At 42.8% G+C, this 120,245-nt stretch overlaps 4 protein-coding genes, 1 long non-coding RNA gene and 1 pseudogene across 8 annotated transcripts; 1 reads left to right on the top strand and 5 right to left on the bottom strand.

Moving 5' to 3' along the window:
- Positions 1 to 6,595: 6,595 nt before the first annotated feature.
- LOC147333525 (E3 ubiquitin-protein ligase TRIM21-like) lies at positions 6,596 to 9,079 on the top strand. Its single transcript, XM_086286360.1, has one exon. The coding sequence runs from the start codon at positions 6,596 to 6,598 to the stop codon at positions 8,297 to 8,299; it is 1,704 nt and encodes a 567-aa protein (XP_086142486.1). The 3' UTR covers positions 8,300 to 9,079.
- Positions 9,080 to 30,958: 21,879 nt separating this feature from the next.
- Positions 30,959 to 37,759, bottom strand: LOC147333524 (uncharacterized). The gene is made up of 3 exons (XM_086285801.1): positions 37,753 to 37,759; positions 35,088 to 35,759; positions 30,959 to 31,041 (listed from the first exon to the last, which is right to left on the bottom strand). The coding sequence occupies exons 1-3, from the start codon at positions 37,757 to 37,759 to the stop codon at positions 30,959 to 30,961; spliced, it is 762 nt and encodes a 253-aa protein (XP_086141927.1).
- Positions 37,760 to 39,111: 1,352 nt separating this feature from the next.
- On the bottom strand, positions 39,112 to 39,725 carry LOC147333523 (uncharacterized; annotated as a pseudogene).
- Positions 39,726 to 40,430: 705 nt separating this feature from the next.
- Positions 40,431 to 55,055, bottom strand: LOC147333522 (NLR family CARD domain-containing protein 3-like). Its single transcript, XM_086286361.1, has 5 exons — positions 54,169 to 55,055; positions 53,664 to 53,837; positions 47,458 to 47,631; positions 42,094 to 42,140; positions 40,431 to 41,947 (listed from the first exon to the last, which is right to left on the bottom strand). The coding sequence occupies exons 1-5, from the start codon at positions 54,930 to 54,932 to the stop codon at positions 41,403 to 41,405; spliced, it is 1,704 nt and encodes a 567-aa protein (XP_086142487.1). The 5' UTR covers positions 54,933 to 55,055; the 3' UTR covers positions 40,431 to 41,402.
- A 12,342-nt stretch (positions 55,056 to 67,397) lies between these two features.
- Positions 67,398 to 74,672, bottom strand: LOC147333521 (uncharacterized). Its single transcript, XR_015128384.1, has 3 exons — positions 74,595 to 74,672; positions 73,726 to 73,841; positions 67,398 to 73,641 (listed from the first exon to the last, which is right to left on the bottom strand). It is a non-coding gene; the product is annotated as an uncharacterized LOC147333521 (long non-coding RNA).
- A 27,197-nt stretch (positions 74,673 to 101,869) lies between these two features.
- LOC147333520 (uncharacterized) lies at positions 101,870 to 107,616 on the bottom strand. 4 transcript variants are annotated; one of them, XM_086268277.1, is made up of 4 exons: positions 107,578 to 107,616; positions 104,127 to 104,216; positions 103,667 to 103,746; positions 101,870 to 103,417 (listed from the first exon to the last, which is right to left on the bottom strand). In XM_086268277.1, the coding sequence occupies exons 3-4, from the start codon at positions 103,732 to 103,734 to the stop codon at positions 103,000 to 103,002; spliced, it is 486 nt and encodes a 161-aa protein (XP_086124403.1). In that variant the 5' UTR covers positions 103,735 to 103,746; positions 104,127 to 104,216; positions 107,578 to 107,616; the 3' UTR covers positions 101,870 to 102,999. The 4 variants fall into 4 exon arrangements, with proteins under 4 accessions (XP_086124403.1, XP_086124399.1, XP_086124389.1 ...); XM_086268273.1 differs by lacking the exon at positions 107,578 to 107,616 and adding an exon at positions 107,259 to 107,520; XM_086268263.1 differs by lacking the exon at positions 107,578 to 107,616 and adding an exon at positions 106,970 to 107,250.
- Between the last annotated feature and the right edge of the window lie 12,629 nt (positions 107,617 to 120,245).

Genomic DNA, 120,245 nt, shown 5'->3' with positions numbered 1-120,245 from the left:
ACTCTGCTCAGCTCCAGAGTCAATCAGTGCGCTACACGGGTGAGTAAGGGAATGAAAAATCAGCTTAGCCGGACAACTGAGATGGGGAACAGAGTTAGCCGTAGCACCCGCCAGTATCCCCACAGCTACTGGCGGGCGGAGTCTTTTACTCGCTTCGGACAGGTATCAGCCCAGTGTCCCCTTTTCCCACACACGAAGCACTCACCCGTGCGCTGTCTTCTCCTCCGATGGGAAGCACCGAATCGAGCCCGGCCCAACTGCATCGGCTGTTCCTCATCCTCGACAGGGTCTTCTTCTTCCTCTCGCCAGTGAGAAGGAAGCAACCCGGTAGGCGCATCGGCGCCCCCTGCCGGCCGTCGTCCTTCACCTGCCCGTCTCCCAAACTCTCTCATATGATTATCCAGTTGAATGCACATATTAATCAAAGCGCTAAGGGGCTTAGGTAGCTCTTTCGTAGCTAACTCACGTTTGAGTTCTTCGTTTAGGCAGTTCAGGAAGGCTCCGCGGAGAGCATTCTCCGCCCAGCCCGTCTCCTCGGCTAGGATCCAAAAGTCAATGGAGAAGTCTGCGACACTCCTACGTCCCTGCTTTAGGGTAAACAAACGATTAGCAGCGCCATCTGCATCCGTGCCTTTATCAAACACACAGCGGAATTTAGTCAGAAAATCCGAGTAGGAGATATTCGGTTGAATATTTAAAACGGCTTGTGCCCATTGCAGCGCCCGGCCAGTCATCAATTCCACCATAAGCGTGATCTTCGCACAATCTGAGCCGTAAGCCTGTGTCTGTTGTCTGAAAATCAATGAACATTGCATCAGAAAGCCTCGGCTCTTTGTTATATCTCCATCAAACTTCTCCGGAACCGGTAATGTATGTTCTCGCCTAGGTGGAGGTGGTGGAGGCGAAGGAGGTAATGGGCAAGCTGCAGCCACACTTACTGATGGAGTGGGTTGTGGAACTGTAGCTGAGGTGCCAGGCGCGGTGAGTAACACACCTTGAATGTTTGCAAGCACCTGTCGCATCGCTGTTTGTTCCGTCATGATGTGTTTCATCATGCTCTCATGGTGGCCCAAAACTTCGCCCTGAACAGAGAGCTCTCGCTGAACTGGGTTTGAGTCCGCCGAGTCCATGGCTGGCTGGAGTATTCTGTCACGGTGGTTAGAGAGTAGACTCAGGCGCGGAGCTCAGAAATAATGACAGTGCATTTATTTACAGTGCAGCAAGGTGACAACAGTTCAAATGTGCAACAATGGTGATAGTGCGTCCCTCCTTCCGTTTAAGCCCGTGCGTAGTAATGAGTGCCCGTCTCTCCTCCAGGTGCTTCCCTTGTGTCCGTGAATCCTCCGTCAATCCCTGGGTGAACACACACACACGACAGCAGAATGAGTATGACGATCAGACAGCACTACAATAACGTTAGCGTCTCAACGACACTACCAGGCTTAGTGCAATACTCAAACGCTGTCTGTCGCTCAGCCACACCATTAAGTAGCCCTGCTGAAGATGGAAGTTGATTGGCAGCAGCTGGTGGATTGACTGTAGGTGTGGTGTGCTCCAGGCGACAGCACCTCCGGGTCGAAGGTAGCCCGTTGCTAGGCTACCCCCCAACACATCACAGCGGAGCCGGAGGGGAAGACAGAGCGACAGGAGAGACACACACACACCGGCAGGTCGACCGGTCAGGGCGCCGTCAGATCCTGACAGCGACCTTAGTGTGTTAATACATTTTATTTGAAAGGTGCTTTCACATAAAATGTATTATTATTATTATTATTATTACAATCAGCTACAGAGCGACATTTTGTAAGAACTTTTTTCAAGACATTGAATCTTGAAACAAGAGAAAACTAGAGAATTTTAACTTGTTCCATTGGCAGATTTTTTTCACTTATTTCAAGCTAAAATATTTATTAGAATTCAAATTTAGACAGAAACAAAGTGAATAATATTATTTTATTATCACGTTGATGCAGCACATGGTTCAGTTAGCTTTGTATAAACACGTGTTAGAAATGTTCTTCAATCAGCTCTTTTTACTCTCATTTCACAGCCAGTACTTTTTACTTTTACTTGAGTAAAGAAGTTGAAACAGTACTTGGAGTATTTTTAACAGTAGTACTTCTACTTTAGTACACACTGTGTGTACTTTTACCACCTGTGTCTGAGACCTCCTTCAGGGTCCACCTGAAGCTCTCAGTCTGCTGTGGAAAAAGGAAATCCAGGTGAGTTTCTGCTGATCACCTGAGGCCGTCATTACTGTGTGAACCCACACACCACTCCTCACTCCTCCCACCCGCTGCACACAGTCACTGAGTACAGACCGGCTGATTCCTGTAAAGGGAGAGGCAGCAAAAACAGACAAACAGCTGCAGGAAGAGGCAGAGCAACACCTGAAAAGCAAGAAGTTCAACATCATTTTGCAGAAGGGAAAGTGTGAGAGAGCAGCAGCAGAGCTGCAGTCGAGTCCTGTTTGTCTCTAAAAGAAGATTCACTGGAGTCCATCAGGTTCCTCTCAGCAACAGTGGTGAGTGCAGCTGATCACACTTCCTGGTTATTCATCACTTCCTGTTCCTCTTAGATTGATTCTGGATCTGATTGATCATAAGGATTACAGACGTGAAAACACCTATTTATTCTTTATTGATATAAAGCCTTTGATACTGTAAACCAGCAGATTTTGGTCAGTACTTCAAAAAGTCATTCACACATTTTACAAAGATTATCTGACTTAGTGTATCCTGTAAGAGTCACAGATGATCCTCAATCATTCAGAAAACAGTCGATGCTGCACTTTATAACTTTGTGTGGAAACATGAATCTCATTATTTAGACAGATGTGTTTGAATCATCCTGATAATCAGGCTTTAAACATGTCAGAGTTCCACACATCAGCTGTGATATTCAAGCTGACCTGGATCAAACATGTCATCAGACACAAACATAGATGATGCTGTTTAATCCCAAAGCTTATTTAAACAAACTGGAGGACAGAATTCCTCCTTAAATGGGATTTTGATCAAATCCACTGATCTCGTTTTCACACACAGGCTTTATCATGGTGGCTTCTTCTCTACTAACATCAATCTTTGATTTGGACAAACAAATTGTCACGTATAACTTTTAGTGAGATATCAGTTTGTAACATCTTGTTGTACATTTTCTGTCACATTGCCATTAATCACACAAAGTCTTCATGTTCCAACAGGTCGGAGTCATCATCATCATTTGTCACGGCTATGTATGCACCAACAGTGGACAATATTATGCCGTTAATCATGAGTTTTAGACATGGCAGTATACATGTTACAAAGACACAAAATAAAATTAAAAATATCCCAACTCCAATGAGTGGTCTTTTTAGCACCTGTAGCCAGGAGCCAGTGTAAAGCCAAGAAAACCTGTTGCTTAGTTTGTGGCTGTGGTGCATTTTGTATAGCTTCTTTTCTTTTGTTTAGGAGTTTTCTTCCTTCGCCTGAGAGGGTGTGGCCTAAGTATGTTACTTCAGGTCTCCATAATTGGAGTTTATTCAGAGACACTTTGTGGCCTTGCTCAGCCAGGTGACGTAACACAGCCATAGTGTTCTGTTTACACCCTTCCTCTGTGTGGCCAGTCACTAAAATATCATCTACGTAAAGTAGAAACTGTCCTTCTGCTGGCAGGAGGCAGGACATCATTGATTTCTTTAAAGCTTCAGCATAGGGAGTGGGGCTGTTTTGAAATCCCTGAGGTAACCTAGTATAGGTGTATCTCTGTCCCTCAAATGTGAAGCCAAACAGATATTGTGAGTTAGGATGTAAAGGCACTGAGAAAAAGGCGTTTGATAAATCTATCACTGAGAACCATTGTTCTTTTGGAGTGACTTGATTCAGTATAGTGTGGGGATTTGCTACTACTTGTGGTATCATTTCCATAATTTCATTTATTGCTCGCAGATCATGTACCAAACGATACTTTCCAGTATTAGCTTTCTTGACTGGGAAGATTGGAGTATTACAGGTAGCAGAATTAGTTTTTATTAGAATTCCTGCTTTTTCCATATCTTTTATCACTGGCTTAATCCCTTCTATTGCTTCTTTAGATAAGGGGTATTGTGGTTTAATGGGCCTGTGGGATGAAACAGTCTGTACTATTACCGAGTCTGCGTTTTTTATTAATCCCACATCTGTTGGACCATCCGACCACAGTGTAGAAGGTAAACTTTTAAGTGCTGGCTCTTCTTCCAGTGAGAGAATTTCTCATTCTTGTGTGCTGTCGTGCAAATGAGTATTGGGTGTAGTTCTTATCACCCAGCCCAGTGCATACAGTGAGGCAAAAAAGTATTTAGTCAGCCACCGATTGTGCAAGTTCCCCCACCTAAAATGATGACAGAGGTCAGTAATTTGCACCAGAGGTACACTTCAACTGTGAGAGACAGAATGTGAAAAAAAAATCCATGAATCCACATGGTAGGATTTGTAAAGAATTTATTCGTAAATCAGGGTGGAAAATAAGTATTTGGTCAATAACAAAAATACAACTCAATACTTTGTAACATAACCTTTGTTGGCAATAACAGAGGTCAAACGTTTACTATAGGTCTTTACCAGGTTTGCACACACAGTAGCTGGTATTTTGGCCCATTCCTCCATGCAGATCTTCTCGAGAGCAGTGATGTTTTGGGGCTGTCGCCGAGCAACACGGACTTTCAACTCCCTCCACAGATTTTCTATGGGGTTGAGGTCTGGAGACTGGCTAGGCCACTCCAGGACTTTCAAATGCTTCTTACGGAGCCACTCCTTTGTTGTTGTTGTGTGTTTTGGATCATTGTCATGTTGGAAGACCCAGCCTCGTTTCATCTTCAAAGTTCTCACTGATGGAAGGAGGTTTTGGCTCAAAATCTCACGATACATGGCCCCATTCATTCTGTCCTTAACACGGATCAGTCGTCCTGTCCCCTTGGCAGAAAAACAGCCCCATAGCATGATGTTTCCACCCCCATGCTTCACAGTAGGTATGGTGTTCTTGGGATGCAACTCAGTATTCTTCTTCCTCCAAACACGACGAGTTGAGTTTATACCAAAAAGTTCTACTTTGGTTTCATCTGACCACATGACATTCTCCCAATCCTCTGCTGTATCATCCATGTGCTCTCTGGCAAACTTCAGACGGGCCTGGACATGCACTGGCTTCAGCAGCGGAACACGTCTGGCACTGCGGGATTTGATTCCCTGCCGTTGTAGTGTGTTACTGATGGTGACCTTTGTTACTTTGGTCCCAGCTCTCTGCAGGTCATTCACCAGGTCCCCCCGTGTGGTTCTGGGATCTTTGCTCACCGTTCTCATGATCATTTTGACCCCACGGGATGAGATCTTGCGTGGAGCCCCACATCGCATTATATCTGGGACTCTCCACCATTTGACCTTAGAACTGAAGAAGCTTCTCGGATGAGAGGTGAAACGTCTTCAAGTAACTTAAAGAAGTCCAGACGCTTTTCTTTGCAAGCTCCTTTGACTACGATGACCTGGATGACTGAGAACCTTCACAGACATAAAATGGAAGTAGTTCAGTTGTGCTGTAAAATCAACTTACTTTCAGACACATACACACACATAGACATTTGCGCGCTTTTACAATTTGTTACGAAGTAATTATGGCTACCTCTAAAACCTAAGTTTAATTTGATTCCTTTCGTTGAATCCTAACCTATTTTATTTTGTTACTTTAAACCTTCATGGCGGTTTTATATACCAAAATAGTGTTTTTCACCCTCGGACATCTCACTGGTGGTTCGGATCGTCAGACTGAAACTGCCGTGGACCAGGCTACTGGCCCAGACCCGAATTCACGTCCTGGGGCTCTCTCCTAGTCTAAGAGGGCTGTCGACAGACTTCAGTGCTGGCTTCCCACGGCGTCAGGAATCAGTGCTGGATCCTGGAACAGAGTCACAGATAACAGTTCTGATATTTTCTGATCCGGCTCGAAGGACCAAAATAATGTCAAGAGATGTATTCTAAAACACTTCTTCAGCAGATAATCAGAGAGGAGAAACACACAGATTTTCTTGCTAGCAAGGGCAGTCACAAGAGTGCTCGCACGAGAGTGAGGGCTCAGAGACTCGCAGCTCTGAGACCGCCCTGGTCTTTATTTTATACATCAGTGGGTGTTTGTTCCCAGCGAGTGAATATCACTTTCTCACTTTACTATAGTAAAGAGCACTCCTGTCACCAGTTTACATGCATGTGGAATGTTAAAAAAGTGGGGCGTTGTAATGGGAGACGTTAAACAGATAGTGAAACTCCTTCGGCTTATCAGGGATGTAAATCCTTAGGTGACGGCCAAGCAGAAAACAAGGTCATAATTCTCTCTGTGAGGGAGGAGGTATAGCCCCCCACTTCAAATCAAGCTCACTGGGTGTGTTGCAGGTTATCGTTAAATTTTCCACAACAGTGTGTTGCTGGGTCTCCACCAGTTACTCTGAGAACTGAAGAAGCTTCTCAGATGAAACGTCTTCAAGAACCTTAAAGAAGTCCAGATGCTTTTCTCTCCAAGCTCCTCAGACTACTGACGCTTGTTTCTCTCTTTGTAAAAATGAAATTTAAAGTGAATTTTGAATCAAATGTTTCTTTTCTTTCTCCCTCAGAGTGCAGACATGTCTGCTGCCAGCAATCTGCGATCTGAAGATCAGTTTCTGTGCTCCATCTGTCTGGATGTGTTCACTGCTCCAGTCACTACACCATGTGGACACAACTTCTGCAAAACCTGCATCAGTCAGCACTGGGACATGAATGTCATCTGTCAGTGTCCCATGTGTAACGAGACTTTCTACACTCGACCTCAGCTGAGGGTCAACACCTTCATCTCTGAGATGGTTGCTCAGTTCAGACGTGAAGCTCAGCAGAAAGCCAGCAGCAGCAGCTCAGAGCAACAAGCTGCCAAACCAGGAGAAGTTCCCTGTGACGTCTGCACTGGAACCAGACTGAAGGCCCTGAAGTCCTGCCTGGTGTGTCAGACCTCCTACTGTCAGACTCACCTGGAGCCTCATCTGACAGTGAAACGTCTGAAAAGACATCAGCTGATTGATGCTGTGGAGAGCCTGGAAGGCAGGATGTGCACGAAGCATGATAACCTTCTGCAGCTGTTCTGTAAGACCGACCAGACATGTGTCTGCGTGCTCTGCTCTGTTTTAGACCACAAGAACCACGAGTTTGTTCCTCTGAGAGAAGAATATGAAGGAAAGAAGGCAGAGCTGGAGAAGACAGAGGCTGAGATTCAGCAGATGATCCAGAAGAGACGACTGAAGATTCAGGAGATCACAGAGTCGGTGAAGATGAGTAAAGATGCTGCAGACAGACAGAAAGCAGAAGGTGTTCAGGTCCTCACGGCTCTGATGGAGTCTGTTGAGAGACGCCTGAAGAAGCTCATGAAGGAGATCGAAGACAAACAGGAAGCTACAGAGAAACAGGCTGAAGGTCTCATCAAAGATCTGGAACAGGAAATCTCTGAGCTGATGGAGAGAAGCTCTGAGGTGGAGCAGCTCTCACGCTCCGAAGACCACCTCCACCTCCTCCAAAGCTTCTCCTCCCTGAAAGCTGCTCCACCCAGCAAGGACTGGACAGAGGTCAGAGTTCATCCACCATCATATGAGGGGACTGTGGGGAGAGCTGTGGCTCAGCTGGAGGAGACAGTCTGGAAACCCATGAAAAAGAAGCTGTTTGAGGCTGAGCTGCAGAGGGTCCAGCAGGATGAGGTGGATGTGACTCTGGATCCTGATACAGCTCATCCTGACCTCATCCTGTCTGATAATGGAAAACAAGTTTATGATACTGATGTGGAGAAGAATCTTCCAGACAACCCAGAGAGATTTTCTCAATGTCCTGGTGTTTTAGGAGAGCAGAGTTTCTCTTCAGGCAGATTTTACTTTGAGGTTCAGGTTAAAGGAAAGACTGAGTGGGAATTAGGAGTGGCCACAGAGTCGATCAACAGGAAGGGAATAATCAGAGCGAGTCCTCAGGATGGTTTCTGGACTGTAGGGCTGGTAAATGGAAATGAGTACATAGCTGGTGCTTCCCCTCTAGTCCCCCTCTGTCTCCATCCTGGTCCTGAGAAGGTGGGGGTGTTTGTGGATTATGAGGAGGGTCTGGTCTCCTTTTATGATGTAGGTGCTGCAGCTCTGATCTACTCCTTTAATGGCTGCTCCTTCACTCACAAACTCCACCCATTCTTCTGTCCCTGTCCTAATGATGGAGGTAAAAACTCTGCACCTCTGATCATCTGTCCTGTCAATCAAACTGATCAACGACTGATTTTATTGGATGAATGATTGATTTTTCTTGAAGGGAACAAATGAACACATTGAGTGTAAATCCTCTACAGTCTCCATGTTTCTATAGAATCTGATCATCAGGACTCTGATTCACACTTTGATTCTCATGGAGTTTGATTTGAACAGAAGAAAAGTTGAATCAGGAAATGTTCCCACTGATGGAGACTCGAGCTGAAGAGCAAATATCAGAGAACAAATGTCCAAAAGCTTCATTTCCAATAAAGTTTGTTCAATGCTTTGAGTGAATCCAGACTCATGTGTGGCTGTTATACGGAGCATCAGAGTCCAGCTGAGTTATGTTGGATACAAACTGCTTATTTTGGCTCTGTGAGGAGTTTTGTTCACTGAAAACTGATGAGACGGATAATATTCAAAGAACTCTGTAGAGATTCATGCATCCATGTTCTCCACCTGCAGGTGTGGAGGAGAAAGGTGGAGCACAGACTGCTGCATCCTTCCAGTCACATCATTTTGATGATTATATTTGCATGTTGTGATGATTTGGGTTAAAGACAAACAGAGTTGAACGGCTGCAGTCACAGCATGAAGACGATGCTGAAGCTGAGCTGTCAGTGAACATGTTTCACTGTGATTTGATTTGAAGAATAGAAAGTGTGTGTGGCTGCTGACAGCTGCAGTCTCTGCTAGTCTGCATAACACACACACAACTTTCCCCCTGAGGCAACGATGCAGCAACAACACAACAGCTGCAGACACACACACGATTGTGCGCTCCCTTTCAGTCTGAACTCTCAAACACACAAACAAACTCTATCAATGTCGTACTGTTAAAGAACACTTTACTTTTCCTTTATCTCACATTTTCATTTCATTACATAATTTTCTGATTCATCTTAATCCTTAATCTTAACCTTTGACCTGTTTCCTTGTTGGCTTTGATAAACCTTGAAATTTCTTTCACCTTTAAACTTCAGGCTTAAATTCAACCTTTGTCAAAAACCTTCTTACTAACTTGTAATACCAACTTTATCTATTAAACATGTATCTTGTCATATAAACACTCGATCTAACTGAGACTGACAGAACTGTAACCACTCACTGCTCAAATTTTAATTTGGTTTATGGCGAATTTTGCAGCTTTTGATATAACAGGCTCTGCTTACCTTTATTTTGAAGGGCTTCTGTGAGGGTGAATCAGTTTCCTCCAGTTCTGGCGTCTGACAGCAGCTCCGTCAGGAGCCTCTCCAATCCTCCTTTTCTCCTTTCCAACCCAAAAATCACGTCGGGTCACCGATTTTGTTGTGTTCAAATGTTTTCAGAAGGAATTCAGGAGAAAAAGATTTAAAAAGATTTCCTTCAGCAGTTGAAATGACAAGTTTACAGGATTCCAGTGTGACAGCAGTCTGCCTCACACCAAGGATAACTCTGAAACAGCCGTATAGCTCATATACTGTGACTATAAGCTTATTCTGGCTCTCCTCTCCCAACATGAACATGGCAGTCTGCTGCCAATCTTCCCCATTCAGTCCCTTTGACCTCATACATACTTATGTTTTTTTCATTTACAATTAAAGCATTTTCAGCTATTTTCCAACTTCTTCTTCTGTGTAAACATCAGCATTTACCAGTTCAGCCCTTGTTTTCAGGCTAAAAATTCTGTTTTTTTAAATCTCATTGCATACATTCAGATTTCAGCATTCACACTGCAGTTTCTTCAGAAAATGCACTTTCTAGTTTCATATGTGACTTTTCTATCAGCTGAACAAACTGTGCATGCAAATTCACGCTAAAGTTAAATGCAGAGAAAGCGCAGAGTCTCTGCTTTCAGAAACAACTGGATTAGTTTCAATTGACCAATCGGTTCAAAAGTTACGGTAATTTAAAAACACGTTGCAAAAACCTGTCGCCGCTTGTTGGATTGTGAGTTTCGGCATTAAAATGCAATTCTACATCCAGACACTAAAGGGCGCAGAGCGCGATGGTGGTACCGAGCAGTGTTTTGGGGCACAGAAAAAGAATTTCACAGAAAGAACTTCCTGTTGTGAAGCTAACGCCAGCACAGCAGGTGTCTTTTAGTGATGGTAAATTTGATTCTTTTTACTGAATCGAGTTTTAATGAGTCACTCACCAAAGTGAATTGGAATTTTTGAGTCATTTGATTCATTGATTCAGTTGACCAGAGAGTGCAAAAAATGTACATTTTCACTCAAACTTAATTTGTTTCTCTTTTCATGTAAATCCTACTGCTAAGATGAGTGATTCTAAAAAAAACAACAAAAAAACCCAACTATTTTATAGAGCAAAAACATTTCTAAAATTAAGCAATTTCCTATCAAAATTGCTTAATAAACATTTATTTTGTTTATTTTTATTTCATTAGTATTTTCCTTAAATGTGTTAGATATATATTTTCTCATCTAAATGTCCACTGAGCTGTGAGACAGGGTGCGGTAATGCGCCTTAACATTGGTTGCCAACCAAGAACATTGGTTGCCAATTCACAATTCAGACCAGGAAGGGAGGGGGTGAGTAGCTCAAATGTGCTGTTAGCATGTTAGCAGAGTGATGCTACTGTGAACCGAGGAGCTATTTTCTTGATGTGAGCTTCTGCTCGGGGTTTTTTCTTCCAGTTCAGAGCAGAATTTTTTTTGTTAAGATACTGGATGTTGTGTTTTTCTCCACAATTTTAATTATAAGCTAGATACATTGCTGCTAACAGCAACAGGGATGAGTCAGTGAGTCAGTTGGGCTTGTGAATCATGATTCATGAGTCAGTAAAGTGATTCGCGAGTATTGAACGATTCGTTCATGATTCGCGCATCACTAGTGTCTTTTGTGTTCACGATTTAAAGATTATTGCGTTTTCGTCTACTTGTTGCCCAGGCTGACAGCAGGTTCATTGCCTCAGGTTAGTAAACACACATTACAATGAATGTGTGCACGGCACACCTCACAGTACAGGATGTTGTTTGATCATTCGCACATCTCGGTAAAGGATGCGGGTCATTGTGTGTACATTGTGGGTTTAGGCTGCAGGTGGATTGATGCTAATGCTAGCAACTTAGCTAATGCAGAATACAGTGGAACCCCGACTTACGAAAACCCTGTTTAACGAAAAATTCAAATTACGAAGGCACTGAACGGCAATATTTCTGCCCGTGTTACGGCAAAATGCCCGCGTAACGAAATCCGCTGGCTCTGATTGGCTGAGCCTTCAATGCCCACAATGCCTTCCGAATCATGTGACAACCCCTTGGCTTCCGTACTTAGCTCTGCTGCAAGGTACCTTTTAACCCTCCTTTTTTTGACGCTTTGTTTCCTCAAAAATCTTACGCTGACTTCACAAGATGCCAAAAGAACAGAAGAAGGATAAAAGGGAAAGCAAGTCTTCCCAGAACGATAAAATACAAGATTTGGCTTCAGCTGCGGATGACCACGACTACTGCCTCTCAGACATGGAGTTTGAAAGTGGCAGCGGGGAAAAAAGGAATCTGGAGGAAATGAATGACTTGCTTCTCTCGACTCCGTCTAAAGGTGACCATCTGAGAAAGATTGCTAAACCCAGTCCCACAGCGAGCGACATCCAAGCAGCTATTCAAGCTCTCCACGTGCAATTTGATAAACAAGATGACCAAATGGCGGACATTAACAAAAATTATCGGAGAATGCCTCGTTGATTACCAGTCTTGCTGAGTCCATTGAATTCAATGCAGCTGAAGACCGTGATTGTAAAGATAAAATCGCAGGTTTGGAGAAGGAAGCCTCAACCTTACGGAGAGAAGTTGATGAACTCAAAGACAAGGCAAGAGAACGAGACCGGTATTCACGAAGGTGGAATTTAAGGATTAAAGGAATGAAAGAAGGCGAATATATCAGAAAAGAGGTGATCAAAATTCTCGCCAGGATCGCCCCAGAATGGTCAGATAATATGGAAGACATTGTGGACACTGTGCACCGGATTAAAAGAAAAGAAGAGGGCAGAAATCGCCAAGTCATAATTCAGTTCACAAAGCGCCTACACCGAGACAGAATATGGAAGAAGTCCAAAAATGCTCAGATTTCTGAGAGTGAAAAAATCTTTTTTGCCGAGGACTTGATGAAGGAGTATCGTGTGGAGAGGGAGAAAGTTTGGCCGAAAATTTTACAAGCCAGAAATGCGGGGGAGAAGGCTTACTACAAAGGAGCTGTCGGTTATATTAACAGCCGTCGCGTTCTGGCGGATGGCTGAAAAGTGTTCACTTTTACTTGTCTGTGAAGGTTCTCAGTCATCCAGGTCATCGTAGTCAAAGGAGCTTGCAAAGAAAAGCGTCTGGACTTCTTTAAGTTACTTGAAGACGTTTCACCTCTCATCCGAGAAGCTTCTTCAGTTCTAAGGTCAAATGGTGGAGAGTCCCAGATATAAACCTAGTGGGAGTTTACCCCCACAGAGGGACAAAAGGACCCCTGATGATCCTCTAATCGCCTGAGCCAAGGTGTGAAACTGGGTGTGGGTCCCAATCAGCCAGAGTTTCGGGTGGGTTCATTGTGAAACCTGGCCCCACCTTATCATGCGAATTCCTGAGATCAGATGGCCCAGGATATGAGTGGGCGTTAAGGCGTCTGGGAAGGGATCTCAAAACTGGATTATAGATGGCAGAGAGTTGGTGTCGTAAACCCCCGCCTCTGTTCAAAGATGGTCGCTCACAGTGGACATAGATGGCTTCTTTCACTCCTCTTTCAAACCATCTGTCCTCTCTGTCCAAAATGTGAACATTGGCATCCTCAAAGAGTGACCTTTGACCTTTAGATGCAGACGGACTGCTGAGTCTTGTCCTGTGGAGGTGGCTCTTCTGTGTTGTGCCATGCGCTTGTGAAGTGGCTGTTTGGTCTCTCCAATGTAGAGGTCTGGGCATTCCTCGCTGCACTGTACAGCATACACCACATTGTTAAGTTTGTGTTTTGGCGTTTTGTCTTTCGGGTGAACCAGTTTCTGTCTAAGCGTGTTGCTGGGTCTGAAATGCACCGGGATGTCATGCTTGGAGAAAACTCTCCTGAGTTTTTCTGATACACCGGTGTTAGATTATAATATTATTTTATGCCATGTTAGACCCCTAATTAAAGATTGTGAATTATTATGTAGTTTTAGTTTGCATTATTCTCCTGAATTAGAAGAAGCTGATAACTATTGCATTAGTTAAACTGATTTGCATTATATTAAACTGCTGACTTATTGTGAATGAATGATATTGTTTCATGATGCATTATACTGCTGAGTTATAAGAAATACTGTTTGCAGAAAGTCATCGTCTTATTTGTCTGATTAGAAGAGAACATGCTGGAGTTTTCTGCCCCATCTCAGCAGGAGCAGATAAACAGGGAGCCAAGGTCGTAGCTTAGGCGCTGTGTGAGAGAAAGCATGTGAATGTTTAGGCTTTTTATGATAAGGTGGAGGCACCAGAGGTTATAAGAGTTTGAGCAATGCTCCACCATTTTGAGATCAGAGGCTGTCTGCATCAGTGTCCATCTCCCACATGTGTGATCATTAAAAATCATCGTTTGACTCAACCCGACCGGACCAGTGTTGTTATTGTGGTTTTTCTCTTGTCTCCATCCCCAATATTTTTGAACCTTAACATTTTGGGGGCTCGTCCTGTGGTATTGGGGTGGAATTTAAAAGTTTGGACGGTCCGAGGTTGTCGAACGGACAGGCACGAGCCAGTGGTCTGATGTGAGTGGGCATAAGCCGGCTTATCTAAAGGTAAGGCACTACCTGTTGAATTATTTCCAAAGTGTGCCAAATTGGATATGACTAAATTAAAGTCTACTCACTGAAATTACTGGTAGAGGGTCTGTTTTGATTTTGATGAGGATCCCCGTGTGTTATGCAGTTAAAGTCGGCTAAGAGTCTTTAATGAAGTTGAAAAAGTATGAAATGCTGGGTTAGAGTCCCAAGGAAATGAAAGAAATGCTGGGTTAGAGTCCCAAGGAATTGAGATAAAGGCTCAAGTAGTTTGGTAGGGAATTGGTCATGTTGTTGGTTAGAGTCCAAATTGGTTGTAAGTGTGGTCCTGTGTGATTATAAGTGAGGGTAGGCTCCATTGACCTCTAGGTGGCACTTGCCTTAGTCAGACTCTTGTTTTAGGGCGTTGACTGTTGTTTCAAATTGTTATAAATTATTATAGAACGGCACCAAAAGTTGCTAAGAAGCGCATAGCCCGGAGGTTACGCTCCCTCCTGGCCGTGGACGCACGGTCTTGACCTGTCGGCGAACAGGGTTAGTTCAGTTTGGCTTATCTGTGGGGTACAGGGCATCCTGAAATAAGCTAGGAGTTAGATTCTCCTCACCGTTGGAAACGGTGTGATGTGCTTTTTTGGACAAAGTTAAATTGAGTTAGGGATTTTAGAAATTAGGTCAGAAACTGTTCCAGAAGTAACAGATACTGTTTGATTGATTACAACAAAGTGACCTTTCTTCGGTTGGACCCGTTATGGTTAAATTTGTCGAAATTTGTTAGGTGCTGAATCTGTCAGGCCTGTCAGTGGTTGTAAATATAAGACGTCTTTGTAATATAAAATAAAAGAGTTTTGTCTGAGCTTTGTGTGAGATTGTGGGTGAGGTGCAGCTGCAGCGCTGCGAGCTATTTTTAGACTGTGTGTGAACATGCAAATGAGCTGTGACGCGCACAGAGGACTTTGCTTCCTGTTTAGCGTGTTATTGAGTTTTATAATTATGAGTTGCAAACAATGATACATGCCTGTAATTAAAACGCTGATTTTGCTGATTATAATACTACAGATAAGGTTTGAATGACTACGCTGAATGTTTGATGTTTGGCTGGGTTTTGATATAAAAGAGACAAATCGTGCATGATTAAGACCGGCACGTCAGCCGGCAGAGTAAGATTATGATGAAAATGATATTAAATAAATCTCTCAGTGTGTTGATACAGGTGGCTACGGGCCTGGACCAACTGCCCCCACAAGCACAGCGGCCGAAGCAAATTATAGTAATGGAAACCAAACTCAGCAAGAATCAGCAGCTGTGGAAAAGACAGCAGCTAGCAGAGAATTAAAGGAGAAATTAAGAGAAGTTTTAACACATAAAATTGGGGCCAACAGACTTGTGGAGGTTGGGAAGGCGCCCGGAGCATCACAATAAAAAGGTGAAACAAAAACACACACAAGCAGAGAAATGTGAGAGAGAGGCACATGTTAGAGAAATGCCTCGTTTGAGAAAAAACGTTAAATTAGCCCATTTACAAACGCACATACACGCAATGAAGAAACAGCTTACACCCATGAACATGTGAAGATTTTCCAGCAAGTTTAAAGCAGTGAAACTTAACATACATCCGCCGTTAAATAATAAAGTCTATCCACTACTAACAAATAAACTCTCTGGGTTGCAGGACAACAACTTAACTTCAAAAAAAAAAAAAAAGAAGACACGACAAATTTAGTGGTTAATAAAAGTCAAATTGTGACATGTTTTCTGCTGATTGATTAATACAAGTGATTACTAAATGAAAGAAAATTCCAATTTTTGTGCTTTTAAACACGATCTTAAGAATTTTAACAGGTACCTGTGTTGTCCTGTCAGCTTAGTGGGTCATGAGTGGATTATATGGTGAGAAAAAACAAAAAAAGGGGGAGAGAAGGCTGACACAGGGCCTGGTCCCGTTGTTTCTCCCCTCTCTGAATAACGCAGCCAACACAACATCATTTTCCTGTTCGTTTGTTTTTGTTTTGTGTTTGTTTTGTTTTTTCTCTTTATGCTTGATTACAGGCTGCTTTGTCACCCGGAAAAGCCGAGGCGGACCCTGGACTCCTGCTCTCCCCTCTACCATCTTTGCTCTCTCCTCTACCATCTTCGATGTGACTCTGACCAAATGCTAAAGCAGCTGGACCCACAACAACAACTTGAAAACATCAACAGTGCTGCAGGAAAACGATCTCATGCTGCAGAGACGGAGAGAGTTAAATCCAAGGCCCGTTTCACTACACGGGGAGATTTCCGTCAGCGTCTCTTCTTTCTGGGAAGACTGAGAAAGGCCCGGCTCCCACCACCGATTCTGACCACCTTATATAAAGGAACTATTGAGAGCATCCTGAGCAGCTATATCACTGTCTGGTTCGGGAACAGCACCATGCCGGACAGACAAGCTCTACAGAGGGTTGTGCAATCAGCTGAGCGCACCATCCGCTCCAAGCTCCCTGACCTGCACGCAATCTACAGCAGGCGGTGCTGGACCAAGGCCAGGAAGATCGTGAAGGACCTCAGCCATCCCAACAACAGACTGTTCTCTCTGTTGCTGTGTACGTGACAAATAAACATCTGGATTTGGAAAACAAGGCACTCGCAAAGCCACCAGCATTGTGCCTGATTGGACACACCCCTCTCACACACTCTTCACACTCTTGCCATATGGAAAAAGACAGCTTCAGCTGACAGAGCTGTGACGAGACGCCCATTAAGCCCAGATGAAAAGTGAGGCCGAGCAAAACAATGCTGACCTTAACCACTCTGCATTAAAACTGTGCAGGACAGTGACGGACCAACAATGACCATCGGGCAGCAAAAAGGGCGTGCCAGAGACAGGAGGAGTAACTGAGGTCAGGAGGCACCTAAGAATGGACAAAACACCAGGAGAAAATAAGCTGAAGGCACAGGTGTCGGGGCTCGGCCAGGAGCTGACCTCTGAGAAGAGCCGAAAAGCAGAGCCGCAAAAGGCTGTGGAGCAAAGCAAGGAAAACATCGATGGACTTCAATCTGAAGTGGACGGAAAAGATTGTGAGGTTTCTGCCCCTCAGTAAGAGCTCAAGGCATCAGAGCAGAAAACTGAGCATGGCTCAGGAGGAGCTGGCTGATTATCGAACCCATCAGGCTTGGAGTCCCAGACACACGACTTGAAATCAGGCTCAGGACCTCAGCAAGGAGATGAGAACAAAGCAGAACGAGCAGCAGTGACAGCAGCTGAACTTTGACCTGAATAAAATCTTGACTTGGCTGGGAGAAACAGAGGAAGAGCTGGAGCAGCAGCGTAGACTGGAGCTTGACACTGACATCCAGACGATTGAGCTGCGTATCAAAACCCTGAAGGAGCTACAGAAGCAAAAGGGTCAAGCTAAGGAGGAGTGGAATAAGGAGAAGATGCAGGACACTGGAGAAAAGCACTGCCTCAATTGGGGCCAGAACCAGTATGGACAGAACTTTGAGCAGCAGCACCAACAGATGCAAACGGACTGAAAAGGAGGAGGGCAGGACCCCAGGGCACGCTTCAGGCCGTGGTTTACCCAGAACACCAGAACAGGAAAGTGATGAACACAAACACACACACAAACACACACATCTACATGCACTGACTCAGAATGAAGAGAAACACACATATGCACTCGTTGATTGAGTGAGAAATGACACACACACGTGCAAAAAATCGAAACTGAGAAGTGATACACACACACGCTGATGCAATGAAGAATGCTTTACTAACAAATGCTGCACACAAACATCCAAATATGGAGTCGGTTAAAACAATAAGAACTCATTGATTGTTTATTGGTCAAATGCATTTCATGCCACACAGAGGGCATCTGTGTAGATTTAGGGGACAAGGTCTAAAGTAGTTTGGTTGTGAAAACAATGTCTGTGCGTGATGTCTGTTTATGGCTTAAGGCCTCCACTGAATTGTGTACTGTGCTTCACACAGCCTGATAAGGAGCAGTGGTACAGAGTGAAAATGATGAGTGAATGATGTGAGTTTTATTTCGGAGAGAATATGAAAAGGTTGTGTTGATTTGACTCAGTTGTTTAAGTTTCTGCCAAAGCAAAACATTTGTGTGTAACCAGTGTCTACTATTGAATCAAGTCAATCCAACATGTTTTTGTCAGTGAAAAAAAAGGAGTTACGGTGCCTGTAGGCCTACACAATACAGTGTGTGAAGGTTTGGTTGATTTTGGGGTTTTGTTTGACACTAGGTTGATTCTATCAGTGAGGTTTGGATTGTTTTCCTTCTCTAAGAGAGAGAAAGATGGTTTGAACTTTGGACATGTTTGCAATGGGCCCCAGTATCTGTTATTATATTAGTATTTTATTGGTTGCGTTTGTTTGTGCTTTTGTTACAGTGCACTGAGATAAGAACATCAGAGGTATGATCCACCGGTGGTTATATTTTGGTATTTTGTGAGTTCCTGATTTAACAAATCAGCTCTTTAATCCAGGCCTGAGAGATTGAACTTTAAAGCGCTATAAAATATTCTTACTGAAAACAGTCGCAAAGTGTTTTTCTCCATGATTATAATGAGCTTGGGAGAAATTCACTTATATGGGACACTAATCGAATGAGAAGTCCTGAAGCCTAAAAGGATTGCAGCGAGTCAATCCAGTCCAAAGAAGGAAAAACAAACAAGGAACTGTTTCCTTTAAAATGATGACGTCATCTTGCTGGTGATGGAGCCTCGAATAGGTTGCACGTGAGGCTCGATTATCAGCAATATCTGGTATGAATGTGTGTGGATGTATGCATGTGACTGGACTGTGATGGACTGACGACTAAAAGTTTTAACTGACTTGATACTGAGACAAAAACGGTGCCGACTTTATGATTATTGAATGTCCACAGACAATTCACCCAGCCTGTAAAAGAAGGGTGGAGGTTTTGTCTTGCTTTGTTTTGTTTTTGTAAGAACAGAAGAATGACAGAGACTAAAGAGCTGTAGCTTCACAGGAGTGTGAACTGCAGACTGAACCCTTTGGTTGCTAATTTTGAGTTACTGATGTTTGCATTAAGAAAATTGTGTTTTAGTAGCTGTGTTTTAATTAAGGTATCACATTATATTGTTGGGAATGTTAAATGCTAAAGTGAAGAAAAGGTTTGATTCCACTCATGACTGAACATGTTATTATTAACCATAGTGGGTCACTGTAAAGAGTCAATTAATTGTATAAAGAAAAAACAAACAAAAAACCCTCCACTGAGGTCTATGAATAACAGGGGAATGATAGACAGCCACACTCAAAATGGAGATATGTAATGATAAACACTGGTCCCCGTCTTTTGGGCGCTTTCTTGAAATAGTCAGCAATTTAAAAGTAAAATAGAACCGACAGCGGCATGTGCTGAGGGGTGGTGCTGCACAACAACCAGAGCGAAATAAAGAAAATTATTGTGTTTAGCTTTGAGAAATTCAAATTAAAATGTACCATTACACTCAGAGGATCAATATGAAGTTTGATATATGTTAATTTTGAATGAAGTACATGACTGGTGACTGTTCTGTCCTGAGCTTTTGTTTTTACAGCACCCGCTTGATCACACCAACAGTTTCTCGCCATCGAAGAGGGGTACTTGCAAAAAATAGAGAATGGGGAGGAATATCATCAAAACTGGAAAAAGGTAATCCCCAAAGGGGGTGATAACGCCATAACTTTCACTTATGGTCAAATTCTCAAAATTTGACCCCGAACTCGAAAAATTCTTCAAACATTTAGAGACAGAGTGGAGGTTTAGATCAACACATGTCATAAACCACATAAGGATGGAGCATTTGAATCAAAAAGGTGAATTGGTACGCAGCAAAAATGTTGATCATATTAAGTATGTTTATTCAAGGGTGCAGAGAAGATTATTATTATTAAAGACAACAAATGAAATAACGAAAACTAGAAGTGGAAAAAATTTGCGTTAACGGTAATAAAATCAAAACAAAAAGGAATACTAACTAAAACTGTAATGAATGTTCACAAAATTAACTAGATTTATAGCAGAATGTGTTTAGTTGCATTGATAAGTAGTTTCATTTTTTCTTTTTCTTTTTTCTTTTTAAGATAAATCAAGTGTTGGGACGGTAAAATAAACACATTACAAAAACAAAATTGTTTTTAACTAATTTTATTTAAGTTTTACAACATGTGCACTACAGTGCACAAGGGGAGTTCATTGATCACGAATGTGAATTCAAGAGCTATTTAAGAAAATTACATGGTCCACTGAAATTTGTAAGCAGGATATTAAAACTTATTTATATAACAATATCACAAAGATGTAGATCAGGGACCAACTTAGAAGTCACTGACACTTCACTAGCTGTAAGCCATTGGTTCAGGAACAAGTGATTGCACTGGGCTTTCTATTTCACAAAAGCCAATTCATTTATGATATCTGAGGAAGTAATGTGATTTTTTATTTTTATTCGGACACACAAAGGAACATTTGGCACTTCCCACATCTCACATGTGTTTTACTGTTGCACCCATTCTACAACTGAAATGCCTTGGACTGTTAACCATTTCAGGCAAGGGGAGTGAACCATATTTTGCTACACTCTCATCTGATTGGGGCTTCCTTTTATTGATCTTTGGAGAGAAGTCTTCATTACTGGTACTATTCAGGTCTTGTTCACATGTTTGCCCCAGGGTTTCTCAGCCAAGAGGAGCTTGAACCCCAGATACTGGGAGTTCTTTTCACACATTGAGATCACTGATAACTTTTAGCAACGACGTGATCTTGTAGAAACAATTAGGTGTCATGGATTCAGCTATAATTGCGACTCTTATTTTTTACTTTACTGGAAAACATTTCTGCATTTTACCCATATTTTATTTTTAACTCAAAATCAAAAAAAAAAAAAATTCCAGATTCTCCTACATGTTGGTTTTGCACCAGATAGGATGACAGATTTCAGGTGGCCCTGTGTTTTTCTCTATTACCGGTACATCTGCCACTGCATCTCGATAATCTTTGTGTGGCTTCTAGTGGGTCCTGACCCTCTCATATTTTGAAAAATCTATGTTTGAATCTCCCTCAATAATTCTGTTAAGAATTCTCTCCGCCTTTGTCAAAAGTTGTCTACTAGGAAAAAGTGAAATAAATATAAGTACAAAGTCCCAATGTGTAGAGCACACATTAATAAATTAGTCATGTTCTCTGTGAAACTAAATAAGCCTAATTCTTAAAGACCCCTCAAATTATTTACTAGATGTTTATTTTTTGAATAAAATAAAAATCTGAGTTTAACAAAACATTTTAAATGTAAATATCAAGCTTACCTTTCTTTCTTCCATAAAATGTGCTTGTGGGCACGCCAGCCATTTTGAAAAGGTGGGAAAAACAATTGGCAAGGCCACACCCCCACACATGTGATATAATTTTAAAGGTACTGTTGTCCTCTCTAAGAAACATCAGGACTTAGAGGAGTGGCAAGTAGAGTATGAGAGCTACAAGCAAAAACTAAATGTGTACTACAGTGTGCAAAAATGAAATACTGGGTCATCAGGGGGTCATGAGGGACATTTATAAAACTAAAAATCCCACAAACCTCGAAGTGCACTTGAAAAGCTCACACAAGAAGGTTAACCTAGCTTACCTAGAAGACCTCATCAGGGGGAGCACACTCCCCCTCCTTGAAGAGCTCACCCACTTAACTCGCATCCCCCGAAAACAGCTAACCCCAGATAAGGCAGCGTGATGTATCCCGAGATAACAGGACTGGGACATCTAAATAAAGGTGTGAAACAATCGCATGGAAAAGGTTATCAATTGACTTCAACCAAAATTAGGACCACTCGGTGCGGCAAGAGTTAATAGTTATTAGTCTCGACACCCAAGGATAACCAGAAGAGCATGATTGATATGATGGAACTGAGATTTTGTTACACTTAATTTTTGCAAAACACAACTAAAATTAAACTGAAACTAAGGAGTTTCAGAAAATAAAAACTAGACGAAACTAGCAAAGAATTGGAAAAAATTAATTACAACTGGTAAAATTTGAAAATCTGGAGTCGAAACTAAATAAAAAATAACGGGAGAGGGTTGGTGTGACCAAGGTGTGGTTTGGCTTGTTGTATGTATATTTGAGATCATATGGCTCTGGATGGACCAGTTACCAGGGCATGGAAGGAGGACAGACTCATTAAAGGAGGAGAAGGAACTTCCTGGGATTGGAGATCCTCTGGGTGAGTGGTTGATTAAAAGCATGCATAAAATAGAAGTTATCTGTTGTTATTGATTGGTAATAGATTGATAATTGGCCACATTTACAGCTGTATTGAGTTGTTGTGGACGTAGTCGACTTCAGGTTTAAACACTCTAATTAACAGGTTGAAAATAGTGACATTAAAGGAAGAGTATGCAGCGCCACCCTGTCAGACGCCAGTGACGGTGGAGCTCACTGATGAATCAGGTGAGCTGCATTCATGGCTGATTTAAAACTAAGATCCCCCTGCTGTGGTCAGTAAGGGGAGAAAACGGGGAAATAAAATCAAAAATAAAAGAGGCATTTATAAACGTTTATGTGTCGAGTGAAACGGGACAAAAGGGGGTGTTTTACTGTTATTTTTAATATCAGCATTATTATTGTATGAGAATCAAGCAACAAGCATTGCATCGATGATCATTTATTGAAGCTTTTGACCTTATACTAACATCTGTGTTCCTGTGATTGTTATAACCTCTGATGAATCTTCTATTTACAGGTGTTAGGATAATGATATAATTTTTCATTGCAGGTGTAACCATGATCATTTTCATACATATTGCAACTTGTTGCTCATTGTAGAGTTGTGCTCAAGTTAATAAGGGTTAAAAGCTACAGTCAGCGCGAATGTCTGACTGATCTATTGAGGGGAAAGGCTTCGAGCATAGAAGGCCGCACGCGCTTACAAAACACTGATATCATGTTATTCTTTGTGATCTTTTCTTCAATTATGTCGTTAAGGTTAGTTTAAGTAGTGGCAGTTAATTAAACGACATTTATTAAAATATTAAATACCTGAGTCAGAACGTTACACGCAGATCACCTTAAGAGTCTGGGAAACTTTGTAGCGGCCTAACTTTTTTTTTGAATGTTCTAGCTCCGTTGATTTGACACATGGGGATGTGTCAAAAAAAGGGGGGAAAGTTGAGCTTTAACATCAAACAAGGATTATTTGAACATTTTATAACTTCATTTGTGTCTTTAATACCTTAGGAATGGTAAAGCTTAAGCTAATAGCGGTCCGAGAAGTTTCTGGACTTTTTTAGAGAATCAGTGAGAAGCATAGATCATCACGTCCATGTTTAAGCATTAATCATTGAAATGAACTGAATAGCATTTAGAAGATTTGTTAATTTCTTTGTCTTTTGTTAAAAAGAGGGGTTTCAATAATTTTCAGACACACCTTGCAAATGTGCTTATAATGAGTTGGCACTTGGTCTTTTGAAGGTCATAAGCTTCGTTCGGCGTGACTGTCCGGACTGATATATTGTAGGTATTGACTTTGAGTGCAGAGGGCTAAATGCAAACACGCTTACACACACATAGGATATGATTAGAATAAGTCCCTGGGACATTCTGAATGTTTTAGACCAATTCTGAATCACTAGAAGGTCAGTAGATAACAACATTAGATTATTAGGGTTAGGAAGAGAGGTGTTTTGGTTTTCTGTCTCTTACAGAGAAAGGAACAGACACCAGACGAGGTCACAGAGATGCGAGGATCCTCCGTAGCAGAGACAGACACAGTGACTGCCGAGACACCAACTGGGTCCAAGGGTCATGGCGTTTGGGCTCCAGCTAGTCACCACAAAAGGATGGATCCCATAAACACAGCGATAACCATGAAGGGGTTGGCGGAAATCCGGGAACACCAGACCAATGAAGTTCGAGAGGCTCTTGGGCAAAAAGGGGACACCTTCCTGTTCCTTTTCTGGAGGATACACAGATTGTTGTTTGAAATCGGGGCAGAATAATCCCCTGATCTGTGCCACGACTGAAGGGTTGTCTAACCCCTAAGGTTGAAGAATGAAGAGCAGAGGATCACCCAACTGGACGACACTGGTAGCTGCAGCAATAAAATAAAGGCTAAAAGCTCTTTGGACAGAGGTTCTAGTCTGAGTACGTCTGAAGGGTATAAGGGAGCACCAAAATAAAGCTGTGGGAGAACTGGGGAGTGTCATCTGTACCTGCTATTGTTGGAATCATAGCTTTTCTTACATCTGAACTGCGCAAACATAGAGGTCATCCCACATATGGTTCGCCCCTCAGGGGGACAAAGGACCTCAGGAGTGAGAAGAGATGAACCCGGCCACACTGAACTGAAGGGTGTTGGTGAGCTCATTATTCTAATGACCTCATCAGGGGGAATTGTTAGATTATAATATTATTTTATGCCATGTTATGCCCCTAATTAAAGATTGTGAATTATTATGTAGTTTTAGTTTGCATTATTCTCCTGAATTAGAAGAAGCTGATAACTATTGCATTAGTTAAACTGATGTGCATTATATTAAACTGCTGACTTATTGTGAATGAATGATATTGTTTTATGATGCATTATACTGCTGAGTTATAAGAAATACTGTTTGCAGAAAGTCATCGCCTTATTTGTCTGATTAGAAGAGAACAGAACATGCTGGAGTTTTCTGCCCCATCTCAGCAGGAGCAGATAAACAGGGAGCCAAGGTCGTAGCTTAGGCGCTGTGTGAGAGAAAGCATGTGAATGTTTAGGCTTTTTATGATAAGGTGGAGGCACCAGAGGTTATAAGAGTTTGAGCAATGCTCCACCATTTTGAGATTTTGAGGCTGTCTGCATCAGTGTCCATCTCCCACGTGTGTGATCATTAAAATCATCGTTTGACTCAACCCGACCGGACCAGTGTTGTTATTGTGGTTTTTCTCTTGTCTCCATCCCCAATATTTTGAACCATAACACTTGCTAAATACAAGGTCACTGGCGAATAAGACTTTTATTTTAAATGATCTTATTCTATCGTCGGGACTGGATTTCTTATTCCTGACGGAAACTTGGCTTCGCCCCAGCGAACTTTTTCCCTTCTCGGAGCTGCTCCCACCTGACTACGCTCTTATTAGCTCACCCCGGACCACTGGAAGAGGTGGAGGGCTAGCTTCAGTTTTTAAAGACAAACTTCGATATCGGTAGCTGCCACCTGTTCTGTACCCCAGTTTCGAGGTGCAGTTATTGGAAGTGAACTGCGCCCCCTCCATCCTCTGCGCTGTGGTGTATCGCCCCCCGAAACTTATCCAGGATTTTCTTCCAGAATTTGCTGATCTACTGGGGAGCCTTGTGCTACATTATGACCGTATACTAATTGTTGGTGACTTCAACATTCATGTTTGCTGTGAGGACAGTTCGCTAGCTAAGGATTTCCTCGCTCTTATTAGCACCCTCAATCTCACCCAGTGGGTAAGTGAACCAACTCACACAAAAGGTCATATACTTGATTTGGTACTATTTTATGGTCTGGATATTTGCATCACGGACATAGAGGACTTTGGGATTTCTGATCACTTCCCGGTTTTGTTTAATACTGTAGTGAGCGATGTGGATTTGAACAGTGATGGTCCTGTGTGGCAAACGTGCACGATTAACTCCCAGTCAATCGCCCACTTCATTGATGCTTTCCTTGACTCTCCCCTCTCTGATGCTAACTGTAATGGGGTTTTATCAGCGGATGAGTTTGCTAACCTCTTTTATACTACATGCGCTGACATTCTTAACTCTGTGGCTCCTCTGAAGATTAAATGTGCCAAATCCTCACAACCCTGGCTAAATGATGCTACTCGCGCCCTCAGGCGTGAATGTCGTCGTGCTGAAAGGAAATGGAGGAAAGACAAACTCCACGTCTCTCTGGACATCCTCCATAATTGTTTATCTAAGTATCAAAAGTCTGTTAAAGCTGCCAAATCTGCCTTTTTGTCTAGCATTATTATGACTAATAGGCACAACCCCCGAGCCCTTTTTAATACTGTAACGTTCACAAGAACCAGACGGTTGGGGTCTCAGTTTGTCCGTTTATTTGGCACATAAGCCAGCGGGTTGTTAACTCAGGGGGAAGCGCTCTCGAACTCCACCTCTCTTCAGCCTGGCACACACCAGAACAACCAGGTCCCACCCACCCCTTCCTGTACACCACAACCAAACATGAATCTTAAAGGAACAACAACAGTGTGCAGAGATCACCGACATGTCACTGTACAATAACACTTAAACATCGTTACACTGCCCCCCCAGCAATAAGTTCCTCGTCCCCGAGGGAACGACACAGTCTCTGAGGCGGGGTGGTAGCCTACGTTCCCTCCTTGACCTCCTGAGCCCCTGAGGTGGACGCGGAACTTCGGGGCTTTGGGGTGGAGAGTCCGAGGGAGGGGAACGCAGCCCCGGTCGGGGGTCCCTCTGAGCAGGGTCACGGACGCTCTGTACACGTCCCTCTGGAAAGGAGGGGAGGGACTGCCCTCTGTAGGGGGCCATCCGGTCTCTGTGCAGCGCTACTATCCTCCCCCTAGGAGGCAACTGCACCCTGTAAACAACCTCCCCTACTCGCTCTAGGACGCTGCAAGGCCCCACCCAGCTGCTATCCAGTTTAGGACACCGTCCCTTCTTCCTCTTTGGGCTGTAGACCCACACCAGCTCCCCAGCATGGAAGTGCCTCCCCTTAGTGGTGATGTCGTAATTCCTCTTTTGGCGCAGGCCTGCCTTCGCCAGCTGCTCTCGGGCGTAGGAATGTGCAGAATCCAGCCGGTCCTGCAGCTTCCTTGCGTAGTCCCGGCCCGGTGGTGCCTCTGGCGCGTCCGGGGGCTTCCCAAAAGCCAACTCTGCAGGAGTTCTCAGCTCTCTCCCTAACATGAGCAGGGCAGGCGTACATTGGGTGGAGTCCTGTACTGCCGACCTGTAGGCCATGAGGGTAAGGGGAAGATGGTAATCCCAGTCCCGTTGGTGTTCTGAGGTAAGGATGGCTAGCTGCTGGGCCAGCGTCCTGTTAAACCTTTCCACCAGCCCATCGCTTTGGGGGTGAAGTGGGGTGGTGCGGGTTTTCTTAGTCCCAAGGCGTTCACACATGGCAGCAAATACCTTGGACTCAAAGTTACGCCCCTGGTCACTGTGGAGGGTCTCTGCTGTTCCAAAGCGGCTGAACATCCCCTCCACTAATACATCAGCGACCGTCTCAGCCTCCTGATCTGGGATGGCGTATGCTTCCGGCCACTTGGTAAAATAGTCCATGGCCACAAGAACATAGCGGTTTCCTCTGTCTGTGCGAGGAAATGGGCCCATGACGTCCACAGCTACTCGCTCCATTGGGGCTCCTGCTGGTTGCTGCTGAAGCTGAGCCCGGGACTGGTCCTGTGGCCCTTTGTGTGAGGAACATGCATCACAGCTGCGGCAAAAGTCCTCCACGTCCCTCCGCTGTTGACCCCAGTAATAGCCCTGGCGGAGGCGGCGGAGAGTCTTGGAGACCCCAAAGTGGCCGGAGCCAGTGCTCCCATGGCAGGCTTCCAGCACAGCTGACCTCAGCGACCTTGGCACCACAACCTGCCACCTCTCCTCCCCCGTGGCAGGATCCTTCCAGGCACGCTCCAACACCCCCTCCTTCAGCCTGAGAGCTGCAAACTTGGCCCATAGCCCCCTGGTACAGATGGAAAACCCAGTGACCTCATCCCAAAGGGGTTGCTCCCCCTTCTCCAGCCACTGCAGGACCGGCAGCAGGTCTTGTTCCTGCCGTGCCCTCCACTCCGCTGCATCCACCATCAGAAGAGCCCTGCAGGCGAGCTGTGCTGCTCCGTCTATTGTCGTGAGTTCCCGCTCTATTTCCTCTCGCTTCTCACAGTAACGGCAGCCAGCTGCAGCACATGGGCGACGAGAGAGGGCGTCTGCGTTAGAATGGTGCGTCCCTGCTCTGTGCTCCACAGTGAAATTGAAGGCTTGGAGCTCCTCCAGCCAGCGAGCCACCTGTCCCTCTGGCTCCCTGAAAGACATCAGCCACTGAAGGGCAGCATGATCAGTTCTGATAACAAATGCTGTGCCGCACAGGTAGTACTTAAAGTGTCTCACCCCCGCCACCACAGCCAACAGCTCTCGTCGTGTGACACAGTAGCGCCGCTCACTCCTGTTCAGGACCCGGCTGAAGTACGCCACCACCTTCTCCCCTTCCGGCCCAACCTGCGACAACACCGCTCCCAGCCCCACATTACTTGCGTCAGTGTCCAGGACAAAAGGCAGGGCGGGGCCAGGGGGGGCAAGGACTGGAGACTCTGTCAGCGATCTGCGGAGGGTGTCGAACGCCTGCTGACAGTCCCGGGTCCAGATGAAGTCACGGTCCTTCTGCAGCAGGTGGAAGAGTGGTGCGGCTATGGAGGAAAAGCCCTTCACAAACCTCCTGTAATAAGACGCCAGTCCTAGGAAGCTTTTGAGCTGTTTCTGGTCTGCTGGTGTGGGCCACTCGGTAATGGTGTGAATTTTTTCCTCCAACGTGCTGATGCCCTCACGACCCAGCTTGTGGCCCAGAAACTCCACCTCCCTCCTCATGAAGTGGCACTTGTCGGGGTGCAGCTTCAGGCCTGCAGCTGCCACCCTCTCCAACACTTGTCTCAGGGCATCCAGGGCAGCATCAAAGGAGCTCCCGTGCACTAGAAGGTCATCCAGGTAAACCAGACACCGTTGCCGTGGGACGCCAGCCAGCACACTGTCCATAAGCCTCTCGAAGGTCGCAGGAGCATTGCAAAGACCAAAGCTCAGGACTTTGAACTGCCATAGTCCCCTGTTAGTGCAGAAGGCTGTCTTCGGTCTGGATTCCGGGGACAGTGGCACCTGCCAGTAGCCACTCCGCAGGTCCAGGGTGGAGAACCAGGAGGACCCGGCTACTAAGTCGAGAGACTCATCAATCCTGGGAAGGGGGTAAGAGTCCTTCTTCGTCACTTTGTTGAGTGGTCTGTAGTCCACACAGAAACGCATCCTAGGACTTTTTTTCTTAGGCACCATCACCACCGCGGAGGCCCACGGGCTATCAGATGGCTCTATGATGCCCGCCTTCATCATTTCACACAACTCTCTGTCCGCAGCCTCCTGATGAGCCAGGGGCATGCGGCGTGGGCGCACTTTAATAGGCTGGGCATCCCCGGTCTCAATGACGTGCTCTACCAAGTGTGTCAAGCCAACATCACTTTCTTTCAGGGCAAAAATGTCACTAAACTCTTTTAGTACCTGCCATAGACTCTCTTGCTGCTGTGGAGTCAGCCCCTCACAGTTCTTTGACCAGATACTCCTCACTGCTAAGAGCCTCTCCTCCTCCTCCTCCGCTCGCTGTTCTGCTGGCGGGTCTGCAGCGGTCTCTGCGGTGGAGGTGGACGCCGTGGCAGATGCTGTGCAGACCGGGGGAGGAATAAGCGGCACCTTCTTCCCATCAGGGGTTACGAGGAAGCCTTTGCCTAAGTCCAGTACACCGCCAATGGCTCGTAAAAAATCCAGCCCAAGGATGCAGGCGTCCTGCACGTCAGCCACCCAGGCAGCATAAGACACACCGAGGTCCCCCACCTTGAACTGGAACACTCCCCTCCCTCTCATTGGGGCCAGATCACCGGTCACAGTCTTAAGTTGCACATTAGTCGGTTGCACAGCAGCTCCGGTTGGGACAATATCGGGTCGGACCAGCGTTGCATTGGACCCCGTGTCCAGCAGGGCCGTACAGGACACCCCCGCGATCGTCACTGGAACATGGCAAAAGCCGCCAACCTGGGTCCAGCCCACAGCGATGGCCGCACCGGGTGTAGGTGGCGGTGGTGTGGGGATGTCGTTCTCCCAGGCCCATGTACTCCCGCCTACACGGGCCTGTGGGCGTTTCCCTGAACCGCTGCAAGCTTGGGGCACTGCCTGATGAGGTGTCCGGGTTGTCCACATCCCCAGCAGCTCTGTGGTCGGCGGTGTGGGCCAGCCCGAGGGGAAGGCGACTGCAGCGAAGCCGCCTGCACCAAACTGCACAAGCCCGCTGGCGTCTCCATCTGTTCCACAGGTGCTGACACAGCCCTCACCACGTGTGCGTCATCAGCGCCCCCAGAGGATCCTGCAAGCATCTTCCTCTCCAACGCTAGCTCCAGGGCTGCACTGAGTGTGGCTGGCCGAGCAAGCTGAGTTTGCATACGGAGCTCTTTAGGGCTCAGGGCCTGCAGGAACTGGTCCCGAGCTAACTCCGCTTGCACTGATGGTGGCATGCTGTCATACGCCCTCCGGCAAAGGCACTCGATTTCATGGGCCAAAATGCGGAGGGGCTCGCCTGGCAATCTGCGTCTGTTGTGGAACTCCGACCTCAGCAGCACTGGTTGGTTATACTGCCCGAAGCGCCTCTGAAGTGCTCCGACCAGAGCATTATAATCTCCCCTCTGCTCCTCGGTCAGCAGCAGCAGGCATGCAGCTGCATCCTCACACAGACACAAAGCCAGTTGGAGAGCTTTATGTTCCTCAGACCAGCCAGCTGCGACAGCTAACAGCTCGAACTGTGCGATAAACACTTCCCATGGCGTCTTGCCGCTGAACTTAGGCGTTTTTATATTCGCTGCAGCTTGCTGGGCGCCGCCATGTTTGTTTACATCACGTGACGGCGCGCCAAGCGAGGTCGACTCCTTCCCGCCGGAATCGCGGCCGCTGTGCGAACAGTTCCCGAGCCTAGTCAAACCTGGAGAAAATCCAGCCTCGGCAGACAGCCGCAGCGCCGTTTCCCTCACTCCATGGGCGGGCGAGCGCGGACGAACCTCCCTCTCCTCCGTCTCCTTCTTAATCTTGCCCGGCAACATCCTCGTCTCGTAACGGCAAGCGTCGCCAGCAACAGGGTGTCGGGCGTTCTGGGGTTCTTTTTTCTTTCTTCACTTCTGACACCAATGTAACGTTCACAAGAACCAGACGGTTGGGGTCTCAGTTTGTCCGTTTATTTGGCACATAAGCCAGCGGGTTGTTAACTCAGGGGGAAGCGCTCTCGAACTCCACCTCTCTTCAGCCTGGCACACACCAGAACAACCAGGTCCCACCCACCCCTTCCTGTACACCACAACCAAACATGAATCTTAAAGGAACAACAACAGTGTGCAGAGATCACCGACATGTCACTGTACAATAACACTTAACCATCGTTACAATACTTTTAACTCTGTGATAAACCCTTGCACTGTCACTTATAGGGATGCCTCCCCTGCTCTTTGTGATAAATTCTTAAAGTATTTCTCTGATAAAATCTCAGCTCTAAGGGCTTCTCATCCATCTCATTTTTCATCAGTATTAGACCCAGTTCCAGCCTCTGAATGCTTGACTGTCTTTCAACAGTTTGAGCCAGTGTCTTATTCTGCTTTAAAAGATATAATTGATCATCTCAAAATCTCTGGTTCCCCGCACGATATTCTTCCTTCTCGTTTCTTTAAGGAAGCCTTACATGTTATTGGTCCTTGTATCTTATCTCTGCTGAATGCATCATTGTCATCAGGTTGTGTACCGTCTGTCTTTAAGCATGCTGTTGTGCAACCTATTATGAAAAAGAAAAATCTTGACCCTAATGGTCTCACTAACTACAGGCCGATCTCCAAACTCCCTTTTATTTCCAAAATATTGGAAAAGGTCGTTCTAAAACAACTTCAGGCCTTTTTAGATGCAAATGGTATTAATGAAAAGTTTCAGTCTGGTTTTAAACCTCGCCACAGCACAGAGACAGCCTTACTTAGAGTTTTTAATGACCTTGTCTTAACTGTTGACTCTGGCTATTCCGTGGTTTTAGTTTTACTTGACTGCTGCTTTGGTTAACCACAACATTTTTCTATCAAGATTGGAACATGTTGTTGGTCTCAAAGGTACGGTTTTAACTTGGTTTAAATCCTACCTCTCAGAGAGGTCGTTCTCTGTTGCTATGGGGCAACACTCCTCGGCTTCTGCCCCTATTTATTGTGGTGTGCCTCAAGGGTCCGTGCTCGGTCCTGCTCTTTTCTCTTTGTACATGTTGCCATTGGGATTAATTTTTAGAAAATACAACATCTCCTTTCACTGTTATGCCGATGATATCCAGATTTATTCACCTCTGAAATCCGATGTGTCTGCTTCTTTGCAACCTCTGTTCAACTGTTTGCATGAAGTTAAAATTTGGTTATCACATAATTTCCTTACATTGAACGAGAATAAGACCGAAATCACAGTCTTTGGTAGTCACACTCCGCTAAACCAGTTAGCTGATGCCCTAGGCCCTCTCGCTAGCCATCTCTCGCTCACTGTAAGGAACCTTGGAGTGTTCCTGGATGGCTCTTTTAAACTTGAGAAACAGGTCTACACTGTGGTAAAAAACAGCTTTTGCCAGTTGCTTCACTTATCTAAAGCAAAGCCATTTCTTCCTTTAAAGGACCTTTAAAAGCTTGTCCACGCATTTATCACATCCAGACTGGACTACTGTAACTCCCTCTACTCGGGCCTCCAACACTCTTCTCTTTACCGGCTTCAGTTAATTCAAAATGCAGCTGCGCGTCTTTTAACAGGTACGAGAATCCATGAACACATAACTCCAATTTTAGCCAAACTACATTGGCTCCCTGTTAAATATCGCATAGATTTTAAAATTCTTTTGTTCACTTTTAAACTTCTGAATAATTTAGCGCCCACCTATCTCTCTGAACTACTCCACTTATATAATCCCAACAGAGTACTTAGATCATCCAATCACAGGCTCCTAGCACAACCTAGGTCTCGAATGAAGTCGAGAGGAGACCGGGCCTTGGCAACCGTGGCACCCAGACTCTGGAATAACCTCCCTGTTCATATTCGTACTGCCGAGTCTATCCAGTCTTTTAAATCACGTCTCTAGGGGTACCTAGACCCGGTTTGTAGAGTACGCTTGGGGAGTGTGATCGCGTATACAGCGTCTCTTTATATTTGTCTCCACGTCGGTTGAGTGTGAAGTGCACATGAGAGCATGAGGGTGGGAATGGATGTTTGTGTCTGTGTGTGCCTGTATGTTTGTATCTATATGTCAGGTTGGGTATCAGACGCCACCTCTCTGGGGACATCAAGGTATGGAGGCCTATCTCCCCCCACCACCACTTCCCCTGCCGGTGGCGGACTCCCTCAGGTGTCGGTGCGTTGGTGGTTCTTTGTGTCTGGGGGTGGGCGTCCGGGTACACACCGGCTCACTCCTTGGGGCTCGCTCGGGCCATTTCGGAGGTGGGGTGCCCCCGGCCTCTCGGCCTGGGGCTCGGTCACTCAGGCACAGCCCACGGGCGCATCACTGCAACTCCCCCTGGCTTCTGCTCCGCGGCTGCTGAATGAGCCCTCATCTGGGACTCTCCTTAGCTCTTACTGGGACAGTGGCGCAGCTGCCCCTCTGTTGGTCTTCCTTGGTCTCTTGTGTTCTGGGGGCCTCTGGATGTCTGGAGTTTTGATCTCCTCCATACCCACTTGATACCATAAAGGACAGGGCTGTGGCTCCCCACACTCCCTAGCAGATCATTACATGGAGAAACCTTTGGAATGCAAGCATGCTGATCCACACAGGTATGCACACAGGTGTACACATGGGTATTCACAGACGCGGACTAAAGCTTTCTTGGCTGCTGCCTCAAAGCACACTGTGCGCTGTCTATCTTGCGTGCTGAACAATATCGTTTATTATTTAGTAACTATTGATATCTATGACTAGCTAGTTTATTGTGATGGTGCTTTTTTTTCTATTATTATGTTGCTCTTTGTTGTTTGCTGTCTCCTCTGTTTGTTTGTTTTTTTTTTCTCCATACAGGTGACCCAGGAGTTTTTTTTGTTGTTTGTTTTTTTTTTTTCTCTCTTCCCCCCCTTCTCACCGTCTCTTCTCCCCTTTGGTTTTCTTTCTTTCTCTCCCCCTCTTTCTTTCATTCTTTCCCCCTGTCCTATTAAAAAAAAAAAAAAAAAAAAAAAAAAAAGATGACAAAGGATGAACTGAAGCTCCGCCATCACGTGATGGTCACATGCTGCTGTTTCTGATGTCACTTAAAATAAATAAATAAATAAATAAATAAATCACGTCTTAAAACTTATCTTTTTACTTTGGCCTTTGATTCTAACTAGTTGGCTGTTTTAGCTTATTGTGTCATGGTCCATGTGCCTCCCCGGCCAGCCCAGTGTGGCCACAAGTGCTTGTTGTTTTTCTCTCGCTCTCTCTCTCCTACCTGTCTGCCTGGGCGGAGCTCTGATTGGGCTCCCGCCCTTGGCCCACGCACCTGCAGCTGATCTCGAGCAAATTGCAGTTCTCTGGCTCTTCTTAAGGCTGGGGCTCTGAGGTATTCGTCGCTGGAATATTGAGTAACTCTTGTTTACCTGGATCAGCCCTTTTGTGACCCCCAGACCCCGTGAGTGAGCGTGAGCTGCTTGTGTGGAGACTGTTTGGACGAGGAGCAGAGCGAGTGCGAAGAAGTGTGTCTCCCCAGCCTGTTGATCCCCGGGACCCTGGTGTTTCCCCCCACCCCTTCATGTGTATATAGCGCACCAGTGTGATTAATAAAGTGCTGTTGAACCGTGCTACCTCAGTCTGCGCCTGAGTCCGTTGCACTCCCGTGACATATTGTGTTGTTACCTATTGTTTGTTGTCCTGTATTATTGTTTGTTTTAATTGTCTCGTGTTTTTACTGACTGTGAAGCACTATGGTCAACACTGTTGTTTTAATATGTGCTATATAAATAAATTTTGATTTGATTTTGATTTGATTTGAAAGGGGATTGCTCCTGAACAAACTGCCCTGGCTCCTTAACCTCCAGGGGTCCAGAATCAGCTGAGGAAGGTGGCTCAGCTTCTGGGGAGGCCCCGGCGGGGGTCTCAGTCCCTTGAAAAACAGGGCTAGCATATCCAATCCTAGAGTTAGTATTAACCGTTCTTTTTAAAGCATCCCTAGATTCAGAGGGTGCATGAAGAGAGCCCCTTAAATCCCTGGGACTGGAAAAAATGGTCCCTGAAACCACAGTCTTTAATTTTGCCGCTTCAGAATTAACTGAGACAGTGATATCTGATACTGAGTCCATAGAAACTTTTGATTCAGTTTCTGGTGTAACACTTTGCGGTTCGGAGAAAGCAGAAAGAAAGTCTTTACCACTCACCACAGGTGGCTGCGTCGAAATCTCAGAGTCCGGCTGAGGAGAGGAGCGCTGGCGGCGCATACGCCGTTTCTTGCGGGAGGAGGAGGCGGAGAAGACGACAGAGGTGGCTAGTGATGATGGGGAAAAGAAAGCTGGCTCCTCATCTTCTGACCACATAGCCGTGAGAAAAAAGGCAGGCGAGTAGTGGCCAGAGCGGGACGCGGAGGCTGAAGAATTCCTTGGCACCGGCACGGAAACAGCTCTCCGCGGTAATGTCTGCTGCTGCGTAGCGGAGAGCTCCGTCTGCTGCTGCAGCGACTGTCCGGAGGAGATCTCCATCGGCTGCGACTGCAGCGAGGCCTTCCGGTAATCGATGCACTCTGACTGCTCCCGAGCCCGACACGCCTCCTGGCCTCGGCTTAATTCTCCCATGAAGTCTCCATAGCAGGAAAGCTCACGAAGGTAAGGATTTCCTTCGACGATCGCCTTAATAGTGTTTAGTCCAACACAAATTGTCCGTGGGTCCGTGGCGTGGGTTATTCGGCTCATCAGACACTGTACGCGGAGAATATCCTCCTCACGGGCGGAGCCTGCGGGGCCTATAGTATGATCGGATCGTACTGTCACAGCTGACGGGGTGAGCCGTGTGGTGTAGGAGGAAAAGGACCCAAAATGCAGGCAGTTGACTGGTGATGAGAGTGATGTTTTATTTACAGAAGTGGAGCGACAGAACAGGCAGTGAGGAATGACGAATGACTGAAAAAAACCTAGACTGGGAAAACTAAATGACAAACCTAAGCATGAGACGGAGAGTGGCGACTGCAGAGAGCCGTAGTTACACCGAGAAACACAGACGATCCGACGATGAACAGAAGCCAACACACACTATAAATACACACTACTGTAGGTAATGAGGAGATGACATGCAGGGGTGGACACAGCTGACACTAATGGACATGATGAGAAGCAGACCTACAAAGTAAAAAAGGAAACACACAGACTGTTTTACACCAAAAACGCAGGGACCTGAACGGAGCACAGAGGGGAGACACAGGTAGGGATAATAAACACGACAACCAACCCAAAGAATTAATACAGAATCAGAATAAACACCAAACACAAGATGAAACCAAAAAGAAACACAAAACGCTGGGTCAACGACCCAGGATCATGACAGAAAGAATTTAGACAGTTTTTAACTCTCAGTGATGCTGCAGTGTTTGTTTGACTTTGGGACCTGAAGAGAACGGCATTTAGGACCCGAAGAAACGGCATTTAGGACCCAGATTACTCCCAGATTTACGAGCACCTTAGTCCGACAAATACGGCAATAATGACGGCCCGCTTGCATGTTCTTTCTTTTTTTTTTTTTTTCGCCCCACAGAGTCCGCTTGCATGTTCTACAAATAAATGTGCTTTGTTGTGTATCTGATGGACAAACACCAAACCAGTTCCACATCACTGAAGTTGCACCATTTTTACAAACCAATTCTCGTTCATCTGTTTCACTCAACAATTGGCCATGTGCTATGAAAACAAAGGCACTGCGCATGCGCATTTTACCCACATTCTATCGCGATATTTCATTTACTTATCGTTGCCTAACATTGTACCGGTATTACCGTGAACGGTATAATATGGCCCAGTGCTACTGCCACGATCACAGTGCAGTCCGGGTGCGTTGTTAGCTGTTTATTAATGGAGCAATGGAGTAGCTCCATGGCTGACTTAGCATACAGCGGGACATAAACTGCTATTATTGTGATCGCTGTTAGCTCTCATTATCAATCAATCAATCAATCAAGGCTTTATTCACCACATGCAGGTTGCCCTGCAGTGAAATGGGACACCCCCCCCCCCCCCCCCCCCCCAACCTTACACACACAAACATTACAGACATTACATGGGGATACAAGTCGGAGATCGGTAGCGTTACAGAAAAACACTGAAATATACACTACAGTGGGAAAGTACAAGAGGAAAAAAAGAGACCTCTGCTCATGCTGGGCTCCTGGGAGGACAGCATGAGAACAGGAAACAAAAAAACTCCTCTGCACAAAAAAGCACATAAATGTCCACAGCGCAACATTGTGAAAGACATCACAAGCCACACGGTTGGGTGGGGGGTGAGGAGCAGGGCCGTGCAGAGAGGTTTAATGGGGCGGGTGCTTAAAGCTAAAAAGGGGCACATTGAGCCAGGCTGAATAACAACAACACACATTCATCAAGAATCTAATATGGGCAAGCAAACGGAGCCGATGTTTTACCTGATGGGTACAATGTTGCTGTTGAGGGGTTGCTGTGGATAGTGCTGGAGGGCAGGGCTGTGTTGATCTGAGACTGTAGACATTAAAAAGTCCACAGGAGAGATGGTAGCTGATTAAACAAGTGTCATGAGATAATAACTAAATGCAAAGATTGGTGACAGCGCTTAGGCTCTGCCTGTGAATCACTCTTTACTTCTCTTCTTCCTTCCATCCCATCATTTCATATATCACTCTGCACTTGCTGTCTATCTGAGAACAAGGCACAACTTGCTATTGCAATAAACTATAATCTAATTATCCACACCTAACAACTCTTGCACTTAATCTATAATAAAATGATGACAGAAAAATGTTATAGCCCTGCCTTTAGTAGCCTCACACAGCTCCTGCTGTTTCCTCCTCATGTCCTCACCAGGCATGTCTGCACAATGTTATATCATGAGTAATAATTTAAAATAATCCATATACATAAAACACACACACGCACACACAGTGACATTTTAGACCTTCTTCAGGATACTGTATATACTATGGGCATCACTGTGCTGATCCAGAATCCTTACATTATTATTTATTACTAGAGCTACAATAATAAAGCAATGAGGAGGGGGAAGTAATAAATATGAAATAATGTATTTATGATGATTCCATGTGTTTCACTATCCACTCTGTGCAGGGGCAAAGCTTATTACATGTTTAAACTGTAGAGATACAATCATTTTACAGCTGTAAAATCCAGATTTTGTCTTATTTAAAATATAAATCTAATATAATCTGCTTCTTAATGTATGTTCTTTAAAATACAGCGTGTGTTTTTTAATATATTATAATAATGCATAATTATGTGGACATGCATATTAGATCGTTTTTAGTGAAATATAATCCCCCCAGAAATTCCCTCCAGTTGCAACAAGACAGCTTACCAACGTGTACGTAATAAGCTAATACTCCTGTGTGCTACACACTACAGTGTACGCTGTACACCTACTTACTGGTTTTGTCGCATCAGTCTGAGTCTCTGAGTTAACTTGTGTTTCTCCTACAGCTCCGGACCGCTAAAAATGTGCGTGCTCTTTGTGAGCTCGTTCCCGGCTCGTAACCAGCGCGTTCTGCCGTCAAGGGCGATCATTGGTTAAATGTGATCATGTGACTGATGCAAGCCAGATCCTTTTATTTAGCAAAACTGTGATTAATAGTTAAATATTATTGTTGAGGGGCACAGACAGGACTCCGCACACACACACACATTAAAAAAAAAAAAATTTTCTTTTAAAAAAGTTGCCTCAACAAAAGGGCACTTTGGGAACCCATCAGGAAAGGGGCGGGTGCTCAAGCCCCTCTAGCCCCCCCCTCTGCACGTGCCTGGTGAGGAGTAATCCGAAGCGAACACAGTAGCCACCCTGCACAGCGCTACCATTCCAGCGCGGCACACAGACCCGCCGTGTTCCCCCACAGGAAACAAGCATCGAAGGCGTTTGGAAAGGGAGGGGGATGAGTGTGTGCATATCAGTGTATGTGTGTGTCTGTGTGTCCATAGTTCAGCTCAGACAGTGTCCTTCGCCCTGCCAGGCTAAGTAAACAGTCTTCCAGCCAACCCAGGTGGCCTTGCATGGAATGGGAAGGAACAGACTCAACACAGTCGTTATCAGGGAGTTGTTGTTCGGCTCCAGCCTTGAGCCCACAGCTGGCGCCGGAGGGATAGCCGTATTATGATGGTGATTTTCTTTGTGATTTTCTTTTACTACAACTCATGAGAATTGTGAGCTGTTTTTTAGCAGTCCGACACTGGTCTCTCGATCTCCCTTTGGATAGCTGCCAGTCTCTCCATGATGTTGTTTACCTTCAATTCCGTGGTCTTGTCACTCTTTTGCTCACAGAGCAGATTCTGAGCCCTCACGACCGCAGCCAACTGATCCGTGATGTTTTCCAGCTTCCGCCCATAGGTGTTGAACAGAGCGGATTCTTCCCTGATGTGTCCCATCATCCGCTCAGAGGTATTATTCTGAGTATTCACTGCAGCCGCAAGCTCTTTACCATGCTGCCATCCGTGAGCCCTTTCTGAGAAACCGCACCTTGTCCCATCGTTTCAATCCCAGCGGGCAGCCTTGAGGGGGTTTGAACAGCCGGATCCGCTGTCTTAATTCTCCGATAAGCCAGGGCCAAGCCAGCTCCAATCAGCAAGAACCCTGTTATCATGGTTCCGAATAGGTAGATATCTTCAGCGTCCTCGATCGACAGTCCCGCCAGGCACACGATCCTCTGCCACCCGTCCGTCGTGTATCCGGCAGGGAAAGTCCCTCCAGGGCACTCAGGCTCTCCCGAGCCCAGACTTCTCGTTGAGAAAATGGTGTCAATAGCATTCAGAGACCAGTTGATCAAATCCATAATTCTCTTTTGGTTTTAGACACAGACTGTGAGAGAGTGTTCCAGGGAAGTGAAAAGAACACATGAGACGAGACAAGGACATAAGAAGCTAAGCAGGGAAGATAAGGGAGAGGAGAGGAGAAAAGTGCGACCGCCTTCGCTGAGAGCCAAAGTAGCAAGTAGTAGTGTGTTTCCGGTTTTATTGTGATCGCTGTTAGCTCTCTCGGCAAGTAGAAGGCTCTAGATTGAATTATCATGTACTCTATGTCCGGGGAGCAGTGGAGACTTTAACTGTGTTGTTGGTGCACCAGTTATTGTTTACAAACACTAGCAGACCTCCTCCGCGTTTCTCTTTGTTTCTCTCCGCTCCGAATGTAGCATGGCCCGCAAGCTCAATCACAGTATCTGGGGTGAAAGAGCTCAGCCAAGTCTCTGTGAGTCCCAGTAATTGTCAGCGAAGGTGTGCAGGTTTTTCTGGTTTAAAACTGCAAGCAGTTCAGTTTTGCTATACTGCATATGTGCTCCTGCATGTCTGAGGAAAAGTGAAACAAAAATACACAAAATAAAAAGAAAGCCGCTAAGGTCACTGGCACCAAGTATTAAATCCAGTTCTTTGTATTCTTTACGGCAAAGAAAGACACGGCTCAAAGTGGTCTAACTCAAAAAATTATCTTTAATTTTACATTTTCCAGAAAATGGAGACTGAGCACACACAGAAACGCCAGCTCAAGTCTGGGGCATCAGGAGCCTGTCTCGCTATATATTTGCAGCACGTCACCCATAGTTTCGGTAAAAACAAACCCTTATATGGAACAAGTTCCTCTTTTTGTCTGGCTTCCTGTATTTATTAATATGCTTGTACAGCTCTACACTAAATTCCTGTTTCTCAGTCTGGCTGAGCACTTAGTTTGTGAGTCAAAAGTAGCCTTGCTTTACAAGCTTCATTATTAAAGTACATAAAACAATATAAACAGAAAATAAGCACTAAGAATATATATTTAAATCTCAACATTGCGCCGCCATCTTGAAACCACATCCAACACAGTGGAACAGCTTCTAAAAGTTTGACATCAAAGCAAATCTAATGTCTGTCAGATTCCTCAACAGGACCCTTTGTGGTAGTTTTTAAGTTTCATACACACTAAAGTGATACACAACTCTTTACATGTTTCTAAGAGTTTGATAACTGGGAAAAACACAAGACTAGTTTAAAATGCAGAGTGAAGCCTTTGCTGTTTATTAGATCAGCCACATGCATTATGATCCCTCAATACAATCAGATTCTGCTTGAACTGCATTCAAAAATATTGAGCCAATATTTTCAGCTTATATGGCTGAAACATTTTCACATGATGAGCTTCCAACAATGAGTGAAACAGTAAGAGCATGTGGAGAGTTTGGAAACATCCCATTGAGAAAGAGAAATCAAACATTTGGATTCATTTTCATGAGCTCAGACTTGTTGAAAATGCAGAGGAGCTGGTTGTGAACTGAGCTTCAGAGAAACACAGCATACTGATATTCACTGTGAAGCTTTGAGTGGAAAAAGACAGAAAAACAACATGAGGATCCTGTAATAATGGGAGCTTTAATGGGACAAAATGTGTTTGTGAGTGAAAGAGACAGACATGTACAGACTGAACTATCTGTTCAACAGTCAGAGTGTTTCTCTAACAGGAGACACTCTTTACACTCCACTCAGCACAGGGACACTGAGGCACCAGGAGACCTAAACCTACATCCAGGATAAAGAGTTTGAGTGAATGTGGTGTTGAAGGTGTGGAGGTGGATCAGAGTGTCAGAGGAGACTCTGTAGAAGGACAGAGTGCCAGCAGGACAGTCCACATACACTGCTGCTCTGTGAGAGACAGAGGAGGAGGAGGAGGAGGAGGAGGAGGAGGAGATGGATGTTGATCTGTTATTGTGCCAGACATGACGAGGACCATCATCAGAGCAGCTCAGACTCCAGGACTGATCATTGTATCCAAACCCAGTGACACTGTCTCCTTTCCTTCTGATGCTTCTGTAACTCACTGATATATAAACGACTCCTCTCCACTCGACCTCCCAGTAACAGCGACCAGTCAGACCATTTCTACACAGCAGCTGAGGATAAAAACCAAATCTGTCTGGATGATCAGGATATGACTGAACCTCCTCCACACGTGTCACCTTCCTGTTGTTGTCAGACAGTTGGAGCCATTTGTTCACTGTGTTTGTGTCGATTGTGAGTTGACAGGAATCTGATGGAGAGAACAAACAATCCAGCTGCAGTTATTGATCCATCATCTGTTCATTGATTGACACTTTGATGATGACTCCTGACATGATGAAGATGGTTGAATGTGTGCTGCTTTGTTTTCATGAATCACATTAAAAACACACTTACACTTCCTCAGACCTGGTCTCAACCATCGGACTCCAGCAGGCTCCACCCTGAAAGGAGGAGGGGGGTCAGAGCAGCACGGTCAGCATGCACACATGGACATTACATGGCTCTCACACACACACTGTTACACACTGATAAAGGAACAGTCTAACATTTTCACAAATACACTTTAATCCATACATGGATCAAACTGCTGATGATTTGGACTGATCCTGGATCCGTCAGTACACCACTGTGTAGCCCTCTCAATCCACTGCTGTTGAAGACCGTTTTAAATATTTAATATATGTAGTACCAATTCTATCCAATAGAGGGCAGTGATGTCGCTATAGTTGTCCTTCACTGCGTTTGCGTACATAAGATTTTCTGGAGGAGGACAGACATTTGAACTGTCTGTCCTCCTCCAGAAAATCTTATGTACGCAAACACACCTGCGGACCACTTATGCGCACCCCTGGTTATAGGTGTTAAAGGTTTTTCAGTTACAGACTTATTGGGACTTTCTCACCATGCATCCCATTCTCCAGCTGTTTTTAACTTTTGTGTTTTTTTGTGGATACTTCGACCAGCGTTTGGAAGGCAAATCCAGTGCAGTGTTTTTTCCAGAGACATATCGCTCCACCCAGGAGGACAGCAAAAGAGGATTCTACTAAACTTTGCAGATAAGCACTGGGCTTATCCACAAACACACGCACAAGCACACGCACTACCCGGGTAGATTGACAAAGTTTTTCTCTGAATTTCTTTTATAATCATTATTATTATTTATTCCTTTAACACCATATTTTCCTTTTCTTTCCTTCTTTTCCTTTCCTCACCAAATCAGAGTAGTTGGTGGAGGAAGAACTGTGACAAGAGAGAGAAAATGGACCAATATAGAAACTGAACTGAGGGATTGTATTGGGCTTTGGTCACGGAAGTGTTTTTAACGTTCTGCATATCATTAGAGTTACTGATAAGACTATAATGTGTTGTGCTGTAATAAATGCCATAGAGTGTTCTCTATACAGGTTTATCCCTGTGCTGGTCTCCTCTGTCTTATAGTGGACACAAACTATTTTTTGCAGTGGCACAAATCATTTGTGTGCCTTCTTATTTGATGCAGAACACCTGATTGTTCTGTAAATAGATTGAAATTGGTATATAAAAAACGCCTGAGGCCTCAGTTGCATTTTAGGTAAGAAGTACCATGTCTTTATCCTGTTTTCCTTCTCTCACCCCAACCGGTCGCAGCAGATGGCCGCCCCTCCCTCCAAGAGTCCTGACAGGGACTAGAAAGAGAGAGCAGATTTCTCCTGTTTTGGCTTCCTGTTAAATCCAGAATTCAAAATCCTGCTCCTCACATACAAGGTCTTAAATAATCAGGCCCCATCGTATCTTAATGACCTTGTAGTACCATATCACCCTATTAGAGCACTTCGCTCTCGCTCTGCAGGCCTACTTGTTGTTCCTAGAGTATTTAAAAGTAGAATGGGAGGCGGAGCCTTCAGTTTTCAGGCCCCTCTTCTGTGGAACCAGCTTCCAGTTTGGATTCAGGAGACAGAGACTATCTCTACTTTTAAGATTAGGCTTAAAACTTTCCTTTTTGCTAAAGCATATAGTTAGGGCTGGACCAGGTGACCCTGAATCCTCCCTTAGCTATGCTGCAATAGATGTAGGCTGCCGGGGGATTCCCATGATGCATTGAGTTTTTCCTTTCCAGTCACCTTTCTCACTCACTATGTGTTAACAGACCTCTCTGCACTGAATCATATCTGTTATTAACCTCTGTCTCTCTTCCACAGCATGTCTTTATCCTGTCTTCCTTCTCTCACCCCAACCAATCACAGCAGATGGCCCCGCCCCTCCCTGAGCCTGGTTCTGCCGGAGGTTTCTTCCTGTTAAAAGGGAGTTTTTCCTTCCCGCTCTCGCCAACGTGCTTGCTCATAGGGGGTCATATGATTGTTGGGTTTTTCTCTGTATCTACTGTACAATATAAAGCACCTTGAGGTGACTTTTTTTGTGATTTGGCGCTATATAAATAAAATTGAATTGAATTGAAAATTGAATTGAATATAACTTTGTTGTTTGCAAAACTTGTGCATAATTTTTAGAAATGTACAATTTCTATTTCCATTTCAAGTAATGAAAATGATTCATTAAACATGTTTGTGGTTTTTACAGTAAAAATATAACTATTTTTACTTAGATTTTAAGTTTTTTGTCTGAATTTAGATCAATTTTGCTAATTTAGTATGCCATTATTTTTAATTAAATTCATACCATGGGGCAACATGACAGATACTATTGCTCACTAAAAAGAGTTCTTTTTAAAATAGAAATTTCTGCTCCCTGATTTTTCATCTGTCTCTTTATGTATGTTCATGATCCAAGATATTCTGTATCACTTTTTAACAGTTTTTCTGTTTAATTCTATTTCTCTGGTGTTCTTCAATTTTAATGTTCATTTTAATTATTTATTCATTTTGTGTTCTATGTGTGCCATGTATTGGCTTTGCAAAGCACTCCATGACATTTTTCTGCAAAAAGTGCTATAAATAAAGTAAAAAATTAATAAACAAATCTAGCCAATAATTATTTTTTTCTTGATTTCGAAATATAGGCCAAAGGATAGGTCTTCTTAGTGCTAAGGTAGATTAGATATGAGCTACTTTGTGCACTGGTGAGGAGTCATGTTGGAAAAGGAAGGGGCTATCTTTAAACTGTTCCTTCAATGTTGGGAGCACAAAATTGTCCAAAATGTCTTTGCATGCTGAAGCACAGAGTTCCTTTCACTGGAACTAAGAGGCGGCGCCCAGCTCCCGAAGAACATAACCCCCCACCCACCAACCAAACTTAACACTGTGCACTACACCTCAGCATTCATTGGGACAACTCTGTGAGTTTAAGTGGACTACTACTTCATGGCTGAGGTCCTATTATTACCAGTCACCTCCGCTCTATTGCAATTCCAATGACAGCTGACTTTTTAATATTTCTTAGTGTGGAAATTGTACAGCTGAACTTGTATCCATACCACACTGGGATTCACTGAACTCCTGAGACCAACCACAAATGTTAGTAGAAGTAGTCTTCATGCCTAGATGCTTGATGTTATCTACCTGTGACCATGACAGTGATTATGACACCTGAATTTACTGATTTGGAGGGGTAATTAAATGCTTTTCACAATATTGTTTATGTTCTGGACCTGTGGCTATAAAGGGAGTGCAGAATTATTAGGCAAATGAGTATTTTGTCCACATCATCCTCTTCATGCATGTTGTCTTACTCCAAGCTGTTTAGGCTCGAAAGCCTACTACCAATTAAGCATATTAGGTGATGTGCATCTCTGTAATGAGAAGGGGTGTGGTCTAATGACATCAACACCCTATATCAGGTGTGCATAATTATTAGGCAACGTCCTTTCCTTTGGCAAAATGGGTCAAAAGAAGGACTTGACAGGCTCAGAAAAGTAAAAAATAGTGAGATATCTTGCAGAGGGATGCAGCAGTCTCAAATTGCAAAGCTTCTGAAGCGTGATCATCGAACAATCAAGCGTTTCATTCAAAATAGTCAACAGGGTCGCAAGAAGCGTGTGGAAAAACCAAGGCGCAAAATAACTGCCCATGAACTGAGAAAAGTCAAGCGTGCAGCTGCCAAGATGCCACTTGCCACCAGTTTGGCCATATTTCAGAGCTGCAACATCACTGGAGTGCCCAAAAGCACAAGGTGTGCAATACTCAGAGACATGGCCAAGGTAAGAAAGGCTGAAAGACGACCACCACTGAACAAGACACACAAGCTGAAACGTCAAGACTGGGCCAAGAAATATCTCAAGACTGGTTTTTCTAAGGTTTTATGGACCGATGAAATGAGAGTGAGTCTTGATGGGCCAGATGGATGGGCCCGTGGCTGGATTGGTAAAGGGCAGAGAGCTCCAGTCCCACTCAGACGCCAGCAAGGTGGAGGTGGAGTACTGGTTTGGGCTGGTATCATCAAAGATGAGCTTGTGGGGCCTTTTCGGGTTGAGGATGGAGTCAAGCTCAACTCCCAGTCCTACTGCCAGTTTCTGGAAGACACCATCTTCAAGCAGTGGTACAGGAAGAAGTCTGCATCCTTCAAGAAAAACATGATTTCCATGCAGGACAATGCTCCATCACACGCGTCCAAGTACTCCACAGCGTGGCTGCAAGAAAGGGTATAAAAGAAGAAAAGCTAATGACATGGCCACCTTGTTCACCTGATCTGAACCCCATTGAGAACCTGTGGTCCATCATCAAATGTGAGATTTACAAGGAGGGAAAACAGTACACCTCTCTGAACAGTGTCTGGGAGGCTGTGGTTGCTGCTGCACGCAATGTTGATGGTGAACAGATCAAAACACTGACAGAATCCATGGATGGCAGGCTTTTGAGTGTCCTTGCAAAGAAAGGTGGCTATATTGGTCGCTGATTTGTTTTTGTTTTGTTTTTGAATGTCAGAAATGTATATTTGTGAATGTGGAGATGTTATGTTGGTTTCACTGGTAAAAATAAATCATTGAAATGGGTATATATTTGTTTTTTGTTAAGTTGCCTAATAATTCTGCACAGTAATAGTCACCTGCACACACAGATATCCCCCTAAAATAGCTAAAACTAAAAACAAACTAAAAACTACTTCCAAAAACATTCAGCTTTGATATTAATGAGTTTTTTGGGTTCATTGAGAACATGGTTGTTGTTCAGTAATAACATTATTCCTCAAAAATACAACTCGCCTAATAATTCTGCACTCCCTGTATAGAGATTTATATGAATCAAAGTCAAAGTGAAAAAACATTTAAAATCAGTGTACATGTACGATGGTGGCAAAAGGCAATTTTGTGTACTTTTTTTGTGTACTCATCGATAAATAACTCATAAATATTCAATTTAAATTTAATTGTATTTATATAGTGCCAAATCACACCAACAGTATCTTCAAGGCCCTTTTTAGTGTAAGGTAAAGACTCCAAATAATCATATTACCTCCTATAAGCAAGCACTTTGGTCACAATGGAGAAGAAAGAAATAACCAACTTTTAACAGGAAGAAACCTCTGGCAGATCCAGAGAAAGGCAGCTATCTGCCACAACCAGTAATGGTGAGGGGAGGAAGACAGATCAAAAGGCAGACAGTGGAAGAGAGCCGGAGAATAATAAGACCTCATGATTAAATGCAGAAAGGTGTATAAACACAATGAGTGAAAGAGGTGAAAGAAGGAGAAACAGTTCAACAGATAGAAGTTTCCTGTGCGATTGTTTATGTCACTTCTACATTAAATAAACATCAATTAAAGAATTAAATTATTTAAAGGAAATGTTTCCAGCTCTTCCTCCTCTATCAGACATCCTCTCCATACCTGAGAGTGTCCAGTCTCCAGCCTGGATCCTTCAGTCCATCATCCAGCAGCTTCATTCCTGAGTCACCTGGATGATTGTAGCTCAGGTCCAGCTCTCTCAGATGGGAAGGGTTGGAGCTCAGAGCTGAGGCCAGAAAGGTACAGCCTTCCTCTGTGATCAGACAGCCTGACAGACTGCAGACACACAAAACAACAACAAAAAAAGATTTTGACCAGGTTTTCCCCAGAGACTCTTAATTATATAGGAAGCCAATGTTAGTTTCAAATTTGTTTCCATGCCAGCTGCTCTGGCCCCAGAAATACTGTAGAAACTGGAATGTCTACATTCATTTCTGAGGACAGATTGAGTAACCAGATTTTTTTTATTTATTATATTTTTTTCTGCTTGGCAGGTGTGTCACAGAACAGGGACAATTGAATTGTTTGGTGGTTTATCAGAAGTTTCTGTTTTAGGCTACACGTCCTACTTTTTCGGGAATATTTTCAGGACAGTAAAGTACCTTCAGTGTTGAGAGACACAGATGAACAAAAAAACATTTGACACTGAGCAGGAAAGCGGTGGTGACACAGTTCAAGAACCACAGACCATACTGCTAGTGACATACTAAGAATTTAATTTGCAGGTGATTCAAGAGAAAGTGTGCTCTGAAAAGCACACGTAGATTACAGTATAAAATAAGTCACTATGTAAAAGTTTGAAATCAACTGAGCTGAAAGGTTTAAGCTATACAAAAGACCACTGTGTGTTGTAACAGGAAGTGATACAATAACAAAGTGAGAGCCAAAGTTTACAGCACATAACTTATTAAAGCTTCCCCACCATAACAAAACATCTGTGGGAAAGCTGTAATTGTGTACTCTATTGATCGATCCATTTTCGTAACTGCTTTTCGAATCAAGATGACATGGTAACAGTAGTCTTTCCCAGGTATTATTTGGCAGGGGTGCACCTCAAAATCTCCCCGCTGTATCAAAGGACTTACACAGTAAGACATTAATTCATGCCACCATTTACACCTACAGCCAATTTCCAATCATCACATGACAAGAGTAGCTGGAGAGAATCCACACAGGAACAGGGAGAACATGCAAAATGGCTTTGTGGCACCAATGCACCTGAGGTAAATACATTTTGATTCTCAAGTGGGGACAAAAGAGATGAAAGGAGTAACCAATATATATGCTTGGATTCCTGCATAAACTGACACATAGCAATTAACCATAACCAATGGCCTATGTATCATAAACAGATAAACCGGACTAAATTCTGCAGCAGACAGTAGAGCACTTTTTCTGTTTCAACTTCACTGCCACAGGATCAGATATAGAAAATGTTTCCTTTATTATATTTAGTGCCTTCCTTTTTGCATTTTTTTTTTACCTTTCAGAGCAATTTGTTTGTGTTACTGAATGTATCTGAATGAGTATATATTCAAAAACAGACCCCAAAATTTTTTATCCATTCTTAAAACTGATAGGTACTGTTGATTTTTTTCACTGCCTTAAGGTTTTGTCAACACACAGGTCATGTTTTTATTTTCCATATTAAAAACATCAGGTTTACATGTAATGGAATGTGCAATAGAAACAAAATTGCCACTGCCATTTTATTAATTCCTTTTCTTTATTTAGGTTTACAAAGTTACTTATGTATTATTTATTTAATTTTTTTTTCAATTTAAGGAAGTCAAAACGGATGAATGAAGAGCTGTTTAAAATTCTCATCATTTATTCAATCAGAAATGATGAATTTTTACCAGGGTGTAAGTATTACCATACATAAATCAAACTTCAATATAAACATACTTTCTAAAAACCTACAGAATACAGAAAAGGAATCATACTGGAAAGTTTTGTTGATGGAAGTAAATAGTTTTGACTTATTGGACAAGATAAAAGTATAATTTGGAGAAACCATGCTATGTACTTCCTTTTAGCCTTTGCTGTTATCTCACAGTGTACCTTGACTTCTCTTTTAAACTAGCTCTTCCCATTAAATCAAAGGTCCATTATCTTCTGCTAGTCCTTTTCAGAGGTCGCGGGGGGCGCTGGAGCCTATCCCAGCTGCCATAGGGCGAGAGGCGGGGTACACCCTGGACAGCTCACCAGTCTCTCACAGAGCTAACACACATAGAGACAAACAACCATTCTGTCATTGTCTTGGGTCATTTGACCCAGCGTTCTGTATTTGTTATTATTATTACTAGTACCCTGGTTGTGGTTTTCTAGTTCTTTGGTTTTGCGTTCTGTTCTTCCTCGGTTTAGTGTTTAGTCATCCCTGCCCTTGTGTTCCCTCTGTTCTGTCAATGTTGTGTTTCTGAGTTCCGTCAGTGTATATTTCTGTTTTATTGTGAAGGTCCGTGTCTTATGTCAGTGTATTCAGTTTGTGTACTCCCTGTCTCGTCATGTCAATTAGGTTCAGCCGTGCTTCCCTCTTATTTGCCCTTCCGCGTCTCCCTCTGTGTGTATTTATAGTGTGTGTCCTCTTGTGCTCGTCACTGGTCCGTCTGTGTTTCCTCAGTACGTGTAAGGTTTCAGGTCTGTTTTGTTAGCTTCGCCAGTCTAGGTAATCCTTAGTTTCTGTTCATGCCCTCTCCGCCTGCGTTTATACTCTGCCTCCTGAATAAAGCTCACTCACATTTCAGCTGTGCCTGCATTTTGGGTCCTCTTGCACAACCTCCACACGTCTGCCACTGCAGCTATGACACAATATACATTTTGTAATTATCCTTATAATTACAAAATGTTTTATGTAAGATTTATGTTTTGTAATTTAAATCTGACATCACCAAAGTGTTTTGGAATTTGAATAATGTATTTTGTAACTGCAGTACACATAATACTAATTTTAAACAATTTTGTCCAGGTTCCTTGCTACCGGGGACTCCGTCAGGACCATCGCATTCAGTTTTCGAGTTGGTGTGTCCACGGTGTGCCAGATTATCCCCCAGGTAGCGACAGCCATCTGGGACTGTCTAGTGGATGATTTCATGGCTGTGCCTTCACCGGTCTTTTTACTCTCTTAAGTAACTTGTCTTCACTATGTTCCTATATACAGTGTGATGCAAAAGTTTGGGCAACCTTGTTAATAGTCATCATTTTCCTGTATGAATCGCTGTTACAATGAAAAATGTCACTTGCATATATCATATAGGAGACACACTCATTGATATACACTAAATATTTATTTCATTTCTCTTTTTTTTGTGTTGCCAATTTATGCACCTGCTTGATTTGGTTTACACAGTTATTGCACACTTTCTGTAAATCCAGTGAATTGCATTTCACTTCTCAAATATCACTGTGTGTGTCTCCTGTATGATGTATTTAACTGACAATTTTTATTGTGACAACCAACGATTTGTACAGGAAAATAATTACTTTTCACAATGTTGCCCAAACTTTTGCATCCCACTGTATTGGTATATTTTTTCATTAGTATAATATGAAATAAATTCTACTTGTGTCAAGTTGTGTGTCAACATTTGCTGTGTAGTAGAACACAGACATAAGTCATTACAAATGTTTATTGGAAAAAATATATAGATTCACTAACAAAAACATTAAATGTAAATAATAATAATATAATTTAACTATTTACAGAGAGACAGGAATAAAAAGGACCCAGCTTGGAGTGGAAGAGCCTCAGGGAGAAGGAGGAGAAAAATAACATTGTTTCTGCCCTGGAGAGCTGCTGCCTCATCAGAAAACTACTGATCATTAGGGTCCAATGTTTCCAAATTTAGCACAGCTGTGCTGTTTTCAAAAACTGATTTATAAATTTGAAATTTCACGAATTCTCCATCTGAGGCGGCATGCTCTCCAGAGCAGGAACAAGGCTGAGGAGGAAATGCTCCTTTGGAGACTGGCGTGGCCTCTTTAGGGACTCCAGGATGGCCAGCTCCACCGCCGATGGACCGTCCTGGGACCCGTCCCTCGCCCGCCTTCGAGCTGTCCTCCTCTGTGGGCCTGTAAAACACAGCACAAAACAACACAAAGTAATGAGAAGGCTGCTACTAGATTTTTATTTTCAAAATTGAAAAAAAAAAAAAAAAAAAAAAAAAAAACGGGATATAAACAGATTGGTTGTAGATATTTAGTAAAGGTGATCACAAGGGAATCCAAGCAAGTAGAAAGCTGTCAGTGCTGCTGTACGTACCTGTGGGTGCAGCAGCAGGAGCTGAGGGACCAGGGACTGGGGAGCCAGGAGAAGCAACAGGGGATGCTCTGCTGCATAATCAGTTACTCTATCAAGACAATATTAAATGTTAACAAGTTGAAGACAATAGTCATAGAGAAATTATATCCAGTGGTCTCTCATTTATTGCAGCACATGAACAGTAGTCACAGTTCTCACAAGTTGATTCTCAAAGTGCAAACCTTTGTCGATTTTAAAACGTAAAAGTATTATGCCGCGCTTTTTCTCCGTCTGCGGCGCCACTTTTGTGCGCCTTTTTCCCTCGCGGTGCAGGTGTGTATTTCCGAATGAGGGTCATAGTTATGAGTGTCTTTGTGCTGTTTTTTTTCTATTGGACGTGATGGTTATCAAAACCAAACATGATAAGTTTGGCAAGCACAGGAGACACGACACGGAGGAGATTTGTCAATTGGGCTGCAGAATGCAATGCGCATTGTTGAAAGCTGTACGGTGCAAAAAATAAATAAATAAAAATCAGCGAAAAGGCGAGGCGGTGACGGATGAACAGTGGGACCACTGTGTGCTGTTTATTAATAAACACAATATATTCCTATATGACAATACGCATAAATTAACTGCCTACATTAATTCATTGTAAATATACCTTCTGACAAACTCCCCTGCTGCCTCTTCGGGCTGTCCCTGGTGGGGGGGGAGGGGGGGGGGGAGTTCTCCACGGTCCGCACCATATTGCAAGTTGTCTCCTGCGGGGTGAGGAAGTGGTCCAGAAACCCCATGACCGCGAAGAACTTCCATCTCCTCCCCGAACCTGCTGCAGACCCACTCCTCTTCTCCTTCTCCATCCTCTTCTCCTTATTATACGTGTCCCTGAGGCTCTTCCACTTTCTCCTGCAGATGTCCTCTGAATAAACGCATTATCTTGTTAGCGGAAAGGTATTTGTACATCAGTGGGAAAATAGCGGGACAGTACGCGGGCTTGCTAGCTTTTGCGCGGCTTCATCGGGTCAGTCTGAAAATTAAAAAGAAGAATGAATGAACTTACCAGGTTGCCCGATCTCCTCACTTATGTGCCTCCAAGCTCGGTGCTTTTTATTCCTGTCTCGGTAGAAGTAGCAGCTAGCATCATATAGCTCTGGATGATTAGCCACGGCACTGATGAGCTTTTCCTCCAAACTGAATGAAGAATGAAGGGCTTTGGCTGGATCTGCCCCTTTGACCTAGGTCAGAGCCACGTCACCAGGCTCCTGATTGGTTGTCGCGGCGCGATTTGACGCTGGAGTTCAGATTTTTCCAACTCGAGCGGTAGACGCGAAACGCACGTATGCACAAAGTGCAACACAAAAACTGACGAGCGTGGTTTTTTTCGCGAGTCAAACACGGCAGATGCGGTACACTGACGCGTGTGTCACGCGTTTTCGCGACACAAATCTGCTTCCGAATTTTCGCGGGACCCACAAACGCGTGTCATCGTACTTTTCCATTGACTTTACATGTAAACCTGACGCTCTTGCCGCCTCTATTGCGTTCGGTGTGAACACACCGTTACATTCACACCTGTGGGCAATGTAGAATGATCAGTTAACCTGACCCCACTAATTGCATGTCTTTGGACTGTTGGGAGGAAGCCAGAGTATCCGCAGAGAACCCTCGCAAAACAGGCAGAACATTCAAACTCCACACAGAAAGGACAAAGCAAGGTGGTGGAATTGAACTCAGGACCTACTAAGTACTGTGCCACTGTGCTGCCGTAAATAAAAAGGTTTGAGTACATTTGCTTCAATCCTGTATGAAGCAGTTTGTATCAATGAAAAGAAATGCATATGTTGTGAATCCAAAATATCTGAAATCTCTCAACAGACCAGTCCTCAAATAGCAGCATATACATGCAGGATTGTGCTTGATGACTTTTTTTAATGGATATAAAAAGGAATAAATAAAAGTAGTAATTCAGAATAAAAGATCAATTTAGAATAGAATGTTTTTGTTTGATCAATAGTATAATCCAGATTATGAATATAAATGAATGAAAAAAAGCTTTCATGCTGACCTGATAGTTTCCAGGGGACATTTTGGACTCTTCAATCCAGCAGACAACAGCTTTACTCCTGAGTCTTGCAGGTCATTGTTACTCAGGTCCAGTTCTCTCAGTTTAAAAGATTTAGAGATGAAAACTGAGCACAGAGCATCACAGCTTCTTCTTGTGATGTTACAGGAAGACAGTCTGAAAATTAATTACATTTGTGATCAAATTGAATCAGTCATTTTCAACTTACCATAATAAAAAATATAATTCAATGTCTACTTCATAAATAAAAATACAACTTATAATTCAAACAAGGAAAAAAAGAAAAAAAAGAATTTGGTTTGAAACAGCAGTTACACCTCTGTATCTGTGAAACAAGTTGGGAGCTAGTACTTCTAGTCATTATAGATCAATACCCAATTACACAGGCATTCATAATGTTTTATAAATGCTAAGAATTCCTGCTGCCAATAAACCATACATTGCATAAATATTGCAACAATAATAGTGTGCATAGATGCATACATACGAAGCTTTGTTGGAGGCTTTGACCACTGGCAGCAGCTTCACAAGAGCCTCCTCTGAAGCAGAGTATTTCTTCAGGTCAAACACATCCAGATCTTCTTCTGATGACAGTAAGATGAAGACCAGAGCTGACCACTGAGCAGGAGACAGTTTATCTGTGGAGAGACTTCCTGATGTCAGGGACTGTTGGATCTCCTCCACTAAAGAGCGATCATTCAGTTCATTCAGACAGTGGAACAGATTGATGCTTTTCTCTGCAGACAGATTCTCACTGAGCTTCTTCTTGATGTACTGAACTGTTTCCTGATTGGTCTGTGAGCTACTTCCTGTCTGTGTCAGCAGACCTCGTAGGAGAGTCTCACTGGTCTGGAGTGAAAGACCCAGGAGGAAGCGGAGGAACAAGTCCAAGTGCCCATTTGGACTCTGTAAGGTCTTGTCCACAGCACTCTGGTAGAAGTGTTTCTCTGCAGATTCTCCTGTTTCAGACTTCTGGGAGGTTTGTTGTTCTTCCAGCAGATTGAGTGCAGAGTTGATGAAGGTCAGATGGACATGAAGAGCAGCCAGAAACTCCTGAACACTCAGATGGATGAAGCAGAACACCTTGTCCTGGTACAGTCCTCTCTCCTCTTTAAAGATCTGTGTGAACACTCCTGAGTACACTGAAGCTGCTCTGATATCGATGCCACACTCTGTCAGGTCTGATTCATAGAAGATCAGGTTTCCTTTCTGCAGCTGATCAAAAGCCAGTTTTCCCAGAGACTCAATCATCTTCCTGGATGTACATCTCAGTCAGGGTCTTGGGCAGCTGTCCTCCCTCTCTGGTTTTCAGCACATCCTCCAGAACTGTAGCAGTGATCCAGCAGAAGACTGGGATGTGGCACATGATGTGGAGGCTTCGTGATGTCTTGATGTGGGAGATGATCCTGCTGATCTGCTCCTTATCTCTGAATCTCTTTCTGAAGTACTCCACCTTCTGTGGGTCAGTGAACCCTCTGACCTCTGTCAACTTGCCAACAAAGTTAGGAGGGATCTGATTGGCTGCTGCAGGTCGTGTGGTTATCCAGAGGCGAGCAGAGGGAAGCAGTTTCCCCCTGATGAGGTTTATCAGCAGCACATCCACTGAGGTGGACTTTCTAGGGTCAGTTAGGATTGTAGGTTTGTGGAAGTCCAGAGGAAGTCGACACTCATCCAGACCATCAAAGATGAACACAACCTGGAAGTCTTCAAAGCTGCAGATTCCTGCTTCTTTGGTTTCAGTAAAGAAGCGATGAACAAGTCCCACCAAGCTGAACTTTTCCTCTTTCAGCACATTCAGCTCTCTGAAAGTGAATGGAAATATGAACTGGATGTCCTGGTTGGCTTTGTCTTCAGCCCAGTCCAGGGTGAACTTCTGTGTTAAAACTGTTTTCCCAATGCCAGCCACTCCTTTTGTCAGCACTGTTCTGATTGGTTCATCTCTTCCAGGTGAGGCTTTAAAGATGTCTTCTTGTCTGATTATTGCTTCTAGATTGTCTGGTTCCCTGGATGCTGTTTCAATCTGTCTGACCTCATGTTCATCATTGACCTCTGCAGTCCCTCCCTCTGTGATGTAGAGCTCTGTGTAGATCTGATTCAGGAGGGTTGGGTTTCCTGCTTTAGCGATCCCCTCAAATACACACTGGAACTTCTTCTTCAGTGCAGATTTGAATTCATGCTGATGCCACTGCAAGTTCCTAGTGCAAGTTCCTGAGTGACACACACACACACACACCTCAAGGATTTATCAGCACATAGAGCAGGGGTGTCAAACTCCAGGCCTTGAGGGCCGGTGTCTTGCAGGTTTTAGATCTCACCCTGGGTCAACACACCTGAATCAAATGATAAGTTCATTAGCTGGCATCTGGAGAACTTCGGGACATGTTGAGGCGGTCATTTTGCCATTTGAATCAGCTGTGTTGGATCAAGGACACATTTAAAACCTGCAGGACACCAGCCCTCGAGGCCTGGAGTTCAACACCTGTGACATGGAGTATTTTGAATGTATTTTTTTCTTTTTATTTAGACTTTGTTTAAGTAAAATAAATGGGGAAAACTCTCACTTCTCAGCAAAAGTTCAGCAAACTTATTCTGCTTCATTCTCTTCAGGAAGTCCACTGTAATAGTCACAAATGCGTCTCTGCTGCTCTTACTCTGTTCTTCATCCACCCTCTGTAATACATCCTCACACTGAATCTTAAAACACTGTAGATCATCTGGATTTAGATCTGTCTGGATCTTCTTCAACTCGTTCTTCACAAAAGTGATGATTTTGTCCTCCAGTATCTGGAACAAGATATTTTTATGAATGACCCAAAAGGTATTCTCACACAAGAGAGAAAAGTAAAACATAGGATGAGGTATCTTTCTGGGAATCAGTTTAATTAAGTTAGTAAGAAAGCAAAATTTATTAATATAGCACTTTTCACAGATACAAATCACAAAGTGCTTCACAATAAAACCAGAAATATAAATAAAATAAAAATATAAAACAATGAGAAAAATTAATTAATAGTTTGTTTGAATAGAAATATACTCAGCTGCTTTTTAAAAGAGTGAATGGAGTCTAGACAGTGTAAAGAGAATTCCAGAGCCTTGGTGCCAGTGCCTGAAAAGCCTGATCTCCACGTGTTTTGAACCTAGTATGTGGGACCAACAGTGAGTTCTGACCTAAAGACCAAAGTGCTTGGGAAGAAGCATAAGGTTTCAACAGATCAGAGATATACTGGTGAGCTTCACCATGTAGAGCTCTATAAGTACAGACTAAAATTTTACAATGAACCCTAAAATTTACTGGCAACCAATGAAGAGAAACAAACTGGAGTAATGTGTGACCTCTTGTTTGTGCCAGTTAAAATTCTTGCCCCAGCATTCTGTACAGATTGAAGGCGATCCAGAGCTGATTTGTTTAAGTAAAAAAAAAAAAAAAAAAAAAAAAATCCAAGCGAGAAGAAATAAAAGCATGCATTATCATGTTCAAGCTCTGTCTTTGACACCAATAGTCTGAGTTTAGAAATGTTTCTTAGATGATAAAAACATTTTCGAACCAGTTGCTTTGAGAGTTTCTCAAGAGACACTGAACTGTCAACTATGAGACCCATGTTTCTGAGACTCAACTGAACTGAAGGGCCTAAAAAACTGATAGGCTGCTTAATTACTGAAAACGTGATCGGGAACAATAATTAAAGTTTCTGTTTTATCTGTATTTAACTAGAGAAAGTTGTAATTTAATCATTGTTTAATTTCTGACAAACAATTACTTAAACAAGACAATTTATAAAACTCAGAAGCTTTGAAAGAACCGTATAACTGAATGTTATCAGCATAGAGAAATGCTGAGACCAATGCTGATAAGAAATATTATTGTAACGTCCGATAATTTGGCCTAGAGGGAGAATATAAAGCAAAAAGAGAATCAGACCGAAAATAGATCCTTGAGGTACCCCACAAGGCAGAACTAATGTTTCAGACAACTTGATTCATACAGACAGTAAAAAGATCTCTCAGATAGAACTGTGTACTCTCCAGAGTCTCCTGCAATCAAAATGTCACTAGACACTGTAAGTCAAGTGGTTTCAGTGGAGTGCAATTTGCAGAAACCAGAGCGGGAAAAGTCCACAACTTTTTGGAGAAAAACAATGTTAAGTTGTTTTGCTACCGTTTTTTCCAAGAGTTTAGACACAAACGGTCAATTTTGATATTGCTTGTCACTGTTTGGAAGAGATGGATCCAAATTTGGTGTCTGTAAAACTGGCTCAACGATAGCTTGTTTAAAAAAAGCAAAAGAGGACCAGGTATCAGAGGTAAGCAAAGTGCAAGTGTGGTACTGAGAGGATGATGGAGAAATATTAGACCTGACAGAAATGACCTTATTTACAAAAATTGTTCAAAAATGAATTACAATTAGATTTAGTATAGATTGGTACATGAGGAGAAAGACAATATTCATAATTGTATCAAACAACACTTTAGGATTGTTCTTTTTTGAAGCTATAAGATTTGAAAAATATTCAGTTCTGTCATTTTTTAATCATGTCGTTAAATGAGAAAATTGATTCCTTGAGATGTACCCCATGAACCTCAAGCTTGGGAGCCTTCCATAAATGTATTAACTTGCGATAATATCTCCTAATATAATATTTTCATTAGCAGCTGGATAGTGTAGTGGTAAGACTACTCTGCATCTAAAGGTCAAAGGTCACTCTTGAGGACGCCAATGTTCACATTTTGGACAGAGAGGACAGATGGTTTGAAAGAGGAGTGAAAGAAGCATCTATGTCCACTGTGAGCGACCATCTTTGAACAGAGGCGGGGGTTTACGACACCAACTCTCTGCCATCTATAATCCAGTTTTGAGATCCCTCCCCAGACGCCTTAACGCCCACTCACATCCTGGGCCATCTGACCTCAGGAAATCACATGATAGGGTGGGGCCAGGTTTCACAATGAGCTCACCCGAAACCCTGGCTGATTGTGACCCACACCCAGTTTCACACCTTGGCTCATGTGAGGTAGAGGATCATCAGGGGGTCCATTGTGCGTCTTTGGGGGGTTACTCCCACGGGGTTTAAACCTGGGACTCTCCACCATTTGACCCTAGAACTGAAGAAGCTTCTCGGATAAGAGGTGGAACGTCCTCAAGCAACCTAAAGAAGTCCAGACGCTTTTCTTTCCAAGCTCCTTAGACTACGATGACCTGGATGACTGACAACCTACACAGACAAGACTATACACGTTTAGAGTGGGAGTTGCAAGTTCAATTCCCACCTGGTATCCAGTAAGGGTCCTGGCTAGACCCCCCATGCTAAAAAAACCAAGCCCTGGGATGGCGCAGCTACATCTGCAGCTCGGACACAAGCATTTCACTACATGTTGTACTCTGTATAATTGTGTATGTGACAAATAAAGGTTGCTTTTTTTGTTTGTCCCTATCCAGGGACAGAAATTTGAAGAGTGGAGACAACACTCTTCAAAGTCAAAGTTATTTATATAGCACATTTAAAATAACAAATGTCGACCAAGGTGCTGTACAATTAAGATAATCAAAAAAAAAATAAAAACAAAAACATAGGGAGACATGATAAAAGTTAAGAAAAAGAATCATAAAATTTTAAGGTTTGAGTAAGAAGTAGGATAAATAAAAGTAATACAAACTCATTCTGATTGAAAAGCCATGAAGTAAAAGTGGGTTTTCAGACAGGTTTTAAAAGTGTCCAATGTTGGACAGGTCCTGATGTGAAGGGGCAGTTTGTTCTGAAATTTGGGAGGAGTCACAGCAAAGGTCTGATCTCCTCTGTGCTTTAATCTGTTCCTCGGAACAGCCAGGAGCAATTGATCCGCAGACCTCAGTGATCTTGCAGGAGTGTACCAATTTAAAAGATCAGGAAGGTATGAGGGTGCTAACCCGTGCAATGCCTTAAAAACAAATCATGAAATCTTAAAATTAGTTCTAAAATTAACTGGCAGCCAGTCTAATGATGCCAATATGGGAGATACAGTGGCTTGTAAAAGTATTGGGCCCCCTTGAACTTTCCCACATTTTGTCGCATTACAGCCACAAACATGAATCAATGTTATTGGACTTCCACATGAAAGACCAACACAAAGTGGTGCACACGTGAGAAGTGGAACGAAAATCATTTGTTACAAATAAATAACTGCAAAGTGGGGTGTGTGTAATTATTCAGCACCCTTTGGTCTGAGTGCAGCAGTTGTCCATAGACGTTGCCTGATGAGTGCTAATGACTAAACAGAGTGCACCTGTGTGTAATCTAATGTCAGTACAAACACAGCTGCTCTGTGACGGCCTCAGAGGTTGTCTAAGAGAATATTGCGAGCAACAACACCATGAAGTCCAAAGAACACAGCAGACAGGTCAGGGATAAAGTTATTGAGAAATTTAGGCTTAGGCTACAAAAAGATTTCCCAAGCCTTGAACATCCCACGGAGCACTGTTCAAGCCATCATTCAGAAATGGAAGGAGTATGGCACAACTGTAAACCTAGCAAGACAAGGCCGTCCACCTAAACTCACAGGCCGAACAAGGAGAGTGCTGATCAGAAATGCAGCCAAGAGGCCCATGGTGACTCTGGACGAGCTGCAGAGATCTACAGCTCAGGTGGGGGAATCTGTCCATAGGACAACTATTAGTCGAGCACTGCACAAAGTTGGCCTTTATGGAAGAGTGGCAAGAAGAAAGCCATTGTTAACAGAAAACCATAAGAAGTCCCGTTTGCAGTTTGGGGGACACAGCAAACATGTGGAAGAAGCTGCTCTGGTCAGATGAGACCAAAATGCAAAACGCTATGTGTGGCGGAAAACTAACACTGCACATCACTCTGAACACACCATCCCCACTGTCAAATATGGTGGTGGCAGCATCATGCTCTGGGGGGGGGGCTTCTCTTCAGCAGGGACAGGGAAGCTGGTCAGAGTTGATGGGAAGATGGATGGAGCCAAATACAGGGCGATCTTGGAAGAAAACCTCTTGGAGTCTGCAGAAGACTTGAGACTGGGGCGGAGGTTCACCTTCCAGCAGGACAACGACCCTAAACATAAAGCCAGGGCAACAATGGAGTGGTTTAAAACAAAACATATCCATGTGTTAGAACGGCCCAGTCAAAGTCCAGATCTAAATCCAATCGAGAATCTGTGGCAAGATCTGAAACTGCTGTTCACAAACGCTGTCCATCTAATCTGACTGAGCTGGAGCTGTTTTGCAAAGAAGGATGGGCAAAGATTCAGTCTGTAGATGTGCAAAGCTGGTAGAGACAGACCCTAAAAGACTGGCAGCTGGAACTGCAGCAAAAGCTGGTTCTACAAAGTATTGACTCAGGGGGCTGAATAATTACGCACACCCCACTTTGCAGTTATTTATTTGTAAAGAAAGTTTGGAATCATGTCTGATTTTCGTTCCACTTCTCACGTGTGCACCACTTTGTTGGTCTTTCACATGGAATTCCAATAAAACTGATTCATGTTTGTGGCTGTAATGTGCTAGATTGTGAGAAAGTTTAAGGGGGCCGAATACTTTTGCAAGCCACTGTATACGTTTTCGCTTGCATGTGCCAGTTAGTAACCGTGATGCAGCGTTTTGGACCAGCTGCAGTCGGCTAAGTGACGACAGACTAACACCAGAGTAAAGACCATTACAGTAGTCGAGGCGAGATGAAATGAAAGCAACCCTAACCCCTAACCCTAACCCATGCCAGTGGCGGACTCCCTCAGACATCGGTGCGTTGGTGGTTCTTTGTGTCTGGGGATGGGCGTCCAGGTACACGCCGGCTCACTCCACTTAACGGCTACCCTGAGGTACCCCTGAGCAAGGTACCGTCCCTACACACTGCTCCCCGGGCGCCTGCTTAGTGGGCTGCCCACTGCTTCACTGAGTGAATGGGTCAAATGCAGAGAAAAACAAGTAATTTCCCCATGGGGATCAATAAAGTATCCATTATTATTATTATTATTATTACTCCTTGGCGGCCGCTTATCGGGGCCTGGAGCCTGGGGCTCGCTCGGGCCACTTCGGAGGTGGGGTGCCCTCAGCCTCTCGGCCTGGGGCTCGGTCACTCGGGCACAGCTGGCTGCCGGCGGAGCTCACGGGCACGTCACTGCAACTCCCCCTGGCTTCTGCTCCGCGGCTGCTGGGTGAACCCTCATCTGGGACTCTCCTCAGCTCTTTCTGGGACAGTGGCGCGGCTGCCCCTCTGTTAGTCTTCCTTGGTCTCTTGTGTTCTGGGGGCCTCTGGATGTCTGGAGTTTTGATCTCCTCCATACCTGCTTCATGCCCTGGAGGACGGGGCTGTGCCCCCCCCCACACCCTCTAGCAGATCATTACATGAAGGAACCTTTTAAAAAAAACAAGCGCGTCCATGCTCACAGGTGTACACACGGGTGATCACACCCACAAACTACACCCTTTTGGCTCCTACCTCAAAGCACACTGTTCTGTTGATCTTATGTGTTGCACAATAATGTTTAATATTTAGTATTTACTGTCATATTCCCATATATCATTGTGATGTTGTTTATTCTATTACTCTTGTTCGCTTCGGCTTGTTTTCTTTTTTCTTTCTCAACAGGTGATCCAGGTGATTGATATATGCATTTTTTCTTTTTTCTGCCCATTCTGTTGGTTTTTGTTTTTTGCCCTTCTCCCCCGTCCCTCTTCTCAGCTGTTTCTCTTTCCCTCTTTCTTTCTCCCCTTCTTTCCCCCAGTCAAGTCTGTCCCGTATACAGCAAGTGAAAATAAAATAAACAATAAAAGGTGAATCAAATGGACCATTATGGCAAGGCTGGGATGGTCAATTTGGTAAAGTAAATCCGTTGGGCATCTTTCTTTGCCTTTAGACAATAATTCTGATGGCAAAAGAGCCAAACGGGACAGGCAAAAAAAAAGAAAAAAAAAAAAAAAAAGAAATGAAAGCATGGATAGCTCTCTCAAAGTCTCTAAAACAGAGAAATGGCTTCACTTTAGCAAGTAGCTGAAGATGAAAGAAACTGGTCTTGATTACAGCATTAATCTGTTTGTCAAACATTAGAGTCAAAAAGCACTCCTAGGTTCCTCGCATAAGGATTTTTAGAAATTTCTAAGGGGCCAAAGTCGCAGTAGTCACAGAGACCAAACACAATCACCTCTGAGTCTTTGAGTCAGCTGCATAACAATGGAATGAGATTCCATGTTTTTTTTGTTTGTTTGTTTGTTTGTTTTTTTGTTTGTTTTTTTTTTTTTTTTTTAAATTGAACCCATAGAGAGCATATAAATTGAAAAGAGAACTGGGCCAAGAATGGACCCCTGGGGGACCCCACAAAAAGTGAGGTTTTTGAGGATGATTTATCCCCCAAAAATAAATGTATTATTATTAATAATAAAGTAGTTGTTGTACATGTACAGACCATAAATATGGAGTCCAGCTGTGTTTGATGCTGCTGGGCAGACTGACCACTGGGAACCTCTGAGCTCTGCTGGTCCACTCTGTGGAGGAACCAAAAAGAGTCAGAATAATACAACAAAAACTTTAAAACTTAAAATGCAACCTTCTGGTCCTCTGCACAAACATTAAAACACATAAAAATTAAAAAAAAAAAAACTCCCACTTGATAATGCCTGTGATGGAACCACATCTGACACAAAGACGTTCATTTCTCTTATTGTCAATAGAAAATTGTACTTAGTAGTCAGTATAATATTTTAATGATATAAGTTTGTATATGGTAGAATAGTGCATGTTGACCTTTTGATGACTTAGGCTGTTGTTCACTACAAGACTTGTTATAAATTTCTTCCCACAGTAATAGTGACAGCTGGACACTCTTATCTTCACTTCGCACCTTGTTTTATTGTTTGTGATAAACTATGTCTATTTTAGGCTAAGTGGCTTTTGTTTAGATGAACGTTTGGACTTCCAGACAAGCAGGTTTAGGGAAGTCTTTATGGGGTCACACTCTGACCCCCCCCACACACACACACGTATACACATCCACATTCCAATGTAATGAACAAACGCACGCACTGATGTATATAAATAAAGACCAGGGCAGTGGCAGGGTGCGAGTCTCGGAGCCCTCACTCCCGTGCGAGTGCTCTGTGACTCCCCTTGCTGCAAGTAAAACTGTGTGTTTCTCCTCTCTGATTCTCAGCTGAAGAAGTGTTTTAGAATACATCTCTTGACACTTATCTTAACATTCTCTTCACTGTGTACATCCAAGCCCTGATAACAAAAGCTGAACAGTGATTTTTGGCTTTGTAAAAATACTTTTAACACAAAATGGCTATTAAAAAATATGAACAGCTAAAGATTCAGTATCCTCAGAGACTTTGCAATAAAACTATTAAATCTTTTGCAGATATTATAGAGAACATCAGCAGTCAAAGATAGCAAGAAGAGTACCACTGATTTCAGTCCCCAAAAGGTTGATTCTGTTCATCTGGACGTTTTCAGTGGGAGAAACGTTTCGTCACTCATCCAAGTGACTTCTTCAGTCTCAGCTGACTGCAGGTTTCCCCAGTCTTATAAACAGTACATTTGCATAATGACTGAAACCAGCCCACTGAACGAACAATGGGCTGGGAGGTCAGTGCCTTAATCTTAATTATGCAAATTCTCATGGCCATTGATCAACAACCACTGATCAATGGCCATGAGTCCCATTCACAGAGAGTTGGGGAATGGCTGCAATCACAGCATTGTAAGATGGTGACAGATGTACCCTTAGGCCCCTCCTTGATTCAGAGATGGTCTTTCCCTTTTCACGTAAATGGCCTCCTTGACTCCGCCCTCAAACCAGCGTTCCTCCCTGTCCAGGATGTTACATCCTCATCATTGAAAGAGTGTCCACTGGCCTGTAGGTGTAAACAGACTGCAGAGTCCTGGCCTGACGAGGTGTCTCTTCTGTGTTGTGCCATCCTCTTAGCCAGAGGTCGTTTAGTTTCCCCGATGTATAAATCCTGGCAATCCTCCTGCACTTAACAGCGTACACTATGTTACTCTGTTTGTGTCGGGGGACCCGATCCTTGGGGTGGACCAGTTTTTGGCGCAGCGTGTTTTGGGGTTTAAAAGCCACTTGGCATTGATACTTTAAACAGTAAAAAAAACAGAACATAAATGTTAAACTAAAAATCTGCAACAACCTGAAAACCCCCGGGCTGGGCCATCTCCGGCACACCTGCTCTCCATCGGGGTGATTACCTGAAGAGCTACTTAACCTGGCGCTGACACATGCTCCACGTAGCAAAACTACTCCGCTTAGCCTTAGGGTAAAACTGAGACTTACTATTCCTCGCATCTTTTCTGGTGGCTGTCGGAGGATCCTGTATATCTCCAAACAATGGGTCACTTGCAATCTTAACTTGCCTTTCGACAAACTCAACATCGCAAAAAACCACTTTACGTTGAAACCTCTCCTGCAGATCGCAGACAACATTCCTCCACTTATCCCTGAGCTTATAAGGCAACTTTTTTATAACTGCTTGCATATTAGCAGAGACATCCAACTCATGCAAGAACTCAACGTCTCCCATTGCATTACAACATTGCCTTAATAAAAACCCATATTCCTGCAAAGCCTTCACATCATCAGATTTTATAGGTGGCCATTTACTGACCCTTTCAATGTAGGCAGCAGCAATTTTCAGCGAATTGCCAAAGTTCTCTTGGAGCAAAGATTTAGCTTTAGCATATCCATACTCAGCAGGCATATACTGACAGCTTCGGACCATTTCTCTTGGATGGCCTCTAGTATATTGCTCGAGAAAATATAAACAATCCTTAGCACTGTGAGCTTGACTCTCCACCATGTGCTCAAAAGCTCTCATAAATGTTTGATATTGCAAAGGATTGCCATCAAATAACTGAATGTCACGTCTTGGTAACAAAAACAGAGACTGCTGCTCAGCTAATAAAGTTGTAATTTCATTTTGTTTCTTCAAAACTGTGACTAAATGATCATGACCCTCACCACCTTGCACTGTATGTGTAAGAGGTTTTGATTGTGCGTGAGACTGCGACATCATCTGAGTAGTTGAAACTGCACCTGGAAATACTTGATGTAACTTCGTCTCTGACTGTTCCAACGAAATGACCTTAGGCTGAGAAATATTTTTAACCTCGGGCCTCACATCCAATACATGTGCTTGATGATCACTTGCATCAACACCCTGATATGGTCGCTCTGGTAACACAGGTTTGAACGTCGGAGCATTAGGATTTAAAACGGCTAAACGCCCCTGCTCTCGTTCTAAATACGAATTCATTCCATCAGATTTACCATTAACAGCACTTGAGACTCGGGACATTTCAGAAGTTTTTAAAACATTCACCTTTGCTGCTGAGGCTGCTATTTCAGTTTCTAAGTCAAGCAGCTCCTTTCTTTTCTTAAGCTGTATTTCTTGTTCTTCCAAAGCATGCTTTTCTTTCAACAACCTCTGTCGAACAAGAAGGGCAGCCATGTCAGCTTCTGCCATTATGCGTGCTGACAAGGCAGATGAAACCATTGAGCCACTGAGTGATGATTTGCTTTTCCTACAACTTTTGTTTCCAACATTAGAGACGCTATCACTTGGATTAACATCATCTATCGCAGCACCTTTACCAACATTCCCGGCGTGCCTAGAAGCACCAGAACCATTTCCAGCAGGTAATGGATCAGAGGAATCAACACCAGGTGGATTTAAATGTGGCAAATCAAGCTCAGACACCTGATTTTTACTCTGAGGGTTTCCCTTTGCATCATGAAGCCATTTCTTTATTTCTTCCATAAACTCAGTATTATGTGCTCGCACACTTATAAACCAAGCAGTTTGTTTTTCTTGCTCTTCTTGAGGAAGCAAAGGAAGCAAGGTTTCATGCAGATGAGTCGCCTCATTAAGCAACACAGACAAATTCTCTAACTGAGCCTGAACAGTGGAAACATTATCCTCAGATTGCTTTAACTCTTTAATAATCTTTATGACATTTTTAATTTTATTAATCTTAGTGTGACGTTCTGTTTGAAGCCTTTCAATCTGATTCTCCAAAGCCTTAGCAGTCGGTTTCGGCTGTCTTTTCTTTCCATCCGCATCACCACATTGTGTTAATTGGTGTGTCTCCATTTTTTTTCAAAACATTACAAAATCCAAACACTGAACTGCACCTATGCCACACAGCTTCATTCCAACACATCAACTTGATGACATTCCCCTCATAAAACCTTGGACACACAATTAACAGGAGCAATATCCCCCACTATCTGCCTATTAAACCTAACTAACTCAACCTAGTCTTCCGTACATACTAGCGGTGGGTATTTATGTACCTCCATACCGTCAGCTGTGAGGAAGACAAACTGTCTTAAACACAAACTGCGGCGGTACTCCCAAGCCAATGGCTTCAGCCGCCTGATGCACAATAACTAGAAAGCAAATCAGTACAACGCCTTGTGCAGCTGTACTGGTAAAACCTAACAGGGGAACAAGACTCCTGAAAGAAATCTGTTCTGTGTAGCCAAAGGCTTCATCTAAAAGCGGGTGGACAAAGGCAACAGCAAACTATAAAACTCTCACCAATAAAACTCATCTATATATAAATAATCCAATAAAACCTCCAAACTTTTCTGTTGACAATTTATTACGGCTCTTCCAAACTGTGGCCGCGGCAGGCTAAACATGAGGACACAGATGACGCGCAACAATAAACGCATAAAACACACTTCTGTACCATTTGCTCCTTTTATTCCACATGCAACTGTCACATATACAAATCAGCACATGGGATTAACTATTAAACAAATGCACAGATTGCACAAACAAATAACTGCAACTCACCAATAACTGCACTAACTACTATGTCAAATTACAACTTGGTCTATGGCATCAATTAGTAGTGATGGGACGTTCTGTATCGAGGCTTCGGAGCGTGTGTCGAGTAATGGAGGGGGCGTTTCCGCGAAGCGCGTATCGAGGCTTGCTTCATTTATGGGAGGAGCTGAAAATGATGACGTCCGAAGCCTCGCTGCCCGGCTGTACCACGTGACTGGTTCATGAAGTGGTTCGAACTTTGCCACGAGCTATGACAGATATAAACCCCTCAGACTTCATTCAAAATGTGGGTGTTTGATGGAGAGTTGCGGTTAGTGAGAGTTTGGAGACCGTTTGGAGGTTTATGAGAGTGAGGAGAGAAAGTCAGGAGAGAATGGAGCCAGCTAAGAAGAGGAGGATGTCCTCCCCTGTGTGGGAACATTTTGATCTTATTCCTCCCAACAAGGTATGTAAATTTCTACAGAAGATGTATTTTCATAATACTGATGGTGCAATACAATTTATGTTAAGCTGTCTGTACTTTTGTACAAGGTGAAGTGTTTGCTATGTGCCAGGGAGCTGGGATATAACAACACCTCATCCATGCTTAGGCACTACAGAGCTTTGCATGAGAATAAGGGGAACACCGATTGTGGAGCAAGACCAGGTGAGCCATCAAATGCAATGATAATATAGCATGCAGTAATGTTACTAACTGATATAACAATATTATACAACTGTTATAAGTTACGTATGTGATATTTATATTTGTGCTTTGTCTTTATTGTCTTTCCTCAGAGAACAATCTCAAATAGATGAAGACCTGGTCAGCATGGTGATTGAGGACTCCCAGCCATTTAGCATTGTGGAGGACAAAGGATTCAAAAGATTTGTTAAATCATTAAATCCCAGCTATGTTCTCCCCACTAAAAAGGTCATAAAAGCAGTGAAAATTTAGTTTTTACAGAATAAAATGTGAACAGGCAGGACTGACGCCTCAGTGTGTAGCTGTCCATACCTCAACGTTACAAAAGCACAACTACTGTCCACACCCCAACCACACCTCACCTCACAGTAAATGATCATTTCCATTTCAAGCATTTCCAAATAATCATTTTCCATACTGCCACTATAAATATACACAGTATACTGCCATCACTACAATATACATGTTTTACACACTCCTTTTGTTGTTGACATTTACAGGCTGTGTGCAAAATGCCACACTCTTCAAATTCATGCCAGCTATTATTTTTTACGTCCAGTAGGTGTCCTGCTAGAGCAAATGAAGCTTCATGAAGCTTCGCATTGGGGTGAACCAATTGGATGAAAAGCTTCAGTGCTTCATGGGGCTTCATCTGCCCATCACTATCAATTAGTGCACAAATATACAAAAACCATCAAGTTCCAGTTAAAATACATCAAAATCATTCAAGCTGCGTTCAACAGAAAGTTTTGCCTCATGCTCACCCTACCTTTCTGCTCATCAACATCAGGTGCCATGAACAGGTGAGTGCAACCACATTTATCATCTACCACACCCATGAGACACGCCCCACACCCGTGCACCAATACAGTGAGTCCATTTAAACCAACCCACTTAGTCAGAAACAACTCATATGGCTCCTACAATCTTATTTGAGCTGCGTTAAATCTGCCTACTTGTGTCTAGGTTTCGATTCGGCGTCCAGTGTCTGCCACCTGCTCAATTGGATCACCCAGTGCATCATCTGGCCCCTTCACTAACTCCACGGATTCCCTTCTCACGGACTTCCACACTTCCCTCCCGAGCTCCCACGGTCCCGCTCTAATCTTAAGCCAACTATTCTAACTCAGTCTTGATGTGTTTTCCCCGCTTCCCGGCTCCCTAGTAATCTTCTCCACTTTCTGTTGCAGCCTCCCCGGGTTTTTTAGTTCCTCGTTTTGCTCCTTTGGTTTTCCCGGGTCGCCTTTTGTTATTATAATAAAGTGTCCTTTTCTGCTAGCGCTCGAGTCTGCGTCTGGATCCTTTTTGTGCACGCACGCCGCGGCGCATGACAAATATACAGTATCTCAAAATTGAATTCAAAGATAAAGTTAATAACCACCGAGATAAGAGAAAATAGCTCAGGTAGATTAAATAATTGGTTGTTGCGTTTATATTTTACAGATTAATATCTGAAGTTGGTAGTCCAACTTGTCCATTTCACAGATATCTAAAAAGATATCTCTGAAGATCTGAATATTATATACATCTCATACTATATATCATCTCAAAACTTTTATCCAGAGTTTAGCTTTTTCAGGGTGCAATCTTGTCCGTTTACTGAGAAATCTTACTGTCGGCATTCTTACTGTCCGTATCTGTGATGGGGTGAAGGTATTACTACCTTGGATATTTTATTCCTAAAATATATTTACAGTTTATAATCTCATCTATGAAAATAAAAGTCAAAGAAATGTTTATCGTCTAGAACTAAAAAGCAATGAGGAATCACTGAAGGAAAACACTTCGGACTGCACAGTCAAGGGGACAACTAGATGAAGTGCAGGGGGAGAACTACAAGAAGTAATGAGGAAAACAGCAACATTGTTGAAACTACTTGTGAAAAATCAGAAAAGTTGACTAAATACCAAACACACGTGACAACAGGTTACCAAAATAAACAAACTGATGGAGACTTAAAACGAGATGACAGACCACTGAGCAAAAGACAACTGATGGAAAAGTATTCCTAACAAAATCATTATAATAAAATTAATGATGTGATAACTCTTTCCATGGGGATACACTGAGAAGAAAACTTTGATAAAATTTAAAGTAGTCAGTGTACAGCTTGTAAAGTTGACGTCTCCTCAAAATAACACAACAGACAGCCATTAATGTCTAAACTGTTGGCAACAAACCTCTAAGTGAAAATGTCCAAACTGTCAATATTTTGTGTGAATTCCACCATTATTTTGCAACACTGCCTTAACTCACTTGGGTGTGGAGTTCAGGTGAGCTTCACAGTCATACATTGTATCAAAGTGTCATATTGTCAGGGTATCCCCTAGAGATGGCACGATACCACTTTTTTATGTCCGATACCAATATCATAAATTTGGATATCTGCCGATACCGATATGAATCCGATATAGTGTTTTTTAATCAACAAAACTGTTTTTTAAATATCTTGCTGCATTTTGTATAAGTTCATACTCAAGTTTAAAACAACAACTACACTAAAGCTATTCTGTTATACCTGTATGCAAAAAAGATATTTCATAGTTCAGCAATACTGATCAATCTAATAAACTTAGACCTACACCATCCTCCCTATTCTGGTATTTTAAAGAGTACTTAGCGTAAATATTAAGCAACCTAACTAATAGGGTTTCAACTCCCAGCAACAATAAAAATAAATAAATAAAAAATAGGGAACCACCCCTCACGCTCCACCTCATGATGCTTAATCGACGTAATCAACCTTAATTTGATGCAGTGTGAAAAAAAATGCACAGAAATCAATTATTTTTCAAGAAATATTAAATAGATTCAACATCTTTCTTCAACAAAATTGCAGATTATGTAACGGAGCGGAAAGGCTGATTTTATTCCCACAGTGTCGTTTTTTAAAGGAAGGAAACCTTCCTCCAAACGGACAGAGCAGTGGAGCCGCCAAGGGAAAGCACACGATTAAAAAACTGTAGAATTAAAATATAATTTATTATATTTATATAGTTAAAAATGTAAGATAAATTAAAACAACCTTGGCCAAGGGATAACACAATAAAAATCAATAAAACACAACATTAAAAGTCCAGTGGGATCCACCACAGCATAAAAGTCCCAGGGAGTTAAGAAATCCAGCGGAGTCCTCTCCTTCCTTTCCGCATTCGCGTCTTGATATGCTAGAGAAAGGGAGGAGCGGCAGTCACTATTCTTCTGGCAGTTTTTATTCAATAAAAGGGGATAAGTCGAAGACTTACCCCGGGTGGGCAGAGCTCTCAACTCCGCCCGCCGCTTCTTTAAAACTGCAAGGCCACACAGCCGTCCCGTGCCTTCCGCTGGTGCTGTCTCCGCTCTCCCCGCTGGTACTGTCACTCTCTGCCCTGTGCGCTGGTCCTCTGTGCGCTGGTGCTGTCCGTCCTGTCTCGAACGCCAAGCTCCAACCCTCTTATGTGTCACTCAGCACTCTGTAAATTACACTGCCTTTCCTCTCAGGTGTGTCCAATTAGTAAAAATGGGGAAAGGCGGAGTCTCTCCAGGACAATTTGACGGGATAACCAAAACATGCAATCTAAATAAAACACTGCACAAAATATAACCAGTACATGCAATATAAAAATATAAATAAGTACACTTCACATTAAAATACAGCACAGCAAAACAACATCCGTCCTTCCCTGGATGACAACTGCACAGATAGTACCTTCCCAAAGTAAAAAGTACTATAGCTTACTAGGGTATATATATTAGACTTAATAGTTACTATATACAGTAATGGACTTCTATTCATTTTACATCAAATTAAAACTTTGGGTGTCAGATAATTATTTATTAAAAGCTCGACATTTTAAATGAGAATAAGAAAGAAAAGTATGTCTTTGTGCCCCCTTTTCCCTGTTAATGCCCTATCGGCCCCCCTGGCTAAACTTTGCTAGATCCGCCCCTGCACAGTTACCAGCCGTCAGCTACGTAGAAAAAGATCCTCGAGTAGAAAGTAATAATAAATAAATTCTAACAACAGCTGATCAAGCTTAAACGTGCTGCTGTTGTTCAGCCGCTGGTTTCCTCTTTCTGGTGCAAAGTGGACCAAAAACAAACCAGAGAGACGGACTCGCGACAGAAAAGCCGATCAGCTGATCAGTTTCACGATTGAAGTAGCAGCCGGAGAGCGAGAGGCAGTCGCTTGTTAAGCTTAACGCAGGAATGCTTTACAAACATTCAGAGATGGACTTACACACTTGCTTTACTTCTTTCGGGGATAACTTTGTCGGAGATGAAATGCCGGGTTGCTAGCGAAGCTCCACATGCTATCCAGACCACCGACAGGTCCCGCATGCCACAGCCGCTCTATCACGTGATGCATACTGCTCCGACGTGCTAACTTCTGAGGTGAGTTACGGCGTGTTGCAAGTTTTGTGAGGTGCTTTCGTGATATTTAATGGATCGGATTACATTTTTTATTTTTCTCCGATATCCGATCCAGTAATTTAGGTCAGTATCGGACCGATACCGATACGTAATATTGGATCGGTCCATCTCTAGTATCCCCATAGAAAGATATAACAAAATATTTACAAAAATGTGAGGGCTGTACTCACTTTTGTGAGATATGGTAAATGTATATCAGCTGACCTTACATTCACACACAGGCTAGAACTGAGATGTTCACCCTACAACAGTGTGGAAGTTCCCACCTACACTGTGTTTGAAGCAAAGCACAAAGGAGACGCCTGCTGGAGCAGCTGGAGTCCTACAGACACTCAGCCTCTTCACTTCAGAAACAACTCCTACAACACAAATTCTTTACACTCTGACTGCTGTGTTTGTGGAAACACTCCAACACACACCGCTGCACATATGAACATAGAAATGTGTGTGAAACAGAGCTGAGCTGACATTAAACATGATGGAGGGTTTATTCACAAACACTGAGTCACAACAACATTTACACACACATTACCTCTCTGCAGGACAACACGTGCCTGATTTAAAGTCAATGAGTTTCTTTGACTGGTGTTTAAATAAAAAGCAAAAATTTGTTTATATTCTAACATGTTTTTTTTCTCTGATTTTATGTAGTGTTAATACTTGTGATGTGTTTTCTCACCAAATAAATCTCCTCAGCAGCATTTCAGAGATTTGGTATTCACCACTTTGCAGGAGACCAAATAATCTTTCATTCAATTCCTTTCTGCTGTAGTTCATATTAGAATAAAATGGTTTTTACATGTTTCACTTCCTGTTTGCTAAAGTGGATTTTCAGTTCTTTGGAAATCAAAGATTTGTTTTAAAGAGGCAATTTAAATGGGATTGAGGGAATGAAGTGTTTGCACTGCAGTTTATATCCAACAACATCAAGCAGTTAAATCAAAGAGTTCATGTTACTAACAGCTCACCTCTCTGCAGCAGACACAGGCCAGACTTTAAAATTAAGAGGGGGCTCTTTAGACCAGTCACTCTGTAAGGACACAGAGCTGGGTGGAGGTCCAGGCTGGTCCCTGTGAATAATGATGGAGCAGTGATGTGAGTGCTGAGCTGTGACATGGAGAAGAGTCATGGACAGTTAGAGATGGTCATCTCACCTCTGAGCTTTGGTCTGGCTCTCATGTTCCCCACACAGAGTGCTTTTAGAGGGAGGGGCTCCCTCCTCTCTGTCCTCACACTGATCCATGCTGCTCAGCTCACACACACTTTCTACCTGCAGAGGAAACACAAATCATTCATGTGCACTGACCCCTGGACTAGGTCATTGAATGTCTGTTGTGAGTCGCAAGTAAGTTGCCTGCAATGATACTTAAGGTCCAGCAGGTGTCAGTATGGAATGTGCTGAAACGCTTCACGAGGCCTCATCTACCCATCACTACTTAATTGTGTGCTGCGCATCATGTAGTACACATGGGGTAATGAGAAGCGATTAACACCTTATGACCAGCTCCTGACCAGCAATCGGTCACAAGAAAATCGAATCTGTTTGAAATCCTGGTCGCCGCTCGTGAGGGTATCGCACTGTTGAAGCAGTGCCAAGAGACAATTTAACAAAACCTCACACATTGCGCATGCGCAAACTCTGAAATGGAAGTGAAAAAAACGGAGCAGCGGCAGTGCAACGTGTGATCTAGACACACTGATGGAGGCCCAACTTGTAGAACTTTGGCAAGCTCATCCGAGCTTTTTCCAATGTGGCCTCACAAATTATCACAACTGCAACAACCGTGAACAGAGTTGGATGGGCATTGCTGCTCAATGTTTTTCATTGGCAATTTAGCAAAGTTGATGGTGGTGTTTGTGCTGGAACTAAGCTGCACACAGCTGATGTTAGCCAGGAAAGCATTACACACTGACTTTATTACAAACACACACAGTTTGTTGTGTGAAGAAATCAAACGTGAGCTGAACAAACAGTAAAGTTCCTAAAGACAAACTGTTAAAGGAGGAAACAAAGAAAACTTACAGTTTCTTCAAACACCAACAACAAGCTCCACTCCACGAAGCTCAGGAAAGAAGGAAACACCCAGAGAGGCGTTTGAGGACACTCAGGAGCATGAAAATCTGTGTGCTGCGTTCAGGTGCACCTCGGAATATCCGAAATCTCTGGCAGGTTGTGATTTATTCCTGCTGGTTTTCCTGTTTGAAACACAAACATGTGTCATCACTTTGTTGTTGTTCTTCCTGCAGCGTTTGAATGTTTCAGCACTAAACTGATGTTTCTTCAAAGATCATTTCAACTTGTTGAAGTCATGAATGGAAGTGCAGACTGAGTGTGAGAGCCAAAGTGAATGTTTATGATTTATTTATTATGGTGGCACAGGTTTAGATTTTTCTGCACCTCAGGTGATTGCATGGGGGTGTGGTCACATGTTATTTACCTGATGCTGGCGTTCTCAACAGAGAAGTTGGGTGAGCGGGTTTTTACACGTCATTTGACGTCACCTTTCAGTCAATTTCTCAAATGATAAAAGTTCATAGAGGGGCTATTTGGTTTGAATGAAGTGAAAAGTTTGTTGTTTTTGTTTTGAAATAAATACACAAACACAAGTGGGGCTCAGTTTGGCTTATTGCAGACGAGTCACAGCTCAAACCAACTCAGCCAGCAGCAGCTTTATTTGTGGATTGAAGTCGCAACACTGAGAGTGGATCACATGATGTTTAAGGTGTGTCATGTGACATGTTCAGTATTGTCACACATGTCTAGATTGTCCCTGATATCATAGCTGCTCAAACACTGATGATTATATTTGAAGAATTATTCCTGATGGCAGCAAAGTTTGAATGGAGCTCTCTGTCTGTGCTGATTTGTCGCCCTCTGGAGGTCAAAGCACAAACTGCATGATGTCACTGTAACCACCACAGTGACAGGAAGTGTTTTTAAATGATGAAATATGTCAGTGATGCTGATAGTGTGTTCATCACAGACGCTCAGGAATCAAAGTGAAAGCAGAGAAACTGGAATGAATCAGGTGATGTAGAAGATGGAGAAACAGGGTGGAGAGAGGATGCTGCTCCTTCTTTGAGATCAAACATGTCGTGTTGTTCACGTGCTGTCAGCGTGACGCACAGAAACCATGGAAACAAAGTGTGAGTGAAATCAGTCCAAAGTAACAGAGTGAAGAGCAGCAGATGAAGCACAGAGGACACAAAAGGAAGGAAAGAAGGAGACAAGGTCCATCTGTGTCCTTTCAAACAAACAAGCTTCAACGTCCAGGACTGAAACATGAGTCCACATATTTATACACATATTTATTTAATGAGAATAAAACAAGAATATTTATAACACATCAGCAATAATCAGGCCTGGGATCCTCCTGGTTACAAACAGGGTCCAGGACTGGGACCCTCAGGTGGATCCTGCAGGGTCTGGTTCAGGAAAAGGTTTTAGTAGAAAGGTATGATTTCATTTATTAGAAGAGATCAGAGCATCATTCTGATTATTAAGCTTAAGTCAAACATACTAATGCGCACGGCGCCGTGACACTTAATGATCTGTTACTGTACATTTGTCACATGTGTGTATTTGTTGTTGTATTGTTGCTGCCATGATGCATCACATGGGACCATCACACTACATATGTGACTGTTGCTATGAGGCTCCTTTTCATTGATGCTGTGTTAGTTTCAGATGTAACAGGACTCAAAGCTTTTGTCTCATCAGTCCACAGAGTCTTTCCCAAACGGGATCATCAACATGTTGTTGGACGATGTGAGACCATCCTTTGTGTTCTTCTTGCTCTGCAGTGGTTTTCTCCTTGGATTCTCTTTCTTATTGTTCAATGATGACCTTAACTGAGGCCTGCAGCTCTTTCATGTTGTTCTGGGCTCTTTGTGAGCTCCTGGATGTCGATGTGCTCTTGGAGTCATTTTGGTGCCCCTGGCTCCTGGGAAGGTTCCCACTGTTCCCCACTTTCAGCATTTGTATCTAATGGCTCTCACCGTGGTTCAACAGAGTCCCAAAGCCTTAGAAATGGCTTTGAACCCTGTGCAGACTGACAGCTGGGACTCTGTCAGCTGATTGTGTAGATGGTGGCATTATGTGTTGCTGTTTGACATCTTTCAGCCTGTTCACTTTCTCACACGGGTTCTGTAGAAGTTGAAGAGTCTGTTGATCCAACAGGTCTTCTTCAGGCTGAGTGTGTTTGTCAGACTGAACTCAGCTTTAGAAACAAATGTGCTTCATCACAGTTCATCCATGATCGAAGCAGAGGGGCAGTTACTTTTGCACACAGCTCAGGTAGGTTGGGCTCACCTTTGTGCCTTAATCAGTGACATCATCATTTATTTACTTGTGTTATCTTTGTCCAACAGGAACATTTGTGTGATAAAAACAGTCAGAAATGACTGAGTGAAAAGACTTTTTCACACCACTGTGTGTGATCGTCGCCCCTGGAAGAGTTCACTAATCTGCAATGAGAGGCGTGATCAACACGAGTGCACGAGTGTCACATGACTCACAGCTGTGCATGCAGTGGCAAAAGGCTGAGTGTGCGCCATCAGTCTGTACTCAGTCCTCACTCTGAGCCTCACATCTTCCTGCTGCTTCATGAGAGCAGAGCTGAACTTCCTGGCTGTAGGAGAGACGAGGAGGATCCTGGTGCAAGAAGCACAAATGATGCAGTTTGTTTCCTGTTCACACTCAAAGTGACTAAAACCAGATTTATGAACGTGTCATTTCTCTGAGTCACTGATGGAAACATCAGCTTGTATGAACTGTTCAGTCTGATGGATCCTCTGAAGTGTGTCAGTGTGCTGTTGGAGTAAAGCTTAGTTAGACTTGGACCTGGTTGGTAGTAGTCATAGATCTTGACCACGGCTGGCTTCAGGTTGTCCACTGGGAGCTCCTGGATGATCTCTAAGCTGTGGTTGATGGGTGTGTCCTTTGATAACTGGACGAGACAGAAACAATCGCAGACACAGTTTGTCCCAAAGATCATCATCTGGTGTCCCCACTGTGGACTTCTCTGACCTCCTCTAAGGACACCAGAACAGGATCTTCCTTTGGTTCAACACGACTCACCAGGAGGCCACGTTTGAGCTGTGAGGAGATGACATCATCACAGTGATCACATGACGTGTTGGTAGCGTCTGTCTAATTACTCACACTCTGGGAACATCCAGGACCTCCATATTTGTAGTTTTCTCCTTCCCACTGTAGCTGTGTTTGAACAGTGTGTGCACACATGCTCTTCATCACCCACAGTGACTCCACGCTGGTACAGAGCTCTCCTCTAACCTGTCACATACTTACAGGGATGTATTTCCACAGTCAGTCTGGCAGATCCACCTGTGGGCTCCACCTCTGTGTGGACTTTCACACTGAGAGTGGGGACATCAGCAGGTGTTGGGATGTTGTAGGTGGCACAAATCTGGGAAACAAACAGAACCAATCACAGCTCAGTGCAGCCTGCTGTCACTTTTGTACACCGTGACACTTTTATATTTATATCTCTATATTTATCTATTTATCTTAATATTTATCAGAGTACTTGATTGAGTTACTTACTTACTTACTTTACTTACTTACTTACTTACTTACTTACTTACTTACTTACTTACTTGAGTTATTGAGTACTTGGAGGATTTTGTCAAAAGCCTAGCTGCAGCGTTTTGCACAACCTGCAGACGATCCAGAGAACCTTTGCTTAGACACACCAGGAGACACCAGGAGATGCCGGACTAGAGCAGATACTGAAGGACCCGTCCCATCCTGGCAACAAACTGTTCCAACTCCTGCAATCTGGTAGAAGGTTCCTCATCCTCCGGGCAAGGACAGAGAGACTCAAGAGGAGCTTCTATCCCCAAGCCATCCGTGCCCTAAACACACACACCCGCCCTCTCACATCATCTATAACTGACTGAGACAGGACTCTCTTCCAGACACTCTAAACCCAGGCACAATGTACACTTCAAATGTACATTTGAAATGGTGGACGGCTACATTTCACTGTGTGTTATACTTGTATAACTATGCATGTGACAAATAAAGAACCTTGAACATAAACAGCAAATTACAATAATCCAAGCGTGACGAAATAAATGCATGTATAGCAATCTCCAGTTCAGAGCGAGATAAAATCAGGCTTAGCTTAACCACATTTCTTAAATGATAAAAACAAGACCGAACCAGAGATTTCACATGCCCATCCAATGTGAGACTCGAGTCAAAGGTGACACCTAAATTCCTGATAGAGGATTTAACATAGAGTGAGAGAGGACCGAGGGCTTTCACTATCTGCGATAGAAACCTATCAGGGGCGCATACGAGGACTTCGGGTTTCCCCTCGCTGAGTTGGAGGAAATTTGCAGCCATCCAACGTTTGATCGAATCTAAGCAATCCTTCAGATGCTGAAGCTTAGATAAATCCTGGGGCTTAAAAGAAACGTACAACTGTGTTTGGGGAGTGCGACTGTCTGTGCAGTGTCTATTTGTGTCTGTCTACACGTTGGGTGAGTGCCGAGTATTTGGTGGTGCATATGGGGGTGGGAATGCACGTCTGTGTCCGCGTGCGCCTGTTCGTCTGTGTCTATATGTCAGGTTGGGTCTCAGACTCAACCTCTCTGGGAACATCTCAGGCCCTCTAAAGTACGGAGGCCTATCTCCCCTCACCACACTCCCTGCCGGTGGCTGATGCCCTCAGACGTTGGTGTGTTGGTGGTCCTTGTCGTCTGGGGCTGGGCGCTCATGTATGTACCAGCTCACTCCTGGTGGCCGAATGGCGGGGCCGGGCGCCTGTGGCCCGGCTGGGCCCCTTCCGGGGGGTGGGATGCCCTCAGGCCTCTGGGCCTGAAGCTCGGTCCTCTCTGGCACAGCTGGCTGCCGGCAGAGCCCGCGGGCACGCCACTGCAACCCCCTCTGGCCTCTGCTCCGTAGCTGCTGGATGACCTCTCCTTTGGGGCTCTACTCAGCTCTTCCCAGGAGGGTGGCACGGTTCCCCCCGCTTTTGGTGGTCCTCCTCGGGTCCTCGTACTCTCGGGCCTCTGGATATCTGGGGCCTGGATCTCCTCCATACCTGCTTCATACCCTGGTGGACGGGGCTATGGCTCCCCACACTCCCTAGCAGATCATTACATGGAGAAACCTTTGGAATGCAAGCATGCTGATCCACACAGGTATGCACACAGGTGTACACACGGGTATTCACAGACGCGGACTACAGCTTTCTTGGCTGCTGCCTCAAAGCACATGGTGCGCTGTCTATCTTGCGTGCTGCACAATATCGTTTATTATTTAGTAATTGGGGTGGCTGTAGCTCAGGTGGCAGAGCAGGTCAGCTACTAATCAGAAGGTCGGTGGTTCGATCCCAGGCTTCCTCCTGGCTGCATGCCCAATATCCTTGGGCAAGATACTAACCCCATGTTTGCCTACTGGTGGTGGTCAGAGGGCCCGGTGGCGCCAGTGTCCGGCAGCCTCGCCTCTGTCAGTGCGCCCCAGGGCAGCTGTGGCTACAATGTAGCTTGCCATCGCCAGTGTGTGAATGTGTGTGTGAATGGGTGAATGACTGAATGTAGTGTGAAGCGCTTTGGGGTCCTTAGGGACTAGAAAAGCGCTATACAAATGCAGGCCATTTACCATTTACCATTATTTAGTAATTATTGAAATCTACTGCTAGCTAGTTTATTGTGATGGTGCTTTTTTGTTTTTCTTATTATGTTGCTCTTTGCTGTTTGCTTTCTCTTCTGTTTTTTTTTCTCTCCATACAGGTGATCCAGGTGTTTTGTTTTTTTTGTTTGTTTGTTTGTTTGTTTTTTCTCTCTTCCCCCCCTTCTCACCGTCTCTTCTCCCCTTTGGTTTTCTTTCTCTCCCTCTCTTTCTTTCATTCTTTCTCCCTGTCCTATCCCCCAGTCATGTCTGTCCCGTTTGTAGCAACTGAAAATAAAATAAATTCATAATTATAATAAAGGTCAATCAAATGGACCAATATGGCAAGGCCATGATGATCCACTTGGTAAAATAAATCCGCTTGGCATCTTTCTTGGCCTTAAGACAACAATTCTGATGGCTATAGATCCAAACGGGACACAAAAAGAAATAAAATAAAATAAAAAAGAAACGTACAAGTGAATATCATCAGCATAACAGTGATAAGAAATGTCCTCAAAAGAGCCCATTATATGCTGGAGGCGGAGAAGATAAATTAAAAACAATAAAGGCCCCAAAACTGACCCTTGAGGGACATCATAAGTAAGGGAGGTAGAGGATGACCTAAAATCGGAGACCGCCACAGAAAAGGATCGGTGATGGAGATGAGAGGAGAACCACTCTAAGGCAGTTCCAGATACACCCACCCAATTTTTCAGCCTTTCAATGAGGATGTGATGGTCAACTGTGTCGAAAGCTGATGTGAGGTCCAACATGAGTAGAACAGAGCATTTACCTGCATCATTATTCATCAAGATATTGCTTGAGACCCTAAGAAGGGCTGTCTCCGTGGAGTGAAATCGACGAAAACCGGACTGAAACCATGTTTATGTAGAGCTGCCATAAGTTGCTGAGCCACAACCTTTTCTAGAAGCTTAGTAATTAACGGTAACTTAGAGATAGGTCTGTAGCTGCTCCAAAGAGAGGGGTCAAGCTGAGGTTGTTTTAAAAGTGGGAGAATAGCAGCGTTTTTAAAATAAACCGGAACTATACCAGACGCCAGTGAAGAGTTGATTAAAGTGAGCACACATGGGCCAATAGACTGGAAGACATTTTTGAATAATGATGCAGGTATAATGTCAAGTAAACAGGAGGATGCTTTCACTGAATTCACTAATTTTACCAGCTCAGGTAGTGAAACAGGAGAGAAAGTATCCAAGATAATGGGCCGGGATGGGGTAGAGATCGAGATAACAGGTGCTGAGTGTGTAAAATTCATTCTCACGTTATGAATTTTTGCGGGTCGTCCAGCCCTGGCCGTGAGGTGTCCCTTATTTATTTTTCAGGGAGTTGGCAACCGTAGATGAACATCATTCAGAGAACAGCTTCCAGCTTCTTTTGTTCTGCTACAGTTTGGATGGATTTGCATTGCAAAGAGACTGAAGTGGATAGGGTCAGGAGGTCAAAGGTCAGAGCTCCTGTGGGTCTGAGGGCGGCCTCACGCTGGAGAAGGATGAAGGAGTCTGACCTGAGCCAGTGTTGGACATGAACACATCAGCACTGCTGTCAGTGAGCCTAACGACAGCCGTTAGCATCATTTCAGTGTTTCAGTCATAAAAACACTTCCTGTCTCTGTGGTGGTTACAGTGACATCATGCAGTTTGTGCTTTGACCTCCAGAGGGCCTCTCTGTTACTGTGTGCAGCAGCCTGTGTCACTCATGCAGTCATGCACTGCGGTCTCATAAGGAAACTCAGCTTTTTGATATAAAGTTTTTCTTGTTCATATATATATACATACATACATACATACATTGGGTGAATGTGCAGTAGTAGCAGCCAGCAGGTGAATTCTGTACCTTGTCTGGACTGTTGTGGGAAGGACTCTGTCCTTAGTTTATGGTGTTTAACACTTTTGCACCACAAGGAAAAGGCCGGACGGTGAACGCGCTTGTCCGCAAAGCTGAGGTCAGCAGTACAGCCACCTCCGGGTGGTCCGGGCAAATCCAGGTTTTGATTGCATGATTTTTTTCTATGAAGTGTGTAGAAACTGAGGAATGCAGTAAAGAGAAGTGTGTGTGTGTGTAAGAAGTGTAATGTTCTTATTCCTCTATGAATAAAACATCAAGAATTGCACCTGGTGCTAGCTTCAGCTAGCTGTTTATTATTCTCTCTACCACGATCACTTTCTTCTTCTTCACTGTATATCTTATTGATTACAGAGCGCCCCCTGTGGGTAGCTTCAACAATAGCAACTATCATTACATCCCCTTTCCAAACAGGTTGGTGTTATAATAACCACAATTCCAAAGAGAACTGTTACTCTGTAACATCTGAACATTCTTGTCTAACATTCAACATGTTATAAATTGTGCAACAAGCTACATTCAGTAGTGGTTTTTTTGTTGTTTTTTTTGTTTTTTTGTAACCAAAAGTTGTAGCACAAGTCAAACAAAATAAATCCAAATGTATACCTTACATCTTCCTGAATGAACCAAATGAATCCCATACAGCCCTCAAGCACATTAGAACTCTTCACCTTTGACAGCTTGAACAGTCAATAACACATAACTCAGCAGGTCTCAAGTAAGTGTGAACAATTACTATTCTAAATGAATTATTATCCATTGTTTACTTGTGATTTATTATTATTATTTTTAAACAATTCTTTACCACAACAGTTCACACTTGTTCTATGAGCCTCTCTGTAGGTTTCTTAGGTCTGGTAGACCTTCTCAGTATCTCAGACATTGGGGAAGGTGAAGGAGGCTCACTGTGGTGCTCAACAGGGTTAGCACCTCGTTGTTCAGTTCCAGTCTCTGTGTCCTGATGTTTAACATCCTGTGTCTTTAACAGACTTCTCCGGTTTCTTCTTAACACTTGTCCATTCTCTGTCTGAACAGCAAACGATCTGGGCCCTACTTCGCTGAGAACTGTTGCTTTTTTGTCCCAGAAATCTGGACCTGCAATCCTCACAACAATACTCGGTGTATAAATGCTCAATCAACAATCATTTATTTCCATACAATTCAACAGTCAGAGCATTACAACGTCCGGACGGGAGAGATGCTACCAGAGGGTCAGGCACATGTCTCAAAATGGTGACGGGTTGCTCAGCTTTTTATAGTCTCTAGTGGCCCCCAGCTAGTCGTAAAAGCCAAAACATCACATTTTTTCTCTGTTACAGCGCCTAAGTTATGACCTCGGCAGTTGTTTCTCTGCTTTCTGTAAGGTGGGGGTGTGGAATGTGGTCTATCTATCTCCCCTGTCTTTAGACACAGAGTCTCCTGCTTACAACCTTCTCTTCATGATTCAACAATTAAGCATGTCAAGAAAACAGTGTAACACATTCCCAGCAGATCAAGGATGCACCTTTATCTAATGAACTAATATGTGAATATGTTCTGTTAACTCAAAAGTATAATGAGAACTAAACTACATACAGATCACACACTCTATTTTAAAGGGTATAATATGATCTACAACAATATCATAATTCAACTATTTTGATTACATCTATAAGGTAACATATAATAACAGAATAATATCACAATACCCTCTTTTGATCTCTCATTAAAGAGATCACTAATAACATGCACTTCAGCGTTGCAAGGTCCAGGTTTTCTTGATCCTGAGGCCCTCTGTCCCCCTTTAACGGGTGGACCATATGGGGGATGACCTCTGTGTTCACGCAGTTCAGATGCAAGCAAAGTTAGCTTTACAACCATAACAGCAGTTACAGATGACTCTCCCATCACTCCCCATTTTCCCACAGCTTTATTTTGGTGCTCCAGTTTTCCACCCCCTTTGATGCCACCTAATAGCTTTCAAATGTACTTAGACTAGAACCTCTGTCTAAGGAGCTTTTAACCTTTATTTTTATTGCTGCAGCTACCAGTGTCTTCCAGTTGGGTGATTCTCAGCTTCTTTCTTCGACCTCCGGGGTTAGACCACCCTTTAGTCATTGCACAGTTCTGGGGATTATTCTGCCCCGATTTCAAACAAGGATCTGTGTGTTTTGGGTTCACCGGCGTGTCCCCCTTTTTGCCAAGAGCCTCTCGAACCTCGTTGGTCTGGTGTTCCTGGTTTTCGCCAACCCCTTCATGGTTATTGCTGTGTCTGTGGGATCCATCTTCTCCAGGAGCCCAAACGTCATGACACTTGACCCCAGTTGCTGTCTCGGCAGTCCCTACATCTGTCCCTGCTGTGAAGGGTCCTCACATCTCCGGGTCCCCGTCTGGTGTCTCTTCCTTTCTCTGCAAGAGACAGAAAACCAAAACACCTCTCTCCCTAGCCTTGATAATCTAATATTGTTATCCATTGTTCTTCTAATGATTCAAATTTGGTTTAAAATATTATGTTCAGGACTTATTCTAATCATAATCTATGTGTATGTAAAAGAAATCAAAAATTAGTGAACCCTTTCTAAGTCTAACACATTATAAGCTTAAGTTTTACCATAGCTAATTTATTAAACACAAAAATAAACTCATAGAAATTTTCATATCACCATTGTTTGATGTTCAAACTCAACTCCCCCTTTTTGACACACTCCCATGTGTCAATTCATTGGAGCTAGACAATTAAAAGAGAAGGTTAGTGACCTCATATCTCAGAAAGTATCAGAAATTCTTCTCTCGAGTACCGTTGCTCCAGCCTTGTCATCCCTGAGGATCTTCGATCCCGAAAATGTCCCTTCTCCTCATGTAATAAAGTCTGTCATCCTTCCATGCCCTGGTAACTGGTCCATCCAGAGCTGTAACATTTTGAAATGTACATACAACAAGCCAAACCACACCTTGGTCACACCAACCCTTTTCTGCCCCGAAGATGTCCAATGCCATCCTAGTATGGACTGTCAAAAGTGGCTTTAACGCTGACTATCCTGACAATCCATTTTATAACGTTTCCTGGTCAGATTTGCCAATCTCTGCACCAGGGTTGTAATAGTTTTGCAATTTTCATCAGTTTTTATTTTTATTTAGCTTCGACTCCAGATTTTCAATTTTTTGCCAGTTGTAATTAGTTTTTACCAATTCTTTGCTAGTTTAGTCTAGTTTTTATTTTCTGAAAATCCTTAGTTTCAATTTAGTTTTATTTGTGTTTTGCAAAAATTAAGTGTAACAAAATCCCAGTTCCATCATATCAATCATGCTCTTCTGGTTATCCTTGGGTGTTGAGACTAATAACTATTAACTCTTGCCGCACCGTGTGGTCCTAATTTTGGTTCAAGTGAATTGATAACCTTTTGAAGGCGATTGTTTCACACCTTTATTTAGATGTCCCAGTCCTGTTGTCTCGGGATACATCACGCTGCCTTATCTGGGGTTAGCTGTTTTCTGGGGATGCGGGTTGAGTGGGTGAGCTCTTCAAGGAGGGGGAGTGTGCTCCCCCTGATGAGGTCTTCTAGGTAAGCTAGGTTAACCTTCTTGTGTGAGCTTTTCAAGTGCACTTTAAGGTTAGTGGGACTTTTAGTTTTATAAATGTCCCTCATGACCCCCTGATGACCCAGTATTTCATTTTTGCACACTGTAGTACACATTTTAGTTTTTGCTTGTAGCTCGCATACTCTACTTGCCACTCCTCTAAGTCCTGATGTTTCTTAGAGAGGGCAACAGTACCTTTAAAATTATATCACATGTGTGGGGGTGTGGCCTTGCCAATTGTTTTGCCCACCTTTTCAAAATGGCTGGCGTGCCCACAAGCACATTTCATGGAAAAAGAAAGGTAAGCTTGATATTTACATTTAAAATGTTTTGTTAAACTCAGATTTTTATTTTATTCTTTTTGCAAGTACCCCTCCTCGGTGGCGAGAAACTGTTGGTGTGGTCAAGTGGGTGTTCTGGAAACAAACGCTCAGGACAGAACAGTTATCAGTCATGTACTTCCTACAAATTTTGCATATGTTTTATTTCATATTGATCCTCTGAGTGTAATGGTACATTTTAATTTGAATTTATCCAAACTAAACACAATATTTTCTTTATTTACTTTGCTCTTGTTCTTTTTCAGTACCACATCCTATCAAATGTCCCTGTCGATTATATTCTACATTTAATAACTTACTATTTCAAGTGAGAACCTAAATCACGTGGACCAATGTTTATTATTGCATATCTCTATTCTGAATGTGGCCAGTCATTCATAGGTATTGTTCAATTTTGGCGATTTTCCTCTATAAAATTTAATTGACTTTTTTACAGTGGCCTGCTGTGGTTAATAGTAACATATTCCAGTCATGAGTGGTATCAAAAGTCTTATCCACTGTAGCATTTGGCATTCCCAATAATATAACATGATACCTTAATCAAAACACAGTTAATATAGCACAGTTTTCTTAATGCAAACATCAGTAACTCAAAATCAGCAACCACAGTGTTAAGTCTGCAGTTCATACTTATGTGAAGCTAGAGTCTCCTCCTCCAGTCTCTCTTATCCTCCTGCTCCTGAAAAAACAAAACAAAACAAAGCGAAGCATCCACCCTTCTCTTGTCGGCTGGGTGAATTGTTTATGAATTGTTTATTGGCATTTACTAATCCTAAAGTTGGTGCAGTCATTGTCTCAGTATCAAGTCAGTCAAAACTTTTAGTCGTCAGTCCATCACAGTCCATTCACATGCATACCTCCCTACACATTCATACCAGATGTTGCTGATAATGGAGTCTCACGCGCAACCTATTCGAGCCTCCATCACCAGCAAGATGACGTCATCATTTTAAAGGAAAACAATTCCTTGTTGTTTTTTTTGGGCCGGATTGACTCGGTGCAATCCTTTTAGACTCAGAACTTCTCAGTGTTCCCTATAAGTGAATTTCTCCCAAGCCAATTACAATCATGGAGAAGCACACTTTGCAACTGTTTTTGTAAGAATATTTCATAGCGCTTTAAATTTCAATCTTTCAGGCCTGGTTTAAAGAGCTGATTGTTAAATCATGAACTCACAAAATATCACCATATCCCCATATCACCACATCACCATATCACCATATCACCATATCACCACCGGTGGATCACACCTCTCAGATGTTTTTTTTTTTCTCCAGTGCACTGTAACAAAAACGAAAACAGACATAACCAACAAAATACTACTAAAATAACACAAACTAGGGCCCGTTGCAGACATGTCCAAGCATAAAACTATCCCTCTCTCGCTTACGAGAAAGAACACAAGCCAAAGCTCACTGATAACATCAAGCTAGCGCTAAACAAAACCAAACAATCAACCAGAAATTCACAGGAACATTTTGCTTCCTGCCGGGACAATATTGTGTGGGAATGAGAACCTCAGGTGCCGTAACACCTTTTGTTCCTCCTTGAATTAAAACTCAATCACAGAAAATGCCGTACTCCAACCTAACCTTACACTATTAATTCATCATTTTCACTCTGTGCCACTGTTCCTCATCAGGGCTGTGTGAAGCACAGCAAAGAATTCAGTCAAGGCCTTGAGCCATAAACAGACATCACGCACAGACATTGTTTTCATAACCAAACCGTTTTAGAGCTTATTCCTAAAATCTACATAAATGCCCTCTGGGTGACATATAACACATTCTAAGTTTTTAATGGTAATCAATGGCTCCTCATAAAAATTATGCATTGGGATGTTTGTGTGCAGCATTTTGCATATCAGCATAAGCAAAGCATTCTTCATTGCACAAGCGTGTATGTGCGTGTGGATCACTCTTCATTGCACAAGCGTGTGCATGTGTATGTGTGTGCATCACTTCTCAGTGAATCAACATTCCCGTGTGTGTGTGTGTGTGTGTGTGTGTGTGTGTGTGTGTGTGTGTGTGTGTGTGTGTGTTTGTGTGGGTGTTTGTGTTCATCACTTTCCTGTTCTGGTGTTCTGGGTAAACCACGGCCTGAAGCATGCCCTGGGGTCCTGCCCCCCTCCTTTTTCAGTTTGTTTGCGACCATTGCTGCTGCTGCTGCTGCTCAAAATTCAGTCCGTCCTGGTTCTGACCCCAATCGGGGCAGTCCTTTCTCCAGTGTCGATGTTCACCGCAGGTGAAACCTGCATCTTCTTCTGTGTTTTTGTCCATTCTGAGGTGCCTTCTGACCTCAGTTACTCCTCCTGTCTCGGTCACGCCCTTTTTCGCCACCCGATCATCCGTGTTGGTCCATCACTGTCCTGCACAGTGTGAATGCAAAGTTATCAAGGTCAGCATTCTTTCGCTCGGCCTTACTTTTCATTCGGGCTTGGCGGGCGTCTCGTCACAGCTCTGTCAGCTGACGCAGTCTGGGAATTTTCCCCCGTGTAGTGAAACGGGCCTTAGGTTTAGTGCTCTCCGTCTCGGCTGCATGAGATCACATTCCTGCAGGTCTGTTGACATTCTCAGGTCGTTGTTGTGGGTCCAGCTGTTGCAGCATTTGGTCAGTGTCACGTATGGGGGAGAGCAGGAGTCCAGTCAGCCTCGGCTTTCAGGGCCGGCAAAGCAGCCTGTAATTAAATATGTATAGAAAAAACAAAAACAAAAACAAAACAAAAACAAACAAAAAACAAAAACAAACGAACAGGAAAATGTTGTTGTGTTGGCTGTGTTATTCAGAGGGGAGGCAATGGGGCCAGGCCCTATGTCAGCCTTCTCTCCCCCTTTTTTTGTTTTTTGTCTCCCGATATAATCAACTCCTAACCCACCAAGTTGACAGGACAACACCGGTATATGTTAAAATTCTTAAGATCATGTTTAAAAGCCCAAAAAAGGAACTTTCTTTCATTCAGTAATCACTTTTATTAATCAATCAACAGAAAACATGTCACAATTTGAATCTTTTAACCACTAAATTTGTTGTGTCTTGCCTGGTTGGTTAGACCAGTGTTCCTTTTTTTTTTTTTTAGTTAAATTGTTGTCCTGCAACCCAGAGGGTTTCTTTGTCAGTAATGTATAGACTTCATCATTTAACTATGTAAATTTTTCTTTAACTTTGCTGGAAAATCTTCACGTGTTCATGAGTGTAAGCTGTTTCTTCATTGCGTGTATGTGCATTTGTAGGCAGGCAGGTTAATTTTATCTTTTCTCAAACTAGGCGTTACCTTAAAAGGAGCCTTTCTCTCAGATTTCTCTGCTTGTGTGTGTTTTTGTTTCACCTTTTTGTTGTGATGCTCCGGACGCCTTCCCAACCTCCACAAGTCCGTTGGCCCCAATTTTATGTGTTAAAACTTCTCTTAATTTCTCCTCTAATTCTCTCCTCGCTGCTGTCTTTTTCACAGCTGCTGATTCGTGCTGGGTGTGGTTCCCATTACCTATAATTTTGCTTCGGCCGCTGTGCTTGTGGGGGCAGTTGGTCCAGGTCCGCAGCTTCCTGTATTAACACACTAAGAGATTTATTTTAATTTCATTTTCATCACTTTTAAACCGATAAGCAGGCAACACGCCTACCTTGACAGCGTAAACTGTACGCCAGTCTCCCAACACATTCCTCTCTGTACTCCTCCATAATTCTCCACTGCACACCTCTTACTATCTCTCCTTTTTATTTTTATTACACCACAGAGTAATACACCCAATTATGCCCGTCTATCTCTATGTGGCTCCAAATTCCCTCTTTATTTTAATTTCACACTCGTCAGGGGACAGGCACACAACAATTTCAACCACTGAAACGAGGAATTTAACCTTTTTATTTCTTTACTAATCTAGACTCAACGTTTGGTCGCAAAATGTGTCTTGTTCTAGTCCGGAATAAATGTGAACCCGTGATTACACGGCCGTTCCAGTGTTATTTCCGTAGCTATACGGGGGCCCTCACCTCCCCAAGTCACCACCTCGGCACCCGGACAACGCCGGTCCTGGCCACGCGTCCACGGACAGGAGGGTCGCCACTCCTAGGGCAAAGTTCCACAGGTACACTAGGCATCAACCTTTGATCCTAAAATGTGTATTTGCTCTAATGTCCTCCTAATCAAACACATTAACCGTCACTGTCACTGTGTTCACGCTTCACACTCCACACAAAAAACACACTCAGAGCGCGCCTCACTCACACTCTCACTCAGTGCGCGCTTTACCCACAAGACAGCACCCAGAGCGCGCTTCGCAGCTTCACACACACTCTCACTCAGAGCGCGCTTTGACACTCACACACAACACTTTTCCTCAGCGGGAATTTTACACAGAAACCTCTGAGCTCAACTATTAGATCTTCTTAAAGCACACTGCACCATAGACCAAAATACCCCTTTCTCTGCGCTTATGACCGCCACAACGGGGCAAAGTCGCATCATAAAAGTGATGCTTGCATCCCTGAAGTTATACCAGACATCATAAACCAGGTTTTGCTCTATGTACTTCTTGGCAAGTAAAATTTTACTTTGTTTTATGACCGCAGCCCTTAAAAAAAAAACTCGACTGACGCCACAAACCACCGTCAAGCCTCTGTTCAATGTACTAAAACTAGCACCAACCACTACTGCACTTCACGGCCGCACCACCGGAACACGCCATATCATAAACCAAACCTACGGACGTGTTTCGCTCTCGCGTTGCCAGCGTTCAACTGCACCGTGAAGCCAGCATCTGCTTTTCCTTAAATCAACTTCTATTTCATAGCCGGCAAGAGCCAGGACGTAACCGACACCATAAACAAACTAAACAAACCTCGACTTCAATGTACTGGACTAATGGCCGCGTCTTCAGAATAAATTCTAATGTATTATTGCTACAGAAGCCAGTATTAGACAAAATTAAATGTGGAAGGTAAAGTGGCTGCAACTAGACCAACGTAGTATCTTATTAGTTTCTCGGTAGAAGCAGTTTATTTAACACACTGGAATTCAGCCTCAACTTATGTTGTTAGTATCTTGCGCCAAAAACCAGACACCGACAAATTTACTGTGAAAACACATGTGACTCAGCGAACAGATTAATTTGGAAAGCCCAATATGCACATTTGGTATTTATAATACAACAGGCTGTGCTTACCTTTTTATTTTTGGACCGGTCCTCTGTTCACCTCGCCTCACGATCTCACCAAAGGCCAAATCTACACCTCCTCAGCACACCAAAGATCCGGGTCACACGGCACCAAGTTGTTGAAAACACGCAGTTCTTTGAATCTTTGGGCTGAAGGAGGGACAATACTCGGTGTATCAATGCTCAATCAACAATCATTTATTTCCATACAATTCAACAGTCAGAGCATTACAACGTCCGGACGGGAGAGATGCTACCAGAGGGTCAGGCACATGTCTCAAAATGGTGACGGGTTGCTCAGCTTTTTATAGTCTCTAGTGGCCCCCAGCTAGTCGTAAAAGCCAAAACATCACATTTTTTCTCTGTTACAGCGCCTAAGTTATGACCTCGGCAGTTGTTTCTCTGCTTTCTGTAAGGTGGGGGTGTGGAATGTGGTCTATCTCCCCTGTCTTTAGACACAGAGTCTCCTGCTTACAACCTTCTCTTCATGATTCAACAATTAAGCATGTCAAGAAAACAGTGTAACACATTCCCAGCAGATCAAGGATGCACCTTTATCTAATGAACTAATATGTGAATATGTTCTGTTAACTCAAAAGTATAATGAGAACTAAACTACATACAGATCACACACTCTATTTTAAAGGGTATAATATGATCTACAACAATATCATAATTCAACTATTTTGATTACATCTATAAGGTAACATATAATAACAGAATAATATCACAGGATACAAGGGACTAGAGGTGATATGTTGAAATCCATATTGTTTTGCAAAGTCACTAAATTCTCTACAGTCATATTGTGGACCATTGTCACTGATGAGACACTGTGGAATTCCATGTCTGGCAAAAAAGCCCTTCATGTGTGTGATGACTGACTGTGCTGATGTACTGGAAAGCTGTGCCACTTCTGGATAATTAGAATAGTAGTCAATCACCAAAACATAGTCCTTGCCATCCAGATGAAATAAATCCGTGCCTACCTTTTGCCATGGTGCAGTGGGTAGGTCTGCTGCCAGCATTGGCTCTTTTGTTTGTTTGTAGTGATGTTTGAGACATGTTTCACATTTCTGTATCATCTCCTCAATATCCCTGTTGATGCCTGGCCAGTAAACTGCTTCTCTCGCTCTCCTTTTACATTTCTCCACTCCAAGATGTCCTTCATGGATATGCTGAAGCATGTCTTTCCGCATGGATTGAGGGATGACAATCTGGTTTTGTCTCAGCACCAGCCCATTAGCCATGCATAAATCAGCTCGCACAGAGTAGAACCCTGGACAGACTCCTTTTGACCACCCATTCTGTATGAGGTGGGATACTTTCTGCAGCACTGGATCTTTTGTCGTCTCCTGTACAATTTGCTGCAACATGACATCTGATGCTGGGAGTGAGGCAGTTACCATGTTTACATGTGTTTCAGCCTCCTCGGCTGTAGTGCTGACTAACCTGTCACCACTTGGTGCTGGCGCTTGGGATAAAGCATCCGCGAGTACGATATATTTCCCAGGCATGTAGATCAGCTCAAAATCATAGCGCTGCAACACCATCATCATGCGCTGAATTCTGGGTGACATGTCGTTGAGGTTCTTTTTTCTGATCAAGATGAGAGGTTTGTGATCAGTCTCTGCTGTAAAGGTTGGTAATCCATATACATAGCTGTGAAATTTTCCACACCCAAACACTAAGCCCAAAGTCTCTTTTTCAATTTGAGCATAGCGTTGTTCAGTTTCTGTCATTGATCTGGACGCATATGCTACAGGTTGCCACTTGTCTTTGTTCCTTTGGAGCAGAACTGCTCCCAAGCCATCTTTTGAGGCATCTGTTGAAATTTTTGTTGGCTTTGATGGATCAAAGAATGTCAAGACCGGCTCTGTAGTTACAGTTTCCTTCAATTTTTTCCACTCTTTCTCATGCCGGGCCGTCCACTCGAACACTGTGTTGTGCTGTAGCAGCTCCCTTAGGCATGCTGTCTTGGAGGTAAGATTAGGAATGAACTTACCCAGAAAGTTGATCATCCCCATTGCTCGCAAGACACCTTTTTTGTCAGTGGGTGCTGGCATATCCAATATGGCTTGTACCTTTGACTGATCAGGTTCCACCCCTTCACTTGTAACCTTATCTCCCAGGAAGGTCATCTCTGAAACACCAAAGAGGCACTTGTCTCTATTCAGTTTAAGTCCATTCTTGTTAACTCTCCACAAAAGTTTCTCCAGCCTTTCATCATGTTGTTGCCTTGTATTTCCCCAGACTACGAGGTCATCTATGTAGACTCTGGTGCCTTCCAGCCCTTCGATCAGGGACTCCATTGCCCTGTGGAAGATCTCTGGTGCTGATTTAATTCCAAATGGGAGCCTCAAGAAACAGTAACACCCAAATGGCGTGTTAAAGGTAGTGTACCTGCTGCTTTCTGGGTCTAGCCTCAGCTGCCAAAATCCATGTGATGCATCCAGTTTGCTAAAAAACTTAGCTCCTGCCATTTCACTCATTATTTCCTCTCTCTTAGGGATCTGATAATGCTCTCTTTTAATATTTTCATTTAGATCTTTGGGATCAAGGCAGACTCTTAAGGCACCTGTATTCTTTTTCTTGACACAAGTGATAGAGTTCACCCAGTCTGTGGGCTCTTCCACTCGTTCAATGACACCCATTTGAGTCATTCTTTCAAGCTGTTTTTTCAAACTTGTCCGTAATGGAGCAGGCACTCTCCTTGGGGCATGCACCACAGGCACGGCATCATCCTTGAGCTGGATTTTGTAGGTGTAAGGCAATGTTCCATGTCCTTTGAAGACTGAAGGAAATTTACTGATAATGTCTGAACTTCCTTCATGCCCTTGGTGTTCCTGTCTTTTGCCTTGTTTGGCTTCTTTCATGGTGTCAGTATTAATCTGATAGATCCTCTTTACTAGTCCAAAATCCTCAGATGTTTTATCTCCTAAAAGTGACTCATGTCCATCAGGCACGATGGTGAACAAAATGTTATGCTGTTTGCCTTTTGCTGTCACTTTAAGTCTGCATCCTCCTTTTGTTTGTATTGGCTGGTTATTGTAGGCCCTCAGCGGCGTGACTTTCTCTGTAAATCTTCTAGGCTTCTCAGTCAGTGCCTTGAAATCCTTCTCGTTGATCAAGTTAGCTTTGGCCCCTGTGTCAATTTTAAATGTTACCAATGTCCCATTGACTAACAGTGGAGCAGTCCATTTATCATCTGTGACTGAACTAACACTTTGGCCAGTGTTATGTCTTGAAGACTGTGCATTGACATCTTCTTCATGTGACACCATCTTAATGAAAAATGTTTCACTTAGATCATCACTGTCATCTGTGTCTTCCTGCACAGTGTGTACTTTTTGTCCCTTGTTTTTGGAGAGACACATTTTTGCATAATGGTTTTGTCCTTTACATTTTGCACATTTTTTTTTCCATATGCGGGACATTGTTTTGGTCTGTGTTTCTCTCCACATCTCTTGCAAGTGAACATTTCATTGTCACACGTTTTGTTTTTGTTGTCGTTGTTTTTGAATTTACTCCATGGCTTTCTTTTAATCGACACTGCGTTCACTGCCTCATTTTCTTGTTGCGCTGCTCCTTGAACAGGCTCTCTAAACGTCAGTACATGTTGTCGTGCTAGCTCACTGGCTTGACTTATCTTTATAGCACTTTCCAGCGTTAGTTCTGTTTCTCTCAACAGTTTCTCTCGGAGCTTCTTCTCATTAGTTCCAAACACTATTTGATCTCGTATCATGGAGTCTCTGAGATCACCAAAATTGCAGGACTGAGCTTTGATCTTGAGGTCTGTGAGAAAAGTATCAAATGACTCACCCTGATGCTGTAAGCGTGAGCGAAAGACGTATCTTTCGTATGTTTCATTTTTCTTTGACAGACAGTGCTCGTCAAATTTCTTCATGACTTCATCAAAGTTATCTTTGTCCTCGGGCTGAGCAAACACAAAAGTGTTGAAGACCTCTATTGCTTCTGTGCCGGCGATGGTGAGCAGCATGGCTATTTTCCTTTCATCTGCCCGTCGATCCACTCCGACAGCTGCAATATACAGTTTGAACTGCTGTTTGAAAGTCCTCCAACTTGCATCCACGTTTCCAGTCAGTTTCAACGGACTTGACGGTTTTATTGCATCCATCTTGTTGCGTTGCTTCTTATTCTTAACCCCACTCCTGGTACCATGTAATGTTCTTATTCCTCTATGAATAAAACATCAAGAATTGCACCTGGTGCTAGCTTCAGCTAGCTGTTTATTATTCTCTCTACCACGATAACTTTCTTCTTCTTCACTGTATATCTTATTGATTACAGAGCGCCCCCTGTGGGTAGCTTCAACAATAGCAACTATCATTACAAGAAGTGCTGTGGGTGTGTGTATAACCGAGAGTGATGGAAAGAGATGTGTTAAAATGTGGACAGAAGAATAAGAGAGGGAAAGTGTTAATGAGCAGTGATGAAAATGATATTAAATAAATGTTTTAGTGTGTTAGCACAGGTGGCTGCGGAACTGGATCAACGTCCTCCACAAGCACAGTGGCCGGAGCAAAATGATAGCTTAACATAATTGGAACCACACCAGCCTGTGTTTTGGCTGAATATTACACAGCTTCACTCCATGTACACCTCACGATGAAGAACAAGCTTCGAGGGCAATCAATCTCTCCCTGAAGAGAAAATGCAGTTCGAGAGCAACTGCGTCGACTTCAAGACTCAACTATGTGAACACACAGCAACACTGCCCTAAACCTTACAGGGTTCAGCAGCATGTACACATGCCATAGTGGATGGAAGCATGCGCTCCCAATCACAAGCTGGGAGGTTCACCAGCGACATCAATGTGTGTGAATGGACTTGAGAAGACTGTCTGAGTTTCACATTTGCTATACTGGGAACTGAAATGGCAAAGGAAGCGACTGAAAAGAGTGAAAGACAAAAGGCAAAGCTGAAGAAGAACGGCCCACTGGGCCTCTGACACGCCACCACCGTGAACTGCTGCCGATGCAGGAGAGAGACAGAAGCTGTGAGAAATGGGGAGAAGAGAGCATAGAGGTCTGTTGCTGTTAATGTGAGAACACATGAACGTTGGGTTGGAAAACTGTGGCCGGCTGTCTTGTGGAGGTTGAGTCTGTAGGATCGCAACAAAGGTAAAACTAAAACGCACACAAACACACATAAACAGAGAAATGTGAAGGAAAGGCAGCTTTGAGGACATGCCCTGCTGAATCTGCAGCTCCACTGCACACACAGCCATTAAACCTGCCTACTAACACACACACATGCATTGAACCTGCCTACTAACACACACACATGCATTGAACCTGCCTACTAACACACACACATGCATTGAACCTGCCTACTAACACACACACATGCATTGAACCTGCCTACTAACACACACACATGCAGTGAACCTGCCTACTAACACACACACATGCATTGAACCTGCCTACTAACACACACACATGCATTGAACCTGCCTACTAACACACACACATGCATTGAACCTGCCTACTAACACACACACATGCAGTGAACCTGCCTACTAACACACACACATGCATTGAACCTGCCTACTAACACACACACATGCATTGAACCTGCCTACTAACACACACACATGCAGTGAAGATCAGCTTGTTATCTGTCGTCAGTGTTAAAATTGTGCAAATTTCACAGACACTTGTTATCAAACGCTGAGTGTATCCACTGCTGACAGTTAACTCTCTGGGTTGCAGGACAACAGTTTAACTTTTGTGGGAAAAAATTCTGGTTTGACCAACCAGTGATCAGACAATAAATTTAGTTGTTGATATAATAAATTGTCAAATACTTTCTGCTTGATTGGTGCAGCACAAGTAATTTACTGTATGAAGTAAATTCTCTTTTGTCATAATATTTTGAACATGCATCTCTGTTGTCCTGTCAACTTGGTGGGTTAATAGCTGATATGCAAATTAGCTGATTGTTACTAGATCAGGGAAGGATGGGGCACAGGCCAACCCCACAAGCAGACTGGCCACCCCAGGTGCCACCCCGAAGCTAAAACAATAAAATTCAATCAAATATCAAATGTCCGATTATGTTTTCACAGTGAAGCTCAGATATCCGAGTGCAAGTGAATGCAGCATCGGCTTCTGCACTATGAGCATCACGTTAGCAAAGGTAGGAGAGCCAAGCAGGAAAGACGGCACCGCAGGAAACAGTTTTTCGGAGAAAGATTAACAGGTTAAGATAGCTGGACAGGCCATCGGACATACCGGGTGTGCTGATGACTTATTTTATTTATTTATTTTTGTAAGGGCATGAACAATGAGAGGTGGTGGATTGGCCAGATGCAGGTCGATGTGTAAAAATAACTCCGTTGTTTGGTGGTGGCTATGGCGGGGCTTCCACAGAGGCCAGCAGGTGGATGAGGGAAGGGGAGGCAGGAGAGCCCCGAGGCAGCCGCCAGTCCGAGTGTCAGGTGAACTGAACTTCAGGTAAGAAGTTATGACCTGCAGTCTATCTGGGTCAGATATAAACCAAGTTTAGGTGGAGTTTATTTTCATGTTGCTGACTTTTTACCGTCAGTTGCAATAACTCATACTGCGTTCTAGCTAGCATGACAGAGTTTCTATACAGCTGGGTGGTGCTATGATGTTACTGATAGTGAACTTTATTTTATTCATAAGGTTAGTAGAGTTGCCAACGGCTCCTTAAAAAAATGGAATGGTCCCTCATTCAGAGAAAATATTACGCGTTTCGTATTGAGCTGAGAAGAGACGCAGTTTGTTGCTGACTTCAGCTAGAATGGAAAAAGACACAAAGCTGGATTTATTCTGTCTTTACGCTGCACAGCTGCCTCTTCTTCTCTCATTCTCTCCCCCTCCCTCTCCTGTTGCTACTTCAATCATGAAACTGATCAATGATCAGCTGATCGGCTCTCTTGTTTGTTTATCGCCCACTTTGTGCCAGAAAGAGGAAACCAGCAGATATTGCGCTTAACAACAGCAGCACGTTTAAGCTTGATCAGCTGTTGTTAGAATTTATTTAATATTAATTTCTAGTATCAGCTGATGTTTGCTGGAGCCACAGCTGTAAAGCTGCTGGTCATGATGTCTGTTTGGATATGTGGTGAGGGAAACATGAAACCAGGAGATGTCCTTACTGAACCATCAGAGCTGTGATGGAGGAACAGGTTTACCTTTTAGGTGACATGAATGAGTTGAAGTTATGAACTGTTTCTGAGAGACAAATAACACCAGGATCCTTTTCTAAGTAGCTGACAGCTGGTAACTGTGCAGGGGCGGATCTAGCAAAGTGTTGCCAGGGGGCAGGTAGGGCATTAACAGGGAAAGGTGGGCACAAAGAAATACTTTTCTTTCTTATTCTCATTTAAAATATCTCGCTTTTATTAAATAATTATCTAAATCTTACAACCAAAGTTTTTATCTGACGTAAAATGTATAGAAATCATATATATACCAACAAGACTGTACATCACTGTCACAACAGGGTTTGTTTTCAGTCAAAGTCTTTATGGCTTTAATACCTGGTGGGTCGGTCTGTAGTAAAAATGCCCGATTTTCTGTCCCAGTCCAGCCCTGCAGGTTAATACTGGCAGTGTCACCATGCCAGCTGACTGTATTTTATCATCAGCCAGTGTTGTTCTTTATCAATATTACCAAAGTTTACCATAAGGCAGCATAGAAAGTATTTACTTGCTGTCAGGTTTTATTCAAATGTTAGTCTTTTCAGTTGTTTCTCCACTTTTTTCCTGTTTCAAAATCAAACACCAGTTTGTGAGAAGATTATCTTCTTTTTTTAATAGGCAGATAAAGTTTTACATTGGCATTGGCTAATTTGTCAATTGTTTGTTACAAATGTTCGTATTTTAATATTCAAAAATGTTTTTGCCCAAAACATATGTGCACTACATGTCAGTAAAAATACTATGCAAATATTGATGTCCTTGAATGCTGAGTAAACACTGACAAAGCACTGATTGTATCTCTTGTACTTTATCAACGCAGTATCTAAAAACTTTGCACCGTAGTGGTTAAAATCTCATTCTAATAAGAGTTAAAAGTGCATTCGGTTATTAGGTTTACAGGGTTATTGAATTATGGTTAACGGTTGGTAGAATTTTTTTTAACATTATCTGCCAATTACATCTGCCACCCTTCTCCAAATCTGTGCCCCTACCTGGCCCCCCCAACAAACATTTCTAGACACGCCACTGGCAGCAGCCAGAGTATTGCTGGAAGCAATCATCCCAAGGGTGGAATCTCCAGACTGAGATTGAGACTGGGTGCTGATCAGAAGTCTTCAGAGACCCAGCGAAAACTTGGAAACACTCATGGCATAGCTGACAGCCCAGGCAGTGGTTGAGGTCAAAGGTCGTGCGGTTTGGGGCCCTAGTAGTCATTATGAGAAGATTCCAGAACCACAGCAATAACCATAAAGCTGCATTGGAATGAGAGGGTGAGGGGTGAAAAGAGCGCCCTCCTCCAACAAGGGCGTGCCAAGCTCCAACTCAGCGACAGCAGAGCAGACTCTGTGCCACCCAAGAGGGATCAGCGAATGAATGCAGATAACACCTGCTTAAACAACCAATCAGTTTCCCTGGAAAGCTTAGTATGTTTTTAGGTTAAGGAGGTCGTTGGTGTGACGTTAATAATCATTTTATAAATGATATGCATTCACATAACTCTCCGAACATCACAAACTCCGTTAGAGTCCTGAGCCTGAGTAGAAGTGATTGGAGTAATTATAGCATGCAGGTTTTACAGCAACTTGTGTGCATTTTGTAGGGTAGGTAGACTGATTATCTAGCATGTCAGTTCCTGATGCGTACGTGCATTAGGCCCTCATTGTCTGAGTAAACATAGTAACAATAGTTGTGAGTTATTTTGACATGTGTACTCAGCTTTGACATGTTGTTTGACACTGTAAAGTAGGATTTTGGGTTCATCACATTTCAACGATTGATTTTGATAGGTCTCAAACATGCTGGAAGCACCTAAAGAATGCGGCTGTTCTTCTAGAGTTAAATGTGGTGGTTTTGGTTTCCCCAATCACTGCTGTGGGCACAGTAAAGATAATTGTAAATGCCTTTGAGAGGGTTTACACTGTGTAAATGGGTCTACAGTAGTAACGAGTACAGCACAATGTACTGACTGATAGAGAGGAAAGATCGATCTCTCTGTTGTAAATGTAGCTCAGAAGTGTTTGATATATGTTGGCTGTGTGGAAATTCATGGCTACTTCTGGGTTTTACCCCAGACTTTGGGAAGCACTAACTTTGAAGTTAGTTTAGGTTTGTGGTATTCACTTAGGTTATAGTCACTGTCCTTGATGGCAAACATCTGGACAGGGCAAAGCAAACAACAACATATCTAAACAACAGGTTCTTATGAAAGAGCAGCTTGATGTAACTAAGGGTAAAGTTTTCTTTGCAGATGAACAACAGAGGCTGTTTCATTTTGTATATGATCTCATATTGTGTTTTCTTTTATGGTATCTGCCATCCTTCAAACAAAGGGTGGAGACTCAGATGGAGCGAAGATGACCATAAAGTGTGAATTTGTTTTTTTCCTTCTGACTATAGGGAGGATGCACATTATGGAATTTCTTTGAGTATGTAATTGTGCTGATGTTCAGTAGTTAGAAAAGAAATCTCCATGTTTTTATGTGATTCTTAATTGTGGTATCACAAAGGGTGGAATGTGGTGGCGGATTTCTTTTCTCATGTATTAATCACATATTTAATCTCATTAGTTATAGTAATATCACTTTCTCACTTTACCATAGTGAGAGCACTCCTGTCACTAGTTTACATGCACGTGGAAAGTTACCACAGGGAGGCCGTTGTAATGGGAGACGTTAAACAGATAGTGGGACTCCTGCTTATCAGGGATGTAAATCTTTAGGTGACGGCCAAGCAGAAAACAAGGTCATAATTCTCTCTGTGAGGGAGGAGGTATAGCCCCCTGTGAGAGGGGGGGGCTATACCAACATGTGAGAGTCTGTGGATGTTCTTTGTCTGTGTGTCTGTATAGAAGATGTGAGGGCGGTGGCCACAGAGATGGTCCTGGTGTTTCACTGGGATGCTCTCTCCACATTGCAGTGTGTTTATTAAACCCACAAATCAAGCTCACTGACTGTGTTGCAGGTTATTGTTAAATTTTCCATAACAACATCAACTAAAGAAGGATTTTTAATTAATTTTTGAATACGATGGAATATTTCAGTTAACCCTTAATGGCTTTGAGGATAAGTGTCCTTTAATTTATGAGGAACATTATCTGTCTCGCTCATGTCTGCGGTGGGCTCGCTTAGCAAGGGTCGAACCTTAGGACCCTTACTGGATACAGACGCCCCAGAATGAAGAGAATATCTATGGTTTTGTAGTTTTTCTCAGGAAATCATCCTTCAGTCTTCCTCAGTTTCTTTAAGTCACCAACTGGACCTGCTTGCTGAGATTTGGTCAAACCTGCAAAAACTGAAGTTTATGTGAGACGTCGTGGCCCTTTTTACACATGAGCTCTGGTTTCCATTTTATCAAGATATTTGCTAATAAATAAATGTTACTGTCAGCTGACCAGGAGGGCAAAGTGGTAGCAATCATGTACAACAATGTGTATAACCTCACACATTTTTTCCAAACTGAAACCAGATCAGTAAAGTAGATGAGATGTCAGTGAATAAAGCACAGGGGCAAGTTAAAGTAAAGTCTAATTTATTTATTGGTTTAGGGCTCAGAAAACAAAGAATCACATGTTGAAATTAATGCACAGGAAACATCAAATTAGTATTTTGTCATGGCTGTGTGCAGGCTGGCAGGGAGAAAGGACCCAAAATGCAGGACTCAAAGGCAGACGTAAACTCGAAAACACTCAGCTTTGTTGCTGATAGCAACAGAACAGGAACTTTACTAAATTGAGACAAAAACAAACTAAGCAGGCAGGCAGAACACACAGTAACGTGAGAGTACGATGCAACAGGGAGCACAGGAAAACACAGGGCTTAAATACACAGGGAGTAATCAGGGAATGGAAACAGGAGGGGAACACAGCTGGAAGAAACCACACCCCACGAGACAGGCGAAACGTGAACTGAACACACCCACAGAACCAACAAAAGATTATTAAATCTTTGAAATCTTCCTTCCTCAAAGGTTAGTGATGATTTTCACTTGGTGGAGCGTTTCAGTCTGATTTCATCAATAATCCAACTCAGTACATCCCATCCACGCAAGCATGTGTTACCTGCTCAGCTGATCTTTAATGATTCGATGTTAAAACTTTATTTTTAAACAACTAAAGCTTTTAACTCCAGGGAATTTTGCTCATTCGGGTTACTTCAGGGTTAACCCTGAGTTTTCTGTCCTACGGAGCTGGTTCACAATCTCAAACAGCTGCAGCTGAGAGAACATAAACTCAAACTGTCAGGAGCAGGTTATGTCTTTTAAAGCGTGCTTTCAGTGACATATTGATTATCTGCTGGGTGAAATGTGTTCATGTGATCAGAAAATGATTCTGCTCTGCTGATGAGTCTGTTCCACTGCCACAAACATGAAACACACCTCGATACCTGTTCAACCAACCACACCTGTGAAATAAACAGCCATACTGACCGTTGATCGCTTTTACAACAGGATTGTATTTTACTGGTATTTCTTTTATACTCCTTTTTTATTCCTAATGTCTGTTGTGTTGTAAGGAGCGTTTTCTGTGGAAGATGGGGAAACCCTGGGTTAACTCAAGTTTATATCTGTTTATCCTGATAAGTAAAAATAATACTAATGAAGGGTGATCAGGCCTTTCCTCAAGATCTGCCCCAAAAACAATCAGAGCTCATATTTGCATAATTACTTTATTTTTTATTCAATTACTTTATGTGTACTTCAACTTTCAGCGTTGCAACGCTGAAGTTTGTCATGCTGGATTTAATGGTGACATTAATATCTGTGTGAGTCAGATCATAGCCATCAGCTTTTCCTCTGACAAACCCTCTCTCAGGACTGTAATACATCTTACGATAAAGAGCACTATCACAGTTTGTTTCCCCGTCAAAGACTCCGACGGCGCACCAGTTAGAGTACAGGCCGTAGTCAAAAGGAACCGAGAACAGGACGGCTATTTTCTTCTCAGCTCTGTCTGCAGCTGTATCGTAGAGATCGTAGGTGAAGACTCCAACAGATCCTCGCGCTGTGCCGCCAATCTTAGAGAACAGAGCGCTGCCACATTCAGAAGGCCCAAGTTTTGTTGGCAAAGGGATTTGGCAGAGTCCGCTAACAAGATGCAGACTAGTGAGGAAAAAGAAAAATATGAATTAATATTCTTATTCCAACAGGACCCTAACTCTCATAATGAGTCAGGTGGATGAGTTTGTTTAGAGAAAGAAACATGGACAGGGCTATTGCTGCTGAGATGACAACATCATGTCAGTGTTCAGAAGAAATTTACTGCTCGTCTGATTCCTTCTGTTACTTTTATCAGTGAGGTGTCAGGTGATGTGCAGGCAGCATCTCAGTCACAGTAAGAAGTGTGGTCACCTGGGGTTTTGAAGGGTGTAGCCCTCAGTCTTGTTCGTAATATGAATGACGGACTGCCGAGCGCCCATGGTGTCTGCAAACTAAAGAACAAAAAGAGAGAGAAGAACGTGTTCCTGTCTGTGGGAGCATCTCTGTTCGTAAGACAGTAAACGTGATACAAACACCATCATGTCGTCCACTGTTACAGCCCCAGTGCTCCACCCTGTGGGACTTTTCCAATAAGAGAGACTTTATCTAAAAAGTTTCCTTCAAAAGGCTCTGCAGCTTTATTATTTATTAAAAAACAGTTTGAACATGGAGCACCGTGTGTGTGAGCAGCTGTGACTCACGTTTCCACAGCGAGCGCTCCGAACGAAACGATGACAAACAGATTCTGAACACGTCAGAGAAAGGAACATCTGCATAACTAATAAACATGAACTTGTCTGTGTTTCAGTCAAATAAACAAGCTCAGACTCACAGTGATGAGATGAATTCAGGTGATCGGTCACCAGTGTTCGTGTGCAGTCCTTGCAGTCTGACTGAGACCAAACAATCCTCGGTTTGTACCCTGAAAGTGAAGCAGAACGTCTGTTCATGAACTAAAGGAGATTTGTAGAGAGATTTTTTTCCCTTTCCAGAAAAAAATACTACCTCATTTTTTTTCTGGAGATTCGAGAAAAATGTTTTTTTACTCTGACACGTTTTGGTTTATTTCTTTTTGATTGGTCACTAAGATATTTAAAGCAAATCCCCCTCTCGCCCCTGTGGGCTGTCTTTATTGTTCAAGCTCGTATTTGATAGCTAAAGGCTCCACACTAAAACTGGTGATTATTCACTCTGAATTATTCTTATAGGTCGTCCAACTATAAGGTTGCTTTGAAGGTAACATTGTGGTGTTTATCCAGTTGGATTAAGTTTGCAAATGTGCAAAGGGCTGATTATGTTTGCAAGCAGCGTATTCCATTAATATTAATTGCAAATCACTGAATGCAGGACATTATGATCGGGAGCTGAATGAAAGCGCAGCTCACTCAACACAAGCTGAACAGCAGAGAGGGAGGAGAGCAGTGAAGAGTAACCCATCTGGCTACACTAAGTAACAGTTACTGTGGAATAGCTCAGGCCGCATTCAGTGTGTTTCGTCTGATTCCTGGACTCTGATCACGCACTAACAGGTCATGGCGGACACGCTCGGCCTCGTTGGGCCAGCTGTGAGTCCGTTACCGTGAACTATGGAGCGGCAGATTTGTGCTGGAACTGAGCTGCACACAGCTGATGTGTGCATCGGAGACCATTCAGATGGAAACCTGCAGACCCACAGAGCTGAGAACTGTCTCTGCACATCTGCCTGTGTTAGAACAGGAAGTAGTTTCTAATTTCATCAAGCTTGTCAACTTCCTGTGGTCGCAGCGATGTTAAAAACAGGAAGTGTGGTTGCTAAGCTGTTGCTATGTGTGCTGATGTCACACAGACTAGGATGAGGTGCAATATATTAGACAATTCACACAATTCACAGTATATCGGTTTAGTGTTCACCTCTCTCGAATAAAACACCACCAAAAATGTGTTTTCCTATTAAAGGTGACGAATTTTGTAATGTAATGTGATGCGTTACACACAAACAAGCCTTACTGCTCGTATTTATCAGGTCTTCTCCTCGTGCATTTAACAAAATAGAAATACAGGTGTAGTTCATTACCCCGTCTGCTTTTTGTAAAGATTACTTTATTCTGATGTCATTGTTTGATAGAAACACGTCTGTCTAGTGGCTAGAATGCTGGCAGTCCGCCCAGTCACCGCTCACTGTTTTAGGACATTTAAATGCAAAAATGAGCCAAGTTCTTGGGCACATTTTAATGTCCGGTAAAGTTAGCGTTGTAATAGCAAAAAAGTATTTTTGATGCAATTGCATTTAAAAACAAAAGTGACATTTTTTTCTCCCCTCTGAGGTCAATGGGAGGAGGCACAGACCCACCATTTAAACTGAACCCTTTTTGGTTACACACTTTTTGTTGTGAAATCACAACAGTCTGATGGGCTTGTACAGGGCGATGGCTGTGTAGATTTTTACCAGAGGTAGAACGTGAAATATTTGACTCGTTCTATCACTGAAACTGATCCTGTGACTACTGCTGTTTCACACTAATGGATTCAGAGGACTTGCCAAGAAAAGAAAAGCAGCCCAGTCAAGAAGAGCAATGGAAAAACAAGAGAAAAACAAAGCAAAGTATAAGAAAGATTATAGGAAAGTACTTGACAAATCACTCAAGAAACAAGACACATTGCTAATTACATTATCGTATTTATTCAATTTACACTGAAATATTGATCCAATTTTTAAATACATTCAATGAGTTAAAGAAAACTAAATTCCTGCACGACTGATTTTTCACAAGGTACCCCTGTGTGTCTACCATCCTCTCAGTGTTGGGATGGTGAAAGAAGGAGTTTTGTGCAGTTCCAGCAGAGACACTAAAACACAGCAGTGATTGTGTCCAAACAGACAAACATGAACTAAATGCAGTGAAGCTGCTGTTTGCATCAAATGTCTGAGGGAGCTCACTGCACAGGAACGTTTACTTTTATTTCACTGTGAAGGCTGAACCCTCTCTGAAGGCAGCAGCATCATTTCAGAGTTTTAGAGTCGAACATTTCTAACAGGAAGTGATCAGAAGTCTACAAAAGGCTCTGAATCCTCAAACACTGAGAGGAAATCTGCTGTTCAAGCTGCTGATCGTGTTGTTAACATTTCAACACGCCTCACTAACTCCAGATGTTTCCAGTTGCACATCCATCACATCAGGGAAGTTCTGGCAGCAAAAACTGATCAAAGGCTGAAAACACTCATTTATCTGTGAGCAGCATCAACTTTTAGACAACAGGAAACATCAGCAAGCATTTTTACATCAGTCCCAAAATGAACAGAGTTGCTGCCTCCATCTACAAACTGCCCCACATGCAGAACCACAAACTCCACCCTGCACTGAGAACTGAAAAAGTCTTCACTGTTACTTTTCTACAGATCATCACTGAAAATATCATAACTGACTCATCATGAAGTCTTTTTTCCTTCAAACTACAAACATCCTGGACATTAAATGTTTCTGTAAACAGCAGCAGAAACTTTCAGGAACTGAAGACAAAACTTCAGACTTCAACACAAACAAATGTATGAACCCGGTCTCTGCCGCCATCTTTTATATACAAGCTATAGATAGTCTACAGTGGAAATAATAATTGAAACCAGCAAACACACAATCACGAAAAAGCAGAAGTTATACTGATGTTAGCCAGGAAAACATTACAGACTGCTTCCATTACCTTCACAGCGTCAGTCACAAACATTTACTTCAGGAAAGTGAAATTAAAGTTTGAACAGGAAGGAAACACCCACAGAGGCATCTGAGGACACCGAAACAAACACACTCTGTGCTGCATTCTAGTGCATCTTGGAAACTCCCAAAGCTCTTGCAGGTTATCTAAAGGTGATTTATTTCTGCTGGTTTTCCTGTTTGAAACACAAACATCCGTCATCACTTTGTTGTTCTTCTTCCTGCAGCGTTTGAATGTTTCAGCACTAAACTGATGTTTGTTCAAAGCTCATTTCAACCTGTTGAAGTCATGAATGAAAGTGCAGACTGAGAGTGGATCACATGATGTTTGAGGTGTGTCATGTGACATGTTCAGTATTGTCACATGTCTAGATTGTCCCTGATATCATAGCTGCTCAAACACTGATGATTATATTTGAAGAATTATTCCTGATGGCAGCAAAGTTTGAATGGAGCTCTCTGTCTGTGCTGATTTGTCGCCCTCTGGAGGTCAAAGCACAAACTGCATGATGTCACTGTAACCACCACAGAGACAGGAAGTGTTTTTATGACTGAAACACTGAAATGATGCTAACGGCTGTCGTTAGGCTCACTGACAGCAGTGCTGATGTGTTCATGTCAAACACTGGCTCAGGTCAGACTCCTTCATCCTTCTCCAACATGAATGGTAAATGGCCTGCATTTGTATAGCGCTGTACTCAGTCCCTAAGGACCCCAAAGCGCTTTACATTCAGTCATTCACCCATTCACACACACATTCACACACTGGTGATGCTACATTGTAGCCACAGCCCCCCTGGGGCACACTGACAGAGGCGAGGCTGCCGGACACTGGCGCCACCGGGCCCTCTGACCACCACCAGTAGGCAAATCTTGCCCAAGGATATTTGGCATGCAGCCAGGAGGCAGCCTGGGATCGAACCACCGACCTTCTGATTAGTGGCTGACCTGCTCTGCCACCTGAGCTACAGCTACCCCATGAGGCTGCCCTCAGACCCACAGGAGCTCTGACCTTTGACCTCCTGACCCTAACCATTTTAGTCTCTTTGCCTCTTTAATGCAAATCCATCTAAACTGTAGCAGAGCAAAAGACGCTGTAAGCTGTTCTATGAATGATGTTCAAAGCAGAGTTTCTGTTTCCAGCTCAGACGTGTTAAACGCTGCTGCTGTGCTACATTTGTCATTTCCTGCTTTCACTGCCATCCATGTCAAAGCACTGAAGTCATCTGATCATTTTAATGCAGTAAAACAGGAGCTGTAAGTCTGACATTTATTTACTGTCATCACAAACACACACAGCTGGATTAGCACCCAGACAAAGGGCTGAAAAGATGAAAATCAGCATCTGATTTCTATTATATATCCTTTTTATGTGGATGCACTTTTCTATCTGTCGGTGCTGAAGCAGACGTCACTGATCACATGACTCTGAGGGATGTTTCCAGCACCTCACTGAATCTGAGCCATGAAGATTTAAGGTGGCTCTGAAAGCAAAGCAGGTCTGAGGCTACGTCCACACGTACCCGGGTATTTTTGAAAACGCAGATTTTTCTATGCGTTTGCACCTTCTGTCCACACGTAAACGGCGTTTTCTGTCACTGAAAACAGGGATTTCTAAAAACGCCGGCCAGGGTGGATATTTTCGAAAACTCCGTTTTTGCGTTTACGTGTGCACGAGAAAAACGGAGAAAACGCAGCGTCAAAGATATGCGCCTTTTTTGACGTCACACTGTGCGCCACGTTATTGTTTCGGTGAAATGAATTTCTACAATACTGTTACTGTTAATTCTACTCTCTGCAGTGTTTAAATGCTTACATATACACACAGTTACTGTCCCTCCACACATACGACTCGGTTCTGCTTCTATGCCCCAGCTTTGTTTACTATTTCCCACCGAGGCTTCTAGACTTCTGATTGGCCAACATTTCTGCACGGTTAGGAATATATCGCCACCTGTTGCTTTGGCATGTTCATAGCAGCGTTTTCCTTCATTTCTGCCTTTATGTGTGGACGGGATTATTTTTTAAAATGAAAACGGAAAATCTCCGTTTTCAAAAATACCCGTGTACGTGTGGACAACCTGAGCCTGTGTTAGGAAGCTGTACCTAATAAAGTGCTGCTCCATCTCTGGACCCAAATATATGTTCCACCACCACGCTGCAATGCATCCTGGGATAGGGTGGGCCCACCTGTCCTTCAAATCCAGGGAGAAGGAGGACACGTTTGTGGGAGCCTGGTTTTAATGTTTTATTTGGGAACAGAATGGTGTGTATGTGTGAGTTTGGTGATTGAGTTTTTATTATGAATTTTTTATGAATTATTATGTCTTTTTTTTATGTTTATGGACAACAGATGGAAATTAGCCCTTGGCTATAATCTGGTATGTTTACATTCATGTAATTTTTTTACATTTATGTTCATTACCATGCACTGTCCAAAATAAATAAATTAAATATTTCAACATTGAATTGATGTTTCTTTAAAGCTCATTTCAACCTGTTGAAGTCATGACTGAAAGTACAGAATGAGAGTGGATCACATGATGTTTTAGGTCTGTCATGTGACATGTTCAGTATTGTCACACATGTCTAGATTGTCCCTGATATCATAGCTGCTCAAACACTGATGATTATATTTGAAGAATTATTACTGATGGCAGCAAAGTTTGAATGGAGCTCTCTGTCTGTGCTGATTTGTCGCCCTCTGGAGGTCAAAACACAGTTTGCACGTGTTTTGGAGTTTGCATGTGTTTTGGAGTTTGCATGTGTTTTGGAGTTTGCATGTGTTTTGGATTTTGTACGTGTTTTGGATTTTGTACGTGTTTTGGAGTTTGCATGTGTTTTGGATTTTGCATGTGTTTTGGATTTTGTAAGTGTTTTGGAGTTTGCATGTGTTTTGGAGTTTGCATGTGTTTTGGAGTTTGCATGTGTTTTGGAGTTTGCATGTGTTTTGGATTTTGTAAGTGTTTTGGATTTTGTAAGTGTTTTGGATTTTGTAAGTGTTTTGGAGTTTGCATGTGTTTTGGATTTTGTAAGTGTTTTGGATTTTGTAAGTGTTTTGGATTTTGTAAGTGTTTTGGAGTTTGCATGTGTTTTGGATTTTGTAAGTGTTTTGGAGTTTGCATGTGTTTTGGAGTTTGCATGTGTTTTGGATTTTGTAAGTGTTTTGGAGTTTGCATGTGTTTTGGAGTTTGTAAGTGTTTTGGAGTTTGCATGTGTTTTGGATTTTGTAAGTGTTTTGGATTTTGTAAGTGTTTTGGATTTTGTAAGTGTTTTGGAGTTTGCATGTGTTTTGGATTTTGTAAGTGTTTTGGATTTTGTAAGTGTTTTGGAGTTTGCATGTGTTTTGGAGTTTGCATGTGTTTTGGAGTTTGCATGTGTTTTGGATTTTGTAAGTGTTTTGGATTTTGTAAGTGTTTTGGATTTTGTAAGTGTTTTGGAGTTTGCATGTGTTTTGGATTTTGTAAGTGTTTTGGATTTTGTAAGTGTTTTGGATTTTGTAAGTGTTTTGGAGTTTGCATGTGTTTTGGATTTTGTAAGTGTTTTGGATTTTGTAAGTGTTTTGGAGTTTGCATGTGTTTTGGATTTTGTACGTGTTTTGGAGTTTGCATGTGTTTTGGAGTTTGCATGTGTTTTGGAGTTTGCATGTGTTTTGGATTTTGTAAGTGTTTTGGATTTTGTAAGTGTTTTGGAGTTTGCATGTGTTTTGGATTTTGTAAGTGTTTTGGATTTTGTAAGTGTTTTGGAGTTTGCATGTGTTTTGGAGTTTGCATGTGTTTTGGATTTTGTAAGTGTTTTGGAGTTTGTAAGTGTTCTGGAGTTTGCATGTGTTTTGGAGTTTGTATGTGTTTTGGATTTTGTACGTGTTTTGGAGTTTGCATGTGTTTTGGATTTTGTACGTGTTTTGGATATTGCATGTGTTTTGGAGTTTGCATGTGTTTTGGAGTTTGCATGTGTTTTGGAGTTTGCATGTGTTTTGGAGTTTGCATGTGTTTTGGAGTTTGTAAGTGTTTTGGATTTTGTACGTGTTTTGGATTTTGTACATGTGTTTTGGATTTTGTGTTTTGGAGTTTGCATGTGTTTTGGATTTTGTAAGTGTTTTGGATATTGCATGTGTTTTGGATTTTGTAAGTGTTTTGGAGTTTGCATGTGTTTTGGAGTTTGCATGTGTTTTGGAGTTTGCATGTGTTTTGGAGTTTGTAAGTGTTTTGGATTTTGTACGTGTTTTGGATTTTGTACGTGTTTTGGAGTTTGTACGTGTTTTGGAGTTTGCATGTGTTTTGGATTTTGTAAGTGTTTGGGAGTTTGCATGTGTTTGGGAGTTTGCACGTGTTTTGGAGTTTGCATGTGTTTTGGAGTTTGTAAGTGTTTTGGATTTTGTAAGTGTTTTGGATTTTGCATGTGTTTTGGAGTTTGCATGTGTTTTGGATTTTGTACGTGTTTTGGATTTTGTACGTGTTTTGGATTTTGTATGTGTTTTGGAGTTTGCATGTGTTTTGGAGTTTGTATGTGTTTTGGATTTTGTACGTGTTTTGGATTTTGTACGTGTTTTGGAGTTTGCATGTGTTTTGGATTTTGTAAGTGTTTTGGATTTTGTAAGTGTTTTGGAGTTTGCATGTGTTTTGGAGTTTGCATGTGTTTTGGATTTTGTAAGTGTTTTGGAGTTTGTAAGTGTTTTGGAGTTTGCATGTGTTTTGGAGTTTGTATGTGTTTTGGATTTTGTACGTGTTTTGGAGTTTGCATGTGTTTTGGATTTTGTAAGTGTTTTGGAGTTTGCATGTGTTTTGGATTTTGTAAGTGTTTTGGAGTTTGCATGTGTTTTGGAGTTTGCATGTGTTTTGGAGTTTGCATGTGTTTTGGAGTTTGTAAGTGTTTTGGATTTTGTACGTGTTTTGGATTTTGTACATGTGTTTTGGATTTTGTAAGTGTTTTGGAGTTTGCATGTGTTTTGGATTTTGTACGTGTTTTGGATATTGCATGTGTTTTGGATTTTGTAAGTGTTTTGGAGTTTGCATGTGTTTTGGAGTTTGCATGTGTTTTGGAGTTTGCATGTGTTTTGGAGTTTGTAAGTGTTTTGGATTTTGTACGTGTTTTGGATTTTGTACGTGTTTTGGATTTTGTACGTGTTTTGGAGTTTGCATGTGTTTTGGATTTTGTACGTGTTTTGGAGTTTGCATGTGTTTTGGATTTTGTAAGTGTTTGGGAGTTTGCATGTGTTTGGGAGTTTGCATGTGTTTTGGAGTTTGCATGTGTTTTGGAGTTTGTAAGTGTTTTGGATTTTGTAAGTGTTTTGGATTTTGCATGTGTTTTGGAGTTTGCATGTGTTTTGGATTTTGTACGTGTTTTGGATTTTGTACGTGTTTTGGATTTTGTATGTGTTTTGGAGTTTGCATGTGTTTTGGAGTTTGTATGTGTTTTGGATTTTGTACGTGTTTTGGATTTTGTACGTGTTTTGGATTTTGTACGTGTTTTGGAGTTTGCATGTGTTTTGGAGTTTGCATGTGAGAGAGATACTCCCATACAGTATGTGACAAAATTTGATTCGATTTGATTGATGACCCTAATCACGACCTTTTGACCTCCCCCCTCCCCCCCGGAAGTGTGTAATTTGATCCCCTAAGCGCGCCACCTGTTGTTGGAAAGGCCATCAGACTGCTGAACACGTCATAGACACCTCAGCTTCACTACTGGAACTTCAACATTATGCACTCCACACTGTATATAAATGCCACTTGTTTTGCACATATTCAACTCTGTATATTTTTATATATTTTATTTATTATTTTTTTACTATTTAATTTGTAAAAATGTGTATACACACACACACACACACACACACGTAGAAAAACATTTAGTATACACATCCAGAAATGCATACACTATTATATATTGTACATATATTTATTAGTTTCAGGTTGGCCATTCTTGTATTTTGCTCGTTTGTGTTGTTGTGTTTGCACATCTCTGTTGCTTGTGGGGCTCGCACACAAGAATTTCACTCGCATGTGCTGTGCCAGTGTGCCTGCACATGTGATGTGACAATAAAAGTGATTTGATTTTGATTTGATTTGATTTGAAAAAAAAGAAAAAAGTTTTTAGAGGGAGGGAGGGGTCTGCGGCATGGGAGGGGAATAAAAGCAGAGAGGAGGAGACCGTCACAATTTCTAGGCACAGACGCAAGATGGATTCTTTCATTCTGCAGCCCAGCAGTGTTCCTGTGTACTTGGACGGCGAAGAGATCTGCTCTCCCGAGGCAGCGAGCATGGGAGGCAACAGCTGGGGAGATCAGAGAGGGAGGGAGGGTTCCTGAAGCATAGGGGTGATGCAGCAGTTGAGTCTGTGCTGTATAGAGAGACAGAGCGGCAGTTAGTTTTCCACAAACTCATAGTTTGAATTCTGTTTCAATATTATGACAATTTTCTCTGTATTTCTTTTTTTTACAATAGCGGATGTAATTTTACTTTCTTAAGCTGCACCGGCGCTTGTAATGGGAAAAAAGAGTGACTTCCTGTAGAGAACCGTTTCTTTCAATAGTATTTTATTTTCCTATAATACAGACGCAGTAAAAAACCTTTAAGATGATCAGCCTAGCAACAAATTGCATTTTTAGGCTACACCATAGCTTGTGATGAAAAGAAGAACTTTCTATCCGCTTGTAACCTACAGGCTGCCTACCCCGTATGTGTAAAAATGAATAAATACCCCTCAGTGAATACTTTTCTTTGAATACTACTTTTCCTTTTGAGAGTCCTTTTTACAAGGGACTGAAAAACAAACCATAATTACCATGACAGGCGATCTTGTTTCACACACACACACACACACACACACACACACACACACACACACACACCGCGGGTCAAGGAGGAGAGAGACAGCAGATATCAGTTTTTTCTCAATGCTTATAACCTATAACGCGTCCCCCAAAAAATATTATTATTATTAAAACATCTATATGAGGTAGGTTTTGCGCAGCCTGCTCCTTGGTAGAGTTTTTTTCTTCATTACTTTTACAATGGGTTTTCTCAATAGACAGAAAATGAAAATGATGACGCTGAGGAGTCAACAGCCGATATTATCATTGCTTGTAACCCGGTAAATAATTTCGTACATCTCCCCATAAAATAAGCCTTAGTGGAAAAAAGCTCATATTCGAATAAGTTTATTAAAGCACCCCCCTCTGTGGGAAAGAGTTTTTTTCTCAGAGTCAAGTTTAAACCATGAGGCGAGTTTTGTCAACAGGAGGCGAGTTTTGTCACGAGCAAGAACAAGGGCAGACAACTGTTGCCCATAAAGTAAAACAAATATCCGCCTCTAAGTCGTATTTTACCATTGCAGAATGTGGAAAACAGACAGCCCTCACAAGAAGGCACCCAAAAAGGAAATTGGACACCCCAATTTTCTTATGCTAGATACTATGAGGCTTGAGTGTCCTAAAAATCACACTTTCTCCCTGATAAACAGTTTGATTACATTCTCGCATCATATCACAATTAATTCAGTTAGTTTCCCTGGCAAAAACAGCAGTCCTCACCAACAGAGGAGTTCAAGATATCCTCAACACCTCACCTCAGTATCACTGTCATTGGATAGAAGTGAGAGTCACTGACTCGTTGACTCAGTTCACAAGTTTTAAAACCTCCTCCAGAGTAAATAAACGTGGAGTTATTTGTCCTACAGTGTCCACTGTACTTAGATTTATGCACTTGAATTGGAAGTGGTAAGAAAACAGAATTCAGTTGACTGCAGTCTCAAATTTGCTGACATCTGGTGGTGAGATTTTACTTACTACCTCTTTAAGGAAGTGTGGCGTACAATAATTCCACCAAAAGTAAATAAAGTTCAAATAAATAATTAAAAGCCCAGAATTACCAGGATAATCACACCCATGATAAGTGTACATAAATTTCTGACAACGACTGTAAATGTAAAATGAATCCAGATTTGACCATAGCTTTTTTGTATTATCCCAACACCATGTCCTGTAGTGGCTTGTATATAGATAAGGATGATTTATTATATTTTTCCACCTCACCCATAACACTTACTACACCATGACAATAACCAGTAACCTGTAGTAGAAGTAACAGTGGCAGTAGTAGAAGCTATTTATTTATATATTTTAATGTTACCACAGTACCTCAGTCGCTCTTGTGTCATACAAATGGCCTCACATACCTACTGTGGTTCTTTCGTGCTGATAACACCTTTGAATTTCACTCCTGGGTCACAGTCCAGTGCCTTAACCACTATAGTTAACCATTAATTCTGTTTTTAAAAAGTCATCTTGATCTGTTTTAGCAGAAAATCGGAGAAAAAAGCTGAATAACTAAGCATACTCGTACATAGTTGTAGGTTGAGTGTTTCCATTTTGCTTTTAGTTCAGAGGATGTTTTAAATTTTCTGATATAAAGATACTAGCTTTATGGCCACTTGCGTCATTTGCTTGTTTAACTGTGAGTATCTACTGGCTTTACAGTCATGAAACATGCTATGTAAGGCTTTATATTGTCTTTTCATTCAGTGGCACTGTAGCAACATGAACAAGATGACTGTAAATAAATATGCCAAAAACATGTAAACCATATTTACTCCATATAGAACAGATCATCTGGTTTGATTTTGTTTAAATTACTTCATAAATAAACACAATTACACAATTCTGAGGTCAAATGTAAACAATTTTCACTTTTCTTTTTAATCAGCTTAAGTCAAACTAAGCCCTCTTCTTTCCTTTTTGTGGATACAATTTTTCTGATAAGCCTAAATTTCCAGTTGCAAACTGAATTTCTATTGCTTTTGGATATGATGACATCACTGTCATGGTATGATCCACAAAATATCAATTCAATTTCTCAGTTGTTCATTAATTTCAAAGCATCCTAATTTAACAAGTGATTGTGATACTTTATAAAAGTCTGTCATTTATTTATGAGGATGGTAGGGCTGCAGCACTAACCATCCTAATGGTCATCACTCTGGGAGCTATTATACAGTGGGGCAAAAAAGTATTTAGTCAGTACCGATTGTGCAAGTTCCCCCACTTAAAATGATGACAGAGGTCAGTAATTTGCACCAGAGGTACACTTCAACTGTGAGAGACAGAATGTGAAAAAAAAATCCATGAATCCACATGGTAGGATTTGTAAAGAATTTATTCGTAAATCAGGGTGGAAAATAAGTATTTGGTCACCTCAAACAAGGAAAATCTCTGGCTCTCACAGACCTGTAACGTCTTCTGTAAGAAGCTTTTCTGTCCCCCACTCGTTACCTGTATGAATGGCACCTGTTTGAACTCATCATCTGTATAAAAGACACCTGTCCACAGCCTCAAACAGTCAGACTCCAAACTCCGCCATGGCCAAGACCAAAGAGCTTTCGAAGGACACCAGGAAAAGTATTGTAGACCTGCACCAGACTGGGAAGAGTGAATCTACAATAGGCAAGCAGCTTGGTGTGAAAACATCAACTGTGGGAGCAATCATCAGAAAATGGAAGACATACAAGACCACTGATAATCTCCCTCGATCTGGGGCTCCACGCAAGATCTCATCCCGTGGGGTCAAAATGATGATGAGAACGGTGAGCAAAGATCCCAGAACCACACGGGGGGACCTGGTGAATGACCTGCAGAGAGCTGGGACCAAAGTAACAAAGGTCACCATCAGTAACACACTACAACGGCAGGGAATCAAATCCCGCAGTGCCAGACGTGTTCCGCTGCTGAAGCCAGTGCATGTCCAGGCCCGTCTGAAGTTTGCCAGAGAGCACATGGATGATACAGCAGAGGATTGGGAGAATGTCATGTGGTCAGATGAAACCAAAGTAGAACTTTTTGGTATAAACTCAACCCGTCGTGTTTGGAGGACGAAGAATACTGAGTTGCATCCCAAGAACACCATACCTACTGTGAAGCATGGGGGTGGAAACATCATGCTATGGGGCTGTTTTTCTGCCAAGGGGACAGGACGACTGATCCGTGTTAAGGACAGAATGAATGGGGCCATGTATCGTGAGATTTTGAGCCAAAACCTCCTTCCATCAGTGAGAACTTTGAAGATGAAACGAGGCTGGGTCTTCCAACATGACAATGATCCAAAACACACCACCCGGGCAACAAAGGAGTGGCTCCGTAAGAAGCATTTGAAAGTCCTGGAGTGGCCTAGCCAGTCTCCAGACCTCAACCCCATAGAAAATCTGTGGCGGGAGTTGAAAGTCCGTGTTGCTCGGCGACAGCCCCAAAACATCACTGCTCTCGAGAAGATCTGCATGGAGGAATGGGCCAAAATACCAGCTACTGTGTGTGCAAACCTGGTAAAGACCTATAGTAAACGTTTGACCTCTGTTATTGCCAACAAAGGTTATGTTACAAAGTATTGAGTTGTATTTTTGTTATTGACCAAATACTTATTTTCCACCCTGATTTACCAATAAATTCTTTACAAATCCTACCATGTGGATTCATGGATTTTTTTTTCACATTCTGTCTCTCACAGTTGAAGTGTACCTCTGGTGCAAATTACTGACCTCTGTCATCATTTTAAGTGGGGGAACTTGCACAATCGGTGGCTGACTAAATACTTTTTTTGCCCCACTGTAGTTACTAATCTCATAAGCCTCAAAAGACTGCCCTGCTCACCTCATCCAAAATCCTGTGCTCCACCCATTAACCCGTTGAAGTCAAACGGGTCCCTGTAAAGATGTCACTGTTTTGCAGATCATTTCTGAAATTGTTAGTTCTAGACTGGATCAGTTCTTATGTGGGATCCAAACTATCCAAACAACTAATCACAGTCAAGTGTCCCTGCAGTTGCTTCACTCAAGCTGTATTATTTTATATCCATTGTTCACATATTATGATATCTGTTTAGGTTCTCAGCCATCCACGTCATGGCAGTCTTGAGACCTTGTCTTTGAGTGTTGGACCTCTTTTTACCGAAAGAAATCCGGTTGCCTTCTTTTCAAGTGCTCAACACTAGTGGATGATTGCAGAATTGGTTAGGAGAAAACTTTTTCAGTATCTAGCCAAGTCAAGACCAGGTACATAGACCTGCTCGAGAACCAGAGGAATTGGAACCAGAGGAATGTACTATAATGCAAGATTAATAGGTTAGAGTTATGCTCAGGTTAAAGTCAGTGTTCTGAAGTATCTTTTTACCTGCCTAGATCACTGTAATAACTTACAGATTCTCTGCCAGGGAAATATAATTTTTTGCAAGTGGTAATGCTGTACTTTACTAAAACCACTGAATAAAGCGCAAACTGTCCATCATATTGTTACAGGAATACCTGTGTATTGATTTGCTGATGCATAAAATGTATAAATGTTACCAGTAGATTAAAGTATCGCTTGCACTGCTGGAATTGCAGCGATTAGAACACAGAACTCTCATGAAGAGTACCTATTCAAGCAGTAAAATTGATTTCACTTTTTTATCTTTTATCTTTTTTAAAGTGATTCCCATTTTCCTTTATTAGATATTAGACAGGAGATGTGAATGTTTAAATGTTTCGGAGCTCTAATGTGCAGCTGTCACCTTAGAACAGCGGCACTCTGCAATAAAAATAATTAACTTGAACTAAAATGTAGTGTTAACCTCTTTATTTGTGTAAGTGTTGCATTTCACTGTTCTGTTTTGGGGTTTGTTTGTTTTTTTATGTTCTTGTGAAGATATGACCTGAGTCACACCGTGCCACTTGGTGAAGAGTGCTGTAAAAATAAAATAGGGGAGACATGATGGAATTAATGAAGGCCAGCTGATATCCAGCCTCCCCTAGCACTGCCCTCTGAACCCACTGCTCCACCCCTCCCTTGCAGCTGAGCCTGCCACTGTTCTTTATAGAGTTTTAATTACCATTTTATCACCATCCTTATCATCTGTCTGTGACTGGAGTAGGTGGCACTCATAGGGATCACTTTTGTGGGAAAGAAGTCATATGACCTGTGAAATGCCCTTTTTTAACTTTGAAGTGAACATGCATAAAGCATAAGGCAGGAAGCTGGCCTTAGTGGAGAAAGCTGACAACCACCAATGTAATAGCTGTTATTTCTAACTGGGGTTTTAAGTCAGGCCAGCTAATGCAAAGAAAGCCTGGCTGTGTAAGTGTGCAGTCAACCCCTCAGGCCACTAGTGTTTATTGACAATATTACCTCTGATGGAAGTAGTCACATCATGCATGGGGCTGTACTCTGCTTGAATTCAGCCATATGCTGCAAAACTCTTTGGCCCTTCACAGTGCAAATGGATAATTAAGCAAGGTAAAGAAAATGGATAGTCTTCAGTGGCCAAGTTATTCACCTGATCTCAGTGTAGTAGAGCAGCCTTTCTGTTACTGAAGGCAAAATTGAATACAGAAATACAAATAAACAAGCAGAAACTGAAGACAGCTGCAGTAGCCTGGAAGAGCATCTCAAGAGAGGAAACACAGCATTTCATGAACTACAGGCGTTCTAGCCTTATGGCAGGCATTGACTGCAAGATTTTACATACAAGTAAAAATATAAGTAAAATATTTTAAAAAGTCATAATATTTAAAATGATGTTAGCTTGTTGAATTACTTCCAAGTCTCTGAAAATGAAGACATAAGTATCAAAATGGTTGTAAGCACTTAACAATGTATGTAATAATTTAGTTTTGAATAATAGATGAAAGCCTGCGCTTCAATCACATCTTTTTTTGTTCATTTAAGTTCTGCTGTGGTGGTGCACAAAGTCAAAATCACAAAAAAATAGTCATTGTCCAAACATTAATGGACCCAATTAAGGTGGTGACACCATTTCAAAATTGGCACCCAAAAAACCCCCACAGTACCTACAAATTAGTTTTGTTTTCAAGCTTGCTGTAAAAATTAAATCAAATTAGCTTTTTAAATTAAGTCACTATTAGTCAAGTTTCAGATTGTGTTAATTAAAGAAACAAATTCCCAATGTATGATGATTATTTAAAAGTGCATTCTTATATTTTCAGGCAAGAAATACTTTACTTTTATCTTCAGTCAACATGAACTTTATTGTTTAAGGACCATACTTTTGTCTCCATATTTTCATCAGTCATAAATTTGGCTGGAAAAGCATCACACCATTTGCTCTAGTAAAAAGACTCTTGTGTGCCTGAGTAATTTCTGATTTATTCTGGTTATTTTTTACCACAGTGTTATGACCCAGTGATGTGTTTGTTGGTGTTGTGCCTCCCACCGGAGGATGGCTGGCGGTATTTTCCCTTTTTTCTCTCCTAGGAGGTGGACACCTGGGCGTGGCTGCTAG

This window comes from Aulonocara sp. 'chitande type north' Nkhata Bay, linkage group LG3 (genome assembly GCF_057382095.1).
Source record: "Aulonocara sp. 'chitande type north' Nkhata Bay isolate Kocher_YH1m ecotype deep benthic linkage group LG3, A_spYH_male_GT1.1, whole genome shotgun sequence".
In the NCBI taxonomy this organism is placed as follows: Eukaryota; Metazoa; Chordata; class Actinopteri; order Cichliformes; family Cichlidae; genus Aulonocara; species Aulonocara sp. 'chitande type north' Nkhata Bay.
This window is presented reverse-complemented; position numbering and strand designations above follow the sequence as displayed.

Bases quoted from the DNA above. Each gene is read 5' to 3' on its own strand.
- LOC147333525 (XM_086286360.1), top strand. From the start codon at position 6,596: ATGTTTCTTTTCTTTCTCCCTCAGAGTGCAGACATGTCTGCTGCCAGC.
- LOC147333522 (XM_086286361.1), bottom strand. From the start codon at position 54,932: ATGATTGAGTCTCTGGGAAAACTGGCTTTTGATCAGCTGCAGAAAGGA. The intron at 47,632-53,663 runs GTCAGCATGAAA...GTGTGTCTGCAG, and splicing joins TGTCCCCTGGAAACTATCAG to TCTGTCAGGCTGTCTGATCA. The intron at 42,141-47,457 runs GTATGGAGAGGA...TCCTCCTTTCAG, and splicing joins TGGAGACTGGACACTCTCAG to GGTGGAGCCTGCTGGAGTCC.
- LOC147333520 (XM_086268277.1), bottom strand. From the start codon at position 103,734: ATGGGCGCTCGGCAGTCCGTCATTCATATTACGAACAAGACTGAGGGC. The intron at 103,418-103,666 runs GTGACCACACTT...TTTCCTCACTAG, and splicing joins TACACCCTTCAAAACCCCAG to TCTGCATCTTGTTAGCGGAC.
- LOC147333524 (XM_086285801.1), bottom strand. The intron at 31,042-35,087 runs GTAAAGACTTTC...TGTGGTGTACAG, and splicing joins GCAGCCACCTGTGGTGAGTG to GAAGGGGTGGGTGGGACCTG.